The sequence below is a fragment of the Pseudophryne corroboree genome, chromosome 7, assembly GCF_028390025.1.
Source record: "Pseudophryne corroboree isolate aPseCor3 chromosome 7, aPseCor3.hap2, whole genome shotgun sequence".
NCBI classification, from domain to species: domain Eukaryota; kingdom Metazoa; phylum Chordata; class Amphibia; order Anura; family Myobatrachidae; genus Pseudophryne; species Pseudophryne corroboree.
The window spans coordinates 447,326,029-447,465,834 of record NC_086450.1 but is presented as its reverse complement, the minus strand read 5'-3'; the positions used below and the strand labels follow the sequence as shown (position 1 = coordinate 447,465,834).

The following is a 139,806-nucleotide window of genomic DNA, read 5'->3' as shown; positions in this document are numbered from 1 at the left end:
TAGCAAGGACCCGGCATGCCCTGTGCGTGCCCTGTGGGTGGGGGGTGTTCAAACTGAAATCTAAATTGCAGTGTAGAAATAAAGCAGCCAGTATTTACCCTGCACAGAAACAATATAACCCACCCAAATCTAACTTTCTCTGCTATGTTACATCTGCCCCACCTGCAGTGCACACTTCAGCACTTGCGATCCCTTCAGACCATTCAGTTCCTGATTTGACGTCACAAACCCGCCCTGCGTTTTTCCCGCACACTCCCTGAAAACGGTCAGTTGACACCCAGAAACGCCCACTTCCTGTCAATCACTCTGCGGTCAGCAGTGCGACTGAAAAGCTTCGCTAGACCTTGTGTACAACTACATAGTTCGTTGTAATAGTACGCCGCGCGTGCACATTGCGCCGCATACGCATGCTCAGAAGTGCCATTTTTTTGCCTCATCGCTGCGCAGCAAACGCATGTAGCTAGCGATTAACTCGGAATGACCCCCTAGTGTCAGATTACGGAACCCAGTCATCAACTCGGAAGCTTTTTAATTTCCCACCCGGTGGACAGAGATTGCCATGGTGGGCACTATAGACGGTGGAAGATCATGCCGCTTACCATGGCAATTACGGTTTAATGCCAAAAAATTCATAATCATGCACTTGGGTCTCAAAAATCCAAAGGCTAAATACAGTATTAATGGCACTATACTGGGAACTACTGAGGAGGAAAGGGATCTAGGAGTCACTATTTCCAGTGACTTAAAGGCAGGTAAGCAATGTAACAAAGCAATGAGAAAGACTAGTCAGATGCTTGGCTGCATTGGGAGAGGAATCAGCAGCAGCAGAAAGAAAGAAGTAATAATGCCAGCTGCGTTTCTAGAGAGGAGGGGACCCGCGTGCAGACTCCGTGTGTGGGCCCCTCCTCTCCCGTAGCCATCACCGCCACTGCTAGCGTTCTCAGCGCTGAGACTCTGGCACAGTGCCAGAGTCTGCAGCGCATGCGCGGGACTTGAAAAATGGCCGCTGCGCCATTTTTTTGGAGTCCTGCGCTTGCGCTATAGACTCTGGCACTATGCCAGAGTCTCTAGCGCTCAGTGCGCTAGCAGCGGCGGTGACGGCTACAGGAGAGGAGGGGGCCCAAGCTAAATTTTTTCGGTAAGCGAATTTAGAATTTAGCGCCCCTTGATGGGATCAAATTTTAAAAGAGGTGTGGTCTCACAAGGAAGGGGCGTGGCCACACATTAGTACCCCCAGGGGTACAGGGAAATTGTCGATGACAGGGAGAAAGTGCGTGACTGGGTGGCAGAGGTGATGGAGATAGTGGGTGACTGAGAAGGCTGGGGTGACAGGGAGATAGTGGGTGACAGGGAAGGCTGGGGTGACAGGGAGCAGTGATCGCGCTGAGGCCAAAAAAAAGTGGGTCCCATGGAGCCCTCACGTTTAAAAATTGGGGTCCTATCTGTCCTTTTCTGGGTCCCATCGGAATGAAGATTCTTATTAATCTTATTAATGATTAAAATATAAAAATAGAAACTTGATTTGGACACTACAAAATGTTGCAAGGGGAGGAGGGTTGTGACAATGCTGCTGGGCTGTGTAGCATGCAGGACACCCTGCACCAGAGCTATAACTAGACATTTTAGTGCCCTTTGGCAGAAAGTGAATTGGTGCTCCACCTCCCAGACGGCAAAGAATAGACAGTGCGCGCCGAAGGCGCGCTGCAAAAATTGGGGGTGTGGCTTCATGGGAAAGGGGCGTGGCCACATAATAGTGCCAATTCACATTACACCACACAGTAGTGCCGCTTATACACATTGCACCAAGTAGAACCTCCTATACACACTGCGCCAGGTAGAACCTCCTATACACACTGCGCCAGATAGAGCACGTTATACATATTGCGCCAGATATGGCACGTTATACACAATGCGCCAGGTAGAGCACGTTATACACATTGTGCCAGGTAGAGCACGTTATACACATTGCACCAGGTAGAGCACGTTATACACAATGCGCCAGGTAGAGCACGTTATACATATTGCGCCAGATATGGCACGTTATACACAATGCGCCAGGTAGAGCACGTTATACACATTGTGCCAGGTAGAGCACGTTATACACATTGCACCAGGTAGAGCACGTTATACACATTGCACAAGGTAGAGCACGTTATACACAATGCACCAGGTGCAGCACGTTATACACAATGCACCAGGTGCAGCACGTTATACACAATGCGCCAGGTGCAGCACGTTATACACAATGCGCCAGGTGCAGCACGTTATACACAATGCGCCAGGTAGAGCACGTTATACACAATGCGCCAGGTAGAGCACATTATACACAATGCGCCAGGTAGAGCACGTTATACACAATGCGCCAAGTAGAGCACGTTATACACAATGCGCCAGGCAGAGCACGTTATACACAATGCGCCAGGTAGAGCACGTTATACACAATGCACCAGGTGCAGCACGTTATACACAATGCACCAGGTGCAGCACGTTATACACAATGCGCCAGGTGCAGCACGTTATACACAATGCGCCAGGTGCAGCACGTTATACACAATGCGCCAGGTAGAGCACGTTATACACAATGCGCCAGGTAGAGCACATTATACACAATGCGCCAGGTAGAGCACGTTATACACCATGCGCCAAGTAGAGCACGTTATACACAATGCGCCAGGCAGAGCACGTTATACACAATGCGCCAGGTAGAGCACGTTATACACATTGCGCCAGGTAGAGCACGTTATACACATTGCACCAGGTAGAGCACGTTATACACAATGCGCCAGGTAGAGCGCGTTATACACATTGCGCCAGGCAGAGCACGTTATATACAATGCGCCAGGCAGAGCACGTTATACACATTGCACCAGGTAGAGCACGTTATACACATTGTGCCAGGTAGAGCGCGTTATACACATTGCGCCAGGCAGAGCACGTTATACACATTGCGCCAGGCAGAGCACGTTATATACAATGCGCCAGGCAGAGCACATTATACACATTGCGCCAGGTAGAGCACGTTATACGCATTGCACCAGGTAGAGCACGTTATACACAATGCACACAGTGTAGCCTCAGCCCCTCAGTCGTCCACCGCAAACAGCAACGCTGGAACCCCCTACAGCACGCCCATCCACCACCCCACACAGCCTGCTGCAGTGCGGGCACACATGCCGCTGGGGGCACAGGGCAGATGCACTCACCATTGCGCAGGTCAGTCTCTTGGTGCTTGCGGCGACACCCAGGGTCAGCATGCAGGCAGGCTTTTCCTCAGGCTCTGGCTCAAGCCGCAGGCAGTCCTCCCCACGCCCCGTAGGAAGACAGCTCAGGAGGGAGGGGTTCACAGCACAGGTGCAGCACGTTATACAAAATGCGCCAGGTGCAGCACGTTATACACAATGCGCCAGGTGCAGCACGTTATACACAATGTGCCAGGTATTTATTGAGACACAAGAGGGGGAGTTTAAAGCTCGCTCTCTCGCTTTCTCTCTCTCTCCCTTTCTAACAATTATCTATGTATTTGAAGTCTGTAGAAAAGACTGATCAGGTACTGTATGGTAGCAAATTTCATAAGTTGGTAGAGGGCACAAGAGAAATCTCTAGGTGAGAGTAAGAGGGGGTTACCATAGGTGAAATAAGGTGCAGCAGGTTAGAGGTAGATCGTGAGATGAGATGTGTATAACAGCAGCTCAGGAACAGGCAGCCTCAGACAGACAGAGACGCGTGTTTGGGCGGCCATCTTAGCATGGCCGCAGTTACGGACCGCAAGAGGAGAGAGCCACTGGGAGCGCGGGCGGCCGGCCGGCCGGGAGCGCGGATGGGAAGCGTGGGCGGACGGATGGACGGGAGCGCGGCCGGGGCAGGAGTCAGACAGCAGCTTAGGAGTGCGGCTGCCGGCGCCTTCCAACTGTGGCGCCTTACTCGTACCCCGCGTAACGGGCGGGCCGGCCCTGGGCCCACACACAGTCGCCGATGGATGCCGGAAAGGTAAGTATAGAAGAAATGGGTGCGGTGTGTGCGGTGTGGGCCCCTCTGGACTCACCGCACCTATTATAGATACGCCAGTGAATAATGCCATTGTATAGGTCATTGGTGCGGCCTCATCTAGAATACTGTGTTCAGTTCTGGAGGCCATATCTTCAGAAGGATATTAATACATTAGAAACTCTACAAAGAAGGACAACTAAAATGGTGCATGGCCTACATCACAAAACATACCCAGAAAGACTAAGAAATCTCAGTATGTATAGTATGGAGCAGAGAAGGGAAAGGGGGGACATGATAGAAACTTTCACATATATCAAGGGTTTTAACAAAGTCCAGGAGGGAAACATTCTCCAAATGAAGAGAAGCAATAGGATACGAGGACATGCACTGAGACTGGAGGAGGGGGGGGGGGGGTTCAGGAGAAATATGAGGAAAAATTACTTCACAGAAAGGGTAGTGGACAAGTGGAATAGCCTCCCATAAGAGGTGGTGGTAGAGGCAATGGGGGTCATTCCTAGTTGATCGCTCGCTAGATACTTTTTGCAGTGCTGCGATCAGATAGTCGCCGCCTATGGGGGAGTGTATTTTTGCTTTGCAAGTGTGCGAACGCCTGTGCAGCCGAGCGGTACAAAAAAGTTTTCCCATCTTAAATAGAACTCCCATTTTAGTAAATTGACCTCGTAGTGAGGAGTGACTGTGTTATCTACTTATATTCATGATGTATCGGTTCCTAGTGCATTGCTAGGCTACATGCTCATGAATATTAACTAATGGCAAGCGTCACGTGTGACATCATTGTGGGTGGGGTATGACATCACTGGCGGCAGGTCTGCAAAAGTCCAAAAACATGTGAGCAAGTAGGCAAAGAGATGGCACACCCTGGGGACTTCTCCTTTTTATTGTGTCACAAATTCTCTTACGATGGTCTGTCTGAATATTCACTAAGGGATCATTTGTGGCTTCATCAGGCCACGCATGTGCACAGTAAGCCTGATTTAGAGGTGACCGCTGCTGCGTCTGCTCTAGCGCCGGTTGCCAGAGACCCGGGTGCGATAATGTGCACATGCCAGTGCATATCGGCAACCTGTGGCGAGCGCAGCAATAGCGGAGTGAGCCACCTTGCCCGAGGCATGGCGAATGAAGCGAGCCCGCGAGGGTACGCGTCTCTAATGATCGTGGTTACATATTATCAAACATACAATATTTGGCCAAAAAAAAAAAAGTGTGTCGACCTTTAGTATCTGTCGACCAATTGCATGTCAACCTAAAGACTGTAGATCTTCTATGCCACACCTGTTTTTTCCTACGAGGGCCTGACAATGCAGAATGGATGACGGACAGGCACACACGTGACACTCATAGGATTCCTTGGTCATGAGGTGTTTTACAGGCTGTATTGGGAATATTTATTTCAGGCACTGACCAGCAGAGATAGCCTGACCCCCTCATTCCAGCTTGCTCATGTAGGGCCTGATTATGTCGCCCGCATTGCTGTACATTGCGGTGACTGGGAGGTAGCTATTCAGACACAGGCAAATGGCCCATCTTGTGGGTGTGTTGCTGGCATGTCCAAGGCATGGATGTACCCAGACCCGGCCCTAACCAACATGATGCCCTAGGCAAGATTTTGTCTGGTGCCCCCTAGTTTCGCCTCTGACCCTGCACTCATTTGCCAGCACCGTCACCCCTCACACATAGCAGTCCTCATTATGGTGCTCCTACCCCCTATATTTTAAATAAGAACGGTGCACACATTCGGTGCACAGCTAAAAAAGGGATGTGTTCTTGCTGGGAAGGGGCATGGCCATACAATAGTGCCCCCAATTCAAATTATGCCACACAGTACTGCAAATGTATTCACATTTTATCATGTCATATTGTCCCTAATTCACGTTACATCACACAGTAGTACCACGTTACCTTATATACATTACTCCTCACAGTAGAGCCCCTTATTCACATTATACCACACTGTATTGCCCCTTATTCACATTACACTAAACCATATTGCTCTTTATTCACATTAGACCACACAGTAGCGCCCTTTCTATACGTTACGCCACACAGAAGAGCACCTTGTACACATAATGCCACACATTAGTAATGCCTTTATATACATAATACCACACAGTAATGCCCCTCACACATTACACACATTATTAATGTCCTTATAAACATAATGCACCTTACACATTATGCCAACCTTTATTAATGCCCTTATACACATAATGTCCCTTACACATATGCTGCACATTATTAATGCCCTTTTCTCATACGTCCTAGAGGATGCTGGGGATGCTTCAAGAACCATGGGGTATAGACGGGATCCGCAGGAGACATGGGCACACTATAAGACTTTGAATGGGTGTGAACTGGCTCCTCCCTCTATGCCCCTCCTCCAGACTCCAGTTAGATTCTATGCCCAGCCAGACTGGATGCACACTGAGGAGCTCTCCTAAGTTTCTCAGAAAAATACTTTAATTAGGTTTTTTATTTTCAGGGACACCTGCTGGCTACAGGCTACCTGCAGTGTGGGAGTCAGGGGAGAGAAGCAGACCTACTTCTTTAGAGTTCAAGGGCTCTGCTTCTTAGGCTACTAGATACCATTAGCTCCAGAGGGTTCGATCACTATGGTACGCCTAGCTGCTTGTTCCCGGATCCTCGCCGTCACCCCCCTCACAAAACCTGAAGATAGAAGCCGGGTGAGTATGTGAAGATCAGAAGACTTCAGTGACGGCAGAAGACGGCTTGCGGTACTGCGCAGCGCGCCATGCTCCCACACAGTTCACGGCACTACAGGGTGCAGGGCGCAGGGGGGGCGCCCTGGGCAGCATAGGGGGCCGCAAATACACTGGCAAGCAATATAACAGTGCCGCAGGCACTTGATAGGGACCCCCGCCAGTATAAAGATTTTTGAGCGGGACCTAAGCGCGCCATGTCGGGAGGCGGGGCTTAGCCGCATAGCTCTCACCAGCTCCATTTTTTCTCTTCACAGAAGGCTGCAGAGACGCTGGCCCTGATCCTCCACACTGCTGTGCAAGTAACAGGGTGCAAAACGGCTGGAGGGGGGCACTCATAATTGGTGAATTATATATATTGATAAAAGCGCTAGCAGGTCTGGGCAGTATTATTGCTGACTTCAGAACCGAGATAGGCGCTGGGTGTGAGCTGGCAGAATTCTCTCTGTGTCTCTCTAACAGGCTCTGCTGTAGGTCTGTCCCCTATAGCCCAGTGTTTTTGTGGCCGTCGGTACGTGTGTGTGTCGACATGTCTGAGGCTGAATGTTCTTCCCAGGAGGAGGCTGGCGTGGGGACTGACAGTTCTGTGAGAGTGACAGTGTCGGCACCGCCGACGGATGATTGGGTCAATATGTTGAGTGTTTTAAATACGAATGTGACTAAGTTGGCTAAGAGGTTTGATAAATCTGAGTCTAAGAACCAGACATGGAGGAAATCCATGGAGGATGCTTTGTCACAGGTCCAGACCGCTTTGGGGTCGCAGAAACGTGCATTTGCCCAAATAGCAGATACGGATACCGACACGGACTCTGATTCCAGTGTCGACTATAGTGATGCCAGATTACATCCAAAACTGGCTAAGAGTACTCCGTACATGATTGTGGCGATAAAGCACGTACTACATATTACTGAGGTCCCTGCTGTTCCTGATACGAGGGTCTGTATGCTTGAAGGCAAGAAACCTACAGTAACGTTTCCTTCCTCTCATGAACTGAATGCACTTTTTGAAAAAGCTTGGGAAAATCCCGACAAAAGGGTACATGTTCCCAAAAGAATTCCATTGGCTTATCCGTTTCCCTCTGGGGACAGGGACAGCTGGGAGTCAATCCCCATGGTAGATAAAGCTTTGTCGCATTTATCCAAAAAGGTAGCGCTTCCGTCCCCTGACATGGCAGCCCTGAAGTATCCTGCGGTTCGTAAGCAGGAAAATACCCTGAAGTCCATTTATGTCACTACAGGGTCGCTACTCAGACCCGCTGTTGCTGCGGCATGGGTGAGTAGCGCTATTGAAAAGTGGGCGGATAACTTGTCATCGGAGGTAGATTCCCTAGACAGGGATAGTGTGCTTTTGACCTTGGGTCATATCAAGGTCACTGCAGCGTATTTAAAAGAAGCAGTAAGGGATATTGGCCTTTTGGGATCAAGGGCCAATGCCATGGCAGTCTCAGCAAGGAGAGCATAGTGGATTCATCAATGGAATGCTGATGCGGATTCTAAGAAGGCGATGGAGTCTTTACCGTTTAACGGTAAGGTCTTGTTTGGTGACGGACTGACTGACCTGGTCTCTACGGCTACAGTGGGTAAGTCATCTTTTTTACCTTATGTTCCTGCACAGCAGAAGAAATCGCCTCACTATCAGATGCAGTCCTTTCGGCCCAACAAATTCAAAAAAGGACGTGGTTCCTCCTTCCTTGCTGCGAGGGGAGAGGAAGAGGAAAAAGGTCACAGGCTGTGGCAAGTTCCCAGTAGCAGAAGTCCTCTCCGGCTTCTACCAAATCCACCGCATGATGCTGGGGCTCCGTTGCGGGAGTCCGCACCAGTGGGGGCACGTCTCAGGCTCTTCAGTCAGGTCTGGGTGCACTCGGACTTGGATCCTTGGATAGTAGACATAGTATCCCAAGGGTACAAGTTAGAGTTTCAAGACGTGCCCCCTCACCGATTTTTCAAATCGGCCTTACCAGCTTCTCTTCCGGACAGGGAGATAGTAAGCGCTGCGATACTGAAGTTGTGTCAAAATCAAGTAATTGTTACGGTACCCCCGTCTCAGCAGTGGGAAGGGTTTTATTCGAGCCTGTTCGTGGTCCCGAAGCCGGATGGCTCAGTCAGACCGATTCTAAACCTAAAATCCCTCAATTTCTTTCTAAAACAATTCAAGTTCAAGATGGAGTCCCTACGAGCGGTGATCTCCAGTCTGGAGGAAGGGGATTTTATGGTGTCGGTCGACATAAAAGATGCCTACTTACATGTCCCCATATATCCTCCACATCAGGCTTACCTGAGATTTGCTATGCAGGATTGTCATTACCAATTTCAGACCTTGCCGTTTGGTCTGTCCACGGCTCCGAGGCTTTTCACCAAAGTTATGGCGGAAATTATGGTTCTCCTGCGCAAGCAGGGAATCACAATTATCCCATACTTGGACGATCTCCTCATAAAGGCGAGGTCCAAGGAGCAATTGTTGAAGAATGTTGCCCTTTCACTGACGATTCTGCAACAACACGGTTGGCTCCTAAATCTGCCAAAATCACAGTTGGATCCAACGACAAGGCTGTCGTTCCTCGGTATGATTCTGGATACAGAATTACAGAGTTTTTCTTCTAGTGGAAAAAGCTTTGGAAATACAGAACATGGTAAAACAGATTCTGAAACCGGCAAGGGTGTCAGTTCTTCAATGCACTCGGTTGCTGGGGAAGATGGTGGCGGCCTACGAGGCCATTCCGTATGGCAGGTTCCATGCCAGGGTGTTTCAGTGGAACCTGCTGGACCAGTGGTCCGGGTCTCACCTGGACATGCACCGGAAAATAATTCTATCTCCCAGGAACAGAATTTCCCTTCTGTGGTGGCTGCACAGTTCTCACCTTCTGGAGGGACGCAGATTCAGGATTCAGGATTGGATCCTGGTGACCACGGATGCAAGCCTCCGAGGCTCGGGAGCAGTCACACAGGGAAGAAAATTTCAAGGAAAGTGGTCAAGTCAGGAAGCTTGTCTGCACATAAACATTCTGGAATTAAGAGCCATCCACAACGGCATACTGCAAGCAGAACATCTTCGAGGTCTGCCGGTCTTGATTCAGTCAGACAACGTGACAGCGGTGGCGTACATAAACCGCCAGGGCGGAACAAAGAGCAGAGCGGCGATGGCCGAGGCCACGAAGATTCTTCGCTGGGCGGAAAGACATGCCAGCGCTCTGGCAGCGGTCTTCATTCCAGGAGTGGACAACTGGGAAGCAGACTTCCTCAGCAGACACGGTCTCCATCCAGGAGAGTGGGGTCTTCATCAAGAGGTCTTTGCAGACGTGACAAGTCATTGGGGAGTTCCTCAAGTGGACATGATGGCGTCCCGCCGCAACAAAAAATTATAAGAAGAACAAGGGTTCAGGCGATCCTCATTGTTCCAGATTGGCCAAAAAGGGCCTGGTATCCAGATCTTCAGGAGTCACTCATAGAAGATCCCTGGCCTCTTCCTCTTCGCGAGGACCTGTTACAACAGGGGCCGTGCGTGTATCAGGACGTACCGCGGCTGCGTTTGACATCGTGGCGGTTGAGCGCCAAATCCTAGCCCGAAAGGGTATTCCCAGTGAAGTCATTCCTACACTTCTTCAGGCTAGGAAAGAAGTAACGGCAAAGCATTACCACCGTATCTGGAGAAAATATGTGTCTTGGTGTGAATCCAAGAAGGCTCTTATGGAAGAATTTCACCTGGGGTGGTTGCTCCATTTCCTACTAGCAGGTGTGGATGCGGGCCTAAAGTTAGGCTCTATTAAAGTACAGATTTCGGCCTTATCGATCTTTTTTCAAAAAGAATTGGCCTCCCTTCCAGAAGTCCAGACCTTCGTGAAAGGCGTGCTGCACATCCAACCTCCCTTTGCGCCCCCAGTGGCACCATGGGACCTTAATGTGGTGTTGCAATTTTTGCTATCACATTGGTTTGAACATTTGCGCAAGGTTGAGTTAAAATTCCTTACTTGGAAAGTGGTCATGTTGTTGGCCTTGGCGTCTGCAACGCGAGTGTCTGAGTTGGCGGCTTTGGCTCACAAAAGCCCCTATTTGATTTTCCATGCTGATAGAGCGGAGTTGGGAACTCGTCAGAAATTTCTGCCAAAAGTGGTTTCATCATTTCATGTTGACCAGCCAATTGTGGTGCCAGTGGCTACTGATGCCTTGGCAGAGTCAAAGTCTCTCGATGTGGTCAGAGCTTTGAAGATCTATGTCGCCAGAACGGCGCAGATTAGGAAGACAGAGGCTCTGTTTGTCCTGTGGGCTCCCAACAAGATTGGGGCTCCTGCTTCTAAGCAGACTATTGCGCGCAGGATTTGTAATACGATTCAGCAGGCTCATTCTACGGCAGCAAAACAGAAATCCGGCGCCAGAGCTAGTTGTAACTATAGATAACTTTCTGCCAATGCTCAATAATTACATCAATCTTACAGCAGCTGTTAAAAGGGGAATACTCAACCCCTAAAAAGACATGAAACAAACAAACAAACATCAATCAGTGCTAGAGAGATGTATATTTTAATAAGAATTAATAAAATGAATATATAGATGTGTACAAGTACCGGCAATGGTTTCACTTAAAACCCTACATACAAAGCAGTTCCAGCTTGATTGTTTAATAAACATGCACAGATGATGTGTTAGTCCAAGATGACAAGAGACTTCATGCAGTTAAAGGCAGCTTTGCTGGTGGCTTTTTTCAGTGCACTCAAATTGATAATTCCTTGTCCAGTTAGAAGATGGTAACAATGTTAGTATGGTAATGAAACTTGGACAGGAATTTTAATCAGAGATGTTTTAAAACAATGAGGCACATCGGTATTTGATATCACCTTTTGCGTAACGCCCAGCTCCCAGCAGGGGGCAGTTTCGGGGACTCCCGGCTCCTGGTGTCTTCAACACATTAATGGTGCCATATCCGGAGGGTCCAAAACAGGGGGCTTTCAGAGGATAAGTTTACTGAGTCACGGATGCCAGTACTGGACACCAAAGATGACGCTTACGCGTTTCTCCGCCTCCAATCACGTCAGTGGCTTCTTCAGAGACGTTGTATAGAGTGTCCCTGTGTGTCCATTTTTATAGCGGGTCCCGGCCGCTCACGCAGGTGTATTTCCTTTGCGTTCCAAGCCTCGTCTTGGGCTGGAACGCACACGCATGCGTGTAACTCCGTTTTCTGTCATTATATAGTTTATCAGCTTCCCACGGCTCGACCTCGTTTCAAATACTCTGTTACTTTTAGCTGCAACTTTGTCACCAGTTAGACGGCCGCATTGTAGCGTGCAGCACTACATAAAGCGGCTCGTATCGGAAAAGAATATAGCACATCTTCACACAGGGATATCTTATGAATTAATAAACGAAAATCACAATACTTATATAAAAATAAACCTTTAAAATAGAGCATTGGCAGAAATTTATAAATCATTATTATAAGAAAAAAACATATATAATAAAACCATTTAAATATAGCACAATCAAAGTCCATCAGGTGTATCGTTCATCACTACATACTCCATATCACAGTTGATGGTGTTAGGTTTAGGATGTTCCAAAACGCCAACTATATATTGTCGGTGTATAGGCTACCAATAAGGCCATCAGGGTTTCTTTTAAAACATTCATATCTAGGAAATAGTACTTGATCTAACAACTTGAAACTATATAATTCTAAAAATAATTAATTATCCTACCTAAAAGAGGAACTCTCAATCCTTACGTATACACATGCGTACGAGTGGACTGGACACCCACATATACACAAGTGTATACGCTGTGTACCTAATTATACACTTATAGAAAATTAATATATAGAACATGCTGATAAATCAGGAGACCAAACCTTGTGCAAAAGTATGCACAATAACAAAAAACACATACATAAATGTGTGCACATTTCCATAGGCGCACACAAACAGATACATAGATATATCCTTCTCACCTAGTGATATCCGAGAAAGATAGAGCAAAGAGAAAAGAGGGAAGGCTACTCTGAAATTATTTTTATACTTATACATTATTTAATTCTACTGTATCGTTCAGCCCCCCAGGGGAGAGGGTGCCCAAGACATAGATCCAGTAGACTTCTCTCTTACATAGTTGTTTAAACCTATCTCCTCCCCGTTTTGTTACACCTACCTGTGTTATTGCCTTTACTGTTACCTCTGTCATAACCTGTTTTTGGCAACCTGAGATATGGTAGGAGAGAGAGTGTGATTTAAACCCTTTTAGAATATTTCTCCTATGTTCCGAAAACCGTACATGCAAAGTACGAGTTGTGCGGCCTACGTACTGCTTTCCGCAGCCGCATGTAATCACATATATTACAAACACTGAATTGCAATTAAGAAATTTTTTAATTTGAAATGTTTCTTCATTTGTATATGAACAAAAGTCAGTGCTTTTTCTAGGAGAGTGCATACAGGTAGTGCATTCTGTCCTACCACACCTGTGGAAACCAACTGGTCTCACCGGTAGCCAGTTGCCTCCACTGGTATTCGGGGCTGTGGGATTCACAAAGTGACTTTGTACCAATTTTGATTTCAGATTCTCTGACTTTCGAAATACTACATGTCCTTCCAAGCTCACCTCCCCTTTTAAGATATCGTCCATACCTAATATTGATGTATTAGTTTTTATGATATTTTTAATCTCTTTAGCATGACTATTATATTGAGTTACAAAGGAGGCTGCTTGTAATTTATTATTTAACTTTATTTTATTAGAGGTGTACATATCTTTTCTAGACTCCAGGAGTTTTGCCCTCTCTATCTTTTCTACCTCTAGGAATGCCTTTTGTAGCAGATCTAGGGGGTATCCTTGTTCTTCAAATGATTTCAACATGCCCATAGCTTGTTGTCTATAGACAAGATCTGTGGAGCAATTTCTTTTAAGTCTAATTAATTGGCTTTTTGGAATATTATTTTTCCAGCCTATTAGATGTGAACTCCTATAGTTTAAATATCTACTCTGGTTCACAGGTTTTACAAATGTTTCAGTGACTAAATGATTATCCTTTACTGTAAGAGTGATTTTAAGAAAATTAATAGTGACAGTGCTAAAGGTGCAGGTGAATTTTAAACCAAATAAATTCTCATTTAAACTGTCGGTGAAATCATGCAGTGAAGCTAAATCCCCATCCCAAATAATAAACAAATCGTCTATATACCTCCCATAGAGGACCAGGCCCGCCCCGAAACCGCGACTCCACACATGTCGCTCCTCCAGGAGCCCCATGTATAGGTTCGCGAAACTCGGGGCGAACGTAGTCCCCATGGCGGTCCCATGTGTCTGTAAGAAAATAGAGGAGTCAAACGTGAAATAATTGTGGGTGAGTATAAATCGAATTGATTCTAAAAGAAATCCAGTGAGTGTATCTGTTATTTCTTAAATAATGTTCATCGGCATTAATTCCTAATTCATGCGGAATATTTGAATATAAAGACTCAACGTCATAAGTAACCAAATGGTATCCCTGCTTTGTATGTAGGGTTTTAAGTGAAACCATTGCCGGTACTTGTACACATCTATATATTCATTTTATTAATTTTTCTTAAAATATACATCTCTCTTTAGCGCTGTTTGATGTTTGTTTGTTTCATTCTACGGCAGGATTGCCGTTACCAAAATCAGTGAAAGCTCATTCTACCAGCAAAGTGGGCTCATCCTGGGCGGCTGTCCGGGAAATCTCGGCATTTCAACTTTTCCGAGCTGCTACTTGGTTGGGTTCAAACACCTTTGCGAAGTTTTACAAGTTTGATACCCTGGCTGAGGAGGACCTCTTGTTTGGTCAATCGGTGCTGCAGAGTCATCCGCACTCTCCTGCCCATTCTAGAGCTTTGGAATAAACCCCATGGTTCTTGAAGCATCCCCAGCATCCTCTAGGACGTATGAGAAAATAGGATTTTAATACCTACCGGTAAATCCTTTTCTCTTAGTCCGTAGAGGATGCTGGGCGCCCGTCCCAGTGCGGGCTGTATCTGCAGTTTGCTTATAGTTACGCTCATGTTGCATTGAGTTTAGTCACTCTGTGACTGTTGTTGGTCATGCCGTTGCATGCGTTGTTGTTGAATGACATGTTGTACGGTGTGTTAGTGGTGTGAGCTGGTATGTATCTCAACTTAGTTTAAAATAATTAAATAAATCCTATTCCTCGAAATGTCCGTCTCCCTGGACACCGTTCCTATAACTGGAGTCTGGAGGAGGGGCATAGAGGGAGGAGCCAGTTCACACCCATTCAAAGTCTTATAGTGTGCCCATGTCTCCTGCGGATCCTGTCTATACCCCATGGTTCTTGAAGCATCCCCAGCATCCTCTACGGACTAAGAGAAAAGGTATTAAAATCCTATTATACACATAATGACACATATAATGCCCCTTACACATATGCCAAACATTATTAGTGCACTTACAGTATACACATAATGACACACATAGTGCCCATTACACATTTGCCGCACATTATTAATGCAGACACACCAGTGGCGTAACTAGAAATTTTTCTCCCCCAAGCCAAAAAATTCTTTGGCGCCCCCCCCCCCCCCCACCCCCACCCCCACCCCCACCCGCCGCATAATTGGGAGCAAGAAAGGGATAAATATGCGCGCGCCTTCGGCGCGCGCTGCAAAAAAGGGGCGTGGTTTTGTTGGAATGGGCGTGGTTTCTCATAAAGGGGCGTGGTATTGCAGGAAAAGACTACCTTATACCCCAGTTTTGCAACCTGCACGCCCAGACGTTAGCCACCACAGGAAAGAAAAATAATCCTGATTCATGCCCCTTACATTATTTGTCATTTTTCCTCCTTATAGTAATGCCCAGTATACATTATGCCACATACTGCAATGGCCCTTAGACATTATTCCACACACAATAATGCACATGACACATTATGCCACACACCATAATGCCCCCGACACATTATGCCACACACCGTAATGCCTGTGACACATTATGCCACACACCGTAATGCCTGTGACACATTATGCCACACACCGTAATGCCCCCGACACATTATGACAGGAATCGCAATGCCCGTTATACATTTTGCTTCACACTGCAATGCCCCTGATACATTATAGCACATACAATGCCTGTGACACATTATGACACACACCGCAATGACCTTGAGACATTATACCACAATGCCCGTGATATAGTATACCATACACCGTAATGCCTGTGACACATACCGCAATGCCCTGCCCGTTATACCCTATGCCACACACCGCAATGCCCGTTATGTATTATGCCACACTGCAATGACCCTGAGACATTATACCACAATGCCCGTGATATAGTATACCACACACCGTAATGCCTGACACATTATGACACACACCGCAATGTCCGTGATACATTATGCCACACACTGCAATGACCCTGAGACATTATACCACATATCACAATGCCCGCGATATAGTATACCATACACCGTAATGCCTGTGACACATTATGACACACACCGCAATGTCCGTGATACATTATGCCACACACTGCAATGACCCTGAGACATTATACCACATATCACAATGCCCGCGATATAGTATACCATACACCGTAATGCCTGTGACACATTATGACACACACCGCAATGTCCGTGATACATTATGCCACACACCGTAATGCCCATTACACATTAAGTCCTACAGTAAGGCTTCTAATTACTTTTCAATTACCTTCTCGTTGTCAGGGGTTTCATGCACTGGGTGTCATGCTCGTTGCCAGGTGTTTCATGCACTGGGTGTCATGCTCGTTGTCAGGTGTTTCATGCACTGGGTGTCATGCTCGTTGCTAGGAGGTAGTCCTTGTTGCTAGGGCTGTGCTCCCAATGCCACATATGACCCCAGTGCCAGATATTCCCCCACGGTGCCAGGTACTCACATGCCCCCGGTGCCAAATATAGCCCCCCCCATGTGCCAGGTACACATATACCCCCCCCCCCAGTGCCACATATGCCCCCAGTGCCAGATATTCCCCCCCAGTGCCACATATGCCCCCAGTGCCAGATATTCCCCCCGTGCCAGGTATGCCGCCAGTGCCATATATTCCCCCCCAGTGCCACATATGCCCCCAGTGCCAGATATTCCCCCAGTGCCAGATATCCCCCCTAGTGCCAGACATCCCCCCCCAGTGCCAGACATCCCCCCCAGTGCCATATATGCCCCAGTGCCAGACATCCCCCCCCCAGTGCCAGATATCCCCCCCAGTGCCAGACATCCCCCCCCCCAGTGCCATATATGCCCCAGTGCCAGACATCCCCCCCCCCCAGTGCCATATATGCCCCAGTGCCAGACATCCCCCCCCAGTGCCAGATATCCCCCCCAGTGCCAGACATCCCCCCCCCAGTGCCATATATGCCCCAGTGCCAGATATCCCCCCTAGTGCCAGACATCTCCCCCCCAGTGCCAGATATCCCCCCCAGTGCCAGACATCCCCCCCCCGTGCCAGATATCCCCCCCAGTGCCAGACATCCCCCCCCAGTGCCAGACATCCCCCCCCCCAGTGCCATATATGCCCCAGTGCCAGACATCCCCCCCCAGTGCCATATATGCCCCAGTGCCAGACATCCCCCCCCAGTGCCAGATATCCCCCCCAGTGCCAGACATCCCCCCCCCAGTGCCATATATGCCCCAGTGCCAGATATCCCCCCTAGTGCCAGACATCTCCCCCCCAGTGCCAGATATCCCCCCCAGTGCCAGACATCCCCCCCCCCCGTGCCAGATATCCCCCCCAGTGCCAGACATCCCCCCCCAGTGCCAGATATCCCCCCCCCCAGTGCCATATATGCCCCAGTGCCAGATATCCCCCCTAGTGCCAGACATCTCCCCCCCAGTGCCATATATGCCTTAGTGCCAGACATCCCCCCCCCAGTGCCAGATATTCCCCCCAGTGCCGCCGTCGCCGCCGCCGCCGCCGCTTATTGGAGGGACACGGAGGGCACAGATCGCCTCTCCTGTGTCCCTCCTGCTGCATCATCTCCGGCGGCCGCGGGTCTAATAGGGGGAAGTGCCGTCCGTGAGCCAATTAGAGCTCACGGACGGCACTTCCCCCTATTAGACCCGCGGCCGCCGGAGATGATGCAGGAGGGACACAGGAGAGGCACACGCTGTGCCGTCCGTGTCCCTCCAACAAGCGGCGGCGGGAAGGAGAAAGCAGACTGACATGCGGGCGCTCGTCCGCATGTCAGTCTGCTGTAATCAGTGGTGCCCCCGCAGCCCCTCGCCCCCAAGCCACCGCGAGGACTGCGGGGGCAGTAGTTACGCCACTGAGACACACATAATGCCCCTTGCACATGCCGAACACTACTGCACAACCAACCCACCTGCACACAGCACTCACATGGCCCTAACACTGTGACCTCTGCTAGGATACAGATGCCTCAATACGCCATGCAGCAGGAGATGCCGGCGTTAGTCAGCTCTGCTAACATTGGGCACCTTTTTTTAACGAAAATGTGTCTTATTTGCATTACTCTGTGGCTAGGATACAAAAGCATCTTCTGCTGATTAAAATGATATGCGGCATGACTATATTCTGCGACTGTGGCTATATCTGCATACGAAATGCTACGTTACAGTGATTTCCAGGAATACACTGCAATGTAGCATTTCATATGCAGATACAGCCGCAGTCACACACAGAATATAGGCATGCTGCATGTTATTTTAATCAGCAGAAACTGCCTAGTTTGTCTGTGCCTAGGGCCAGCTCTGGATGTACCCCAGGGGAAGGGCTATTAGCAGCATTATCAGATAGTCATAGACACAACTACAGCACAGGAGGATAAAGCCGTTGCAGCAGTGTTTGGCTCAGCGACAGGCCCATAGCAAACTCCAGGTAGGCTTATCAGGTCCAATTCTCCATTATTTCTGGATGTGCCGTTTGTCCAAGCGCTTCTACCTGACATCACAGGGTGTCTGGTGCCATACATGGACACTGACATCACTCTTTGGTTGTCCTCAGCTCTGTGTTATGTCTGACACCAGAGAGGCAACTAAGACCCCATTTTCACCACTCTGCCATACACACCTGTGGGATACTTATTCCATAGTCAGTTTATCTAGTGTACTACTTGAATCTATCTAAAGTATCAACGGGAGAGCATGTACTACTTGGTTTTGGAACCATCGTGTACCCAACTCACTTCTGTTACAGAAGAGTGTGCTCCAGTGTTGTTTCCTGCTCTGTTACTATGAAGCCTGGCTGCACCCTTTTCCAAGATGGCTGCTGCAACCTCACTGTGCATGCGCAACCCTGCGTATCTTAAGTCATACTTGCCTACTCTCCCATAGTGGTGGCACGGAGGCTCCTGAAAATCATGTGGCACTCCCAGACCCCTCAGAAATTGCGCAGGCCTCCTAGAGCCTTTGGAGAGGGAAGGTGTGAGGGGGGGGGGGGGGGGGGGGGGGGGGAATGCTCGGGCTGCTTACCCTGTTTCTAAAGATAATGAGAGGTGCTACCATGCTGATAAATAGAAAATGCAGGTGCACATTCTAAATACTGTTTAGTGTTTTGGGGTCTATTCAGGGCCGGTGCTAGGGTGTTCGGCGTCCCCCTGCAAACTATAAATTTGCGCCCTCCAATACTTTACAAAGGGACAGTGAACGTCTTTGGTGCACACCAAAAAAGGGGTATGGTCTTACACAGAAGGGGCATGGCCACACAATAGTACCCCCATTTCAAATTACGCCAGAGCAGCACAATCTTATTCACATAACACCGCGCCTAGTAGTGCTTCTTGTACACAAAATGCCCCCTGTAGTAGTGCCGCTTACACAAAATCCCCCCGTAGTAGTGCCACTTACACAAAATCCCCCACATAGTAGTGCCGCTTACACAAAATGCTACCTGTAATAGTGCCGCTTACACAAAATCCCCCCGTAGTAGTGCCGCTTACACAAAATTCCCCGTGTAGTTGTGACGCTTATACTCATAATGCCCCCTGTAATAGTGCCGCTTACACAAAATCCCCCCTGTAGTAGTGATGCTTGTACTCATAATTCCCCCTGTAGTAGTGCCGCTTACACAAAATTCCCCCTGTAGTAGTGCCGCTTACACACATTTTGGCACATTTTGTCACACATACACAGTCACACACAAAGATACACACACAATAGATACACAAACAGATACACACACATACACAAACAGATACACACACATACATACACACACACACACAGATACACACACACATACAGATATATATATATATACACACACATATATAGACACACACACACACACACACACACACACACACTTTCTCAAGCTCACTCACTCTCTTTACCAAACACAGTGTGGCTGGCCGGAGCTGTCCATCCTCTTGTTCCTCCTCCTCATGATCAGCCTGGTCCCGCGTAGCTCCGCCCCTCCGTTCCATGTAGCCCCGCCCCTTTTGAGGGCTTCAGTTCCTGCACAGTGCATACTGCGTGGCCATGCTGTCACACAGTCAGCAAGGGGGAGAGGACACTTTAAGCTGCTGGCGCTGCTGCCTGTCACACTGTCACAGGCACAGCAGCCGGCAGCAGCAAGGGGGACAGGCGACTCAGCACAGGGATGCAGCAGGGCAGGGGCTCTCCACTCTGGCGCCTACCTGCACCGCATCCCTTTGCTGAGTGGGTAGCGCCAGGCCTGGGTCTATTCCTAAAGCAGTGAAAAGAGTGGATAGTGAGCCAGTGAAGGAGTTGCCCATGGCAACCAGTCAGCTGATCTATATAATTTTATAGTATGCAAATTATAAATGTTATTTCAATGCTGATTGGTTACAATGGACAACTTCTCCACTGGCTCACTTCTCCACACTTTTCACTGCTTCATGACTAGACCCCTCAGAGTGTGCACCTGTAGTAAAGTGGGCGGACCGAGTGGCCGATGACGCAATCGTGCCACCACGCCCCCCACCCACAATCCCTTGCACCGCGTCGCACCCCTCCTGCCTCTTTTGCCAAGCCACGACTCTCGCATCGCCCACTGCTGTGCTGACCTGGCTCCTTTCTCCCCTCAACCACCTATGTCTTAAGTGTGTGTGTGTGACTCTATGTACTGCATCAGCGTGTAGCGCATGTTCCTCCTGGGAAGTCTTACTACATATATATATATATACACCTGCATTACCGCTAGCGCTGTCACTGGTAACATTGCTGCTTACTCTGTAACATATCCTGATACCGCTGTTACCACTGACAACCGCCATTATATGTAATAAATCTCCAAACCTGCTTATGGATAAACTGTTCACTGATGCCTATTCTTTTACACCAGTAGGACATATCAACAGCTCTGTCTATATATGCCCTACATAGAGGGTCACAGAAAACTAGGGTTAACATATATACATTATCTTGTGCTAAATCACACCATCATTAATCATGTTTAATGGACAAGTCACACATTAGTAAAGTGTAAAATAGTCATACCAAATAAAACAGCTGGCATTTGTATGGGTGTTGGGCAGGACGTATGGGGAGTTAGTACACAGAGGAGTTATGTGGGTATTTGTGCAGAGAGAGATTACGGGGGAGCTAGGAAGGGATGTAGTGGGCATCCCGACGCCTGGAATGCTGGCATTCAGAAGACGTACCCAACTCACTAAGAAATGTGATAAGCTTCCTTGCAGAGCCTTCAGAAAGTCAGGGCCTGAGAACACTCTGATAGTGCGAGGAACAGAAGGGAGGGGAAAGCGTTGCAGGTGGCAGTTGGAGGTAGTGATTGGCGTGTGAAGTCCTTGGCAGAGTGATGGGAGGGCAATACGGAGAGAGGAGAGATAGGCAGGTGCGGTCTTGGATTTCGTGGCATCCAGCCAGAGTAAGCAGATACAGATAGACAGGCCAATGACCGGCAACGGGTAGAAATATGGGTATAGTAGGGTATGCCGGCGGCCGGGCTCCCTGCAGCTAGCATACCAGCGCCGGAATCCCGACCGCCGGCATACCAACAGCTGGGCGAGCGCAAATGAGCCCCTTGCGGGCTCACTGCGCTCGCCACGCTGCGGTCACGGGGGCGCGTTACGCGCGCCATGCTATCTATTCTCCCTCCAGGGGGGTCGTGGACCCCCAAGAGGGAGAAAAGGTGTCGGTATGCCGGCTGTCGGGATTCTGGCACCAGTACACTGTGCACCGGGATCCCGACAGCCGGCAAACTGAAGACCACCCTAGAAATATTGGTGAAATAATTAGTATAAGAGGGTTACTAGAGTACAGCAGGCATGATTCTGAAATTCCCAAATGCGGCCCCTATCCTGCAGTTTCAGTAGGAGACGTGTCTCGCTTAGCGTGCCGCGCTTGTGTACACACAGTTGCGCCCTATTCCCCGAGCTAAGAGTATGCAGAATTTGTGCCATTTTCCGGCGGCCCTTCTGCACCAAGCAGGGGTCTATGTCAGTGCTGTTATTGGTGATGGTCTCACGGCCGGAGGGCTGGAGGCAGCGCAGTCATACTGTATTGATGCTTCCGACTCAGAGTACAGGCAGGTCTTGGCATAGGACGTCTGATCAATGCACCGCATTATATGGAAATGAGAATCAGGCCCAGACCTCAACCTAACCCTCTGTTCCACGCTCTCTATGTACCCCATATGTGTCACCCCTGTCTGTCTACCCCTCCCCTTTAGAATGTAAGCTCTCACGAGCAGGGCCCTCTTCCCTCATGTGCTTATCCTTTTCTTACGTTAATAATTCTCAACTGCCCAAATCCTGCAGTTTTGTGGCCACCTTGGAACTTATCTCTGTCGTTTACTGGTGTAGTTCTGCTTAGTTGCCCTGTACTTGTCCTATATTGTCTTCAACTGTAAGTCACTGTTTTCCTGTTTTGATAATGTGCATATGTACTCTGTAATTGGCCGCTTCGGAACCCTTGTGGCGCCATATAAATAAAGGATAATAATAATAATAATAATAATAATAATAATAGACCCTCTTATTGTATTCGCAAATAATTAAACGTTGCATTCAAGGCGGAATGAAACAGAGCTAGCCAGGAGCTAATGAGGGGACGTATTAGCGGAAGGTGGGAAACCAGTAGCTTGGTCTTAGAGAGGTTGCGTTTAATGTAGGGCACAGCATGGTGGCAGAGAGGGTACAATACAGTCACAGAAAGAGGTGTATGGGAATTAGAATTCTGTGGGTATGAGCTCAATGGGGGTCATTCAGATGTGGTTGGAGTTGCTATCACTACCTTGGAAGCAGCAGTGATAGCACTGTACGGTGATGCAGCAGGGGGGGTGTATATTACAAGCAGACACCTCCTGCTGCGACAGTGACCCCAGCTGCCTCTTAGGATGTAGCGTCGGATCTCTCTCCCACCATCGGACAAATTACAGCATCTATGGTGCTGCGCAAGAGGCCAGGAAATCTCTGTGCAGCCACGGAGATCCCTGACCGCTTCCCTCCCCTAAACAGAACGGGTTCTGCGCATGCGCAAAGTACCGGTACTTTGCTACATGAGAGTCAGCAGCGACCGGGCCTGAATGAGTTCCATTGTGTTTTGTTGCAGTGCTAAGGAGAGGTGCAGGTTTAGTTACCTTAGGTTAGGCTTGGCATCAGTCTTTGATGTGCGTTTAATATATTGGAGTTTGATTGGACCGTACACCTGTCAAACTGTAAAGCAGGTGTTCTAAGGCGAGCTAGGGTGACAGAGACCTCCCCTAATGTCAAAGTAAATAAATCACACACACACCACACACACACACACACACACACACACACACACACACACACACACACACACACACACACACACACACACACACACACACACACTTGTGCTTCATCCGTCAGTGCAATCCTCACACATTTTCACCAACATTTCCTCACCAACATGAAGCTGGGACCCTTCTGATAAAGGGGTCGATTTATAAAAGCTTGGTGAGAGATAGAGAACTGCAGCTGGGGCAGTTAGTGGGCAGCCATGCCGCCTGTCGGTCCAGTACCCCACATTGAGAGCGTCAGGTAAGAAATGTAGCATTATTATATGTCTTCAGTTTTAGGTACCATTAGATAGTGTGACCAGCAAGAAGAGTTATAGAGGCCTATTTATCAATGATTACATTTGCAATGCATGTCACACGGGCGATCGTATCAGGCGTATGTATCGGGTGTGGTTCGTTTTATCGACAGTATCTAGGTCGACAATGTTTAGGTCGACCACTATAGGTCGACAGTCACTAGGTCGACATGGATGGAAGGTCGACAGGGTTTCTAGGTCTACATGTGCTAGGTCGACAGGTCTAAAGGTCGACATGAGGAAATTTATTTATTTTTGTGTCGTTTTCTTTTCGTAGAGTGACCGGGATCCCAAATTAGTGCACCGCGTCCCCTCGCCATGCTTCGGGCATGGTGCCTTCGCTCCACTACCGCTTCGCTCGGCACACTTTACCGTTCCAATCGTAGTCCACGTGGATCGTTAAGTATGAAAAAATCCCCCCCAAATTTTTTTTTTAAAAACTCATGTCGACCTTTAGACCTGTCGACCTAGCACATGTCGACCTAGAAACCCTGTCGACCTTCCATCCATGTCGACCTAGTGACTGTCAACCTATAGTGGTCGACCTAGACACTGTCGATCTTCAGACCGGATCCCGTATGTATCACACGGCACAGGCAGGGACAGGGAAGGGAGCCCATCCCTGCGATGCATTGAGTGTGGTGAAAGGCTGCCACACATACGTGGTGAGCCTGACCGCCATGCCCAGTGGCCATTTCCAGCGGAGTGTTCCTGAGGAACCATGCCGGAACTACATCACACGAAGTGTAGCCCGTGACAGGCTACACCAATATCCAATATATTACCAATATCGGGAATTATTTGTATTCCCGATATTGGTAAATCTGGCAGCATTGCATTCCCCATAGAAACCTATGGGGGCTACGGCTGCGGGCGTCAATGGAGGAATCGCAACAGGGATCACGTTACAGGGATACTTAATATTTGTGGCTAGCCCCCCAAAACACATGTTTTTCGGGGACATACAGTATCTGCAAATGTTGTTTGATAAATGGCTCCCTTAGATAGCAACTTGTATTTATAAAACTGACCATTTGGTCAATAATGTGACCCTCTTGTTCACGTACCATATTTACCTTCAGGCAAGTGGTCCCTGTTAAATCAATTAAGCTCATATGGGCAGCACGGATGGTGTAATGGTTAGCATTACTGCCTCACAGCGCTGATGTCATGGTTTCAATTCCCACTATGGCCATACCTGTGTGGAGTTTGTATATACTCACCGTACTTGCGTGGGTTTCCTCCGGGTACTCTGGTTTCCTCCCACAATCCAAAAATATACTAACAGGTTAATTGGCTCAATATAAAATGAACCCTAGCGTCAATGTGTGTACGTGTGGTAGGGAATATAGATTGTAAACTCCACTGGGGCAGGGACTGATGTGAATGGCCAAATATTCTCTGCGCTGCGGAATATGTGGTAATATATAAACAATACTGCCACAGGAGCGTCTGGCCTTCTTCCTGCGGTACCTCTCTCTGTGTAACCATTCCGTTCTGTGCAGGCAGTATTCATATTGTAGTTGTCCAATCAGGCTCCAGCTTTGGTTGATGTCACAAGCATATACCAGAGTGTTTTGTTTTGAAATAGGTGGGGCTAGATGTAATATCCCATGCTAATGCAGTAGACTCTGAAATTCGGATTAGTGCGTCGGACCTCCACGCCTCACCTGAGCTCCCCCACTAATGGTAAAACAACGGACCAATGGCAGACAACCATGGATTGATGCTAACCCTCGATGGACAATGGAATACATACTATAATACCGGGGCAGATCGGAGTCTGTCCATCCCACCATACAAGAGCTGAGAGCTGCATTCCAGTTACCCCTGCGCCGAGCTGACTCTACCACCTCTTTGGGGGTAATGACTGTAGAGACTGTCAGCTGTATTCAGGAGACACAGTGGCCAGAGTACCAAGAATGGTGCTCCGAATGTCAGTCAGTGCTCTGCGTATAGACTAATAGAACTTGTAGGCATGCTGGGACTAATAGTGCGCCCAGTTCGACACTGCCAGCGAAAGCGCAGAGACAGAGCACACAGACCTCAGTAAAATTGTATTGCAATAAATAATACTCATAATGTAGCTCAATAATATCCATTGTTGGATGGAGGTTGCCGTCCAGTTATTTGTATACTTTCTCATTATCAGGCTTCTAGTGCACTCACTCCCCATACAGAGTGGACTCAAATTGAATGAATGATCCTAAATGTTTGCTCCGCCCACAAAATGGCTGCCTCCATTGTGCATGGGCAGCAGGTGTGCTTTATGTATTCTGCTCAAAGTAATCTCTACATGCGGTTCACAGCTGACATCATTTCCCAAAAATAATATTCCTATCATCTGCCTAGCTGCTGAGTCTGCCCATAATCCTTGTATTATGCTGAGATTATCCCATGCTTTACACTAAATAAGATTATGGATTCAGAAGCTTATTTTTGGCAATTTGTCAGGCGTTTGCCTCAGTCGTATCACTGGAGAGAGTTAGAAGAGAAACCAAATGATTGCTATAAGAATGAGGTATAGTAAACCTCTAGGATGGGGGCTGGCATGTAGTATGACCATGTGACTTGGCCTGTGGTAAGGCGGTGTCTATGTTGCACTTTATGTAGAGGCATGGGCTATGGGCATAGGCCTCTTTGTTCCAGTCAGCCACCCTCCCTCCCTTGTAGTTTTCTTGGTTGGTGATTGATCGTTGGCTGTTCTGCGCCGAGAAGGAGCGTCAGCTCACCAGTCCGGGTGCAATCCTATATTTTGGGTGCGCTCCCTTTGTTGACTGGTAGTTGTGGAGTGTGCTGTCCTTTCTTAGTGACCATACTTTCCCTTAAATATAATAAAATAAATAAATAGCTCACATATATTCTGCCAAACAAACGTATGTCTCTGTGTCTTTATTTATTAGTATTTGTATTATTATTGTTGTTAGGTGATTTGCATGCATGACACACCTCATCCGATAGAAGGACTAGAACAAATGCACTATATTATCCATAATTATATCGATTTTAGTCCGGCGTATGCACCTGTCCCTATATCTGGCAGAAGGACACGTCTCTCGTTCATTGCATTCACGCCTGCCTGTGCCCTCCCGTCTACAACTGTATGACCTGAGTACTCAGTGCCTAGATCATTCCTCTTATTTACAAGAAGGATTGCAGAACTGAACGTCAGACCGGGGCTCTCTGCTCAGCACAGACATCTGCTCCGCAGGCTGGAACACCCGCCTGCAGCTCTCTTATTTTAGAACTTTGAAGCGGAAAAACGTTTTTGTTTTTTCCCCCCCCCAGGATGGTTCTCACAGCGGCTGTACCAGTGTAGCACTGCAATATACTGTAGCTTTGTATTATTGTTAGAATATTAGTATTACAGTGTATTTGAGCCTGTTTCAGAGTGGATGCTAATTGCGTGGCTGATGCGTCTTCCTTCGCGGTGAATCTGAGAAGATATGGGCATAAGGCCTCTGAGCAAGTTTAGACACCGGGTCCAGAACCACTGCATAAGAAAATGCAGTCGCTGGCTGCGATACACCTCCAGAATGGTCACGACACGCCTGCGTTTGAGTCGCCACACCTCCGTTACCTCCCACAAACGGTCACTCTGCCTCCTAATCAACACTAAGAGCAGCGTTGCAAGACCGTCACATCACAATCACAGTAGCAAAAGCATCGGCACTGCGTTCCACCACTGAGATTACATCTCACACCCCCTCTGAGATTAGGGTGTCCTCTGTTTTAGTGGCAGTTTATTAATGACGTCCCTAGTAAGAAGCCATCCTAGACTGGGTGGGTAAGCCCCGTTAGAACCTGGTATAGACCTGACATGAGATAGTGTTGCCGTCTCTCTCTGCTCACCCTCCACATCTGCCAAACATCTGTCAGAGATCCAAAATAGAAGCAGACTCTACAAAGGAGGCATTGAGGGGCCGTGCGTGTGTGGAATGCCCCCTGTAGACTCTGTGCTGGATAATGTTTTCTTAACCACAGAATTGGGCGTATGATACCAATGGCCGGGTCTGCCCCAGTGTGATCACTGTGTATTGTTGCTCTGCACTTCCAAAAGGATTATTCATGTAATGCTATGTACACATTATGCGATCCCGATAAGATATCAGATCAGATCGGATCGTGTGTACACACTACAATCGATGTCAAACGATGTCTAGAAACAAAGTCATCACTGGAGTTCAAAACCACACAATATCGCCTCATCCAGACTGCGTGCAGTCCGATGTACGACGTCGCATGCGATCATCGGGGGCGAGCATCGTATGTCGGATCATGCATACACATTATGCAATATCATTTAGGACTGAACAATGGGGGTCATTCCGAGTTGATCGCATGCTGCCATTTTTCGCAGCGCCGCGATCATGTAAAAAAATGGCAACACGGTGCATGCGTATGCAACGCAATGCTCACATGTGTCGTACAGGTACAAACAGCATCGTTGCTGTGCAATGCTTCTAGTGACGAATCCATTCGCACCGCCGATCGCAAGGAGATTGACAGGAAGAGGGCGTACATGGGTGTCAACTGACCGTTTTCTGGGAGTGGTAGGGAAAACGCAGGAGTGACCAGGCGTTTGCAGGGCGGGTATCTGACGTCAATTCCGGGACCTCCGTTGCTGGAATCATCGCACAGGATAAGTAACTACAGGGCTGGTCTTGTTTTGCACAAAATCTTTTTGTACCACTCGGCTGCACAGGCGTTCGCACACTTGCAAAGCTAAAATACACTCCCACGTGGGTGGCGACAATGCATTTGTACAGCTACTAAAAGTAGCTAGCGAGTGAACTACTCGGAATGAGGGCCCATACCGTTCAGATTGTGAACGATATTGCATAGTGTGTATGCGCCATTAGAGTGCCCAGTGGGGGCATAAAGACTACTGCAATGCCCTCTGCCCTTGGTCTCCCAGAATAAGAATTGCACCACTTACAGCTGGTACAAAACACAGCTGCCAGGCTGTTAACCAATCAGCCCCGTTCCAGACACATAACACCCACTCTCTACTCCCTCCACTGGCTGCCTGTGACATGGTGAATCATCTACAAGATTGGCTTACTGACTTTCAAAGCCCTACAAGACCAGGGCCCAGGTACCCGAGGCAGCTTCTGATCCCATACTGTTCCACTCGATTACTGCGATATGTGGATAAAGGACTGTTAGCAGTATCTGGAATCTCCCGTAATTCATCTGGGAGTCTGGCTTTTAGCCATGTAGGCTCTGACTCTATGGAACTCGCACAGTGCGAGAGGCCCCCACTCTAGAATCCTTCAAAAACAGACTCAAGACTTTCCTGTTTTCTTAAGCGGTTCCGTAATTGTCCCTTTAGTATCTCCATGCTCTCTGTATTTTATGAAAAGGTTTTCTGTACTTCATTGTTTCTGTACTGTATTATGTTCATTCTATTGGAGAAAGAGCGCTATATAAATAAAATTATTATTATTATTATTATTATTATTATTATCTATTTATCTATCTATACATATGCGATGAGGAGGTGGTTGAAGACATGGCTCTTTCGGGTGGTGTGAGGTCAGCCAGCGCTACGAGATGCCCCCATTCTGTGACTGGCATCCCCAGCTGGTAATTCCTGCATCAATACTGGAAATATCCATCACAAGGAATCCTGAAGAGGGCAGTCTGACAATATTTTCTTACAATGTACTTGTCCTACTCCCACCGGAATGTCCAGGGGACTGGCCAATTGTGGTGGGTTCCCTTGTGCTCCCGAGAGTAGCCCAATCTCCTGGATGACACACCTGTATTACCATACACCTCACACCAACCCACTGGACCTCCCCACCAGGATCTCTGGTAGTAGTGAAAAGTAGATATGTATGCGACATCTCATTTTCAGATCATAAAGAAGGGAAATACTCCTCCCAATTGGCTCCTGGATCTTAACCGTAGAATTTGTAGCATGAGTCTGCAGCCCGCAGCTCCATCCTGGTTTATGGTCATTATTGGGGTCATTCCGAGTTGATCGCTCACTAGCAACTTTTTGCAGCGCTGCGATCAAATAGTCGCCGCCTATGAGGGAGTATATTTTAGCTTTGCAAGTGTGCGAACGCTTGTGCAGCTGACGGCACAGAATTTTTTTTTGCAGTTTCTGAGTAGCTCTGGACTTACTCAGCCGCTGCGATCACTTCAGTCTTTTTGTTCCCAGAATTGACGTCAGACACACGCCCTGCAAACGCTTGAACACGCCTGCGTTTTTCCAAACACTCCCAGAAAACATTCAGTTGACACCCACAAACGCCCTCTTTCTGTCAATCACCTTGCGATCGGCTGTGCGAATGGATTCTTCGTTAAATCCATCGCCCCAGCACCGATTCTCTTTGTACCATTGCGGTGCATACGCATGCCAGTTTTGACGAGATTTAACCTGATCGCAGCGCTGCAAAAAAGTTGCTAGCGAGCGATCAACTCGGAATGACCCCATTTGGTTGTTTCAGGGTGTATCCCTTGTGTACAATGCCTGCTGGTGTGTTACTACAGATAGGTGTCTGATTAAATGTATTGATTTAATTTATTTCTGAGATTAAGGCTAGGGTGCCATTTCTGGAGAAAGTGGAGCGTGCCCATGCGGCCCCTGAGGTGCACCAGGCTGCCAGTGTTTAGTTGTGTTTGCAAAAGGGTGCTTTAAATTGGGTGAATAATCTCTTCACATTCGATGACGCTAAAGCAATGTATGAGTCGCTTGCTTCTATGTGAAATATCATTTTGTAACCAGTATTTTGGTAAATTTTAAGATTTTTTCAACTGCTTTCATGTAAATGAGCATTGAATATATTAACACTATTGCCCAGAGCAATAACTAGAATGATTAGCACTTGGGACAACAGTGAATGTGGACGTCGTCCTGCACAGACCGAGAGACGGCCGCATTGCTGCTCACATAGCACAAGACAGAGATGTGGTGCAGACTAGATGGGCCAAGCGGTTCTTATCTGCCGTCAAATTCTATGTTTCTATGTGGGTAACCAGTAAATGTAATTATGTGCTGGCATCCAATTCTCCCTAGCCTGAGTACACTGAATGGCTAAGCAGTCGCCCCTTTTAACCACCCCACCTTCAGTTCAAAAATGCATGGCGTACCCAAATAAAGAGAGGAGTCTTCCCAACCAATCAGGTGCAAGAACAACATGCCGAAACAGGGATCCGTGCTAAACGTGCAAGTGCTAAAAAGTGTTTTCAAAGTGTGAAATGTTTTCTGAGTGCACGGCCTGGCCTGACAGAGCGCTCTTTCATATAACCTCCACCGGATCAATGGTCTCCCTTACAGCAAGAAGCGCCTGCGGTGTGTTTTGCATTGGCACAGAAACTGCATTGTCTGATAAGAAAGAGATCACAGCAAGTCTTGTTGACAAGCACAAATATTTTTATTGTACGTCAAGAGGAGAGTCCGCTCTGAGGACAGTCTTAACAGAGTGAAAGGAGCGTTTATGGTAGAAAATAATGTAAAATGAAACAACTATATTAATTGGACCAAGGGAATGGAACATGCTGCTTTAACCAACTGTAAATATATTCATTATTCTGATAACCCCTTAAGAGCAAAACCGGCAAACAACACATTGCCGGTCGTTGGGGGCCATTAGATCAATACCCAGGTTAATATGATCACAAACGCCTATTAGACTAACAGCATCCTGCATTTCATCCACCTACTGCTGGTGTATAACACTCAAATGTATTCACTTTCCATCCAGTACCACTTCACCTTCCCAGCTAAACAGAGTGGAGGCAGCGATTGTATGTGCTGATCCAATGGCCATGGGAGCTAAGCCTAACAGTAATCTGGAACTAGTGACATCACTGAAGATCTTATGACTAATATTCATGAAGACTGAGTAATATTCATGAGGACTGACTAGTATTCATTAAGCCTGACTCTTATACATGAAAACGGACATATTCATGAAGCCTGACCATTCGTGAAGGCTGACTATTATTCATGAAGTCTATTATTCATGAAGACTGACTAATATTCATGAGGTCTGACTATTATTCATGAAGACTCATTTTCATGTAGCCTATTACAAAGCCATACGTATATTTATGAAAGTTGATGGATATTCATGAAGCACGACCATAAATCCTGTAGCCTATTATTCATGAAGACTGACTAATTTTCATGAAGCCTGATTAATAGTCATGAAGCCCGACTAACAGTCATAAAGCCTGATTAGTATTCATGAAACATGAGTATTATTCCTGAAGACTATTATTCATGAAGACTATTATTCATAAAGCCTATTATTCATGTAGACTGACTAATATTCATGAAGCCCGACTAACATTTATAAAGCCTGAGTAGTATTCATGAAACATGAGAATTATTCCTGAAGACTAACATTCATGAAGCCTGACTATTATTCTTAAAGACTAACATTCAAGAAGCCTCAATATCATTCAGAAAACACTGGATTCCCGATGAGCTACATTTTCATAATTATTGGTTCAGCCCATAAAATCGTTGCCCTAAGTGTGTAGCAGACAGGTCCTCTTTATGTATACACGTCTACTAACCTTCTATTTTTCATCCTGCCTAATGTAGGACTTTCTTGTGTTCTGGTTTTTGACTCTCACATTCTGTAAATCTATATAACGTTTATTTTCCTAGAATATAGACTTCTGATGCATCTCAAGTTCCAATACTAGTGGATACAGCAACCTGTGGTGACAATTACACAAGCACGTGGTGACAATTACACAATTACAGGCAGAGAAAACAACTTCATATGCCTTAAGTCAATATAGGAGGAATTTGTCAGCAAACTCACAGCTAAACATAATAAGCCAGCTTCCCATTTATCTCAATGCAGGTCCAGATCTGTATATGTAACTGGTGTTAGCCCTTCAGTCATCTCCTCAACCTTCTCCGACACCGGACAGGCATAGTGAATCGCATAGAAATAAAAACTGCTATGGAACCAAGACCGGATTTATCTAGTACAGGGAATTCACACTAGTTTCTTACTTTTTATTGGCTAGAAGATAATATGATTATGGGCTGCAGCATAACCGTATAGGGGAGGCAAAAGTACTATAAAAAGATTAAGCCACAACTTTGCTAGGAGTTGGTCTCAGTAGCAGTAATTCTACTTTATATATAAGCAACAGTTGGTGGGTCTATCATAAGAATAAATATGAAATGATGCAAATATTCAAAAGTATTAAAAAAAGAAAAACTACCAAACTTGCTTTATTAGCCAGTAGTAGCATTCATATTAATTGTGTCTCCACTTTAGACATTGGGTTGTTGCCCATCGTATAATAATGTTTAGGAAGACTTGTGTTAGCCAGTTTTAGTACGATCCCTCCACCTGTTCTGCTGGTATCGCGGTGCTAAGATGAGTTTAGGATCATTTGCATTAAAACAAAAACTTGGAATTTTAAAGGGATTTTTTTTTTACACGTAACTGAATTCTAAAAGGTGCTCCCAGAATTCCACAGCACGTGTTGCAGAGCTTTCCCGTCAAAGCAGTTATCATCTTGTTAGACAATGCTGCATGGCTAGGTTATGCTGGCTCTGAGTAGTCCCGCTAGCTAAAGGGTATGCCCGGTGTGCCTGGTGAATCAAAGCGGTTGTCTATTTTGGGACAGTGTTGTGTATTTAGGTTATGCCCGTTCTGCGTAGTCCTACTAGGTAGGTATAGGACTTGGTATGCTCATAATTCCTATAACGGACTGATGTCCCAGTCACAGACAGAAAGGAGAGGAGGACACTGTCGACACTATTGTGGGTGGACCTGATTGAGTCCAGCTATCTAAAACAAAAATTACAAATTGGTTGTTCTCTCACCGCATTACACAAGGATGCATCAGAGAGATTGCAGTGAACTGGAATTCTTCTTACACCTCATACCACACATTTACTGTCAGGGTGACTTCTCCAAATGGTAACCTTTCTTCCCTCTCCACTTGGACAATTACATTGTAGTTGGAGAAGACATGGAACCCAACAGAATGAGGTTAGGAGTACAGTAAGGGTGGAATAACAGTGCTCTGCAATATTATCTAAGAAAATAATATGAATGACATGAGAAGGTCCCTCACACATTTTAACTTCCTGCAGCACCAGAGTGACCAGTCATCTGTTGATACCTCTAGGACAGAAAGGTGACACACCTTGACAACATACTGTAAGTAGAGTGGCCTGCAAGTTTTTCGAAAGCAGGTTGCCTCCATCACCAAAAGATCGCAGGACCTTTATATAGTGTTGATACACTCTTTTTTTCTTTTTTTATGTTTTAAATATGAGAGGGGTTTAGTTGAAGAGTTAATTTTTTTTATAGCGGTTCTTTGGTGCCTCTCCGCAGCCAGTGACATCACAGTTGAGGCCTGAAGGCTTTTTACTTATGCTGCTAATTAGATCAGGTAGCTCATGTGTTATGGCCTTCTCGATCTTCTCTAAGAGACAGCCACCCATGTAGGAGCATTGTTGGGTCAGAAGCTTGAAGCCTGTAATGGGGTTTACTCCAAAGAAATCCTTGTAGGCCTCTCGGTTGGGAAGATCAAACTTGCTGACATTGGTTTTAGCCACGATGGACTTGAAGATGAAATATTTATCAGGGTCTTCTATGATGTCCTTGAATACAAGTTCTCCATCACTGAAGAAAGTCATCTTTTCCTTATAGGTCTGAAGATACCGGTCCACCAACAATGCATGGATTCGGACTCTGATAGCATGTTGGCGTATAAAGGCAATCTTGTTTTCAAGCCTGTTCTCAATGACTTGGGTGAGATCTTCTAGAAGGGAGATCTCTTCTTTCAGGAATAGTTCCTTGTGCGTTTCTGGATGGTAGTCTTCTGGCCAGAAAGAGCTGACATAAACCCTTGGTGGCTCAGTCACGTTGATCAGAGGTGCCAAGCTCCAGAACAGGGCTCCATAAACCCTCATGAGTTCTTGGGTGGCCAGACTGTCTGCCTTGTTCAGAATGATACGGATCTGAGACTCACGTCCTTTCAGCTGGCGGAAGAGCATCTCCAACTCAAGGCCAACATCCAGTTTGGTTGGGTCAAACACCACAAAGATTAGATCAGCTCGGTCAATGAACCATTGGCATACATCATTAAATGGATAACCTGTCAAAAAAAAGTTTAGATGGGTGATTAGTTATGATATAGAATAATTTATTACTTTTCAGTTGTGTGTGTGTTAGATACAAGTTAGTGGGATTATAAGGAAATAGCGTAAAATCACTTCCATTTTACTTTATTTTGTACGGCAACTGCAAAAGTTGTTGAAAGAAACATGAATTGGTCAGTTCCATTAACCACAAGGTGGCTTGTCCTGCAACTAAGTGCATGCATATGATGCATTTATCATAGCCCAGGACTTGCAGAATTTTATTCACAGAAATGGGGACTCGATGCATACTGCCAGCTTTCCACGCCTTTGCAATGGCACTTTTCCACGCCATTGCAATGGCACTTTGCCCCACTAATTCCCATTTGAATCAACCCCCGTAAGGTTTTAATTTTATTGGATGACTAAACTGATTGTATTCAAAGTGTTAAGGAGATCTTCAAGGGATCATGATATGCCTGATGAAGAGACTTAACATAGCCTCAAGTGCTTACTATGTAAGGGGGCATCCAATTCAGTGCAATGAACATGATATGCCATTCTGGAACGGCACATTGCATTTGAGGGCATCGCAAGTTTTCCCTCGCACATCCGATGTGAGCCCTACGTATAAGCCCAGCAACACATCGCGTTCTACTGAACTTTCACCTGAATCTGCTCAGTCATAATTTAAGATGAATTGTGTTTGTTTTCTTAATTCCTTGTTGCATAAAAACTCAACAAAAAAGATAATAATACCAAAAAGATCATTACTAATTATATCCCCATGCTATGTATTCACTTTTTGCCTTCAATGTCTTCATCTGTACAGACCGTACCTCTTTCTTGCTGCTTGCGATTCTCAATAATTCCCGGGGTGTCCACAAATGAGACTCTTTCCAGGAGTTTGTGGGGAATTTCAATGCCAATGAGCTTCTCTAGAAAATTCTGCCCAAACTTCTCCAACGGGGAGAAGGACCGAGCACTGTCAGCAGCCATCACAATGCCCTCAATGGTCTTCAGCTTTGGCCCATGCATGAGGACAGTAAATTCAGAAGTTGTGGGTTCAGCACCTACCAGAAATGTAACAAAGACAACAGTTTTCAGTAGGGTTCAGTGGATACACTGAATATTTCTGCACATCATTAAGGTGACTCCAAAATTACCTGTGTACAATTGATGGGGTGTCTCATCCAACCCCAAGAGGTAGTTGATCATGGTGGACTTGCCAACACTCCACGGTCCCAAAAACAACACCATTGGCTTGGAAGTGATCTCTCCATCTGATGAAGGGATAGGAAGAATGTTTTACTAAGATTTAATGAATACCAATTAAGAATGATGGCAATAAAAGAATGCAGAATTCTATATACCAGATGTCAAATGAAGCACTGCTACATAAAACACAATGAGAACTGTCAGACATTTACCTGCAGGATGCAACAGAACCCTCAACACTGCTGTAACTCATCCAATATCCAAAATAAACATTCAGGGGAATATAAGTTACACCAAGAACCCAAAGGTGGTACGTTGTGGCCACACCCCAGTGGGTATTGAGGCTGTCAATACTTACATCCACCTTTTTGGACTTTCTTTTGTAATCAAATGCAGTAGACCTATACAAGAAATTAACTTTGAAGCATTGGTTAGATAGGAGTCTATTCATGAAGCAGTGAAAAGATTGGAGAAGTGATCCAGTGGAGAAGTTGCCCTTGGCAACCAATCAGCTACTCTGTATAATTTTATAGTATGCAAATTCTAAATGTGACATCAATGCTGATTGGTTGCCATTGGCAATTTATCCACAGGCTCACTTCTCCACGCTTTCATGAATAGACCCCCATACTCTCTCTAGATCCAGCTCAGCAACCTTTCAGTTAAGAGTTAATTCCCTGTCAGTCCCTTACTGATATCACACGGCCGACCTCACCCCTTCTCCAGAGTCAAAGGGGGTAGATTTACTAAAGCTTCTCAAACACACAAGTGATGATGTTGCCCATAGCAACAAATCAGTTTCTATTATTTTCTAGAATCCCATGGATAAATTATAGATAAAATCTGATTGTTTGCCAGTTTTAATTTTTAGGACGTTTAGTAAATCTACACCAGAGCTTATTTCCAAGAGGGTAGATCTTCGTGTTCGGCACTTGGGCCGCATGACTGTATCTAATGGGACCTAATGACCAGATTTTCAGCCATGTACGACGAACTTCCCATGGATCATTTTCGGGCTTGCTGATCACTTTGGGGTGCAAAGAGCTGCAATATCCAGGCAACTAGTCTATACCAGCACTGAAAACGTGGGAAGTGTTTGTTGCACCATTGTCTGTGGTAGCCATTGGGATTTCCACTGACTTGTGGGGGTCTAATAACTAAAATATATTTTGAGTGGTACTTTATATAGAGGATTTGCATGAAATGCTAATTATCCATTTGTTAGTAATTAGCCAAAGTCATACATTACATAGCTCCTCATCAAAAGAGAAGTAGGCCTAATGGTAGCAAGCTGAAGCCAGCAGGCGAGTGGGCAAAGCTCAGTCATGCCAGGTCAGCAGAGGCAGATGTCAGAGGGAGCAGACACACCAGCTGAGGAGGCCAGGCAGGATAAAGGCACAGCTATACCCACCTATGGCCGAGTCAGCGAGAGTACGTCCGTGATAAGCTGTTAGCAGATGGGAGGGAAATGACATGTTAACATTTAGTCACAAGACACGTGAAAGCTACCCACTGGCCCAATATGAAGCTGCCCCATCCACCCTTCCACACAAGTGGTGGCCACAACCATGTGAAAGGGGGTAAAGATTGGAGGCTGAGCAAGCCGTATTGTCCCTGTTTTCTTTGCTATCAAATAATAATAATAATCCATTCATCTGCTGTTTATTAGCAGAATGTTTGCATCTTTGTCCATTTTATCAGTGATGAGCTGATAAGTGGCGCTTAGAGGGGACGGCTGTACCAGCAACAAATATGAGCTAGTACAATGGGAAGCGGTCGTTAGGTCGACAAGCATTAGGTCAACATACATTGGGCCAACCACTGAAGGTCGACATGGTCACTAGGTCGACATGGTCATTAGATTTACATGCACTAGCTCGACATGCAAAAAGGTCGACGTGAGTTTTTCACAATTTTTTTTAATTTTTTCATACTTAACAATCCACATGGACTACAATTGCCAATTATAGTCCACGTGGATTGTTAAGTATGAAAAAACTAAAAAAATTGGGAACGGTAACCTGTGCCAAGCGCAGCTGTAGCGGAGCGAGGCACCTTGCCCGAAGCATGGCGAGCGAAGCGGTGCACTAATTGGGGTTCCCCATCACTTTACGAAGAAAACGACACCAAAAACAGTAAAAAAAACTAATGTTGACCTAATGACCATGCCGACCTAATGCATGTTGATCTTCAGTAGTCGACCCAATGTATGTTGACCTAATGCATGCCGACCTAATGAACCACACCCAGTGCAATATAGCATCAACTGTTCCCTTTACATTTCAGCTGCATAACGTCGTCAAACAACTTACTGTGTGTGTCATTTTCTGTGGGTGCCCATGATGGCGTCCTGTAAGTCACGTGACTAAGCTTATGACATCTGCTTACAGTCTCAGTGATCGCTGAAGTAGCTACACATACATCAGCCATATGGGTGGCCGATAAAAGGTCGGTAGTCAATAGATCGATACTATATGGTTGACACGTATTTGGTCGACAGGTACAAAAGGCCGACAGGTTCAAAGGGTCGACATCACAATGGTCGACACACATATGGTCCACACAAGTTTTTTTTGAGGGGGGGAGGGTTACAACTTTTTAATAATTTACCATCCACGTGGACTACGATCGGTAATAGTAACCTGTGCACCTTACCCAAAGCGTGGTGAGTGAAGCCATTCCACAAGGGTACACGTTTCTGCTAATTTGGCTTAGATATGGTTAAACCTACAAAATTACACAATAAGCAAGAAAAAGAGATGTGTGTCAACCATATTTTTGTCTACAAATTCAATATTGACATTTTTGACCCTGTCGACCTTTTGTACTGTCGACATTTCACACACGTCGACCTTTTAACCTTGTCGATCTGATGCATGTTGGCCATTAAGTGTCGACCTATTCATTGTTGATCTTTTAATCCACGCCTCGGTCACATATCACACAAAGAAGGCTCTGCCAAAGAGTCCCACTGAATGTTAGTCCATTTCTGTCAGATTATGTTACTTCCATCAATAAATGTAACATATCACCTACAGAGACCAGGCAAAGTAGACGGAGACACCAGGGCAAAAGAGAAAAAGACAATCATATTTAATAAATGGGAATCACAGTCAGTTCTCTTGAAACCGGCTGCCTGTTGTCCAGGATTTGTCAGGCTGGCAGTCCGTCTGCAGTCATCCTACTTCGCTAATAGTGCTATAGAAAAAAATGACATATAGGTCTATTTACTAAGCCTTGGATGGAGATAAAGGTGGTCATTCCGAGTTGATCGCTAGCTGCATTTGTTTGCAGCGCAGCGATCAGGCTAAAAAACGTCAGTTCTGCGCATGCGTATGCGGCGCAATGCACACGCACGACGTACGGGCACAACGAATGATGCACAGGGTCTAGCGATGCATTTCAGTCGCACTGGTTGCCGCAGAGTGATTGACATGTAGTGGGCGTTTCTGGGTGTCAACTGACCGTTTTATGGAAGTGTTTGGGAAAACGCAGGTGTGCCAGAAAAAACGCAGGCGTGGCTGGGCAAACGCTGGGCGGGTGTGTGACGTCAAATCCGGAACTGAATAGGCTGAAGTGATCGCAAGCGCTGAGTAGGTTTTGAGCTACTCTGAAACTACACAAACATTTTTTGCATGCGCTCTGCGATACAACCGTTCATACTTCTGCTAAAATACACTCCCTAGTGGGCGGCAGCATAGCATTTGCACGGCTGCTAAAAACTGCTAGCGAGCGATCAACTCGGAATGACCCCCAAAGTGCCAGCCAATCAGCTCCTAACTGCCATGGCAGTTAGGAGCTGATTGGTTGGGACTTTATCTCCGTCCACTTTATCTCCATCCAAGGATTAGTAAATAGACCTCATAATCTGTTTTTGTGTCCTCTAAAGACAGGAACCTCTTTATTCCTAAGACTGGGTGCTGTAGCCCTAGTTTTAAGAAAATATTTTGTTGTAGGTGTATTTATGAAACGTAAAGATGCGCTATTCTTGTGCTCAGTTAGGAGAAAATGTATCAACCTTCTAATACCCCTTTTCTACCAAATGTATAACCCAAGTTATTGCCGGAGCAACCAGCGTTGAGGTTTGATGGATCAAAATGACCCAGGTTGCATTACTTGGGAATCCGACCCTGGTAGCACCCACCCAGTTGGCCCGTTGTGTGAATGGTTTGACCAGGGTCATCCAACTCAGGTTACGCTAAAAGCATACATAGATCCGGATCACTGGCGCCAGAAAATGATGTCATCTCCAGGTGCTGGCAGATGGAATACCGGACAATAACCCCAGTCCAGCCTACGGTATGAATGGGGTTTCAAGCCGCTATGACACAGCTTGAAACCATGTTTGATTACCTAGGTCGAACCCAGGTTTTTGGTGGAAAAGGTGTATAAAGGTTTGGGTTACCGGTGGTCGGGATCTTGGCATTCAGCATGCCGACGCCGGGATCCCGGGCCACCAGAATGCCAGCAGGAGGGCGAGCTCAATGAAGCCCCTTGCGGCTCTCGACGAGGGGTGGTGGCTCGCTGCGCTCACCACAGGTTCTATTCCCACTCTATGGGGTAAATTTACTAAGATGGGAGTTCTATTTAAGATGGGATGTTGCCCATAGCAACCAATCAGAATCTAGTTCTCATTTATCTAGCACCTTCTAGAACATAATACCTGGAATCTGATTGGTTGCTATGGGCAACATCATATCTTAAATAGAACTCCCGTGTTAGTAAATTTACCCCTATGGGTGTTGTGGACACCCACCAGTGGGAATAGCTCTCGGCCCCGTGATGGCATTCTGGCGGCCCGGGATCTCGGCGTCGGTATGCTGACCGCCGGGATCGTGACTACATCCCGTATAAAGGGCCATTCAATGAAAATGAGTAAAAATGTCCTTTACGTGATATTGTAATAATAAATAATCTGTAGCTGTGCGTCTTCTGAGTTTTCCAAATAGGTTGACAAATTAAATCATAGCTCTCATAGGTTTCCTTAAAAAAAAAATGACACAGGCTCTTAATTTGGAGTTGAGGGGAAGTAACAAGTAGAAGTTTCCTTTACAAAACGGTGGAAAACTGAGAATTTTTAATTTCTACCTTAAAAATAAGCTTAATTAGGCACTTTGAAATTACATTCATCTTTTAAAAAAAGAACCTGTCTTGTGTTAAGTTTTAACAAAATTGATATACCTTTGTGTCCATATTTATAGTCGCACAGATCTTGGAGAAGCGGATCTGAGGTGTCAATGTGTATAGAACCGTGAAGATAAACTGGGGGCATGTGTTGATGTTTTTGATGATTGTGGTATCTTTTGCTCCAGAAATATCTATACGGTAGACCTATCGGTTCTCGAAGGTGGTCCCCAAGGCACCCCAAAGGTCCAGGTATATCCATGGCTCAGCACAGATGGTTAATTAAAATTAACTGTGGTACTAATTAAGGGGGACATGTACTAAGCAGTGATAAAAGTGAACCAATCAGCTGCTCTGTATACTTTTATAGTATGCAAATTTTAAATGTTACGTCAGTGCTGATGGGTTGCCATGGGCAACTTCTCTACTGGCTCACTTCTCCACTTTTATCACTACTTAGTACATCTCCCCCTAAGTCTCTTGTGGCCAAGCATGGATATACTTAAAACCTAGACCGTTGGGGTATCCTGAGGACCGCAATTGGGAACCTTTGTGTTAGACTGAAGGCTGCATGTATTTTAAGATTTGCCAAGCTCAGAATAAAAGCATGATAACAGGAGCGTACAGATACATCTTTGTTGATATGCAAACTGGGGATTTTTACATTCAACTCTAAAGTCGTCCCTGTGTCCTTCATTAACTCTGCTGTTTCCAATGTTACGCCTACTGCCTGGACACTTGCTTTCAGAATAGGACCATTTACTGCATGCTGAAGAGAAACATATTTACCTGAAATCTCATACTGTCTCAACTCGCTGTATTTGTAAGACAGTTCCAGAGGTTTGATAGCAGAATGGTAAATTTTCCTGAGCCTTTGCAGTATCACTGAAAAGAGACAAGGAACATAAGAACCAAGAGGGAAAAACCAGTGGTTATACCCCTTTCACACAGAAAATGAAACTAGCGGGTGAAGCAGTTCTACCCGGTAATTTGCCGAAAAACACGGGTCCATTTTTCTGTGTGGAAGGGTCAAACCAGGTTGAAATTCCCAGGACTTCAACCAGGAGTTTACCAGGGTTGTAGACCCGGGAATTTAGACCTGGTTTGACCCTTTCACACACAGATGAAATACCCGTTTTGATCCGCTATTACCGGGTAGAAATTCTTGACCCGGTAATTTCCTTCTCTGGGGTAGATGTACTAAGCCTGAAAAGTGATAAATATCACTGTGATAAAGCACCAGCCAATCGGCTCCTAACTGTCATGTCACAGGCTGTGTTTGAAAAATGACAGTTAGGAGCCGATTGGCTAGTACTTTATCACTGTGATATTTATCACTTTTCAGGCTTAGTACATCTGGCCCTCTGTGTAAAATCAGGGGTCAAGCAGAGACCGGCAAAACGACCCGGCACTGAAATGCTGGATAATTGCCGGGATTTCTGTCTAAAAATGGTATAATTAATGTTACCAGGAACAAATGATCAGAAGCATTAGGCAGACATGCCCATACAACATCTGACAAAGGTCACTCAACCAGAGCTCCTAGCATCTAGATCTCTGTCTCGTTTGTCCATCTCAGACAGTTGTCAATTGTGACCAGACAACTGGATTGTATAGGGCCTAGATCATTCAGCGGCTGGTGCCTGCACTCAGTGGCAAATCGCGGTCAGTAGTCACCCAGACGAATTCCCCATCAACCTTGGTCCACAGCTGATGGTCCCAGAAACAGTGATAGGTGTGTGTGTGTGTGTGTGTGTGTGTGTGTTTGTGTTTGTGTGTGTAGGGTTAGAAGAAAGATGATCTAGCATCATGACCAACGCATTGATGAGGGAACCTAACAGTGTTTGATCCAAGAAATCACGGGAAAGTATCTTTACCTCTGATGTCTCAAAGCTATCAATGAAACATGTGGCTCTGTCTCCTGCAAAACGTACTATTTTCAACTCTCCAAGTGGGCCTTTCGAGCTTCATTTCCATTGCGGCCCATTTATATCCATCTCATACTAAAAGATGCTCAGGGACATTGAGTTAAAGCAGATGATGGACCTACCACCGATAGATGCATTTCTCCACTGAAGATGACAATTGTCATGTGTCCATACCTGAATAGTCATCTGCTGGTTTCTCATCTGACAGCTTCAGGGTGTTGTCTATGTGGCTCCTGTCCCTCCTAGTGATCTCTTCCGAGTCGTCCACATCATCTGCGGGGAAAAATAAGAGCAGCGAATCAGATCCCAGTATCACTGGGTCCCACCTAAGTAGTTATGTGCGTGATGTTTCTGTTCCCACACATCAACCACACAGTTACGAGGGTGTATATCCCTTTACAGTAAGGTGCAACTGCTGTCTCTAGGCAACGGAGGCAGCCATTTTGTGGCCTGGAATGATGTTGATGGGAATACTTATTACTGGAATTCACTAGGGAGTCACTGATGAGGCAGGACTGACTGGCTACATTCTGGGGAATTTTCATCCAGTTCACAATATGGCCCCCTCCGCCGTGTCTATGCCATTGATGCGCTTCAGCTGAAAGATCTGGATATTAATTGACTAACCAGGCAACTATATGAGGAGTAGGGGTTTATTTACTAAGAGCACAGTGCTTCTGATTGTGTTTATGTCCAAAATTTAAATGGGCAATGCTTTTATTAGGCAGAGCTTTGCTAGTAAAATCATTGCCCTTTTAAATTTCAGGCACAAACATGATCAGACACACGGGAGTTTGGGCGGACAGAGCAGTTTTTTTGCGGCTAAACCCGTCACTTATGGACGCGCACAGGGCCGGTTCAAGGGCGCTCTGCGCCCCGGGCAGGAAATGGGGCGTGGCCTAATACAGGGGGCGTGGTCAATTACGCCCCCTGTACATTAAAAGCGCCGCTTGAATGCTGAGCGGTGCGCGATGACGTCATCGCACACCGCACAGCAAAAGGTCCTCTCCACGAAGGGAAACTAGACGCTATGCGTCTAGTTCCCTTCGTAGAGAGGACCTTTGCTGTGCGGTGCGCGATGACGTCATCGCGCACCGCTCAGCAAAGTTACTCTCCAGGAAGGGAAACTAGACGCATAGCGTCTAGTTCCCTTCAGGAGGCGGACGGGGATGGGGACGGCAGCGGGCAGCGGAGGTGGACGGGGACACAGCGGGCAGCAGTGGCGGATCTTGCCACGGTGCGGCGCCCTCCAGATGGCGCCAGCGCCCTCCGGAAGGCGGCGCCCCGGGCAAAAGTACTGCTTGCCCGTGGCAAGATCCGCCACTGGACGCGCACATGTGGCACTTGTACCCAATCATCAATTGAATTGCTCTGATGGGCACCCACTAATAAATTGAATTCCCCCCATAATGCTTTAGGCAAAACACTCTTGAAAGTGTACAGCTATTTAACTTTTTTATTTCCAGTTCTGTCCACTTAGGAGAAAAACTAGTGTGCACAAATCATCCTCAGATTACGTCTATTCTGATATAAAAATAAAATATTTATAGCAGTAATAAAAGCCTGCCTTCCATGTCTTTTTAATCTCTGAACCAGTGCTTTGGTTTTCAGCCTAAGGTTACCATACAAACATACTGAAACCTTGCAACAACATAATATCTACTACACCTACTGTACATAATATAGGGGCCTAATTCAGATCTGTTAGCTCGCTAGCTATTTTTTGCAGCGATGCGATCAGATAGTCGCCGCCTATAGGGGAGTGTATTTTAGCTGTGCAAGTGTGCGAACGCGTGTGCACCCGAGCGGTACAAAAACAGTTTGTGCAGTTTCTTAGTAGGTCTGAACTTACTCAGCCGCTGCGATCACTTCAGCCTGTTCGAGGCCGGAATTGACGTCAGACACCCGCCCTGCAAACGCTTGAACACGCCTGCGTTTTTCCAACCACTCCCAGAAAACGGTCAGTTGCCACCCACAAACGCCCTTTTCCTGTCAATCTCCTTGCGATCGGCTGTGCAAATGGATTCTTCATTAAATCCACCACACAGCGACGATCCGCTTTGTACCCGTACGACGCACCTGCGCATGTGCAGTGCATACGCATGTGCAGTATTGCCCTGATCGCTGCACAGCGAAAACCGCTATCGAGCGAACAGATCTGAATTAGGCCTATAGTTCGGTGTTCAGCAGTGCTGAAAGTAGGGTGGTACGGGGTGGTATGGAGTACCATTAAGAAATATGGCGGTGGTACGCAGTACCACCCACAGTACCACCAGCCCACTGCTGGGGCATAATTTATAAGGGGCATTTTTGTAAAATGGTGTCAGTGGCACAACTGTGTGTGGCATAATATATAATAGGCATTACTGTGTGTGGTATAATATATAATAGGCATTACAGTGTGTGCCATAATGTGTAATGGGCATTACGGCGTGTGGCATAATGTGTAATGGGTATTACGATGTGTGTCATAATGTGTAATAAGCATTACGGTGTGTGGTATAATGTGTAATAAGCATTACAATGTGTGGCATAATGTGTAATAAGCATTACGGTGTGTGGTATAATGTGTAATAAGCATTACAATGTGTGGCATAATGTGGCCATGCCCCTATTGTCATGTAGCCACTCCCCTAATTTTGTGTGGCCACGCCCCCTCATGACATGTGACCACACCCATTTTTACTATCAGTACCACTAAGAAAAAATTCTACTTGCACCACTGGTGTATAGCCATACTTATGGGAGAGAGTCAGTGTTCCACTGGTGACAGTTCTACTGGTAATACGTCAAACTATGTGCAGCATATTACGGACACAACCAATATGACACATTTATAGTACAGAATGTATGTAATATGCCAGATACAGTGGTATGTAATCCATTACATATACAGTACAGTTGTATGTTGCATTTCTAGTGCTGCGGAAGAGTAGTACATGATGTATTTACGTTACCAGACACATATATGATACCATACAGTACTCTAGTTATTACACGGTGCGTGGTGGTTAGTGGTCCCTCTAGTGGAGAATATGTTTTATAATTGCTTTTCAGAAATGTAGAACAACAGTAGTACTTGATTTTATGCGTCACAGTTAAAGAAAAAAAAGTAATTATGTTAGGATTAAATCATTTTGATTTCTCGAAAGTAAAAGAAAGTTACATTTTAGAGGGGTGGGTGGGGGTGGGGTGTCCATTTGTGCGCATTACTACTTATTATGGTTGTTAATCTTCACTTAGTTTTCTGTAAGCTATTGACCAATAGCTTTTGATATTTTCTCTTTGGGGTGCAAGGAGAAATTAGCAAAAGTTATCGGTCGCAGAGTGTGCCCCGACCGTTCCGGTGGCACTCTGCACACAACGCGCTGAAGTGTGCTGCCCTTTAAGTGTATAAATAGTAATTATTTGCTTATGAAGGTTTACTCAGATTATCGGAATGCCTAACCTTTTACGGCTGGCTTTGATTCTAATAATCCCTCTTCTGATACATTTTCTGTGTTTAATATTCCCTTAACATCTGGTTTTGTTTCTTCTGCTCTGTTTTTTTTTGATGTCTCGCCATTTATATCTTTAGCGTCTGGCTCTGATTCATTCGCTTGTGTCACTTCTGGTAAGTTTTCTTTGTTTCCATCACTCACACCTGAGTTTTCTGCTCCTTCTTTATCCTTTTCCGAAGACTTCTCCCATATTATTTCAGTTTTAGTAGATAACTCCAGTTCTTCTGCAGCCCCATGTACCACTTCTTCTGATGACCTTTCTCCATTTATATCATCATCATCATCATCATCATCATCATCATCATCATCATCATCAGATACTGATTTTTCTACCCTGTCTTCCTCTCCTTCTGATGCCCTATCTCCATTTGTATCATCTTCATCATCATCATCATCATCATCATCGTCGTCGTCATCATCATCATCTGACCTCCCTCCAGTTTTATCATCCTCAACAGTTGACTCTTCTGCTACTCCTTTCTCAACCTCTGATGAATGCCCTCCATTTATATCATCAACTTCCAATGATAATTCCACTTCAGTTTCATCCTCTGGCTCTGAGCCTTCATTTTTCTCAAAGGAAAGGTCTTCGGTCTGTACACTGTCCTCATTGTGATCTATCTTTTCTTCTTCCTTCTCATCTTTTCGCTTAGCATTCTCTGATTTTTTATGCAATATTTCTCCAAGTATTTGGTTCTCTTCTTCATCTGAGATGTCTTTGGAATCTTCCTGGTCGATATCCTCAGTCTGCGTTTTAATAGACTCCTGGTCTCCGTCAATGTTCGGCTTCCCAGCAGTTAATGTGTCCAGCGACACATTTACAGATTCCTGGCCCTCTCCAGATTTTGACTCCTGTGGTGACACAATCAAGTCTTCTTCATTCCCAGTTATATCTAGGCTAGGTTGTTTCTCCTCTTCCTCAATACTGTTCTTTAGAGCACTCAAGCTGGTTTCTTGATCTGCCTTATCTTCGTCATCTTCAGGTTGAGAGTCTTTCTTTTGTACAATATCTCCTATAGCCTCTAATAGAAGTTCCTCTGTAACAGTCTTTTCATCAATATCGTTATCTCCAACTATGGGATCCTTACTGACTGTGTCATCAGATTCTTCATCTAATATGGTCTTTTCTTGGTTTTGTCCTATATCTGCTTCCTCACTGGCACCTTCTTCCAGTGTAATATTTACGGATTCACAGGGCGATGCACCTGGAGTGATGTTCTGCTTCTCCTGCCTATCTCCCACAGCCCCACAATCCTCACGCGTCTCTGGCTCAAGACCTTCTGTGTATGAGAGCAGCAGATTCTTTTCTACAAGCCTTTGCTCAGCATAAAGAGACTTGTCATCCAAGCTGGGGTCCACTGCGTCCGGTTGGCCGTCGGCAAAGCCTCCAACATCATCAGTGGCATCAGGAGGGGTGACTTGAAGTTCTAAACAGAAGACGATCAGTCAGTGTCATTGGGCCACTGGGTTCAGCAGAAGAACAGCATAGTACATCATACTATTTGTAAAGTGCATTGTTTAGTGCATTAGCTCATCAATTCAATGTCATCTTTATTCTACTGGATTTGTAGCTTCAGTCTTCACATAATCAACTTCTTCCTCTGGTTAACAATATTAGACTGTTTTGCCATGGGTTTTAAATGGGTATTAATTAAAAAGCAGTTAGTTGTGATCTACTGACATTAATGAGGCACAGTGGGGGCAGCCATTTTGGGTGCGGGACTATGTTTATTAGAATGCAGCTTATCAATTCCCCAGGAACCAGAGACAACCCTGAGGCAAGATTAAATTCATACATGCAAGTGGCATATTCACTTTATACATTTGTATTTCATGTAACGCGCAGTCAGACACGCCCTGTATTCCAGTTTGAGTGCAAACTTCCAATCAAGCTTCCAGCACCATCTCCTATATTGTATGTTTACCAATTGACCCCCGTTAATAACTATTAACCGGCATTGGAACGCAAAGGCACTCACATTTTTTAGTTTATTTTCACCAATATTGCCCATATATATATTTCCTCGCTTCTACCTCCCATTAGTTCCGACACATTTAATTTGATTTGTGAAACTCCTGGAATCTTTAGTTTTAGGTAAGTTTGCAAAAGATAGGCAGTAGCAGAGCGGCATTGATATGTGTACTAGCTTTGCGGAAAGCTTGGGGACTGCTGGAATAATCAGTAGAGGGCTAAACAAACTAAATAAAAGTTTTAATTACTATCAGAGCCGGCCTTAGGCATAGGCAAACTAGGAAAATGCCTAAGGCATTTGGTATGCCTAGGGGCATCAGCAGCTTCTGTTGATTAATATGATATGCGGCATGCCTATATTCTGTGTGTAGCATTTCATATGCAGATACAGCCACAGTCTCACACAGTATATTGGCATGCTGCATATCATTTTAATCAGCAGAAGCTGCTTGTGCATCCTTAGCCACATAGCAATGCAAATAAGATGCATTTTCATCAAAAAAAAAGGTGCCCAACGTTAGCATTGAGGCAAGATTTATGAGGACACATCTGTATCCAAGCAGAAGCAGAGGTCACAGTGTTAGCGGCCGTGTGAGTGCTGTGTGTGAGTGGGTTGGTTGTGCAGTAGTGTTCGGCATATGTGTAAGGGGCACTATATGTGTCATGTGTAAAAATGCATTATTAATGTACAGCAAATGTGTAAGGGGCACTGTGTGTCATGTGTATAAGGGCATTAATAATGTGCGGCATACAGTATGTGTAAGGGACATTATGTGTATAAGGGCATTAATAAATGTCATAATGTTTAAGGCGCATTATGTTTATAAGGACATTAATAATGTGTGTCATATGTGCAAGGGGCATAACTGTGTGGTATTATGTGTATAAATGCATTACAGGTTGAGTATCCCATATCCAAATATTCCGAAATACGGAATATTCCGAAATACGGACTTTTTTGAGTGAGAGTGAGATAGTGAAACCTTTGTTTTTTGATGACTCAATGTACACAAACTTTGTTTAATACACAAAGTTATTAAAAGTATTGTATTAAATGACCTTCAGGCTGTGTGTATAAGGTGTATATGAAACATAAATTAATTGTGTGAATGTACACACACTTTGTTTAATGTACAAAGTTATAAAAAAATATTGCCTAAAATGACCTTCAGGCTGTGTGTATAAGGTGTATATGTAACATAAATGCATTCTGTGCTTAGATTTAGGCCCCATCACCATGATATCTCATTATGGTATGCAATTATTCCAAAATACGGAAAAATCCGATATCCAAAATACCTCTGGTCCCAAGCATTTTGGATAAGGGATACTCAACCTGTACTAATATGTGGCATTATGTGTATAAGGTGCTCTAATGTGTGGCGTAATGTATAGAAAGGGCACTACTGTGAGGTCTAATGTGAATAAAGAGCAATATGGTGTGGTGTAATGTGAATAAGGAGCAATTCAGTATGATGTAATGTGAATAAGTGGCACTACTGTGAGGAGTAACGTATATAAGGTATAGTGGTACTACTGTGTGATGTAACGTGAATAAGGGACACTATTGCATGACATAATGTAAATAAAGTTGCACTAATGTGTGTCGTAATTTGAATTGGGGGTACTATTGTGTGGCCATGCCCCTTGCCAGCAAAAACACACCCCTTTTTGGGCTGTGCGCTGAATGTGCACACTGTTCCTATTTAAAATATAGGGGGGTAGGAAAACTTAAATTAAGGACTGCTATGGGTGAGGGGTGATGGTGCTGGGAAAGGGTTGCACTGTCGGAGGCAGAACTAGTGGTGGTGCTAGGGGGCACCAGCCAAAATCTTGCCTAGGGCATCATATTGGTTAGGGCCGGCTCTGCTTACTATAAAGAGACATAAAAAAGCACTGTGTCTTCCCCAGTCCTTTCTCGGCTGTGCAATGTACGGTAACACAGGCTGACAGAAGGACCAAGAACATAAGTAAACTCTGGAGCCGGGCAAGGTTTAACACTGTTATTCGCATCACGCGGAATGTGGATATAGCATACATTGTTGTAGTTGTCTGGGGGTCAGTATATTAGAGTGAGATATACTATGAACCTCAGTCACATTATGCTTTGTATGCATAATTAGGTAGGGTTGTATGAAGGCCAAAAATATTCTGCTTGTCATGATTCTGGCAAATTTAGCTGAAAGATCACAAATCCCAGTGAATTTCACTTGTATATATAAAATTACAGGAAATATGAAGACAAAAATGTTGGGACTTTTTGCCTGTTTGTTCCGACACCTCACAAAAACAACAGGATGAAGTTGAATCGCGTTGTCACTTCTGTATAGCTTAGTGAGCGGGAAATAAACTGAGGTATGTGTGATCTCCATGTGACATCAGGGAGAGGAGCAATAAAGGAAAAAACAGACGCTTGACATTCGGCGCACTGAAAGTTGGTGTTCCGATCATGCTTCTGCAGAAGTTGACTCCCCCCAGGTTGTGCAACGGAACCCAACTTAAAGTGCCTGCTCTGCAGAAGAACCTGAGGCAAATTCTAAGGGGATGTGGCGCAGGTGGGACTGTGTTTATACCACGTACACCCCCAACAATTTTCCTTTTTAATTCAAGCCCTTACAGATTCCTGTAAGCATCTGCTTCACCATGACGATCAACAAGTCACAGGGGCAAACGCTCAGGGCAGCAGGCGTAGATCTCAGGACCAGCTGCTTCTCCCGTGGGCAGCTTTAAGTGGCCTGCTCACCAGCTAGTAGCCCCAAGCATCTTTCTGTGTTAATCCCTAAGGGAAAAACTGCATATTTTGCTTACAAAGAAATTCCGTGATCAGTGTGCACAATATAAATATACATCACAGTATTAAATGGCACTGCTGTCTTTGTAAAACTTGTTCCACTGAGCCATAACAGAAATCCACGCGAGCAAAGCCACGGGCAACCTCTAGTTATATATTAAAAAGATGAAAAGTCTGCAGTGGTAAGTGCACAACATCTACAGTCACCTTTATAAAGAATTATTTAATAAGGTAACATATCAGCTGCTCTGTATAATTATATTGTATGCATATGATAAATGTTACTTCAATGCTGATTGGTTGCCATGGGCAACTTCTACACTGGCTCACTTCTCCACTCTTTTCACTGCTTAGTACATCTCCTCCTAGTCACTGTTGTTCGGCTGCTGCATGAAAATCCCGCAAAGAGGGCTCTGGCCTTTTATCCCTGGCACGCCCCTGCATTGCACGCAGGGCAAACGTTCGCACAACTTAGCAGATTTACAGTGTATTTTTACTGAGGTAAAAATACATCTGAAATCTGCTAAGTTGTCGAAAGTTTGCCCCGATTGCAATGTGTGAGGTGCCAGGAATTTCCGTGGGGACAGCAGGGAGATTAATCTCTGAGGCTATTTCGGATGGGTTCCTGACCTCTTGTTATTGTCTATAATCATTTGATGTCACACTATTTCTGCTGGCCCATTACCTAAGTGTCATCTAAAAGGGAATACCATGGCATTCAATACAGTGACACTGTGCATAAGCGTTTTAACTGGATCTTTGCATGTTACATGGCCAAGTTGTCTTCTACGGTGTCCTTCAATAAACTATTGGGGATAGGTTACTCTGTTATCAGCTATATACACACAAGGTCTGGGAACCTTTATATACGGATATGTGCATGGTACTGCTGGTTATTTCATATAAGGCAACTTGCTAATTTCATTTTATTTTATTATCGGTGTTGTATTCACTGTGCTGCTTCTGCATTTTATTCCTATTCCAACTTCAATTGTAAAGCACTATGGAGTATGCTGGTGCTATATATGTATATATATATATATATATATATATGGGAAGAGAGAACAAACCGCGCCAATATGCGATTGCCAGTCGACACTAGTAGTTAGACCAATACACTATTAGGTATAATAAATAAATAAATAAATAATTATATACCTACAGTCTCCTTTGGAGGACACTCCCTTTACTACGATAGGGCGTCTGCTACACCTTAAAAAATAAGCATTGGTAAAGTGCTTTATAGGTAATGTAGATAGGAAGGTGGATAAGGTGTTTTCGAGCGACCAATGGTGTCACATATAATTGGGGGAGACCAAAAATTACATTTAAAATATGTTTACAATTTATTATAAAAATACACCAGTAAGAAACAAGTAGAGTACCAGAACCAAAGATAAAAAACTATTTTAAATCCTTGGAGCTGGCTAAAAAATACAGAATGTTTATCATAAAATACAAAATGTAGGGACCATAAATAGCATAAAATGACAGTAAAACAAGATGAAAAAGAACCATAAAATAGCTTAACTTGAGAGGATGGGTTAAGTCTGGTAACACCCAACGCGTTTCGTCCTATCTGGACTTCATCAAGGGGTGATATGTGAGTGGGACAGCTCAAATATATATACATATACTAATGAGGAAGTAATTACTACCTCACTTCCTGTCAATTACAGGCTTAAAAACGAAAAATGCTGTTTAGAGTAACAAAATGGAGTGCTGGTAAATTCTCTATATTCTAAGTCTCAAGCTGAGGTGAACCGCTATGTTAGGAAGTCATTATTTAGTGTTTTTAAGGTGTTTTATACATTAGATGCGTCTTTTTCCCGGACTTCCGGTCCGGGCTGCGGATGACATCACATCCGCCCCACTTCCAGCGTCGGACGGCTTCTTCTGCGCATGCGCCAGCTCCGGATGACGGACCTCGGATCCTGTGCGCTACTGCGCCTGCGCCCGCCTAGTACAGCCTGTTCGGGTGACGGTGGATGTCCCAGCCCCTGTGTTGAACATGCGGCGGCCATTTTCTTGTAGTAAATTGTGTTGACAGACATTTCTTTTAGGAAATGTGCAGTCCCGGCGGCCATCTTTGATATGAGAATTCAGCTGTTATCCAGAAATGCTCGCAAACCGGAGGTGCAATTAGGAGAGACAAAAAGGAAAAAGAGAGTACTTTGAGTTTTTCATTTGCAATAGCCCATCACTAGTTACACTTGGTCCATATCCTCTTAAATGTTAAATATAGATATATTAGTATTAATAAATACTCATAAATATTAATAAATACTAAAAATTATTATACATGTCCGACATGATTTGTACGAACGGATCATAAAAGAGGGTGAAGGCTATACATAGTGACGATCGTTATCCGTGTCTTACGAATACATAGGGACTAAAATAGTCCCCCCTGCACACATATGTGTATACCTTGCATATCCACATACGTGTGTATATGCGCATACGAAAAAAACGTTCCCCGTACACATTTCTGTGCATGGCTGGATCGCCAGTATTTCCATAGTTAAAATCCGTGTTTATACGGGTGCCTTATATATTTTGCTCATTTTGTGTACCACAGAGAGTGTACCAGAGCTCCCCAGAAATGAGAGGTTAGAAATAAAAATAGAGGTATAAGCAGCCTCATATTCCTCTTTCGAACATACAGCACCCAGTCTTCCATGATGGTCACCCCTCTATGTACTGGCTGGGCCCGACACTGCTTGGCTTCCAAGATCGGGCGGAATTGGGCATCTCCAGTGTGGTATGGCTGTAGTGATAGTATGAAACCGAGGTCGAAGGAAAATGTATGAAACGGAAAGGAAAGGTAAGGACGGTCGCTCTGGTAGTCAAGAGGAGATGCAAAAGAATGGCTTACGTCATAGAAACGGGGCTATTTCATAGCCCTCGTTGAAGCCGTCTGGATGAAAGGTGTTCAGTTCAAAAAATCCAGTACATCTCCCTTCTGGATAGAAGGTTGGAAAGATCTCCACCTCTTTCTCCAAGTGCAACCAACTCAATGCCTTTAAACGTTAGTTCATCGGGGTCAGAATTGTGGCATGAAAGAAAGTGCTTCGACACAGCATGTGTCAGGACCTTGTTTTTAATGTTTCTCACATGTTCCTGAATTCGGAGCTTCAAAGGTCTCTTGGTTTTCCCAATGTATCTCATTTTGCATGAACATTCCAGCATATAGATGACTGAGGCCGTATTGCAATTGATAAACTGTTTAATTGTATAGTCTTTGGAGTTGTTGGTATTCTTAAAAACTTTTCTATTGGGATGTAGATACCGACATACATTGCAACGACCACACTTATAACACCCCACACACTTTGGCATCCTAGAAATAATTTCCGGATTTCTCAGCATGCTTGGTGCCACAAGATCCTTCAGGTTTCGTGATTTCCGGAATACCACTGATGGTCCTTTTGGGAGATAATCTTTCAAGATGGGATCCATCAGGAGGACGTTCCAGTGCTTTTTCAAAGTCCTTTTTATAAAGTGCTCGTGCCTGCTGTAGGTGGTGATGAATCTCACCGTATCCTCCTTCTTCTCCCTGGGTTTATATTTTAGGAGGTGTTCTCTCTCAAGTTTCTTTGCTTTAGCGTTAGCTTCTTCCAATAAATGGTTCGGATATCCTTTCTCCTTGAATCTTTCAGTGTAAACTTGTAGCTGTTGATAATATACCGTTCTCGCAATTCAACAGAATAGCCAGGAACTGCAAAAACAACGAAGATTGTGATCAACAGCTACAAGTTTACACTGAAAGATTCAAGGAGAAAGGATATCCTGTAGGTGGAGATTCATCACCACCTACAGCAGGCACGAGCACTTTATAAAAAGGACTTTGAAAAAGCACTGGAACGTCCTCCTGATGGATCCCATCTTGAAAGATTATCTCCCAAAAGAACCATCAGTGGTATTCCGGAAATCACGAAACCTGAAGGCTCTTGCGGCACCAAGCATGCTGAGAAATCCGGAAATAATTTCTAGGATGCCAAAGTGTGTGGGGTGTTATAAGTGTGGTCGTTGCAATGTATGTCGGTATCTACATCCTAATAGAAAAGTTTTTAAGAATACCAACAACTCCAAAGACTATACAATTAAACAGTTTATATATTGCAATACGGCCTCGGTCATCTATATGCTGGAATGTTCATGCAAAATGAGATACATTGGGAAAACCAAGAGACCTTTGAAGCTCCGAATTCAGGAACATGTGAGAAACATTAAAAACAAGGTCCTGACACATGCAGTGTCGAAGCACTTTCTTTCATGCCACAATTCTGACCCCGATGAACTAACGTTTAAAGGCATTGAGTTGGTTGCACTTGGAGAAAGAGGTGGAGATGTTTCCAACCTTCTATCCAGAAGGGAGATGTACTGGATTTTCGAACTGAACACCCTTCATCCAGACGGCTTCAACGAGGGCTATGAAATAGCCCCGTTTCTATGACGTAAGCCATTCTTTTGCATCTCCTCTTGACTACCAGAGCGACCGTCCTTACCTTTCCTTTCCGTTTCATACATTTTCCTTCGACCTCGGTTTCATACTATCACTACAGCCATACCACACTGGAGATGCCCAATTCCGCCCAATCTTGGAAGCCAAGCAGTGTCGGGTCCAGCCAGTACATAGAGGGGTGACCATCATGGAAGACTGGGTGCTGTATGTTCGAAAGAGGAATATGAGGCTGCTTATACCTCTATTTTTATTTCTAACCTCTCATTTCTGGGGAGCTCTGGTACACTCTCTGTGGTACACAAAATGAGCAAAATATATAAGGCACCCGTATAAACACGGATTTTAACTATGGAAATACTGACGATCCAGCCATGCACAGAAATGTGTACGGGGAACGTTTTTTTCGTATGCGCATATACACACGTATGTGGATATGCAAGGTATACACATGTGTGTGCAGGGGGGACTATTTTAGTCCCTATGTATTCGAGTATTTATTAATACTAATATATCTATATTTAACATTTAAGAGGATATGGACCAAGTGTAACTAGTGATGGGCTATTGCAAATGAAAAACTCAAAGTACTCTCTTTTTCCTTTTTGTCTCTCCTAATTGCAACTCCGGTTTGCGAGCATTTCTGGATAACAGCTGAATTCTCATATCAAAGATGGCCGCCGGGACTGCACATTTCCTAAAAGAAATGTCTGTCAACACAATTTACTACAAGAAAATGGCCGCCGCATGTTCAACACAGGGGCTGGGACATCCACCGTCACCCGAACAGGCTGTACTAGGCGGGCGCAGGCGCAGTAGCGCACAGGATCCGAGGTCCGTCATCCGGAGCCGCCGCAGAAGAAGCTGTCCGACGCTGGAAGTGGGGCGGATGTGATGTCATCCGCTGCCCGGACCGGAAGTCCGGGGAAAAGACGCATCTAATGTATAAAACACCTTAAAAACACTAAATAATGACTTCCTACCATAGCGGTTTACCTCAGCTTGAGACTTAGAATATATAGAATTTACCAGCACTCCATTTTGTTACTCTAAACAGCATTTTTCGTTTTTAAGCCTGTAATTGACAGGAAGTGAGGTAGTAATTACTTCCTCATTAGTATAAGTATATATATCTGAGCTGTCCCACTCACATATCACCCCTTGATGAAGTCCAGATAGGACGAAACGCGTTGGGTGTTACCAGACTTAACCCATCCTCTCAAGTTAAGCTATTTTATGGTTCTTTTTCATCTTGTTTTACTGTCATTTTATGCTATTTATGGTCCCTACATTTTGTATTTTATGATAAACATTCTGTATTTTTTTAGCCAGCTCCAAGGATTTTAAATAGTTTTTTATCTGTGGTTCTGGTACTCTACTTGTTTCTTACTGGTGTATTTTTATAATAAATTGTAAACATATTTTAAATGCAATTTTTGGTCTCCCCCAATTATATGTGACACCATTGGTCGCTTGAAAACACCTTATCCACCTTCCTATGTATATATATATATATATATATATATATATGTGTGTGTGTGTGTGTTATTAATGTACGCTAGTGATATTTAACAACTACAGCATTCAGAGTCAGCATTAATGGAAGAATCGTTCAGCGTGTCTGCTGGTGACAGATGCTCGGAACCAGTATTTCTGAGCTGTTTTATCTGTAAGTGCGCCTGTCCGGTTTGGAGCATTCTTTCATTCATTTCAGTGGGGCTGGATTTTGGCAGCGTTATTTTTATCTGCATGGTGGGAATGCTACATGTAGCTTTCCTGGATGTGAGAAGCGGAGAGCAGGTTCTATTGGCCTTAGTGAAATAGAGTTGCCCAACCAGGGGCGTAAGTTCATACTAGGAGCTCAGAGGTGAGATAGTTGTTGGTGACCCCCCGCCCCCTCCGCTTGCATTCACTACCAGCAGCACCCTATCCCTGCAGCACCCATACACACACTCTTTCCAGGGGCACTGAGATGGGGGTGGGTACTTATTACTGGGTGCGGAGCCAGGTCACCTGCTACGGGGGCATGATCCCCCTATGAGGCTGCCTGCTGCGAGGGGGATGGCACGTAAGGGTGGTCGGGGGGGTGTACTTAGGAGGAAGGCTCTCCCCATAGGTGCCGGCTGCTGTGGCCCTGCCTCCTGCAAATCACATTCACCCGCCAACATTCCCTTCCACCCCAGCAGCACCCAGACAGGGGGAGGGATGACCGCAGCACATGCCGAACCTCGAGCAATGGAGGAGATCAGTGCGCCCCCTTCAGGGCTGGCAACCGGAGGCGACTGCCTTCTATTGTCTCCTGTATTTATACCCCTGTGCCCACCTGGGATTCTCAGCCGAGTGGATGCCTCTGCGCACCATAACCAAAAATTAAATATATTGCTTGATTGAACAGTTCTCAGGATTATCTCCATCCACCCATAATAGCAGTACATTTCCATTATCTGATGAAGTGACCAGCAACCCACGAAACGCGTTATGTCTATGGCAACAGCCCTTTCATAAGATGTTATACATATACAATAAAACATTAATTGTTTGTAAATCAATTATTTTCTGCAGCTATCTCTTTTTCACTTTGGACACAAAGGGCCTAATTCAGACCTGATCTCAGCAGCAACATTTTTCTCTAATAGGCAAAACCATGTGTTGTGCAGGTGGGGCAGATGTAACGTGCAGAGAGAGTTAGATTTGGGTGGGAGGTGTTCAAACTGAAATATAAAGTGCAGTGTAAAAATAAAGCAGCCAGTATTTACCCTGCACAGAAACAAAATAACCCACCCAAATCTAACTCCCTCTGCACATGTTACATCTGCCCTACCCGCAGTGCACATGGTTTTGCCCATTAGAGAAAGAGTTTGCTGTTGCGATCTGGTCTGAATTAGGCCCAAAGTCTTAACAAGCAAGGAGCCCACACACCAATATCCTTTAGGACGAATATTTGAAGACCACTAGCGAACCTGCACCCAAGGAGTTTGTCTCTCATCTTCTACATTCCCTAATGGGCTCCTGGTTTTCCCTTCATCTCTGAGTGGCAGCAGTACTTCTATTCAGGCAGTGGCACACACATTGCACCCACTATGATATAAATTGATATATATAAAATGCTGCTTCAAAAACAAGCTAGCAGACCCCCGGCGGTGTAGTGTTTAACCCATTGATGCTTTATCAATGGTCACTTCTCCTGCTGGAGAAAGCAGAAATGTGGAAGTCAAACACCGCGACAGCTCAGCACTTTATAGAATAGAGCTGGATCATCCATTAGGCAACCTAGATGCTTGCCAAAGGCACACTTGGCCTTGGATGGTCCAGATTACCCTATGTATGTTTTATTTATTGTATGATGAACCAAGGAGGCCTAACCCTGTATACTGCTTAGATCCCCATGGGAACTGAATCCGCTTCCGCCCAGAGCACTGAGTGCACTGCAGACATCCAATCATGCTATACAATGGTCCGGAGCAAATGGGTAGGACCGGTCTTCAGTACTTCCATATTTTGCAGCATTGTAGATATATACTGGGCAGAGCCGCCATAGGCATAGGCAAACTATGCAATTGCCTAGGGCATTTGATATGCCTAGGGGCATCAACAGCTTCTGCTGATTAAAATGATATGCAGCATGCCTATATTCTGTGTGTAGCATTTCATATGCAGATACAGCCACAGTCTCACACAGTATATTGGCATGCTGCATATCATTTTAATCAGCAGAAGCTGCTTGTGCATCCTAGCGACATAGCAATGCAAATAAGATGCATTTTCATAAAAAAAAAAGGTGCCCGACGTTAGCATTGAGGCAAGATTTATGAGGACACATCTGTATCCAAGCATAGGCAGAGATCACAGTGTTAGTGGCAGTGTGAGTGCTGTGTGCATGTGAGTGGGTTGGTTGTGCAGTAGTGTTCGGAATATGTGTAAGGAGCATTATGTGTGTCATGTAAAAATGCATTAATAATGTGCAACATATGTGTAAGGGGCACTATGTGTGTCATTATGTGTATAAGGGCATTAATAATGTGCGGCATATGTGTAACAGGATACTACTGTATGTGTGTCATTATGTGTATTGGGGCACTAATAATGTGCAGCAAATGTGTGTCATTATGTGTATAAGGGCATTAATAATGTGCAGCATATATGTAAGGGACATTATGTGTAAAAGGGCATTAATAAAGGTTGTCATAATGTGTAAGACGCATTATGTTTATAAGGACCTTAATTATGTGTCTCATATGTGTAAGGGGCATTACTGTGTGGAATTATGTGTATAAATGCATTACTAATGTGTGGCATTATGTGTATAAGGTGCTCTACTATGTGTCGCTGCCTATAGAAAGGGCATTACTGTGTCATCTAATGTGAATAAAGAGCAATAGGGTGTGGTGTAATGTAAATAAGGAGCAATTCAGTGTGATGTAATGTGAATAAGGAGCTCTACTGTGAGGAGTAACGGTTATAAGGTAAAGTGATACTACTGTGGGATGTAATGTGAATTATGGACACTATCGCATGATCAAATGTGAATAAAGTTGCAGTACTGTGTGGCGTAAATTTGAATTGGGGGTACTATTGTGTGGCCATGCCCCTTGCCAGCAAAAACACACCCTTTTTGGGCTGTGCGCCAAATGTTCGAATGGTTTCTATTTAAAATATAGGGGGTACAAACACCAAAATAAGGACTGTTATGGGTGAGGGGTGATGATGCTGGGAAAGAGGTGCAAGGTCAGAGGCAGAACCAGCGGTGGTGCTAGGGGGCACCAGCCAAAATCTTGCCTAGGGCATCATATTGGCTAGGGCCGGCTCTGATACTGGGACACCAGCAGGGCCCCCATGGACTGTCCAACCACAGTCCTGGCCTGTGCATTTTCCCTCAGTGCCCTTTGTAATCTGCAGTTTTGCAAACGTGGGACTAGTTGGGCATTCTGGACTATTATGCAAACTGTGTGTGTCAGTGGGGGGGGGGGGGGGGGGAATGAGATATGGCCCGCATTAGCCAATCAGCTTCTACCTATCAGTTTATAGAATGTACTTGAGAAATGCTACCTCCAAGCTGATTGGTTGCTATGGGCAACTTCTCCACTGGTCCGCTGCTTGAACCATCTCACCCCTAAGTATTGAGGGTATGCACTTATCAGAAGCAAAGGGGTTAACTAAACTGCTGGTACCATCTCCCCCCCCCCCCCCCCCCCCCCCCTAAGTATTGAGGGTATGCACTTAACAGAAGCAAAGGGGTTAATTAAACAGCTGGTAAGGGTTATGGACCAAGCCTTGAACAGAAAGATAATCCACATGATATAGACACTAAAGCCATGTGCCACCGACATGATCACTTTTGTGTCACTGATACTTGGCCGGCTGGCCCCGGAGGACTGTGGGAAAAGTATGTCTCTTAGCTGAGTGCTGATGCAGCACAAGTGACATAGCTCACATGCTCAGCCATCTGGAGGAAAAGGGCAAAGGCAGATGGATGTAATTGCCCTTGTGAGAGTGACATCCCGGCCGGGCAGGGGAGGGGACACTGCACATCCTGCGGAATATTCTTAGCCGCCTGGACAATTATATACGATGGCTGCTGCCCCTCCTGTGACACAGACCTATAAATGAAAAGGGGTCATGTACATTTAAATACTTAGCTCTCCCTGACAGTGTCAGGTGGTGGATATTACAGACGCAGGGCTGCAGCACACGCAGACCGGGTTACACAGAAACGATAATAGTCACCTAATGTCCAGAAATAAAAGCGGAAGATGGGCAAGAAGAAAGAAAATGGCAAAATTCATGAGCATATGACACTTTTGTTCACTTTCACCCAAACTTTTATTCTTGTTATGTCACATTTTGGGGCGGGATGTATCAATGTAAAAAATGCTGTAAAACCTCCGAAAACAGGTCTGTAGCAGACCCGCGGCACAGCAAGCCACAGAGAGGTCTATTTACTAAGCCTCGTGAGAGATAAAGTTGTTGGAGATAAAGAGCCTAATTCAGATCTGATCGCAGCAGCAAATTTATTAGCTAATGGGCAAAACCATGTGCACTGCAGGAGGGGAGAGATATAACAGGTGCTAATAAATGTGCTGCTGCAATCAGATTTGAATTACCCTCCAAAGTACCAGCCAATCATTTCCTGTGTTTGAAAAAGGACAGTTAGGAGCTGATTGGCTGGTAATTTATCTCTGTCCTCTTTATCTATCTCCGATGCTTAGTAAAAGAGACCACATAGTATTTTGTTGTTGGTGCCGGCATGCACAAAGATCTGCAGTGTACCTTTCAAGCTTCTGCACAATAGGCAGCATCCTCTATAGATGCTGTTGCCTATAGATTGCGCCACCTGCAGATTGCGCATGAGTAGGGCAATTGCTTCGCACGCACAATAGGACCCCGGGATCATAAACCCAGAAGTATTCTCTTCACTGGGACAACTCTTATTGGAAGAGCCGTCTGTGTAGGTAAGTATTCCTGTGTACCGGCGATGACAAATGCCGGTATGTAGGCGAAAGAGGGCAAAATGTATTCATGAGAAAAATGACATCCCGTCCTTTAACGCCTAAAGGGCGTGCAAACCCAAATCTCCTCAGCATATTTCATTATCAATACTTCTAGCATTTAAATTGGCTTTTGCAATGCCCTGCATTTATTTCAGGTCTGGCTTTATTATTGTTATTACTACACATTATTTTACTGGAGTCTCTCGCCAGCTAATGAGTCTGACTACTCTGCTGCCAGGACTCGCTGACCCTGGCAGCCAGCGCTTGGCATATATTCTCTGATTCTGGTTACTGCCAGGGGGAGTAATGGGGACTCTCACAATGCAGCAGAATATCGTGCAAAACAAAATGCAGTAATTCACAAAGTACATTTAAATGCACAAACCATTAAACACCTGTTTGAGGGGATAAGTCTCATATATATAATTAACTACTATAGAGTACAGGTCATTATTACAGGGACATGGCAGTATATAATCCTGGATGAATGTCAGCAGACAAAATGAAACCCATAATAGAGAATAATGAAACCTATAATAGAGAATGTGTCTGTAGTAATGAGCCCGCGGGTGACAGGATATATACAGTATAATCAAAAGATTCATTTTATTTATTTCTCTTTGGTATTTTTGGATGGTTTGTCTTACATGAAGAGTTTTACTCTGATCTGATTGGACAGTGGCTGGGCAGTTGCTGTGGCCATCCAATCAGATGACACTGCATACTTGCCAACTCTCCCTGATTGTCAGGGAGACTCCCTGATAGAGCTGCAATCTCCCCGACTCCCTGAAGAGTCTACCAATCTCCCTGATTGCATATGTATAGCTGTTATATACTGATCCCCATTATGTAGCTGTTATATACTTGGAAAAAAAGAAATAAATCAGAAACATATAAATGGGATAACTTCCCTGCACTGGTTATAAGGCACAATGGGGCAGATGTATGATCCTGTGCCTGAAGGTCCTTATGCATACCTCCCAACGGGATGTAGTTATCAGGGGTGTAGCGAGGGTGGCTCTGGTGGAGCACGAGCTCTGGGCGCTGGAAAAGTTAGAGGGTGCATCCTCGCCTGCTCACCCCCTCCTTTTCCCCTCTATACCATGGGCCGCTGTACAGGCAGCCACAGAACAGGAGGAGGAGAAGCAGAGGGGCGCACACTGACTCGAACTTTGAGACTAGGTAGGGAGCAGGGCAGGTTAGACAACAGGAGACAAGGACAGCCAGCACATCCTCTTTATATGTCTCACTGTCTGCTTGTAGCTGTGCAGCAGGTTACTTCTGTGCTGCTACACCACTCTCTGCGACGGCTGCTGCTGCACCTCTTTCTGCCCCGGCTGCTGCAGCACCTCTCTTTGTCCCAGCTACTGCAGCACGTCTCTCTGTCCCAGCTACTGCAACACCTCTTTCTGCCCCAGCTACTGCAGCACCTCTCACTGCCCTTGCTGCTGCAGCACCTCTTTCTGATTCGGCTGCTGCAGCGCCTCTCTCTGCCCCGGCTGTTGCAGCACCCCTCTCTGCATTAGAAGCTGCAGAGTAACATGTATAAGCGGCTCTACTGTGGCATAACCTCCCCTATATTTTTGTTGCGCTTCTTTGGTGCACACTGTTCCTGTTTTAAACATGACGGGCGCCTATAAGAAAATTTCACCCTGAGTCTATACCCGGCCCTGTCACCAATTTCAGAATTTTCTATATTTTTTCATTTCAAATGTAACATGTCCCTACAGGGGATGAGGTGCCGAAACATGCCGTTGCTCCAGGCACCATGGCACCTAGCTACGCCTCTGGTAGTTATGTGACCGGCGGTAAGGAGACTGCCAGTCACCTCCCCCTACATCCCGCCCCCTGAGAATCCCAACAGTCAGCATTCCGACTAGTAGGGACTATTGCTACTCGTATGTGTCCACGATACCCATAGAGTGAGAACAGAACTGAGTCTGCAGCGTAGCGAGCCTGCAAGGGGAATGTTGCACTCACCCCCCTTGCCGGCATTCTGCTGCCGGGATACTGGCAGAGGTATGCTGACCGGCGATCTTCTGACCGCCGGTCACACATACCTAACCCCCTCCCAACACCCACTGGTGGCAAATCGAGACCCTTCACGTCGCTTTGTTGGAAAGGGGGGCATGACTTTGCGGGGATGCCGCGATCGCGGGCTACGCCTCCCATTTTAGTCACAGTCAGGCTTGGACTGGCCCACAGGAATACAGGGGAAACCACCGGTGGGCCCCACTGCCTAGGGCCCCACCTCCTGCTCTAAGGATCAGGTTCTAGACTGTGCACTTGATTTATACATTATACATATGTTGCCTTATACTGGACTAGGGTGTATTTTCTACAGTGCATTGCTGTTATTAATCTGGTACATTGTCATGCATGCAGCAGAGTAATTTACTGTATATATATATATATGAAGGGGCCAAGACGTTGCACTCTCTAATGGTTAGTCAAACCAATGAGGTGGCAGGCCACACCCGCTCAGCAGACTGGCCACACCCCTAACATAGGCCCCTACCACTGCATCACCCCGGAGGGCCCTTCATTCCCCAGTCCGACACTGGTCACAGTAGAGGCCTGGATAGCGCCCTGTAAGCTCCTGGCCACGCACTCAGTCCCTCTGCCTCCCGGGAATAGTCTATTCATCGCTGCTGTGCTCTGCACTAAGCAGAGCAGCGAGTGACAGGAGCCTCCCAACTGGCCCCCCGACCGCGGGGCACTTAGGTCCGCGGGACGGACAGTCCCAAAAAAAAGGGACTGTCCCGTAAAAATAGGGACAGTTGGGAGGTATGCTTATGGTAGGTATGACACTTCACCGGTTTTTCGCGGTGATATGCTGGCACACATCACCAGCAAGTACGTCCCCCCGGGCTGCCGTTTTCGCCATGCGTTATGACACTGGTGAGGTGATGTGTTCCCTTTTTTCTTTCTGGCGTTCATTGTCTTCCCGCGCATGCACAGTAATCATCCTACCCAGCGGACCCCGCGCCTGTCACTCTGCGCATGCGCGATTCATCTGAAAGGACCCAGCTCACGTGCGGAGAGGGACGCTGTGGGCAATCAATAAAGTTTTATCATTAAAAAAAAACACACCAAAGCAGCTACAGTGCTGCAGCACCAACCCCGACCTGGCGAAGAGCCACCTCAGTCGTCGTACATAAAGTAGCCAGTGCCTTGCTATGCACACAGGGGGTCATTCCGAGTTGATCGCTCGCTAGCTAGTTTTAGCAGCCGTGCAAACGCTATGCCACCGCCCACTGGGAGTGTATTTTAGCTTAGCAGAAGTGCGAACGGTTGTATCGCAGAGCGCCTGCAAAAATTTTTTGTGTAGTTTCAGAGTAGCTCAAAACCTTCTCAGCGCTTGCGATCACTTCAGAATATTCAGTTCCGGATTTGACGTCACACATCCGCCCAGCGTTTGCCCAGTCACGCCTGCCTTTTTCCTGGCACGCCTGTGTTTTTCCGCACACTCCCTGAAACCGGTCAGTTGCCACCCAGAAACACCCACTTCCTGTCAATCACTCTGCGGCAGCCAGTGCGACTGAAATGCATTGCTAGACCCTGTGCAAAACTACATCATTTGTTGTGCCCGTACATCGCACGTGCGCATTGCGCCGCATGCGCAGAACTGCCATTTTTTAGCCTAAACGCTGCGCTGCGAAAAAATTCAGCAAGCGATCAACTCAGAATGATCCCCACAGCGTGGCAGACAATATTGCTATATGCGCTGTGTGCTTTCATTAAAACCGCCAATGTGAGTCGCTTTTTACATTCAGAGGAAGCGTGATATAACGCGCGCTATATGCAAAATGCAAAGATTTTTTTGGGAGTGTCCCAGGACAGGCGCCAAGCAGCTATTGATATAACAGATACCAAGAGGTGTCACCACACCTCAAAAACAACTCTCAAAAACACAAATTTGAAATCCGTATATACACCAACAGCGCTTTTGTAGAATAAAAATCAATTATAATGTAAATGTCACCATTACATCCCTTATTGTCAGTTTTCTGTAGTAGATCCTTCAATGGATTTTGACTGATGTGGTCTCTCCGGGATATAACAACATGTGGGGAAATATAAGAACAAGACACCAATGTGTAGTATGTTCCTTCTATTCAATCTTTTTATACAAGGACTAGTAGTGATTATGTGCGTACCCCGCTCACACTATAGTCAGATATTTTTAAGCTCATCAAGGTTTCTTTTCTAGTACCAAGGCTTGATTCACTTGAACTACGCCTGGTACAGTAGATATAATCAAATGATATACTGATAGAGCGTACCCCAAAACTCACACTCGCAAGCGGGGTGGTAAACACATCAAGGTATCTTTTCAAGACTTATAAATGTCTAGGTGGAGCGTACCGAAAGACTCACACTCATAGGGGCGATAATACACACATCAAGGTATCTTTAAGGTAACAGGAAAAATCTATGGATCCATTCATGCGTACCCAAACTCACAGTTCTTAAAATCTTCGTACTCCCATCAAGGTATCTTTAAGGTTCAACTTCCCTGTCCAGTATTCTTAGTGGTGACGTTCTTGCCTCCCCAGGTAAAGGAACTCAATCTCCTCAGATTTTATATAGGGGGGTACAGAATTTTATTGACAGTCACGAACATAGACAGATTTGTCTTAAAACCATGAAGACACACAATGTACAAAAATAAAATAAAATAGTTCCTGAGATGTCTCGATAAAGGCCCAGGCCAGGGCCGAAACGCGTTGACAGGCAGGAGTGTGAGTAGTGACAATTCTTTCCGGATTTTTATATTGAATTTTTATTTTTGATTTTATATTCTATCTAAAGGGGGTATCCCGTTGCTTTTTGGGAACCCCTCCAGCTTTCTTCTTGCCGGTTCTGCTCAGGAACTATTTTATTTTATTTTTGTACATTGTGTGTCTTCATGGTTTTAAGACAAATCTGTCTATGTTCGTGACTGTCAATAAAATTCTGTACCCCCCTATATAAAATCTGAGGAGATTGAGTTCCTTTACCTGGGGAGGCAAGAACGTCACCACTAAGAATACTGGACAGGGAAGTTGAACCTTAAAGATACCTTGATGGGAGTACGAAGATTTTAAGAACTGTGAGTTTGGGTACGCATGAATGGATCCATAGATTTTTCCTGTTACCTTAAAGATACCTTGATGTGTGTATTATCGCCCCTATGAGTGTGAGTCTTTCGGTACGCTCCACCTAGACATTTATAAGTCTTGAAAAGATACCTTGATGTGTTTACCACCCCGCTTGCGAGTGTGAGTTTTGGGGTACGCTCTATCAGTATATCATTTGATTATATCTACTGTACCAGGCGTAGTTCAAGTGAATCAAGCCTTGGTACTAGAAAAGAAACCTTGATGAGCTTAAAAATATCTGACTATAGTGTGAGCGGGGTACGCACATAATCACTACTAGTCCTTGTATAAAAAGATTGAATAGAAGGAACATACTACACATTGGTGTCTTGTTCTTATATTTCCCCACATGTTGTTATATCCCGGAGAGACCACATCAGTCAAAATCCATTGAAGGATCTACTACAGAAAACTGACAATAAGGGATGTAATGGTGACATTTACATTATAATTGATTTTTATTCTACAAAAGCGCTGTTGGTGTATATACGGATTTCAAATTTGTGTTATATGCAAAATGCACACAGCGCATGTTCTCACATCTGCCCTAATGATCCCTATGGCTACATGCATTCTCAGGCAGTGTACATCCACTTTGCCACCGCGCTCATAGGTGTTGTTTTCACAATATCCCTGAATTGCTTTTTCTCTAACGTCCTAGAGGATGCTGGGACTCCGTAAGGATCATGGGGATAGACGGGCTCCGCAGGAGACATGGGCACTTTAAGAAAGACTTTAGGCTCTGGGTGTGCACTGGCTCCTCCCTCTATGCCCCTCCTCCAGACCTCAGTTTTGATATTGTGCCCAGAGGAGATGGGTGCACTGCAGGGAGCTCTCCTGAGTTTCCTGTAAGAAAGTATTTTGGTTAGGTTTTTTATTTTCAGGGAGCCTGCTGGCAACAGACTCCCTGCATCGAGGGACTGAGGAGAGAGAAACAGCCCTACTTCTCTGAGTTTCAAGGTCCTGTTTCTTACGCTACTGGACACCATTAGCTCCAGAGGGATTGGTACGCAAGTTTCATCCTCGCCGTCCGTCCCAGAGCCGCACCGCCGTCCTTCTCGCAGAGCCAGAAGATAGAAGCCGGGTGAGTATGAGAAGACAGAAGACTTCAGAGGCGGCAGAAGACGTCTGATCTTCATAGATGTAACGCACAGCGGTGAAGCTGTGCGCCATTGCTCCCGTTCACCTCACACACTCCGGTCACTGTAAGGGTGCAGGGCGCAGGGGGGGCGCCCTGGGTAGCAGTATAAACCTCTCCTATGGCAAAAGCATATATATACATGTACAGCTGGGCACTGTACATGTATATAAAGAGCCCCCGCCATGTTTTGATAGATTTTGAGCGGGACAGAAGCCCGCCGCCGAGGGGGTGGGGCTTCTTCCTCAGCACTCACCAGCGCCATTTTCTCCACAGCACAGCGCTGAGGAAGCTCCCCGGACTCTCCCCTGCTTACTGACGGTGACAGTGGGTTTTTCAAGAGGGGGGGGGGGGGGGCACATAATTAACATGTATAAAGTTATAACAGCGCTACTGGGTAAAACATTCTGTGTTTTTTCCTGGGTCATATAGCGCTGGGGTGTGTGCTGGCATACTCTCTCTCTGTCTCTCCAAAGGGCCTGGTGGGGAACCTGTCTTCAGAAAAGAGCTTCCCTGTGTGTGTGGGGTGTGTCGGTACGCGTGTGTCGACATGTATGAGGTTGAAGGCTCACCTAAGGAGGAGGGGGAGTGTATGAATGCAAGGTCTCCGTCGGCAGCGCCGACACCTGACTGGATGGATATGTGGAATGTCTTAAGTGCTAATGTGAATTTATTGCACAAAATATTAGACAAAGCTGAGGCTAGGGATCAGTCAGGAAGTCAAACCATGCCTGTCCCAATGTCGCCGAGTCCTTCGGGGTCTCAGAAGCGCACACTATCCCAAATAGTTGACACAGATACCGACACGGATTCAGACTCCAGTGTCGACTACGATGATGCACAATTACAGCCAAAAGTGGCTAAGGGTATTCGATATATGATTATTGCAATAAAATAGGTTTTGCATATCACAGAGGAACCCCCTGTCCCTGACACGAGGGTACACATGTATAAAGAGAAAAAGCCTGAGGTCACCTTTCCTTCCTCGTATGAGCTGAACGAATTATGCGAAAAGGCTTGGGAAACCCCAGACAAGAGACTGCAGGTTCCCAAAAGGATTCTTATGGCGTATCCTTTCCCGCAAAAGGATAGGATACGATGGGAATCCTCTCCTAAGGTGGACAAGGCATTGACACACTTATCAAAAAAGATAGCGCTGCCATCCCAAGATACGGCTACCCGCAAGGATGCTGCTGATCGCAAGCAGGAGGTTACCATGAAGTCCATTTACACACATTCTGGTACAATACTTAGACCGGCAATGGCGTCGGCCTGGGTTTGTAGTGCTGTGGCTGCATGGACTGATTACTTATCAGTGGAGATTGAGACCCTAGATAAGGATACCATTTTAATGACCCTAGGGCATATAAAAGATGCTGTATTATATATGAGGGATGCTCAAAGAGATGTTTGTTTACTAAGTTCCAGAATAAACGCTATGTCTGTTCCGCTAGGCGAGTCTAATGGACCCGACAGTGGACGGGGGATGCCGACTCGAAGAGGCATATGGAGTTTTTGCCTTACAAAGGTGAGGAGTTATTTGGAGAAGGCCTCTTGGACCTCGTCTCCATAGCTAAGGCAGGTAAATCGAATTTCTTGCCTTATGTTCCCTCACAGCCTAAGAAAGCGCCTCATTATCAAATGCAGTCCTTTCGTTCGAATAAAAGCAAAAAAGTACGTGGATCGTCCTTTATTGCCAGAGGTAAGGGCAGAGGAAAAAAGCTGCCAACTACAGCTAGTTCCCAGGAACAGAAGTCCTCCCCGGCCTCTGCAAAATCCACCGCATGACGCTGGGGCTCCCCTGAGGGAGTCTGCTCCAGTGGGGGCACGTCTTCGACTTTTCAGCCACATCTAGGTTCTCTCACAGGTGGATCCCTGGGCAATAGAAATTGTTTCTCAGGGATACAAGCTGGAATTCGAAGAGGTCCCCCCTCGCCGGTTTTTCAAATCGGCTCTGCCAGCTTCTCCCTCAGAGAGGGAGTTAGTGTTAAATGCAATTCAAAAATTGTATCTTCAACAGGTGGTGGTCAAGGTTCCCCTACTGCAACAGGGGAGGGGATATTACTCAACCCTGTTTGTGGTCCCGAAACCGGACGGTTCGGTCAGACCCATATTGAATTTAAAATCCCTGAACATATACTTGAAAAAGTTCAAGTTCAAGATGGAGTCGCTCAGAGCGGTCATCGCCAGCCTGGAAGGGGGGGATTTTATGGTTTCCCTAGACATAAAGGATGCGTACCTTCATGTTCCAATATTTCCACCTCATCAGGCGTTCCTGAGATTTGCTGTACAGGATTGTCATTACCAATTTCAGATGTTGCCGTTTGGGCTTTCCACAGCCCCGAGGATTTTCACCAAGGTACTGGCGGAAATGATGGTGCTCCTGCGCAAGCGAGGTGTCACAATTATCCCATACTTGGACGATCTCCTCATAAAAGCGAGATCTCGGGAGAAGTTACTGGACAGCGTGTCACTTTCATTGAAGGTGTTACAGCAACACGGCTGGATTCTCAATATCCCGAAGTCGCAGCTGGTTCCTACGACGCGTCTGACCTTCTTGGGCTTGATTCTGGACACAGACCAGAAAAGGGTTTTTCTTCCGACGGAAAAAGCTCAGGAACCTATTGAAGCCAAAACAGGTGTCAGTGCATCACTGCACTCGAGTCCTGGGGAAAATGGTGGCATCATACGAAGCCATTCCCTTCGGCAGGTTTCATGCGAGAACCTTCCAATGGGACCTGCTGGACAAGTGGTCCGGGTCACATCTACATATGCATCGGCGGATCACCCTGTCCCCCAGAGCCAGGGTATCTCTCCTGTGGTGGCTGCAGAGTGCTCACCTGCTAGAGGGCCGCAGGTTCGGCATTCAGGACTGGATCCTGGTGACCACGGACGCAAGCCTCCTAGGTTGGGGAGCAGTCACACAGGGAAGAAATTTCCAAGGTCTTTGGTCAAGTCTAGAGACTTGTCTCCACATCAACGTCCTGGAGTTGAGGGCCATATACAACGCCCTACATCAAGCGGAGGCATTACTTCGCGACAAACCAGTTCTGATTCAGTCAGACAATGTCACCGCAGTGGCTCATGTAAACCGCCAAGGCGGCACAAGGAGCAGGGTGGCAATGGCGGAAGCCACCAGGATTCTTCGCTGGGCGGAGAATCATGTCAGCGCACTGTCAGCAGTGTTCATTCCGGGAGTAGACAATTGGGAAGCAGACTTCCTCAGCAGACACATCCGGGAGAGTGGGGGCTTCATCAGGAGAACTTCGAGCAGATCGCAAGTCGGTGGGGACTGCCCCAAATAGACATGATGGCGTCCTGTCTCAACAAAAAGCTAAAAAGGTATTGCGCCAGGTCAAGAGATCCTCAGGTGGTAGCTGTGGACGCCCTGGTGACACCGTGGGTGTACCGGTCGGTCTATGTGTTTTCTCCTCTTCCTCTCATACCCAAGGTGTTGAGAATAATAAGACAAAGAGGAGTGAGAACAATCCTCATTGTTCCAGATTGGCCACGAAGGACCTGGTATCCGGAGCTGCAGGAGTTGCTCACAGAAGATCCGTGGCCTCTTCCTCTAAGACAGGACCTGCTGCAACAGGGGCCCTGTCTGCTCCAGGACTTACTGCGGCTGCGTTTGACGGCATGGCGGTTGAACGCCGGATCCTAGCGAAAAAGGTATTCCGGATGAGGTCTATGTGTTTTCTCCTCTTCCTCTCATACCCAAGGTGTTGAGAATAATAAGACAAAGAGGAGTGAGAACAATCCTCATTGTTCCAGATTGGCCACGAAGGACCTGGTATCCGGAGCTGCAGGAGTTGCTCACAGAAGATCCGTGGCCTCTTCCTCTAAGACAGGACCTGCTGCAACAGGGGCCCTGTCTGCTCCAGGACTTACCGCGGCTGCGTTTGACGGCATGGCGGTTGAACGCCGGATCCTAGCGAAAAAGGTATTCCGGATGAGGTCATTCCTACACTAATTAAGGCTAGGAAGGACGTGACATCAAAACATTATCACCGAATATGGCGAAAATATGTTTCTTGGTGTGAGGCCAGGAATGCTCCTACGGAAGAATTCCAGCTGGGCCGTCTCCTTCACTTCCTACAAACTGGAGTGAATTTGGGCCTAAAATTAGGCTCCATTAAGGTTCAGATTTCGGCCCTATCCATTTTCTTTCAGAAGGAATTGGCCTCTCTTCCTGAAGTACAGACGTTTGTGAAGGGAGTACTGCATATTCAGCCTCCTTTTGTACCTCTGGTGGCACCTTGGGACCTTAACGTAGTGTTAAGTTTCCTTAAGTCACATTGGTTTGAACCACTCAAAACGGTGGAGTTAAAATATCTCACTTGGAAGGTGGTCATGTTGTTAGCCTTAGCTTCGGCTAGGCGAGTTTCGGAATTAGAGGCTTTATCACATAAAAGCCCCTATCTGGTTTTTCATATGGATAGGGCGGAATTGCGGACTCGTCCTCAATTCCTGCCTAAAGTGGTCTCATCCTTTCATATAAACCAGCCTATTGTCGTGCCTGTGGCTACACGTGACTTGGAGGATTCCCTTGATGTGGTCAGGGCTTTGAAGATTTACGTGGCCAGAACGGCTAGGAACAGAAAAACAGAGGCACTGTTTGTCCTGTATGCAGCCAACAAGGTTGGCGGCCCTGCTTCAAAAGCAGACTATTGCTCGCTGGATCTGTAACACGATTCAGCAGGCGCATTCTACGGCAGGATTGCCATTACCAAAATCGGTTAAGGCCCATTCCACTAAGAAGGTGGGCTCTTCTTGGGCGGCTGCCCGTGGGGTCTCGGCACTACAGCTGTGCCGAGCTGCTACTGGGTCGGGGTCAAACACCTTTGCAAAGTTCTATTAAGTTTGATACCCTGGCTGAGGAGGACCTCCTGTTTGCTCAATCGGTGCTGCAGAGTCATCCGCACTCTCCCGCCCATTTGGGAGCTTTGGTATAATCCCCATGGTCCTTACGGAGTCCCAGCATCCTCTATGACATTAGAGAAAATAAGATTTTAAACCTACCGGTAAATATTTTTCTTGTAGTCCGTAGAGGATGCTGGGCGCCCGTCCCAAGTGCGGACTACTTCTGCAAGGCTTGTATATAGTTATTGCGTACATAAGGGTTATGTTATAGTTTCATCGGTGGTGGACCGAGGCTATGTTGGTTTTTCATACTGTTAACTAGATAGTATATCACAAGTTATACGGTGTGATTGGTGTGGCTGGTACGAATCTTGCCCTTGGATTACCTAAAATCCTTTCCTTGTACTGTCCGTCTCCTCTGGGCACAGTTTCTCTAATACCCCTTTCACATCGCACAAATAACCCGGTATCGACACGGCATATTGCCGTGTCGAACCGGGTCAGTGTGCGATGTGAAAGGTCCTTTGACGATTTAGCGGGTCGCCTGACCCGGTAATTCAACCCGGTAAAAAAGAAGGGTTTTACCCGGGTTGATTACCGGGTCAGGTGCGGTGTGAATGGGAGCCGTGTCGATGCGACACGGTTCCCATTCACAGCATAGGGAGAGGCGACGCAGGAGATGAGCTCATCTCCCAGCGCCGCCTCCACCCCCGCCCCTGCTGCTGCTCCCTCCGCTGCTATGGCAACCGACCCGGCATATTGCCGGGTCGGAAAGCCAGCAGCGGAGCGCAAATGCCGGATCCCACCCGGTAAGTACACGTTTGTCTTACAGGGTAGGATCCGGCATTTGCGGTGTGAATGCGGTATTACTGAGGTCTGGAGGAGGGGCATAGAGGGAGGAGCCAGTGCACACCCAGAGCCTAAAGTCTTTCTTAAAGTGCCCATGTCTCCTGCGGAGCCCGTCTATCCCCATGGTCCTTACGGAGTCCCAGCATCCTCTACGGACTACGAGAAAAAGATTTACCGGTAGGTTTAAAATCTTACTTTTTCAAAAGTAAGCGAATGTGAGACACTGGCAGTATGAATCCCCCCCCCCCACAGTCTTCCATGGTTGAGTCACAGTTCTCTTACCGAATTCCAACAATTGGTTCACTCGATGAGCTCTGTAGAAACTAGAGAGGCACAAAACATATTTCCAACCACCATGGGGCGTGGTATCCTAAAGCAGACAACCCCTTTAATGCATGTGTGTGGACCCCCGTGTTTTGGTTTTGGTTCTAATTCATCATCGAGTTTTAGTTTTGGTATTGGAAAAACCACCCTCAAATGTTTTGGTTTTAGATTCGGTTTTTGGTTCGGTGCAGGATTCCTTTAAAAACAATAAAGATTGATAAACATTGAATAAATAAAAAAAAAAGATAAAAATTGATTTACAAAAACTGCTAAAATCATGTAATTTGGACGTGATATGGCCCCTTGTGCAATTTGGCCTCCTGAACAGTCACACAGAGGGGGCAGGGCTAGCAGCACCAGCAAGTGCGGTGCAGCATCCCAAGGATGCTGTGCATCAGCCGAATGCAAGGCAGGGGGCGGGGCTGGGATGACACGAATCGCGTCATCTGACCCCCAGACTGCCCACATAGAACTACGCCGTCGGGAGGATGCTAGGGGATACGGGGGGGCGGGGTTTGCGGGTGGCTGGCGCTCGGCCGGGAGACTTGCCCACTCTTCCGGGGGGCTGGGAGCGCCACCCGATTTTCAGTAGCCTCCCGGACATTCCGGAAGAGTAGGCAAGTATGGGGGTGATTCAGACCTGATCGCACGCAGATGTTTTTTTGCAGTGCTGCGATTAGGTAGTTGCCGCCTACAGGGGGAGGGGGTAGTTGGTGTGCAGGGGTGCAAACGCTTGTGCAGAGAGCGCACAAACAAAAGTTTGTGCAGTCTTTGCACAGCTGGGGACTCACTAAGCCGTTGCGGCGATCCGGCCAGGAGCTGACATTAGGAATCGTTCCTCCAAACTCCTGCGTTTTTCTGGACACTCCCAAGAAATGGTCAGGTGACACCCACAAACGGCCTCTTCCTGTCAATCTTCTTGCGATCGCCGGTGCGATCGCTTTCTTCGTAGAATCCGTCACTGTCCAGCAATCCCCGTCGCCGGTGGTCGACGCGCCTGCGCATTGCGGTGCATACGCAAGCGCAGTTCAGACCCGATCGAAAAAGCTAGCGTGCGATCGGGTCTGAATGACACCCTATGTAATAAGTCTGTATGTGAGGTGAAATAAGTCCTTATGTGAGATGTAATAAGTCTGTATGTGAGGTGTAATAAGTCCTTATGTGAGGTGTAATAAGTCCTTATGTGAGGTGAAATAAGTCCTTATGTGAGGTGAAATAAGTCCTTATGTGAGGTGAAATAAGTCCTTATGTGAGGTGAAATAAGTCCTTATGTGAGGTGAAATAAGTCCTTATGTGAGGTGAAATAAGTCCTTATGTGAGGTGAAAAATAAGTCCGTATGTGAGGTGAAAAATAAGTCCGTATGTGAGGTGTAATAAGTCCGTATGTGAGGTGTAATAAGTCCGTATGTGAGGTGTAATAAGTCCGTATGTGAGGTGTAATAAGTCCGTATGTGAGAAGAGTTCCAGATAGCCAGTAAAAGCTTTAATATGTTTATTTTAGCAATTATCTGCCTTTCTCCTTGTAGCAGCGACAGTAATGTATTCTTTTGTGTGCTACCATCAGTGGTAAACTGATGTCATGGCAAAACAGAGCAAACCACATTTATGGCACTGGGCAAATGCTTCACTACATCAGGTGAAGGACTGCTGCATTATATGAGACATAGGGGGTCATTCCGAGTTGATCACTCGCTAGCTATTTTTTGCAGCGCTGCGATCAGATAGTCGCCGCCTCTAGGGGAGTGTATTTTCGCTTTGCAAGTGTGCGAACGCATGTGCAGCCGAGCGGTACAAAAAGGTTTTGTGCAGTTTCTGAGTAGCCCAGGACTTACTCAGCCGCTGCGATCACTTCAGCCTGTCTGGTCCCGGAATTGACGTCAGACATCCGCCCTGCAAACGCTTGGACACGCCTGTGTTTTTCCAAACACTCCCTGAAAACAGTCAGTTGACACCCACAAACGCCTTCTTCCTGTCAATCTTCTTGCGATCGGCTGTGCGAATGGATTCTTTGTTAAATCCATCGCTCAGCACCGATCCACTTTGTACCCGTACGACGCACCTGCGCATTGCGGTGCATGCGCAGTTTTGCAGAATTTTGACCTGATCGCAGCGCTGCAAAAAATAGCTAGCGTGAGATCAACTCGGAATGACCCCCATAGGCATAATTGCCACTTGTGAGTGTCACCCGTATAACAGTTGCGTCTCTTCAGATTACAAAGTAGGTTTAGAATCATGACACGCTTCCACCTGCAAGACCAAAGACAGCACAAAAAGCAGCCATGCAAGTAATGACAGTCTATAGAATGTATAGCTGTGCCGGCTCCCCCTAATGTAATACAGGGTATATAATAACACATACATAATACTCTGGCTGCATGAGTTGCTCCCTATGGCCCTCATTCTGACCTGATCGCACGCTGCAACCTTTTGCTACCCGTGCGATCAGGTAGACGCCGCCTATGGGGGAGTGAATTTTTGCATAGCAAGGCTGCGATCGCTTGTGCAGCCGAGCTATGCAAAAAAGTTTTGTGCAGATGAGGAGTAGGTCTGGACTTACTTAGCTGTTGCGATCACTTCAGCGTCTCAGGTCCCGGAATTGACGTCAGACATCCGCCCACCAAACCCCTCGACACGCCTGCGTTCGGATCTCCACTCCCCGAAAACGGTCAGTTGACGCCCCGGAATGCCTTCCTCCTGTCAATCATGGTGCGATCACGGTAGCAATTGTTTTCTTCTTTAATTCAGTCGCTGCCCGGCGCTCTCCGGCGCCGGGCAGCGATGCGCCTGCGCTTTGCGCCCGCTGTGCATGCGCATTCCGGACCCGTTCGCACGGCTGTGAAAAAAAGCAGCATGCAAACGGATCGGAATGACCCCCTATGACAGAGGTATAATAATGCTCCCTACGCCTGCATACAGAGATATAAGTGCACCCCTCCACACTTCTGTAGTAACATCATTCAGGAATCATCACAGAATTGAAGGATGAGCTCAATTCATAAAATAAACTGTGAACGACGACGGTCCCTTCTGCATACAGTATATATGTTATTATAGCAAGTATCCCGATGTTACATGACCCCCAGGGTGCACAGGGATAGGCCACTGCCCTGACCTCTACCCTTTAAGATAAAAACACTTCTTTTCACCATTAGAACGTGGCGCCCAGAGGTCAGACTTATAATACACACACCATGGAGAGCCTTGGTCAGACGTGGTTCAGGAGTACAGTTGTATAACCTTGGTGCATGGCATAGATTTCCCCTGTCAGGTGACTAGGGTCCTCCACACCTGGGGCTACAATATGCTTCCAGGGACCCCAGCACTCACTTGCAAAGTGCCACATAGGAATCGTGTCATACCTGGTTACCATGGGCAACTACTCCACTGGCTCACTTCTCCACACTTTTCACTGCTTCATGACTAGACCCCAGTCTGGCCAGACTGTACCATTAAACACATGCAGGGACTCTGATAGGAGCTCGTCCCTGTGATGAGTTTGAAGCAAAGTGATTGCAAATATGCCAGAATAAAAACCAAAATAAATGTTGCTTCAAATTGCCACATAATCACTGACACTTCCAGAGGTTTCCGTGGCCCTGTCTATTGTTGGCGTGTAAATGCACTTTCCTGCGTAAAGTTGAAAGAGATCTCCTTACTGGAGTGTAACAAATTATAGGGGCACTCCGCAGGGACATCCCTAAACCGCCCCGCTTCTGCAGCAAGCAAGCCTAGCCTCCATGTGCATTTCATCAAAGCCAAATTATCTGCACACAGCCAATAGCAACACTGGGAATAAATGTACCTCTATACTGCACACAGCAGATAAACAGATATGTCCCCTTTCAGAATCTCTGTACACAGGGTCTTCCCCCCTACTCCCCAGTAGGTGACTGTGAGCACACCCACAACTCCGTGCCACAGGGGAATGCCCCTTCTTCAGCGACTCCCAAGATGTGCCAAGCCGTGAAGATCTCTTGTTATTCTAGAGGGATCTCCCCGGGTTCATGTTTCATAATTAATGTTTTTAAAAACAGATGCTGACACTCTGGAGATTCCCCTACGCCCGGGGGCATGGGAGTAACCTCATCCTGCAGCGTGTCTCTGAGAGGTCGCTGGCACAAGCCCCGTCACTTCCAGCTGTACCGTGTATAGTGCCTGAGCTGGTCAGACGTGTGCCCTGCCACCACTCCTGCCACAGCTGTGATTGTAACTTTATCAATCTCCATGCACGTACATACTATTCCATACCGCCTATTCTGTATGTCCGCAGTATGCAGCAGCGTTTCAACAGATGAGGGGGCCACATGTGCAGACTACAGGTGGGGCCCTCCTCTCCACGATGCAGTAGGCGCCGACATAGTGCTGGAATCTACTGCGCAGGTACTAATACCGTGGGGCATATTTACCAACAGGTTTTAGGGGTACATTTACTAAGCAGTGATAAGAGCGGAGAAGTGAGCCAGTGGAGAAGTTGCCCATGGCAACCAATCAGCACTGAAGTAACATCTATAATTTGCATACTATAAAATGATACAGAGCTGCTGATTGGTTGATGGGGAAATATCTCCACTGACTCACTTCTCCGCTCTTATCACTGCTTAGTAAATGTACCCCTTAGTCTGAATCATGGGGGTCATTCCGAGTTGTTCGCTCGCAAGCCGTTTTTAGCAGCTTTGCACACGCTAAGCCTACGCCTACTGGGAGTGAATCTTAGCATAGTAAAATTGCGAACGAAAGATTTGCAATATTGCGAAAAGACATCTCTGTGCAGTTTCTGAGTAGCTCCAGACTTATTCGGCATCTGCGATCAGTTCAGTGCTTGTCGTTCCTGGTTTGACGTCACAAACACACCCAGCGTTCGCCCAGACACTCCTCCGTTTCTCCAGCCACTCCCGCGTTTTTCCCAGAAACGGTAGCGTTTTTTCCCACACGCCCATAAAACGGCCAGTTTCCGCCCAGAAACACCCACTTCCTGTGAATCACATTACGATCACCAGAACGAAGAAAAAACCTCGTAATGCCGTGAGTAAAATACCTAACTGCATAGCAAATTTACTTGGTGCAGTCGCAGTGCGAACATTGCGCATGCGCACTATGCGGAAAATCGCTGCGATGCGATGAAATTTACCAATGACCCCCCATATTCATTTCTTACCGACGCTTATTGCAGCAATTAGAAACATGCATTGCCGGGAATCACCATTAGCCACACACAGGGGTAAAAGTAAAGTGATCGCTAATGCAATTGTTTTACTACCTGCTTTGGGAGCCTGGCACACTACCGCATACACACGGTCATCAGCCCACGTGTGTGCAAGCGGCCATTGACGGGGAGGGATCCCGTGGAACCGTCTCCCGGGAAATTAAGCAATCTGTAGCCCATGAACAACAATGGTTAACGCCATCTAAAGCAATCCAGAGCTTGGTAAATTCCACAAATAGAAACTTATAGGGGCTGATCGAAAATGAAGAAACGGCTGTTTATGTTTGGTAGCCCTTAGAGACATACACGTGATATCTGAAATATGCGTATATCCCCGGAAATGGGTGTTTTCGGGGTGATAGCCCACAAATTTATTTTCATAAGTAAGCACGTGTATATGTATATATATATATATATATATATATATATATATATATATATATATATATCTATATCTATCAGGGACATGCGGTGAGCTAAATAGCTCAGGAGGCACTGTCTAGCACCAGAGCGAGCCAGATTTACATGCAATATATGGGCCAAAGTGTACATCTGGGAATCATACACAGGTGCAACATTATAAACTCCTGGAAATCTGGTGAGTTTTGATCAGAGATGTGTGGAAAGGATACACAGGTGAGGAACTGCCTCACCTGCCATAGACTTTTTACTCCAAAGTTTTGGCTATAAAAATTCATAGAATAATGCAAAGAAGATATTTCAAACATATTCTTTGTATTTTTCATATACTTTATACAGTCAAAACTTTGACACAGACGTAAGTAGGACAGGAAAGGCTCTGCCTCACCCCACCGCACATCACTGATATATATATATATTGCAGGAGCTCCCAAAAAAAAAAAAATTCAAAAGCAAACAAACATTTTGCATTACACAACATAAGGTAAAACAGATCCATTTTGCATTACACAACATAAGGTAAAACAGATCTCTAACAAACTTCAAAAATACACAGAAGTGGCATGATCTGTAATAAAACTACAGCGCAGACTAAACAGGGCTAAAATGTTTCTTTCATTTCAGCGCGGGTAATCTCAAGAATCCCAACAATCCCCTAGATGGACAGAAAGACCTTTTCATATTTTTTATTCAGCAGAATCAGTATTTATGGACAAAGCAAAATAAAATACAAAAAAAAATGATTTTTTTTTTGTGATGGAGTGGGAACAGACAAGCATGCGCGTGGCAGAGGGTGGGCCGGAATCTATTCTGAGGGTCTAAGCTGTGTGCCATATGCGCAGCCTTTCGGAAAAAAAATAAAAGCTCAAAAAGAGTAAAGACAGGAACAGGTGTACAACAGTGTACAGTGTAATACATTAGTTCCCGGACTCACGCACCTGAGGGGAGTAATTGATGGTTTACTATTACTACCATTTATGCTAAAAAAAACATGGAGAGACCACCAAAACATGGAGACCACCCTAACACACACTATACGATCCATTCCAAGCTTCGCAGTTGTTATGTAATGGAGTCATTGACCCAAGTCCCAGTGTCAGTGTCATCAATATGACGAAATCTGGCTTCCTGCCCGATGTGCCAGAGCTGTGGTATGTGATAGGGGCCACTCCTTGTCAGATTGCTGCAGTAGTGAGTGGACGTCAGGTCACTTCATTCCCGCTCATCACCCACAACCAGAATCCCTGTCACTACAGAGATAGCCTGCAGAGGAATGATGTCACTGCAATGGCCTATAAATATGTATTACCAGTTACTTATATAGCGCACACATATTCCGTAGCGCTGTACAGAGAATATTTGGCCATTCACATGCCTGCCCCAGTGGAGCTGGCACTCTATGTTCTCTACCACATGTACACGCACATACATACACGCTAGGGTTAACTTTTGTCATAAGCAAATGAACCTACCAGTATATTTTTTGAGTGTGGGAGGAAACTGAAGTACCCGGTGGAAACCCACACAGGCATAGTGAGAACATACACACTCAACACAGGAAGGGCCGTGGTGGGAGTTGAACCCAAGGCCTCACTGCTGTGATGCTAACCACTATGTCAACCGTGCTTCCTCCCCATAGTGAAACTCTATGTGGAAAATACTTGTTTATTTGTTTGTTTTCATTTTGGGGGTGACACTGTTACTTAATGAAGTCATCAGCACCAATGAGTAAAAATTGGGAGATAGCTAATTGCTTTGCGGATTTCTTGCAATGTATGGCTACATACTGCACTGACAGTTTTACACATATCGCCATAATGGTAACTTCTACTTGTCCTACGGCAGCTCTAGTCTAGTATACCACAAGTGCCACTACTGCGCCGCTACCTTGCGCAATTCTGGACAATTGACAATCATATGCGTCTCTACAGCTTCTCCACCTGCAGCTGAGTGGGTGTAACTGGATATGGTGGGTGAGGGTGTGTTGCGGACATGTAGGTGCAACCGTGGTGTATTCAGATGTTGTGCATTCGTAGAGATGCGTCCGATTCCTGACGGATCTCTTGTTCCAAGCACGTGGCTGGTGCATTTGTGCGCTGATAATGATAACAGATACGATCCAAGCAGGTTGGATGGGGGGGCAGAGCGGCAGAATACATTCAGCCAACAGGCGGAGAGCCATTTTTATTCCCAAGTACCCAGTGTGCCGGCAGTGCTGCGGCTAATGTGCGTGCTGCCCCACCGTCGCCAACATCTGCCTCTTTTTTGTGCAAGTCCCATCTCCTTTTCACACTGTCCACTATACCGGGAAATGTTTTCATTCACAAAACGTCTTTGTAAATGTCCTTTACTTAGTTGCCAGCGCAAGTAAATTCCAGAGACACTAGATGGGCCAGTAAATCTGAGCCGTCCATGGGAAATACTTTCCCAGCAAACTGCACTGACACTGATAATAATAAATATATATTATAATATAATTTAAGAATTACTGTACATGTAAAATGTGGACTCTTTTTACTGCAGTTGTTTAATATTGAAAAATAGGGACAAATAGGTGACAAGGGGTAATAGGATCAGATCAGGGACTGTCCCCGGCTATAAAGGACAGATGGCTGCTAGAGTATGTCACAGTGGGCCTGAGTGAGCGGCAGACGCTAATGCATTTGCACCTGCGAATATGTATGTAGCTAATGTGTGAAAATATGCAAATGCTGCAGCCGGGTGTGGTATGGAAGGTAGATAGTAACTAGCTCGACAGTGTCTAGGTCGACCACTATTGGTCGACAGTAACTAGGTCAACAGGGATGCTAGTTCGACAGAGGTTGTAAGTCGACATGTTCTAGGTCGACAGGTCAAAAGGTCGACATGAGCTTTTTATGGGGGGGGGGGTTTGTGTCGTTTTCTTTGTAGAGTGACCGGGAACCCCAATTAGTGCACTGTGTCCCCTTGCATGGCTTGCGGCTTTGGGCAGGTTACCGTTCTCAATTGTAGTCCACGTGGACTGTTAAGTATGAAAAGGGTCAAAAAAAGAAAAAAATAGTGACAAACTCATGTCGACCTTTTGACCTGTCGACCTAGAACATGTTGACATAGAGACCCTGTCGACATAGAAACCCTGTCGACCTAGTTACTGTTGACCAATAGTGGTCGACCTAGATGGTGTCGACCTAGTTACTGTCGACCTAGAGACCGGATCCCGCTGCAGCCGCTTGCAAATCAGTAATCTATCCAGGTTCTAAGTACCTCTGCGGTCGTGCAGCATGGCGTAGGAAGTATGACACCAGAGCAAACGCAAGTATGACAACGGAAAGTATGACATGGGATCGCAATGAGACACGCCCCGGAAATGATTGGAACACGCCTGCGTTTTTTTTTGCCACCACTCCCCCGTTACCTCCTCCAAACACTCACCTTGCAAATCCTCTCTGCGACTGCCATCGCAGAACCGTTGCGGCACACGAGCAGTCGCTCCATTCTGACAGCAGATGTTGCCCCCAATTTCATGGCTGTCAAATTTTCAGATGGCTTTTGCCGCTATAGCCTAAGGGCTGCACTCCGCAGAAATTACCGGGAGCGGGTTCTGTAAGAACCTTCCCCGGCAATGGCCGCCAGACATGCGTGGTTAGCAGACTGCATATATGCAGCAGCGCTGTGCGGTTCCGAAGGAGAAATAAAGTGATTGCACCTCACAGGGAGCCCCTGTCCCTTTCATTTGTTTTTAATACCTTTGGCCAGTACATAATTTCATGTTGTTACAAAAAACGACCATAAGAAATTATTATTATAGAGTCTAAAATCGGATAATTGATACATATCCCTCTATTATGAAGCACAAAATCAGTTGACAAATCCTATTATTTGCGCAAGACATGCACCTGCGTTTCTGCTGCCTGTACAGAACAAATTGATGATGTGAGTTGGGGGACAGAAACAGAGGTGGAGGGGAGAGTGGGATGTTCAGGGGAGGGGGTTCATCGCAACCTTGAGTATTTACATAACCTCCGAATGCCACAAACAGGCTACATGTCTTACAATCAAATTAATTATTTACAGGTTACTTCATCTTATTCAATTAGAAAGAACTTACTGTGCACATCACACAAAAAATCCGAAACACGAGGCCTATCCCAGTAAACGTTTCTTTCAGAAGAGAAATATTGTAAGCTATATCCAATATGCAACGACAACTGGCAGTTATAGTATTTATGGAGGGACGGGGGCAATCCCTCTCTGGGCTCTCTTTTTGGCGTCTATTCATGAAGCGGTGAAAGAATTGGAGAAGTTGCCCATAGCAACCAATCAGCTGCTCCGTACAACTGTACAGTATGCAAATTAGAAATGTTACTTCAATGCTGATTGGGCAACTTCTCCACTGGCTCAAATCTCTACACTTTTCATTGCTCCATGAATAGACTCCTTGGATCTAAGGGGGACATTTACTAAGCAGTGATAAGAGCGGAGAAGTGAGCCAGTGGAGAAAATGCCCATGGTAACCAATCAGCACTGAAGTAACATCTATATTTGCATACTATAAAATGATACAGAGCTGCTGATTGGTTGATGGGGAAATTTCTCCACTGGCTCACTTCTCCGTTCTTATCACTGCTTAGTAAATGTTCCCCTAACATACAGATTTTCATACATAAAGCTCTCGCTCTCCATTTACTCCTAAAACGTTATAACTCTGCGTTGTCCGTAACTGTATAATCTACGCAACACTTCCTTGCTGGCAGAACCTGCTGTAACAAGACATGGTAGTCCAATAAGCCATATAATATTTGTTTGTTTTTCTCCCCTTTAAGTGCAAAATCATCTTCTGGACCACAGAGGGGTGAGGCACCTCCAGAATATGCCCCAGCTGCTCCCTCCTGACGGGGTCAGGCCTGTGTGAAATATAACCTTAAAAGGACTCAGTCACTGTCTGCAACTGTGTTGTGTGACAGGGTGAGGACCCAGCAGCTGCGGGCGAGTGTGACAGTGCAGTGGGAGGGGGTGAGCACAAGTTTACCATGCAGGGACAGAGTAGGGCAGAAGATTCGCTAGAAGGGGAGAATAGGGATCTGGCCGTTCTGAGCCGGTGGGTGTCCGGTTACCGCAGTGTTTCCATACTTAGCATGCTGACTAGAATCATTAGCTACGCCAAGCCTGGGGGGAGCGGATAGCATCCTAAATTTACCCAAGGACGAGCAAGGGTAGAGCCAATCCTGCTAGTGAGGGAAACTGTCAAAATGTCCCTGTCCTTTGTTCAGACATCGCGTCCATTCACTACCACACGGTGGAACGGTGTTTCGGCCTCTCTCGCAATCTGGGCCTGTCGGTTGGCAAGATATATTATGGGGCACCACAGATGTTTGGAATTAAAAAGAGCTGAGATGGTGAAATAAGCATAAAGTGACATAAAGAGTTGTAAATAAACATCATTTGCGCGTTTCCAGCAAATCGCGGTTTTCCTATGCGCGTGCACCTCCCCCCCCCCAAAAAAAAATCTTATGTATCCTTGCGCATACCGATTGGGGGTAATTTGGTATTTAGGACTCCTTCTTGCCCTGAGTGGGAGGGGACAAGGTTTGAAAGGGGGCGTGTCTGTGCTGTCAAGCTGTGGTATAAGCAAAACGCGTCATGCGCTGATCACAAGGAAGGGGATCATTCGTAGGTGCTCGACCTCTGCTACCAGTTATAAACTAATGATGAGATTAGGGGGGGCGCTTTTCATTGGCCGGATGCATCTTAATCCCACTCCCACTTGTGTTAATACTTTAGTAATGTTGACGCTGCAATCTATTCAGCTATTAGCAATTGTTCCACAGCAATAGAGAATATTTCATGAACTCAGCAGAAATCTTTGACGGGACATAAGGGCTGGAAGAATGATAGCTTAAGCTTCTAAATAATATTTACTGTTATGTTTCCAGTTTCCAGTACATATGATTTCGCCTAACAGGTTTTACTCCCTTTTTATATGCCTGGATATAATCCACGTCTTAGACTTTAGACATCTATAAACAAAAATATGATCTTCATATTAGTCTTATGATCCTGATTATACATCCGGTTTCACCATCTCAGCCATAAAATAGCAGCTTGCAGAGCCCAGCACCTATAGTATGCACAGATAATGAAGAGTGAGGACTTCAATCACCTTGTAGCACCTGAAACATGCCATCTAAGAGTTTATTACAGTCTGAGTAAATTTCCCCGTAATGCTTCTACTTACAGTCTGCGTGCCAGCGCCGTCCACTGCTGGCAGACTTCTGGTCATTCTAGATGATTTGGAGCGTCAAGGCCCTTACGGCCCTACAGGGAATCCCAATAACAGGAGACAGTGAGGCACTAAACACTATACATCTTTTCTGTAATCCTAGACACTCCAAGCATTTAGCAGTTCAGTTACAGATCAGATGCGCACACGGTGGTCCCATAACCCAAAGACTGGCAATATCTGACTTGTTACACAGAAAGTAATGCATGATTTATATCTAAAGGCAACAGGACCAAACCCTACCTCCTAATATGTTCTATGTATACAACATGATCATAATACAATTCTATTACACTCTATACAGACATAGGGCACTGCACCCCCAACATGACCTGACCACTGCACATGACCATAATACATCTATTACACCCTATACAGACATAGGACTTACACCCCAACATGACCTGACCCCTGGACATGACCATAATACATCTAGTATACACTATACAGAGATAGGACACTACACCCCAACATGACCTGACCACTGGACATGACCATAATACATCTATTACACCCTATACAGACGTAGGACACTGCACCCCAACATGACCTGACCACTGGCCATGACCATAATACATCTATTACATCCTATACAGACATAGGACACTACATCCCAACATGACCTGACCTCTGGACATGACCATAATACATCTATTACACCCTATACAGACGTAGGACACTACACCATCAACATGACCTGACCACTGGACATGACCATAATACATCTATTACACTCTATACAGACATAGGACTTACACCCCAACATGACCTGACCACTGGACATGACCATAATACATCTATTACACTCTATACAGACATAGGACTTACACCCCAACATGACCTGACCACTGGACATGACCATAATACATCTATTACACCCTATACAGACATAGGATACTGCACACCAACATGACCTGACCACTGGACATAACCATAATACATCTATTACACCCTATACAGACATAGGACACTACACCCCAACATGACCTGACCACTTGACATGACCATAATACATCTATTACACCCTATACAGACATAGGACACTACACCCCCAACATGACCTGACCACTGGACATGACCATAATACATCTATTACACTCTATACAGACATAGGACACTACACCCCCAACATGACCTGACCACTGGACATGACCATAATACATCTATTACACCCTATACAGACATAGGACACTACACCCCCAACATGACCTGACCACTGGACATGACCATAATACATCTATTACACTCTATACAGACATAGGACACTACACCCCCAACATGACCTGACCACCGGACATGACCATAATACATCTATTACACTCTATACAGACATAGGACACAACACCCCCAACATGTCCTGACCACTGGACATGACCATAATACATCTATTACACCCTATACAGACATAGGACTTACACCCCCAACATGACCTGACCACTGGCCATGACCATAATACATCTATTACACCCTATACAGACATAGGACACTACACCCCAACATGACCTGACCACTGGACATGACCATAATACATCTATTACACCCTATACAGACATAGGACACTACACCCCAACATGACCTGACCACTGGCCATGACCATAATACATCTATTACACCCTATACAGACATAGGACACTACACCCCAACATGACCTGACCACTGGACATGACCATAATACATCTATTACACCCTATACAGACATAGGACACTACACCCCAACATGACCTGACCACTGGACATGACCATAATACATCTATTACACTCTATACAGACATAGGACACTACATCCCAACATGTCCTGACCACTGGCCATGACCATAATACATCTATTACACCCTATACAGACATAGGACTTACACCCCAACATGACCTGACCCCTGGACATGACCATAATACATCTAGTATACACTATACAGAGATAGGACACTACACCCCAACATGACCTGACCACTGCGCAGTGGGACGCCCCGGTCATAAACCTGTAAGTCCTCACACCGCGAAAGGCAGCTCTTAGCAGAATAGCTGTCCTTTGTGCATTAGTAAATGCAACTATGCATGCAATAAGTGGTGGGATATATGGCATGCACTATGCGATACATGACACTGCCTGCCCTATACAGATATGACTAATGGCTATCATATCCCTGCAACATTTGAGCATGAGCTGATGTTTGTAGCTTTGTACACAGCTGTATGGAAGTATGCTGATGTATGTGTGACAATAGCGTATTAGTAGCATCATGAAGCAAAGTGCATTAGTGCAGGCAGGGCCGCCATCAGGGGGGGACTGCGGGGACTCGAGTCCTGGGCCCTTATAGAGAGGGGGCCCACTCCTTGCTCCTACTGCCAATACCTGGAGAGCTGCACAGGCAGAACAACAACAGCGGGCTGATGTGCAGGGAGGACTTAAAACAAGGCTCCCCTGCGTATCAGCTCTGCGAATCGTTTCTGCAGGTCTGCAATACTCCACCTATATGTAACGTCACGATGTGTGACATCACATAGGGGTGGTGTGGTGCGGCAGAATCTTTTTTTTTTCTTGTGGGGGGGCCCTGTCTATTTTGTCAGTCCCGGGCCCCACAATTTCTGATGGCAGACCTGAGTGCAGGTAAAGGGAATAGCAGGGACTGTGGAAGATTATGTGAGTTACTTACATTGGTGGGAAAATGTGGGCAGCACTGAAGCACAGTGGTTGGCATTGCTGTCCTGGGGTCATAGCTTCAGTTCCACTCAGGACCCTACCTGTGCTTTATCTAACTGAATAGACCGTAAATTGCTGCTTATTATAGGTGACTGTAGTTGGAGTCGCACAACAGATGAAGTATCTCAGCGTCCTATAAATCCATTACAAAATATTTCCCTACGTGAAATATCACCTGACGCGCTGACACTTTCATTTTCACATCAGGAAGAACCTAATATCTGCAGAGGCTAAAAATAAAATACATTAAGGCCATGGAATTGATAAAATTATGTTCTACAGTTAACTTTAAACCCATTGGTAGGTAATAAGGAGCATATTTATTTATTATCAAGTTCTAGATCTGATAATTATAATTTCTTATTGCTGATTAACGCTGCAATAAGAAATGACGATCTCCGGAATGCATTATTAACACAGGTTGGTATCAATATCCCGGCACATAGCATACTGACGGTCAGAATACCCACAGTGGCATCCCGACCGATTTGGTATATTAACCCTAATCCTAACCCACTCTGCCTGCAGGATAACTGTTACCCACCCCTCCTGCAGCCTAACCCACGCTTCCTGCAGCCTAACCCTAACCCACTCCTCCTGCAGCCTAACCCTAACCCACTCCTCCTGCAGCCTAACCCTAACCCACTCCTCCTGCAGCCTAACCCTAACCCACTCCTCCTGCAGCCTAACCCACGCTTCCTGCAGCCTAACCCTAACCCACTCCTCCTGCAGCCTAACCCTAACCCACTCCTCCTGCAGCCTAACCCTAACCCACTCCTCCTGCAGCCTAATCCACTCCTCCTGCAGCCTAATCCACTCCTCCTGCAGCCTAACTGTTACCGACCCCTCCTGCAGCCTAATCCACCCGTCCTGCAGCCTAACCCTAAACCACCCCTCCTGCAGCCTAATCCACTCCTCCTGCAGCCTAACCCTAACCCACTCCTCTTGCAGCCTAATCCACTCCTCCTGCAGCCTAACTGTTACCGACCCCTCCTGCAGCCTAATCCACCCGTCCTGCAGCCTAACCCTAACCCACCCCTCCTGCAGCCTAACCCTAACCCACCCCTCCTGCAGCCTAATCCACTCCTCCTGCAGCCTAACTGTCTGTTACCCACCCCTCCTGCAGCCTAACCCACGCTTCCTGCAGCCTAACCCTAACCCACTCCTCCTGCAGCCTAATCCACTCCTCCTGCAGCCTAACTGTTACCGACCCCTCCTGTAGCCTAATCCACCCGTCCTGCAGCCTAACCCTAACCCACTCCTCCTGCAGCCTAATCCACTCCTCCTGCAGCCTAACTGTTACCGACCCCTCCTGCAGCCTAATCCACCCGTCCTGCAGCCTAACCCTAACCCACTCCTCCTGCAGCCTAACCCTAACCCACTCCTCCTGCAGCCTAACCCTAACCCACTCCTCCTGCAGCCTAATCCACTCCTCCTGCAGCCTAACAGTTACCGACCCCTCCTGCAGCCTAATCCACCCGTCCTGCAGCCTAACCCTAACCCACCCCTCCTGCAGCCTAACCCTAACTCACCCCTCCTGCAGCCTAACCCTAACTCACCCCTCCTGCAGCCTAACCCTAACCCACCCCTCCTGCAGCCTAACCCTAACCCACTCCTCCTGCAGCCTAACCCTAACCCACTCCTCCTGCAGCCTAACCCTAACCCACTCCTCCTGCAGCCTGTTTCCCACCCCTCCTGCAGCCTAACCCTAACCTACCCCTCCTGCAGCCTAACCCTAACCCACTCCTCCTGCAGCCTGTTACCCACCCCTCCTGCAGCCTAACCCTAACCTACCCCTCCTGCAGCCTAACTGTTACCCACCCCTCCTGCAGCCTAACCCTAACCCAATGCTCCTGCAGCCTAACCCACTCCTCCTGCAGCCTAACCCTAACCCACTCCTCCTGCAGCCTGTTACCCACCCCTCCTGCAGCCTAACCCTAACCTACCCGTCCTGCAGCTTGTTACCCACCCATCCTGCAGCCTAACCCTAACCCAAAGCTCCTGCAGCCTAACCCACTCCTGCAGCCTGTTACCCACCCCTCCTGCAGCCTGACCCTAACTGTCCCCCAATGCCTAACCCTAAACCTAACCCCAGTACTTACCATCAGGATATCCTGGCACTTGATCCTGAGTGCCAGGATATTAAGTACATCCCATTAAACACATATGGGGCCTGTGTCCTCAATCACTTCACATCTTCCTTGGGACTCCGTTGCACTACTATGCGTGTGCGGTCTGCTGAGCCTGCGTGCACTGGTGTATTTATAGTGGGTGCAGTGTGTGTGGTGCACACGGGCCCCTGAGTCCTAGGGGGCCCCCCACTGCACACACTGCACCCATTATTTTGAATATTTTCCTCCAGAGTCCCACGCTGACAGCAGTAGCGGTGTTAAATCACAGTGAAACTGGCGCAGCGCCAATTTTCACAGCGTTCTGCGCATGCACAGTAGAGAAGTCACTGGGAAAATGGGTGCCGCTCCATTTTCCCGGAGACCTGCTCATGCGCAGTAGAGTCTGAGCCTCTAGTGCTCAGATTCTACTGCACTGCTGGCAGAGAGGAGGGGGCTGGAATGTGGGAGGCAGCACATGGACCTCCTCCTCTCTTAAAGTGCCCCTGCTTGTGTGTGTAGGAGAGATCCTAGGGATGCTGCAGTAACTCCATTAATAAAGTAGCCCCCAGCTGCTTTTGTTGTCACAAATGGAGGACTGCAGACAGTGTCGGACTGGGGCATTATGGGCCCACCGTGGGAAATGCAGTGGTAGGGACCCATGCTTAGGGGTGTGGTCAGCCACCCCAGAGATTTTGGTTAGCCAGTAGAGAGTGCATGGGCCCCTTGATGAACATATATAGCAAATACTGCTAGTGCATGAATGATAATAATAGCAATGCTCTGCAGTGAATACACCATAGCCCTATGCAGTATAGACATATGTATAACTCAAGTGCATAGTCTAGAACTTGATCCTTAGAGGAGAAGGTGGGCCCGCACGCAGTGGGGCCCACCGGGGGATTCCCCCCCCCCTGCACCCCTGTGGGCAGCCGATATCTCTGATGTCTGCTGAGGTTGTCTGTACATACATTCAGGAGATACTTAATATTTGCAGGTATCCCCCCCAAAACAGGTGTTATTAGGGGATATCCCACAAATATGAAATGATAAATAGTCCCTTAAATGAGGAAAAAAGGAGCAAAAATTTAGGGAACTGATTCCTCACAATGGCAGCACGGTAACGAATTATAAACTATTCTTATGATATTGAATATTTTGCTAAGTATATTCCAACAAAGGGATGAAGTTATGTGACCGGCGGTCAGGAGACCATCAGTCACAATCCCGGCACCTACATCCCAGACCCTCACTATCCCGACGGTCGGGGACTTTTCCCACTCGCGGGTGTCACCCATACAGTGCAAATAGAACCTGTGGCTTCGATGCGCTCGCCCCCCCCCCCCCCTTACCGGGCATCTAAATGCTGGGATCCCGCCATCGGTACCTCCGCAGACACACAACGTGCAACCTGAAATATGTCCTAAGCCAGTGACATGAAACTTTCCCATCACTGGTTGGATGATGGCATTTCCAGTTCTGACTGTATAACGTATGTGTGATTGCTGCAGACATATCTAAGGGACAAGCCATGGGCGACGACCCCATGACCCCAAACGCCTACCACCCTACAGACCAGGGTGTAGATTTACATTAGTGATGCAGGACATACTGTATATCAGTGCAGTAGGCCTCATGTCAATGTCTTGGCCAGTAAACAAAATGAATAACCCTCAACCAAACCATGTCTGAAACGTAACCTAACTAACCAGGTGTGGTCCTGCCATGGGGCCGGCTCAGGAGGCAGCTGTCTCAGGCAGCAAGATCTGGGGGGCAGTAAAATTATGGAAATCAAATTAGGAACATTTTAGTGCTAACACAACCTTAATTAGTGATTTTCAACTTGGTGGTGGCAAAAGACACCTCATGTACAAGCAGCCAAACACTTACCAACACATCCGACATCTGATACACGTTATAGCAGGGGTCAGGGAACTTTTTTACCTTTTACCCCAAAATATATTTAGATACACTGACGTTACCCCTTTGATTTGAAAGGAAGGAAATCATATATTATTGTGCATAAATACTGGTTATCACAGTTTATATGGCATTTCTGAGATTGTGTGTGTGTGTGTATATATATATATATATATATATATATATAATTATTATTTTTTTTTATTATTTTCGCCAAATATCTTTGGCAATGAATTGGTTAATTAACACTTTCTCCCCAAAACACCAGAATGAATGCAAGAAAGATGGATGGGGGGGGGGGGGGGGGGGGGGGGGCACGACTTTTGGGAGACAGATGGTCACATCCTCACCTCAGTAATGTCAGTGGGAATTTCCCACTGTTATATGGGTCCTGCGGGCGGGAGGACAGGACAGCGCAGGACGGGAGGGCGTGAGGGAGCGCAGTGTAACGTCAGCACGTCACACCACGGCCAGGAACACGGCACGGGGCGTCCAGGAGCACAGCGCAGGGCGGGCAGGAGGGAGCGCGGTGTGACGTCAGCAAGTCACATCACGAGCCGGCTGGTGCTGGACGGGGCTGTGTCTCGGCAGCGCGACCATCCATTACCCCCAGGAATTTCATTTTTACCCCATTTGGGGTAATTTACCCCTGTTCCCAGACCACTGCCTTATAGGACACAACAATATAAACTCATTGTGCTAAAGAAATCATTAAAACAGAAAAGAATGTATCCCAGCAATATCATTTCAGCAGCTTCGTTCAATTACAACACAAGTCACTCAGCTGTACTGTAAATGTTTCCTAGTACAGTGACACAATAGTCGTGAGTCACTAGTGTGAGGGATGAGAACTATCACTGCTGAGTCAGCAGAACTGTCACTATTATCACACACATCCTACTCACTAGAGGATGACAATCCGGAGCAAGGCAGGATTAAGGGGTACATTTACTAAGCAGTGATAATAGCAGAGAAGTGTCTATAATTTGCATACTATAAAATGATACAGAGCTGCTGATTGGTTGATGGGGAAATATCTCCACTGGCTCACTTCTCCGCTCTTATCACTGCTTAGTAAATGTACCCCTAATAGTACAAGTATTCTTGGTCACGTTCATTAGTGATCATAAGGGTTAGGAATTAAGTGGATCAACTATTGGGGGCCATTTATCAATGAACACATTTGTAATGCATTCTGGGCGCGGTGTTATCGCCCAGGATCGTGATGCAGGTGCGATTACACCAGGCAGATATTGGAAGCGGGTCATTTAGTGTCAGCACTCCTGCTCATGCGCGGTTCACTGACCAAACGTTCGCGGCGGCCATCGCTGGGGAGGAATCCGGGGGAACCCTCTCCTGGTGATTTTTGCGATCTGTAAATCTGTCAGCGGAGGTAAATCTGGCAGCATCACATCCCCCATAGAAAACGATGGGGATCGCGGTTGCTGGCGGGAATGGAGGAATAGGAGCAGATATTGGAGATACCTGCTGCAGTCCCTAAGTCATACATTTTGGTGATACTAAATATTTTCAGTTACCCCTCCCCCCCCCCCCCTCCCCCCGAAAATGGATGTTATCTGGGAAAATAGGTGTTATTGGGGAGTAAGCCACAAATATTTATTGATAAATGGGCCCCCAAGAGTTCCAACATGCTGGGAGCTGTAGTTCCACAACAGGTTGCCTAAGCAACCTACTGACATTAATACATAAATGTATTTATTAATAGTTTCTTCTATAGCGCAGCAAATTCCGTTGCACTTTACAATTGGAACAACCGTAATAAAACAAAACTTGGTAATAACAGACAGACATAGAGGTAGGAGGGCCCTGCCCGCAAGCTTACACTCTACAGCAGGCTTTCCCAACCACGGTCCTCAAGGCACACCAACAGTGCAGGTTTTAGCGATATCCAGGCTTCAGCACAGGTGACATAATTAGTAGCTCAGTTATTTTGATTTAACCATCAGTGCTTCAGCCTGGATATCACTAAAACCTGCACTGTTGGTGTGCCTTGAGGACCGCGGTTGGGAATGCCTGCTCTACAGGATAAATAAGATAATGCGTTACTGAGTTATATATCAAACATTATATCACTGAGCTAAAACCACTGAGACTTAGCTAAATAGGTCTGTCATGCTTCCACTCCTCTGCAGCAGACGACAGAGCAGTGGTTTGTCTAACTGAGCAGACAGAGAGTGAGTGACAGGTTTGCAGACTTAGGCCTGGATTCAGAGATGGACTCGGGGCCTACTTCAAGTTAGCAGCTGTGCAATTCTGTGTAATTAGAATTCAGTAGGAGGCGTCTGTAGGAGACGGACGCCCCCTGTTTGCATTTGCAGGATCCGAGTGCTGCATCTGAGGACACACACCATCAGTCAGGCTCATTCAGGCAGGCAATCGGATATAGAAACCCGGGACAAGTAACATAGAATCATAGAATTTGACAGCAGATAAGAACCACTTTGCCCATCTAGTCTGCCCCTTTTTTTTTATCCTTTACCTTTTTAAACCTTTTATGGCAATTATATTACAGGACTAATAGTATATATAATATAGTACAATGCTACTAGGCCTACACCCACATGTCAGTCAGACTCAGACGTATATATATTTTGTAGTCGGATGAGTACACGTTTACCTACTTTTCTCTCTGTGCCCCAGGAGATGGTTAATGTGGGAGGGATGGGAGAGCAGCGCAACCAATCACATCACAGCAGACCCGCCCCTGCAGCATCATGTTGCTGTGTGCAGTATTATGACCGCGGGACCATGGCAACGCGATACACAGCAAATTGCGCCCAATTTCATCAGAATTTGGCCACTAAAAATAATAACATTGCCCAGAAGCTGTAAATCTGTACTGAACTCATAGCAGATATTTCCTTTCATTGACTACCTGGCATGAGACAGGTGAAAGCCAACTTCTGATTGGTTACTAGTGCAGATTTGAACCTTGAAGCCATGTCAGTAAATAGCTCAGTGTTACTAAGCAGCCCTAGGTTGTATTTCATTGTCGCTTCTGCTCATTGTATTACTACAATGTACAGTATATATCACAGCAGCGTGACACGTGATTCTCTGTGACATCGATTGTTGGATACGCTTTGGTTATGGTTTATATCATTTGTGACATCAGCTAGTGGAAGGAGTGAGCTGAAATGGGGCATATAACTATACCAATACAGCAACCAACACAATTGTGATGAAATACATTATCCCTGCAGCGCTATATTATAATAATATACAGTATATCACATGCTGTGCAATTGGCCCATTTACAAGTTGCCCATAGCAACCAAACAGATCCTAGTTATCATTTTATAGAATGCAGTAGATAAATGTTAGCTTGAAGCTGATTGGTTGCCTCCCCCCATCATATCTCTATATATATATACTTGCAGCCAGAATTATACAATGGCCAATGTCTGTGGAGTGACTACAGCCGGCCAGCCGTCTTCATTGGTGCACATGGCAGATTCGCTGTAACTTTATTATTAACCTTTACTGTTCCAGAAAGTGCAGTCGTTTCCACATCCCCCGTCCTCACATCGGCCCTCTGCCCCCAAATACCTCATGTCACTCTCTTAACACCAGCTGTCACTTTGCTGCCCTGGGACAGACACCTCATGTTTCCTTAACTGTCAGCTGTTGGTCCGTAATCCCCCCCCTCGCCCTTTTAATGCTAGATAGGATGGCCACAATGAGAAATTCAGATAGAGCTGTTCCACCCAGTGTGGTTCTGTGTCTTTCTATACAAGTGCCCCTGAGCTCAGTGCAATTATCACAGACGCCTACATTAATCCAGGCGTCTAATGTTACATCACTGGGGTGACGGATTCTGCATTTACACCTCAGCAGGGATGGAGAAGACCAAGGAAGTATGTTCATAGAAAGACTGCGTTTTAAATCGCTGATAATGCAATGTTCTATGTTTGTGTGTTGCCGTCGGTATGAGAGAGATAGTAAATTGTGCACACGTGTCCCGTAAAAATACATATAGGTGGTCATTCCGAGTTGATCGCTAGCTGCATTCGTTCGCTGTGCAGCGATGAGGCAAAAAAAGGGCACTTCTGCGCATGCGTATGCGGCGCAATGCGCACGCGCGACGTACTATTACAACGGACGATGTCGTTTCACACAGGGTCTAGCAAAGCTTTTCAGTCGCACTGGTGGCCGCAGAGTGATTGACATGAAGTGGGTGTTTCTGGGTGTCAACTGACCGTTTTCAGGGAGTGTTTGGAAAAATGCAGGCGTGCCAGGAAAAACGCAGGCGTGGCTGGGTGAACGCAGGGTGTGTTTGTGACAACAAAACAGGAACTGAACAGTCTGAAGTGATCGCAAGCGCTGAGTAGGTTTTGAGCTACTCGGAAACTGCACAAAAAAACTTTGTAGCCGCTCTGCGATCCTTTCGTTCGCACTTCTGCTAAGCTAAAATACACTCCCAGTGGGAGGCGGCATAGCGTTTGCACGGCTGCTAAAAACTGCTAGTGAGCGAACAACTCGGAATGACCAGCATAATGCATTAAACATCTAGTATAAGCAAGAAAAGTACTAACTTTTATAAATTGTAAAGGATCGCAGATTAACCCACGAGTGCAACTAACGGTGAATTATATGGTTATGCAATATCAGCACAGGCACCAAATGCCATTTCCTTCTGCCTGTATGACAATCAGGAACCTCGCCTTCTGCTGCTACAGTCGTTACGTTACCCTGTTATTCCTCTCTATTAAACCTTATTTTATCTATTACAATGTGATTGCTTAGATGAAATTGGTTCCAGCACCTCATCTTATTTATTTATGATTCAAATAGCGCAAACATATTCCGCAACGCTTTACAGGGCGTATTTGGCAATTCATCAGTCTCTGCCCCAGTGGAGCTTACACTCTATATCCCTGCCGGTCTTCATACAATGGTCTCCAGGAACAATGTAAACGTATGTAAGGCGTTTCATTCTGCCATAAAGGCCTGCATCTAAGTTTTCATAATAGCCACTTGCTGTGACGCTTTCAAGTGTCTCACGAAAAAGTGGGGGTTGACGTGTGCTGTGACCCTTTTGATATTGAATTGAGAACTCACAGTCTCCTTGGAGAATTGAAGGCTCTCAGTTACCTAACACCATTACCAGCATGTTCCAGTACTTTAAAGCCCATTAATACTCGGCGTAGAAAGGGGGCAGATATCAGGTTATCGCAGCACGCATAGAAATACAGGGATATAACGGCGGTCGCTGCTTGTGTGATAAGCTTAGAGGATACCTTATATATCAGTGATATAGCTCTGCAGTCAATTCAGGTTTATAACAAACAGGATTCAGCACCAAAGTTAGACTCGTTGTAACTGTCTCACAGCTCTGTTAGTTGCAGAACCAGGTCTTACATGGCCACTTGGAGACGGTTACCGTGTCTATCTTTAGATGCCATATATTTTGTCTGTCATTTTTAAATCCCATCCGCCCCACCAGCAGACGCTTCCCAGTCAGCCACCCCGTCACACACATTGCAGCCGGCTGCTCCTAGTGAAATGCAGCAGCCAGTAAAGTGCTCCATGTTACAGACAGAAAATGGGGGGTTCCTACCTGCTCCCACAAAGAGGAGAAGGACGGCAAGGCAGCAGACGTATAACCCTGGTCCTCTCATGGTGTCAGCCAGGAAATCTAGGATGCTTGGCTCCTCTATATATACCGCAGGGAGCTGAGAGGGGTGCTGGGGACACAGACACGTCACTGCAGGCTGTCCCACAGGTGGTCCCAGCCCGGTGACACAGAGACTCCCTACCATTTGTGACCCTAATTAGGAAGTCAGAACAACTGGTCATGTTGTTATCCCAGTTGAGAGACTCACGCACACTCACATACACAGTGCACTGTGTATAATAGGTAGGGGAACATAGATATAACATCTCTGAGTTCCTATGTGAGTTGTGATTATTCATAGGCAACACCAATGCTACACTTATATATACATTAACAGTTATTTATATAATGCACACATATTACACAGCACTTTACAGGGGATATTTCAGTCCCTGAGCCAATGGAGCTTAGTCTATTTTCTCTATCACATTGGGGGTGATTCAGACCTGATAGCTGCTGTGCGTTTTCACACAGCAGGCGATCAGGTACTAACTGCGTATGCGTATACACCGCAATGCTCACGAGCGTCGGACAACAACAAAGGGCATCGCCGGTCAGCAACGGGATGGTGTGAAAAATCCCATCACATGGGCATTTGCAGGGTGATTGACAGGAGGAAGCCGTTTGTGGGTGGCAACTGAGCGTTTATTGGAAGTGTTCGGGAAAACGCAGGCGTGCCCAAGTGTTTTCAGGGATGGTGTATGACGTCAGCTCCGGCCCCGATCAGCCTGTTCTCATCACACTGTAGGAGTAAGTCCTGGGCTGCGCACACACTGCACACACTGGATTTTTGCAGCTCGGCGTACACATGCGATCGCACACTTGCACGGCAAATTTACACTCCCCCTGGGGGCGGCGACTATCTGATCGCAGGGCAGCAAAGTTAGCAGCCCAGCGATCAGGTCTGGATTACCCCCAGTGTATGTTATTCTGGAGTGTGCACCGAAACCGGAGCACCTGGAGGAAACCCACACCAAAGTTGGGGGGACATACAAACTCCACACAGATACGACCGTGGTCAGGAAGTGAACTCACGACTAGATGATGGCTTGCTCTCAGAGGCCTTTGCTAACATATTGTAATATTCTTCCTGCATGTGGCAGCAACAGAAATGTTTGCAACTCATCTTCAATAGTGCATAAGTGCAAAGGGTATCTGATACTGGGTGCACACTGATAGATATATCTGCAGATCAATGGACCTGCAGATATATCTATGGATGGACAGAGCAGTGTGTTGTGCATACACACTGCCCGACCCGTCGGAACTGGCGTCACGAACTGGGCGGTCATATACATGCTACATGCTCCTGGCCAGTTCAGCTGTCAATGACTTTCGGCCGGTGCAGCTTGTGTACAGGTGGTTGGCTGTCCGCCCGTACACACACAACGATGCATCAATATATCTGTAGATATATTGGTCATAGTGCGTGCTGCAGGGCTGACGTGATATGTCTGTGAACGATGGCGTTCACAGACATATTGTTGGTACACACTGGCTGACTGGCCAGCGATATATCGGTCGTTCGATAGAACGGCCGATATATCAGCCAGTGTGTAGTCTGCATTAGAGAAAACCATTGTGCAATCTACACAACACCCTCACAATAATCACAAAGTGACAGAAGGAGAGACGTATCAAACATCTCCCCCAGAGTGAGCTACAGTCCTGTCTCTCATTAAACATCAATGATGTCCATTACATAGGCTGGTTTTCATTATCAGTTACACACAGTGCAATGTCCAAACTATAACTGGCCCATTGCCTGTTGTGATCCTCACCCTTACTATTACACACAACAGCAGCCATACATGGAATTGCATAATGTGCAAACTAGGGATGGCCACCAACCATTGATGGCAGAGAATGTTTTGTTATATTAGCTACAGATAGCGCTGCGGTGGAAGGTCTGAAGGTAGAGAGGGAACTGGCAAGTGGTCACAGATATTAGAAGAGGGAAGATGCACCACCAGCAAGGGAGAAGATGTACCACCAGCAAGGGAGAAGATGTACCACCAGCAAGGGAGAAGATGTACCACCAGCAAGGGAGAAGATGCACCATCAGCAAGGGAGAAGATGCACCACCAGCAAGGGAGAAGATGCACCACCAGCAAGGGAGAAGATGCACCACCAGCAAGGGAGAATATGTACCACCAGCAAGGGAGAAGATGCACCACCAGCAAGGGGGAAGATGCACCACCAGCAAGGGGGAAGATGCACCACCAGCAATGGAGAAGATGAACCACCAGCAAGGGAGAATATGTACCACCAGCAAGGGAGAAGATGCACCACCAGCAAGGGAGAAGATGTACCACCAGCAAGGGAAAAGACGCACCACCAGCAAGGGAGAAGATGCATCACCAGCAACAAAGAAGACGCATCACCAGCAAGGGAGAAGATGCACCACCAGCAAGGGAGAAGATGCACCACCAGCAAGGGAGAAGATGCACCACCAGCAAGGGAGAAGATGCACCACCAGCAAGAAAGAAGACGCACCGCCAGCAAGGGAGAAGATGCACCACCAGCAAGGGAAAAGATGCTGGAAAGATGTAATGGAGACTGGCCAGTGGTAGAGGAAAGAAGAGAAAGTGGTGCTGATTCGTGTGGTTCATGCTAGCAAAAGAGCTGGCCTGGGTTGCCCCTCTTGGGCCTGATGAGGTCAGCCAGCGTGCCAACTTCCCTGTCTCAAACATTTTATGGGCCTCACTCACTCCACGAGCCGTAAATCTGCCCAGAAAAACTGCTTTGGTTAGAGTAGCCCCATGTAAGTCTTTAATTACTCATCATGAGAATGCGGGGACACCTGGGCTAGTCCTTATTACTTTTGTCATTTTTTTGTGTTTTATAATATAAAGCATTGGGCTCCATAACTTAGCCTAAAATCAATTAGCCAAATGCTATAACTCTCTCACTGGGAACAAATGTGGGCAGGGTTATTGCCACATTAGGGTAGATGTATGAAGAAAGATAAAGCTTCTACCCGTCCTTTCACATACTGTGCTAGGTAAATGTCAGATGCTGTTTGATGGCTTTGGGTAACTTCACTTTACCTCTCTCCAAGGCTTGACACATGTCCCCCATCATCATGGGATGACGGAAATGGCCGTGACACACCTTTGTTACCTCACCCCTGTTCCCGTCCCACAAACGGAGTCAATTACAATAAAACCTTCCTGCGTAAACCATCGCGGAACATTCGCACCGCAACAATCGCTCAAATATCTGAATCAAGGCCTGTGTCTCTCCACGCTCCATCTTCTTTCGTATTTTCCCAAGGTCTCTCCACATATTACGCATACAATACCAACAATGTAACCTATGTAGCGTGCCCAAGATGGCTGCCTTGTCTGGTACTTTCATGGGCAAGAAGAACAATCCTCGGTGCTGATGATTCTGAGGTTATATTATTTAATTTCCAAAATGTTTACATTGATCTGATACATTTGTCAGCCGTACTTGTTACAATAATCACGAGCCGTACTTTAAACAAGCGCTGGCTATATAGCTAAACATTAAAAACAAGTTTGGAGGATGGCAGATCCAAACAGGGGCCAGTCTCGTTCAGAAAGATGACCATGATTCTGTTGTATTTATTAACCTTATATTGTATTCACCCGCCGAAACCATTGTAGTGCGGCCAAAAGGGCTACCTCCCATGTAATATGGTTTCTCACTTCCTGCTGTAAAGTGATTTGAGTACTACTGGGGAAATGTGCCCTATAAATAAAGATACTACGCTATATAATATACTCAGCCATATCTGGCAGCAGGTAACAAGGCAGCAGTGCGCCCCTGTGCCAGCCCCGACCCCTAAATCTGTGACGTAATTACATCACGCCAAGGCGGTTGCAGACTCTGGGATACTTCTACTACTACTACTACTACTACTGAACACTTCCTGGCCGCTTTCTCAGGATGGTATGCGTTTAATATACTACTCGTCAGGATCGCAATACCAACGCTGTAATCCCGACTTGGATACAATTCCGCCACCGGAATACTGGTGAAGTAGGTGATTCTCCCTCATGTGGGTGTCCACGAGTGCAGTGAGCCCGCAAGGGGCTTCGATGCGCTCAACCCCTTGGGGCCTTGATGCGCCACCCCCCACCCTGTGGCCAGAATGCCACTGTCAGTATAGTGACAGCCAGCATCCCATACACCGGGATCCCATACCGATCCCCTCAGGACAATTCTCTGGGCTCCTGTTGTTCATAGTGGTTCTGTCAGTCAGTACTGGCCAGTAAACATGGGCATAGCTATAATTGGTGCAGGGTGTAAAATGAACATGTACCTACACCACACTCTCTGCACTCATAACCCTGGAAAATGTCATGGGCACCATTTTTCTGAAGACGTGCAGTAGAGAAATCACTGGGAAAATGGCTGCAGGTCAGTCTCCAGGAAACCCCAGCACAATGCCTGAATCTACTCGGTGCAGTGAGAGGGGGGGCATATGTAGACTGTGCACACGGCACCGCCTCTCTTAAAACACCCCTGCCAGCAAGGCCATCATCAAGGGAGGACTGCAGGCACTTCAGACCAGGGACCGGGTAGAGAGAGGGCCTGCTGCTGGAGCAAATACTGTGAGAATGCTGATTGCCCCTCTGCCACCAAATACAGCTTACCCACGGTGCCGCGCAGCACACACCCACGCAATGCTAATTTTTACCCTTGAACTTCTGGGTTTCCGTGGCTGGTCCTACCCCCAGATACAGCCACCAATGAGCTCCCACACCCATGCCACATCTACTCTCGGGCTCCTAATGTATCACCGCACTGCTTCCCTTCACCAGTGAGTCCTGCTGCTTATATATGCTGTGCACAGGGCCGATGCTAGGGTGTTCGGTGCCCCCCTGCAAACTATAAATTTGCGCCTTCCCATATTCCTTTGGCGGGAAAAGGGGTGTGGTCTCACAAGTAAGTGGCATGGCCACACAATAGTACCCCCATTTAAAATTACACCACAATGTAGCACAATCTTATTCATCTTATACGTAATGCCCCACCCGTAGTAGTAGCGTCCTTATATGTAATGCACCCCAGTAGTTGTAGCATCCTTATACGCAATGCCCCCCCAGTAGTAGTAGCGTCCTTATACATAATGCCCCCCCCAGTAGTAGTAGCGTCCTTATACGTAATGTCCCCCCAGTAGTAGTAGTAGCGTCCTTATACGTAGTGCACCCCCAATAGTAGTAGCGTCCTTATACACAATGCCCCCCCAGTAGTTGTAGCATCCTTATACACAATGCCCCCCCAGTAATAGTAGCGTCCTTATACATAATGCCCCCCCAGTAGTACTAGTAGCATCCTTATACATAATGCCCCCCCAGTAGTAGTAGCATCCTTATACATAATGCCCCCCCAGTAGTAGTAGCATCCTTATACATAATGCCCCCCCAGTAGTAGTAGCATCCTTATACATAAAGCCCCCCCAGTAGTAGTAGCGTCCTTATACGTAATGCCCCCCCAGTAGTAGTAGCGTTCTTATACACAATGCCCCCCCAGTAGTTGTAGCATCCTTATACACAATGCCCCCCCAGTAGTAGTAGCGTCCTTATACATAATGCCCCCCCAGTAGTAGTAGCATCCTTATACATAATGCCCCCCCAGTAGTAGAAGCATCCTTATACGTAATGCCCCCCCAGTGGTAGTAGTAGCGTCCTTATACGTAGTGCACCCCCAATAGTAGTAGCATCCTTATACGTAATACCCCCCCAGAAGTAGTAGCATCCTTATACGCAGTGCACCCCCAGTAGAAGCGCCCTTATACGTAATTCCCCCCTAGTAGTAGTAGCGTCCTTATATATAATGGCCCCCTCCAGTAGTAGTAGCGTCCTTATACATAATGCCCCGCCAGTAGTAGTAGCGTCCTTATACATAATGCGCCCCCAGTAGTAGTAGCGTCCTTATACATAATGCCCCCCCCCCCCAGTAGTAGAAGCATCCTTATACGTAATGCCCCCCCAGTGGTAGTAGTAGCGTCCTTATACGTAGTGCACCCCCAATAGTAGTAGCATCCTTATACGTAATACCCCCCCAGAAGTACTAGCATCCTTATACGCAGTGCACCCCCAGTAGAAGCGCCCTTATACGTAATTCCCCCCTAGTAGTAGTAGCGTCCTTATACATAATGGCCCCCTCCAGTAGTAGTAGCGTCCTTATACATAATGCCCCCCCAGTAGTAGTAGCGTCCTTATACATAATGGCCCCCTCCAGTAGTAGTAGCGTCCTTATACATAATGCCCCCCCCCAGTAGTAGTAGCGTCCTTATACATAATGCGCCCCCAGTAGTAGTAGCGTCCTTACACGTAATGGCCCCCCCAGTAGTAGTGTCGTTATACGTAATGCCCCCCGTAGTAGTAGCGTCCTTACACGTAATGGCCGCCCCAGTAGTAGTGTCGTTATATGTAATGCCCCCCGTAGTAGTAGCGTCCTTATACGTAATGCCCCCCGTAGTAGTAGCGTCCTTATACGTAATGGCCCCCCCCAGTAGTAGTAGCATCCTTACACGTAATGGCCCCCCCAGTAGTAGTAGCGTCTTTACACGTAATGGCCCCCCCAGTAGTAGTAGCGTCCTTACATGCAATGCCCCCCCACTAGTAGCGTCGTTATACGTAATGCCCCCCCAGTAGCAGCGTCCATAAAGTGCGCGCACACACACACACAATTCACACACACACACACCCACCCACCATACACACACACATACATTAATCTCTCACCGTCCACTTACCTAAGCCACTGTCTCCCTCAGTACAGCAGCCTGGTCCGTGTAGCCCCGCCAACTTCTGTCCCATTTAGCCACGCCCATTCCTGGCAGCAGCAGCAGCAGGGGGGACAGGATGGCGCAGCAAGGAAGGGATGCAGAGCAGGGGGAGCGCCTCTCCCTCCCAGCGCCTCCCTGCACTGCATCCCTTCGCTGAGCGGGTAGCGCCGGGCCTGGCTGTGCATGTGTCCAGACTGACACTTGAGGCAAGGGACGCGGAGGGAAATCGGTGGGGATGCTGTACTGTGCACAACCACCACAGGAACAGGTAAAGTGAACTGGGAATGTTTCATGTCTCCCTCTCTCTCCCCCCCCCCCCCCCTCTCTCTCTCTCTCTGCCCCTGGCCTCTCTCTCTCTCTCTCTCTCTCTCTCTCTCTCTCTCTCTCCTCCCCGTGTCTTCCTCGCTCTCTGCCCCTGGTCTCTCTCTCATTCTCCTCCCCATGTCTTCCTCTCTGGAGAGACACAGGTCCTGAGTCAGATATTTGAGCGATTATCACAGTCTGCTCGTGTGTCTTTGCGTAATGTCTTTAGTGCAGAACTGGCATCTCTACAGCTTTTACTTTCTACAAGAAAACTAATAATGATTATAAGAGAAGGCAGGGAGAGCCGCACCTTCTGCAGAGCCTATGAATAATGATTATAAGAGAAGGCAGGGAGAGCCGCACCTTCTGCAGAGCCTATGAATAATGATTATAAGAGAAGGCAGGGAGAGCCGCACCTTCTGCAGAGCCTATGAATAATGATTATAAGAGAAGGCAGGGAGTGCCGCACCTTCTGCAGAGCCTATGAATAATGATTATAAGAGAAGGCAGGGAGTGCCGCACCTTCTGCAGAGCCTATGAATAATGATTATAAGAAAAGGCAGGGAGTGCCGCACCTTCTGCAGAGCCTATGAATAATGATTATAAGAGAAGGCAGGGAGTGCCGCACCTTCTGCAGAGCCTATGAATAATGATTATAAGAAAAGGCAGGGAGTGCCGCACCTTCTTCAGAGCCTATGAATAATGATTATGGGGGTAATTCCAAGTTGATCGCAGCAGGAAATTTTTTAGCAGTTGGGCAAAACCGTGTGCACTGCAGGGGGGGCAGATATAACATTTGCAGAGAGAGTTAGATTTGGGTGGGTTATATTGTTTCTGTGCAGGGTAAATACTGGCTGCTTTATTTTTACACTGCAATTTAGATTGCAGATTGAACACACCACACCCAAATCTATCTCTCTCTGCACATGTTATATCTGCCTCCCCTGCAGTGCACATGGTTTTGCCCAACTGCTAAAAAATGTCCTGCTGCGATCAACTTGGAATTACCCCCTATAAGAGAAGGCAGGGAGAGCCGCACCTTCTGCAGAGCCTATGAATAATGATTATAAGAGAAGGCAGGGAGAGCCGCACCTTCTGCAGAGCCTATGAATAATGATTATAAGAGAAGGCAGGGAGTGCCGCACCTTCTGCAGAGCCTATGAATAATGATTATAAGAAAAGGCAGGGAGTGCCGCACCTTCTGCAGAGCCTATGAATAATGATTATAAGAGAAGGCAGGGAGTGCCGCACCTTCTGCAGAGCCTATGAATAATGATTATAAGAAAAGGCAGGGAGTGCCGCACCTTCTGCAGAGCCTATGAATAATGATTATAAGAAAAGGCAGGGAGTGCCGCACCTTCTTCAGAGCCTATGAATAATGATTATGGGGGTAATTCCAAGTTGATCGCAGCAGGAAATTTTTTAGCAGTTGGGCAAAACCGTGTGCACTGCAGGGGGGGCAGATATAACATTTGCAGAGAGAGTTAGATTTGGGTGGGTTATATTGTTTCTGTGCAGGGTAAATACTGGCTGCTTTATTTTTACACTGCAATTTAGATTGCAGATTGAACACACCACACCCAAATCTATCTCTCTCTGCACATGTTATATCTGCCTCCCCTGCAGTGCACATGGTTTTGCCCAACTGCTAAAAAATGTCCTGCTGCGATCAACTTGGAATTACCCCCTATAAGAGAAGGCAGGGAGAGCCGCACCTTCTGCAGAGCCTATGAATAATGATTATAAGAGAAGGCAGGGAGAGCCGCACCTTCTGCAGAGCCTATGAATAATGATTATAAGAGAAGGCAGGGAGTGCCGCACCTTCTGCAGAGCCTATGAATAATGATTATAAGAAAAGGCAGGGAGTGCCGCACCTTCTGCAGAGCCTATGAATAATGATTATAAGAGAAGGCAGGGAGTGCCGCACCTTCTGCAGAGCCTATGAATAATGATTATAAGAAAAGGCAGGGAGTGCCGCACCTTCTTCAGAGCTTATGAATAATGATTATGGGGGTAATTCCAAGTTGATCGCAGCAGGAAATTTTTTAGCAGTTGGGCAAAACCGTGTGCACTGCAGGGGGGGCAGATATAACATTTGCAGAGAGAGTTAGATTTGGGTGGGTTATATTGTTTCTGTGCAGGGTAAATACTGGCTGCTTTATTTTTACACTGCAATTTAGATTGCAGATTGAACACACCACACCCAAATCTATCTCTCTCTGCACATGTTATATCTGCCTCCCCTGCAGTGCACATGGTTTTGCCCAACTGCTAAAAAATGTCCTGCTGCGATCAACTTGGAATTACCCCCTATAAGAGAAGGCAGGGAGAGCCGCACCTTCTGCAGAGCCTATGAATAATGATTATAAGAGAAGGCAGGGAGAGACGCACCTTCTGCAGAGCCTATGAATAATGATTATAAGAGAAGGCAGGGAGAGCCGCACCTTCTGCAGAGCCTATGAGGCGGGGAGCTAGCCAGTAGTTTGTCTGTGCCCTGCTGGGAAATACATACACAGCTAATTTCAGTCCGTCTGTTTCCGCATGACCTGAGAAACTGTGTGTATCATTCCCAGTACACAAACAGCACAAAGGCACTTCCTGCAAACTATAAAAGATACCAAGACTTTTACTGATCATTTATGGGTAGACAAACAACATTGGTAAATATGACATAGTTACACATTAAACCTTTCTATGCACTGCTTTAGCCGATCTGGCAAAAGCATATAGGGGCAGATTTATCACAATCTCAGATGCTGATGTGATAAAATCGCCCCAATCCGCAATAGGATAACTGAATACATCACAGGGATGTATAATTATCGCATGTTTTACCAAAAATACCCCAAGTATGTGCTGTGAATGCGCTGCTAAAGCCACCGGATACCCCCCAGCGTGCGCACTTTCCCACTGATCTGTGTCCCGGTGCGCTCCTCCAACTCCAGACATCTGTTCGCCAGCTCTGTGACCCCATCATCTGATGTCTGCAGTAAATGCAGGTTTACAGCAAATATCAGACGACCGAGTCATAGAGCTGGAAGCTGGTGATCAGGTGACCGAAGGCACGTATCAGCTCACCGGGACACCAGTCACTGCACCGGAGGGCTGTAAGTAAATAAAAAATAAACAAACTCTTCCCCCTTTTTTTTACTTATAAGAGACACATGGCTGATCACGGGAGCCGGCTCCCGACTCTGCTCTGCCTGTCAAAACAGAGAATGGAGTAGAGAACCGGAGGGATCCGTGGATAACCCTGCCGCAGGATAGCGTTATTATCACAGGGCTGCCTCCGGTATTTTCTCACTTTTCCTTTTTTAGTACATTTGGCCAGATCGCATTTCCCATTACAAGTATGGAAAATGCAATCTGATCACTAAAAAATGTGAATTAAAGGGTGAAAACGGCTCCAAAAGCCCTTTAATATATTTCAGTGAACTAACATAGGGCCTTACTCAGGTTTTTTAGCAATCCCCCCAAAAAAAGTAACTGGTCAAAACCATGTGCACTGCAGGTGGGGCAGAAGTAACATGTGCAGACAGATTTACAATTGGTTGGGGTGTGTCCAAACTGAAATCTAAATTGCAGTGTATTTACCAAGCAGGGAAACAATATATCCCACCCAAACCTAAATCTCTCTGCACATGTTACATCTGCCACACCTGCAGTGCACATGGTTTTGCCCAGTTGCTTGCTTTCTTGGTTTGCTAACAAACCTGCATAACCCCCATAATGTGAAAACACATTTTTTCACATTATTTTAGGGAAAAAGGGGATTTTGGTACTTACCGATAAATCCTTTTTTTTTTTTTTTTGGAGGCCACAGAGGACACTGGGAGACTCCAATTACAGTGGGGGAGGGGGTATAGACGGTGGCTATAGAGAGCTGGCACTTTAAATAAATCAAGATCATACAGCCACTAGGGGACACTGGGAGACTGTAATTACACTGGAGACATCCCAAAGTTTCCCCATGGGTGGGAAGGCACTGAGGAACCTGTAATACCAAGGGGCCAAACCTGGAAGCTGAAGCCGCAAACGTATTAAACATGTGAAATTTAAAGGTATGAATCCTAGACCAAGTGGCTGCTCGGCAGAGTTGAGTCATGGTAGCCCCACGATTAGCAGCCCACTACGCATCCACTGCACGCGTGGAGTGAACAGAAATAGACGTCGGAGGTCTTTGATCCGTGTTCAGGTAAGCTTGACGTATTGTTAATCGAATGCAAAGGGCCAAGGTCTGCTTAGTAGCTGGCCACCCCTGGCAGGGAGCATCCTATAACACGAACAAAACATCTGTCTTCCGTGAGGGAGCTGTTCAAGTAACATAAATCTTCAAAGCCCGAACCACATCCAGGGTGGAAGGCGTTCCTGAATCCTCCTGTAAAGATGGAACTACAATAATCTGATTGATATGAAAAGCTGAAACAACCTTTGGCAGAAAGGATGCACGCGTTCTCAATTCCACTCTATCGCCATAAAAAATCAGGTACGGAGGTTTACAGGATGACTCACTCAATTCCGACACCATCCGTGCTGAAGCCAGGACCAGGAAATAAAACGTCTTACAGCCCAGGTATTTAAGATCCACGTCCTCCAAGGGCTCAAAGTAAGCAGATTGGAGGAAATCCACCACGAGATTCAAATTCCAAGGTGCCATAGGTGGCACAAATGGAGACTGGACTCTGAGGATTCCTTGCAAGAATGTCTGTACATCTGGCAAAAGCGCCAGATGGCGTTGGAAGAAAATGGAGAGTGCAGACATCTGCACCTTCCAGATGAAGTCCGGAATCCAACACCGCTTGAAGAAACGGCAACAACCGGGACAGGCGAAAAGAGTCAGGTGGGAATCTCCGGCATTCAAACCAGGCCACATAGGACCTCCAAATGTGATGGTAATGGGACAATGTAACTTGTTTACGTGGCCATGACAATCACAGCCTCCGGAATCCCTTTTCGTTTTAAGATGTCCGCCTCAACAGCCATCCTGTTAAATGCAGCAGCAGTAAATCTGGGTGCACGAAGGTTCCTTGTCGTAACAGATCCAGACATAGAGGAAGAGGCCACTGATCGGCTGCTAGAAGAGATCTCAGGTTCGAAAACCAAGCTCTCCATGGTCAATCCGGCACTACCAGAATCACTGTGGTTAGTTCTCGTTTGATTCTTTTGAGGACAAAAGGAAGAAGTGGGAATGGAGGAAACAAGTAGATGAGGTCGTACGGCCAAGGCACTGACAAAGCGTCCACCACTTCTGCCTGAGGATCTCGTGTTCTGGACATGTATCGAGGAAGCTGATGATTTAGCCTGGATGCCATTAGGTCCACCTGCGGATAACCCCATCTGTGCACTAGAGCTTTGAATACTTCTGTGTGAAGAGCCCATTCTCCCGGATTGAGATCCTGATGACTGAGATAGTCGGCTTCCCAGTTTTCCACTCCCAGAATGAACACAGCTGAGAGAATGACTTTGTTGCGCTCTGCCCTCTGTAGAATCCATGCTGCCTCCTGCATGGCCATGCGACTGGGAGTTCCTCTCTGTTTGTTGACATACGCGACACCCGTTGCATTGTCCGACTGATTCCTCACTGCCCAGGAGTGAAGAATGTGGGCATCTTCCACCAGGGCATTGTAGATCGCTCTGAGTTCCAACACATTTATCGGCAATAAGGATTCCTGAGGGAACCAACAGCTCTGGAAGTGTGACTCTAATACAACCGCGCCTCAACCTCTGAGACTGGCATCCATCGTCAGAACTAGGAAGGTCAATCCCGGGATCGGCGGGCAAGATTCAATCCTAGGATTGGAAGCTCCAATCCCGGGGATTTCGGGATCACACGGCCCTTTGATTTTGTAATGCCGGGCAGCATTGAGCATCCTCAGGAAGTCACGGGTCACGCTGCGCAGCCAGCTGTCACCCGCAGGAATTGTCATACCCTCCCTCCCGTCGGTGTTGGATGGCAAGTTATGGGAGCGGGGCGGGGGGCAGCCACACAGGAAATAATCCAATCCCGGGAATCCCGGGATTGACCATTTTTCAATCCTGATATCCGGGATTAAAAAAATGGCCTGGGATTGGCCACCCTAGTCAGAACAGTCCAGTTCCATATTCAGAACTGCCTGCTAGCTCTGAGATTGTGCGGTTGGAGCCACCAAAGGAGTGATACTCTGGTCCAAGGAGCTAAATGGATCAGATGCTGGAGGTGTAGATAAGACCCCTACCATTGGTGTAAGAGGTCCAGCTGGAAAGGGCGTGATGAAAACAGCTGAATTGTAGGGCCTCAAAAGCCGCTACCATGTTCCCCAACAAGCAAATGCATAAGTGGACTAATACCGTTCATGGTTTGAAAACCTTTTGAACTAAGCGTCGGATGCTCAGTGCCTTGTCCTGCGGTAGGAAGACCCTCTGTGCATTGGTGTCCAGTATCATCCTGAGAAACTGGATATGCTGTGACGGCTGAAGGTTGGATTTCTGAAACGTTGTTCGTCAGGAGAGCGTGCTCTTGGAGGAGCAGATCTGGATCTGATGGAGCCTTGAGTAAGAAGTCGTCCAGGTATGGGATAATCTTAACCCACAATGATCTGAGGTGAGCAATCATCACTGAGATGACCTTGGTAAACACCTTGGGCGCTGTGGAGAGCCCAAATGTTAAGGCTCTTCACTGAAAATGATCTTGGTGTATTGCAAATCTGAGAAAGGCCTGATGTGGTTCGCCATCTTGTGTGGGTGCCTGTGCTGTAACTAGCAGTCTCTCCTTGTGCCCTGGACCAGTGTAACACTGCAGGTGCTTGCAACTGTGACCAGAGCTGACACCTGTGAGCCCGCACTACCATGGCTCACAATCAGCCTGCAGTAACTCCCTCCCCGCTGCATGTGCTCAGCGCAACAAGGGAAGGAGAGGAGACCGCGTGGAAGGGGGGATGTGCACTCCGCGCGGGCAGCGAGCTGTCTCTGGAGAGATTGCTGTACGCGGTGGCAGCGGGAACAGGGGTGAACACACTCACTCTTTCTGGAGCCTCAGGAGATATGCGGCCGCTCGGCGGAGAAACAATGCTTCTGGCTCCCTCTGCATAAATTTTAAACTGAGGGATCATGGGGGATAGAGGGGGAGGAACCTGTTACACTTCTTTATTTATTTAAAGTGCCAGCTCCCTATAGCCGTCTATATCTCCAGTGTAATTGGAGTCTCCCAGTGTCCCCTAGTGGCTGTATGAGAAATAATATAAATAAATATGCCTCACAGTGGGGGGAGTTGCCATGGCAGCAAGGGAGTAAGAAGCTGTTTCCTGGAGCTCCCAGGCCCAACATCCTAACTGCCCATCCTGACCTGTTACCAACGGCACTTCTCTGCCCTTCCTGCACCCTTACTCACTCGAGCAGTCGGTGGTGCCCAGTAGTCCCGCTCCGAGCCTCTACTGTGTGTGGCAGCCATCTTTTTAGTACTGCAGTTTGTGCCTCTTGCGTATTCCTGGGACACGGCTGGACTTCCGGTCACGCGTCTCTGACGGGCGGCTCCTATTGCCTGTGGCAGTGACTGGCATCCTCCAGCGCTGGGGCTGGCGGTCTGGTCTCCCGGTGATCGGTGACCCTGAGCGGCTTCTACCCTGCTGGAGTACTGCTCTCTGCTGCTGTGGAAATTCTGGTGATCCGGCGGCTATTTTGGAAGAATACACTGCATGTGCTGTTACAGCCTGTTCTGCACGTGGCTGCTGCTTATGTGAGGAGGCTGTGTTTCTGGATGCATGTGGGGAATTACTACCTCGGTTTCAGTGCTCCGCCATTGACTTTGTCCTCTCATTATTCTATATTATACTTTCTAGCTTGTGGAGCTGCTCTATTGCCCCTGCTCTTACAGTACACCTGCCATTCCGTTTTCCACTGGGAGTAGACATGTTTGTGCTCCACACTACTGCCTGCTGTCCATGTGTTGGTTTACATTAATTATCTTTACACACGATGGTGAAGGACCATAGCCGCACAGCGGTTGCCAAGCTGGAGAAAGTCTGTTAGTTAGGACTCTGGTTCCCCTCCAGTGGCTCAACAATTTACCCAACCTGACCCCCCCCGGGGCGGATTATGGCGCTTCAGCTTCCTTCCCGACTTCCTCTATACAACAGTTGTTGGAGGCTATTGGGGGTAGCGAAAAACGCCTGTCTGATAAAATTTAGAAAGTACAATGTGACCTATCACTGTTACGGCAGAATGTGCAACGTATCCGGGAACGAGTTGGGGAAGTCAAGACTCGTGTTTCTACTCTTGAAGACTCCTGTGGAACCCTACAGCAAAATGTCTCCACTCTATCCCGCCAAGTCTCCACAATCCAGGCTAAGCTCCTTGACATGGAGTGGCGTCTGTGCAGAAACAATGTCAGGTTCGTTGGCTTCCCGGAGAAGGATGAAGACTCCAATCCTGAGGAGTTTTTGGAGTCCTGGCTTAAAGAGTTGTTTGGAGCAGCTTCCTTTACTCCACAGTTTGCGGTTGAGCACGCACATAGCGTGCCCTCCAGGCCCCTATCTCCTAGCGCTACACCATGTACATTTATCGCAAAATTCCTGCACTACAGAAACCGTGATTCTGTCCTTCGTCTGGGGCGCACTAAGGGCCCTCTCACTAGGAATGGTGCCAGGGTCTCTGCCTTCCCAGATTTTGCTGCAGATGTTTAATAGGACCACGCCCAATTCCTGCCTGTTAAATGCTGCCTTCAGGAGCTTAACCTCTCATACTCTATGATGTTTCCCTCTAAGCACCGTGTGGTTGCCGTGGGTGAATCAAGGTTCTTCAATTCTCCCCATGAGGCGGCAGCATGGTTGGATCAATATGCACAGGGTGCCTGCTAGCTTGCTCCAGATTAAAAGTTGACAATATTTAAATCCAGTGCAATTGTTAATGTAACCAGATGCAACTCTGCGTCATTTAACGTATGGCACCTCCGGTGCTATGAACGCGCAAGCTCAAACCTGTGAGCATATGGACGCAACTCCAATGAGAAGTGCGACACTTTACCTTAAATAAACACGTTACAAGTGTACTGCGCTCCAACCCGCAAACATTTAATAAAGAGAAAAAGGGGAAAACAGATGCAGAATGCAGTAAAAATTGATCAAACAATAAACACAAATATACAGAGAAATGCAATAATAATATAATACACCAATAAGGACTTACAGGTAACAGACCAAATACATATGCAGGCGCCCCTGGATCCAGGCCACAGTCGTCAGCAGATAACCACAATGATTTGAGATAGGAGATCTAATGCTTACTTTGGCCTGTCCTAAATTTATACAGGATTTCCAACCCCCACCGTGCAGTGGGGGATGCACTGCTACAATTGGTCAGTAAAGTCCATTGGTCCCCTTCAAAGGTATTGTCTTCAGGAATGCGACTGTTACTGTCCTAAGGGTTTCACTAGACAACTAGTTTCTGTGTACCTAATTACTTATTCATATTATGTTCACATATCTGATACTTGATAATATCTTGCGAATGCCACATGCTACGGTCTTTTCGCTACTACCGGATATTAGCTAATGAACTGAGAATCAGTTTGATACCAGACATGGGGAGATAATAGGTCCCTGTGTGTCTAGAAGTGTTATTGCGCAATTGTCAGTATTACACGTTTATATATAAACGGTGTGTTGAGTAGATGGTGCCTATGTGTGTATTATCTGTAAATAAGAAATATTTGCTATGTGTTACAGTATGATATTTATTAACAAATGCGTCTTCTACCGTAATGTGTACAGTAACTCACTGTTACGGTCATACGCGCCCTACCGTATTACCTATAGCATGCATATTTGATGCATGCATCGTAGACGCGTCCATTACTAAATGCCATAGTGTATTCTAAATGTCCAAATATGCAATTTGACTTTGACAGACCACCCTTTGATAGTAATCAAAACTATCACATACATTTCATAATTCATATTTCATAATACATATACACAACATTTGAGTAAGTACCTTAGAAGAAGAAGAATTGTAGATGGTAATATATCTATTATTGTACGACCTAGTGGGATAGGTAAAGCGTGTATGTATGTGTGTGTGTTTGATGGGAATGTATCATCGTGCCATAATAAGTTCTAGTTCTACAAAAAGCTTCAAGGTCTGCAAAGTATTCATTTAGTCCTTCTCACCCCGTATTAAGGGTCTTTAGATGTTCAAACAAACATACCGAGCTTTTAAAAAATGGCATTTCTAGCTGCCCTCATAATAAATGGGAAAGCGCATTTACCTGATGACACATTTGGGGGGATGTATGTGTATGCCATTATGTGTGGATAATGTTCCTGCATCGGCTATCTGTATTATTAACTGGAGATTACAGAAAAGAGTGTAAGACAACCTATATATACACTCAGCGGGTATGTAAAGCCCATGGGTAAGATGTGGGAGTGCATCCAACCTATAAAGGATGTTTAGGAAGTCCAAATCCAGGCGTTGTTGGGACAAAGATCAATGGCACAGAGAGGGGGAAGAAAACAGTGCATACAAATATAGGCATTTACATGGTATCCCTCATCTAATCACCGTTTCCACTTCAGGGTTATAGACTAGGTCTTCTTCCACAGTACTGCTTCTCCTTAAACTCACACCTACTTTTTCTCTGGTTTATCACCCGAACACATGTAATCACCAAACCGATAATAATGATGACACCACAGAGACACAGGAGCAGCTTCCCTATGGTGAATATCATTTCCTGAGCCCATTCTCCTAAACCAGAAAACCATTTAAGCGGATTCAACCAGGAGGTCCATCCCACTATCTTCTCGCCCACGGCCGATAAAGTAAGATTGTGCCTCCTCCTAAACTCCCATTTGAGTTGTAAGATCTCGTCCATTTTGTGGTAAATGACCTCCCTTGGGTCCTCAGTACTATTCGTGATATATGTACAACATTTGACTCCAAATTGTGTTGCCAATGTTATACAATATCCGCCAGTTACAGCGGTTACATAATTCAGAACCATGCGGTGCTGCACCAGTTCTTTCTTATATGCCTGTAACTCCCTGCCCGTATATCTGAAGGTGTCATCATATGTTATCTATCAAATTCACCAACGCTTGGATGTACTTGTAATTTACGATTCCTCTGGCAATTCGAGTTATATCTAATGCCATCAGAATCTGAATCCCTGTGGATTCTTGGATCAAATTAGACGCCATCGGTTCTACTCCATCTACATACTTTCTCTTATGAATGTGTTCGTATTGGGTGTGAGTGTAAGGAGAAGGAATATTTTTGTGAATATTTACCATGTTGTCATGCGTAAGGGTCATTACCTCTGGCAGTATTCTCCCAAGGTAGCATAACCCTTCGGAGTTCGGAGAGAGCCACTTGTACGCTTTTCTACTACAGATAAAATAGATGTCATCTGGGAGTACATAGGGAACAGAGTGAATCATTATCATGTCACACAAAATTCTGACAAAGAACCCTGTCCCCATTTCTTTTATTTGGGTATAACAAGTTTCTGGCTTTATGATTTTCATTCAATAGTCTTCTACCACTTTGCCGACCATTATCTTGCTATACCCTCTCCTATACCTATACCTGTAGTGTTTTCCACTACTGATGATCCCTCTTAATGTTTCTGTATCGAGAGGCTCCCTATCAGCTCGATGTGAGTAGGTCATTTCTGATTATTCCATATTATCTCCCAATTCCCTGGTTTCTGGGAATTGGTGAAATCTAAACATATCAGGGATTTGTCTACATTGTACTGGTGGAGTCTTAGGCTAGGGGACTTAGTTAAGTTAAATTTTTTATCCACCGGTCTCCCTCCCATCCATTCAAGTACCTCAGATAACTTTGACAAAGCAGCCTGGAGCTGCGAAACGCGCCAGCAGTTTTCACTGAGACTGCAGCAGACCTGTAAATTTCTTTGTCCCACCTGTAAGGAGCTACTTGGAGCCAACGGATATTGTCACTATTGGCTACTACAGAGGCTTAACCCTTATCAACTGCTGATCAGAGACATCATCTATAGTGCATTGAGTCCTGTTGCTAACGAGGAGCCATCACCACTGAACTGCAAAGTTGTGGCTACACTAAAAACGCCAGCAGCACATTTGGGACCCTAACAATAGTGCATGGAATCCTATTGCCATCAAGGAGCCACTGCCATAGGACCCGACGCTTGGAACCAAACAACTGGTAATAGCCTCCATTACTGAATGCCTTAGAAACAAGCCGAATTTGATTGTGAATTATCCATTACATGGGACACGGTCATAATATTGATTATCCAGTCTCAAATTTTAAACACCCCCATGTATTGTTGGTTTTTATAAAAATTGCATGTTCAATTGTTTAATTATCAATATTTCTTCATAAAACTGCTTATTTGTACCATTAGCGCTGTTTTTTCCTTTATATTTATACATTTGTTAGGGAGACTGACTATCCCCCATCACACAGCAGCTGGTGAAGCTCTCATTCTAAGCGCCTGAGAATATACACTTGTATATACAATCTTTTGCACCTCAGATAACTTTAGTGGGTATGGGACTAAGCCTACATTATTTTGTCCTTGAGGTATAAGTGAACATACCCAACATACTGTTTGGTTTAAGACCTTACCCACTAGTGAGTGGTAGTCACTCAAGGGATGTCTGTCAAATTCTGCCTTATTGCTAGACTGACATATTTGGATGCATTTATCTTCAATTATAGGGTCACAATACTTACAGATACAGTATTCCTCAGACAATAACCCTTCACATTGTCTCCGAACTCCGTACTCTCCATACCTCTTACTCACTCCTGCTTTGAGAAAAGTATCAGACTGTGCCTGGGATTCTATCAAGTCATCACCGTTTCCTGAAAAGCCTGTCCCAGGCCCCCACTCAATTCCTTTTCGAACCTTCGCAAAAGTAAACAGTCCTGAGAAAAATAAAGGCAAAAAGGAAAAAATAGGGAAGAAAAAAACGATTGCCGACAATCTTCCATCTCTCAACCAAAAGTCCTGTGTGACCACTTAATATGCTCAGGGGTGGGGATGTCCACTGTTATCGCCTCTCAGTTTTCCCGGAATAAGTTCTCTAGTGATATCTCCTCCGTTTCACTCCTTTCTCAAGCTTCTTCCGGGTTACTGGCTTTCTTGCAATGCGATGAATGGACCCAAGTATCTCTCTTTGCTATCTTCAATGCTGGTCAACAAAACTTGGAACGGTCCCTCCCAACGGTCTATCAAACAACCTGAGCGTAAAAAAATTAGAATCATCACAGAGTCCCCTGGTTCAATATCATGGCAGTTTGAACTTGGCGTATCTGGAATCAACAGTTTTAAATTCTTTTGCTGTTCTCTCAAGTGCTTATTCATTTTTATGAGGTATTGAGCTGTTACCTCAATGTGGCATTTCAAATCGGCCTGAGGGTCTATCATCACATAAGGTTGCCTTCCAAAAAGAATTTCAAAGGGAGATAAATTGAGAGGAGCCCTGGAAGTGGTCCTGATGCTATACAACACCAGTGGCAGCGCCTCTGGTCACAGTAGTCCAGTTTCAGTCATCACTTTGCTCAATTTGTTCTTGGCAGTACTATTCACTCTCTCCACCTTTGCACTGGCTATCAATGCCGAAGAATTTGCAGATGACCTGAAAGACCTCCCCCGTGAAGTGGGTACCCCTATCACTTTCAATAATCCTAGGGATACCATAAGGGTCGGACTGGCCCACAGGGGAACGGGGAAACCACTGGTGGGCCCCACTGCCTGTGGGCCCACCTCCTCCTGTTATTAATCTTCTACATTACCATGCACGTACAAGCAGTGTTTACTATATATATTTATCAAGGGACCCAGCCCATGTAGTTTCTACTGGTTAGCCGTGACTCTGTGGTGGTTGGCCACACCTCCACTATTGCCTGGCCACACCCTTAGGCATGGGCCCCTACCACTGCATTTCCCCGGTGGGCCCTTCTTGTCCAAGTCCAACACTGGATACCATATCAACCTACACATTCTTGCACTATCTTCTTGGCAGTGAAGACAGCTGTGTTAGAGGCAGCTGAGAATGCCTATACCCAATTAGAAAACATATCAATAAAAACGAACACATATTTCACATTTCTACAGGGTGGGAGCTGTATAAAGTCAACTTGTGTTACCTGAAAAGGACCGTCTGTACGAGGGATATGGGATGGCTCTGTTGGTACTCACCAATGTTCTTACTCAGGCAAGTAAGACATGACATGACTTTCCTGCTCACCTGAGAAGAGAATCTTGGTGCATTCCAGTAGGCTCTCACTAGTCTGCACATTCCTTCCTTGCCCAGGTGAGTCAGACTGTGTGCTGCTTCAGCTAGGTTGGGGAGATATGCTTTGGGAACCACTGGCTTACCTTGTCCATCTCTCCAGAGTCCGGATGACTCTTGACCATATCCCTTCGCCTTGCAGACCGCCTTTTCCTGTGGGGAACACAAATTTTGTATTACGATTAATTTCTGGGTGTTCGAAGGTGGGTCCAGGCATACTGTACACCTCTATAGGAGAAGGCAAACAGATACTGGCTGTCAGGGTGAAGTGGGACAGAAAAGAAAGCAGAACAGAAGTCAATTACAGTAAAGTGGGTAGAATGAGGAGGAATTTGCATTAGGATGACAGCTGGATTAGACACTATGGGGAATTGGCTCTCAACTACTTTGTTTACCCCTCGTAAATCTTGCACTAGCCTGAAGCCCCTCCGCCCACTTTTCTGTACTGGAAAGATTGGACTATTGGCTGTGCTGGAAGTTCTGATTAGAATTCCCTGTTGGAGCAGCCTTTTAATTACAGGATACACCCCTAATTCCACTTCTGGCTTCAGGGGGTACTGTAGTCTTCTTAGAGCTGTCCTACCATCTTTTAATTGGATTACTACGGGTGCTAGATTCGCCATTAATCCAGAGTCCTGTCCATCTTTTGGTCCAAAGGGAACCCGGTATTTTTGCGAATCTTGAATGGGAGAATGCAACATTAGTCTTTGGGGAGTGTCCAACATGTCCTGTACTTCCTGAGCGAAGTTTCCTGGGGTGTCTAAAAATACACCATCAGGGGTACAATAAACCACACATCCCATTTTACAAAGCAAATATCTTCCCAGTAAGTTAGTAGGGGCCACTGCAGCCAGGAGAAAAGAGTGTTTGGTGTGCAGTGGACCAATAGTAACCTCTGCTTGCTTAGTTAAAGGGTAATGTTGCACAGTTCCCGTTACCCCTATTGCCGAAATAGTTTTCCCAGTCATTTCTAAACTAAGTGGAGATGTCAATACTGATCTGGCCACCCCTGCATCTACAAGAAAGGTTTGCTCTGTCCTAAGATCATTCGTTAACCTAACTGGTTGCAGGATACAGGTGTGACCTTCTCCGTATTGACTTCCTTGGTCGTGCCTCAAAGCGTTAGTTGCTATGATGTGTGCAGGTATACTTGGAGACACTTCTGAGTCTCGCCAGTCTCCTGTGAGGGGGTGCCGATTTGCTCCCCTGTTAGATGGACCTTGGTTACCCCTATATGAATCATAATCCCTTCTATGTGTGTCATAACTCCTAGTGTTCATATGTCCTGGGCAGTCTCTGGAATAGTGCCCATCTCTCCCACATGTGTAGCATCTGATAGGTCTTTTATGTGGTTCCCAGAGCGTAGTAATCTGTTTTGGTCTTGTTTTGGTGTTCTCTAATGCCTGGATACTTACTATTATTATTATTATTTTGTTTTTCTTTGTACTTACCTACGTTCCTATTGTGTTCTAGTGTAGATTCCCTAAGGGCATCTACAGTTATCCCACGCCAGTTTGGTAAGGATGTTTGCACTCTCACGTTTAAACTTTCCTTTAGGCGATCCATAATCACTGAGACAGCCACCTCCCTATGGTACGTGTCATCTTTGATATCAGTGATTCCTGTGTATTTTCACATTGCTAGCAAACTTCTAGCAAAATAATCCGCGGCCGTTTCATTGTCCTTTTGTTTTATGGAAAAAAATTTGCTCCAGTCCACTACTACTGGAAAGTATATTCCTAACTGGGTAGTTATATGGGTCACATTTAATTGGTTGTCTGCCTCTGATAAGGTCTTATCTTCCTCCAATTGACAATCTTTGTTAAATTTCAAGCTATCAATGTAAGGAGGCAAACAGGACCTCAGTACTACCCGCCAGTCTTTATTCATGGGTTCATGAGCATTGCTCAAGTTTCGGGTCTGGAAACTCTCTCATAACGGACCTTAACTCAGCTCTGGTCCATGGGCAATGCATGGAGATATTATTAATGGGAATTACACTTTGTCTGTCTGCTTTCCCGCTTGGGACAGCCAGAGTGCGTATGGGGTACATTCCTGTCCCTGCATTACTTACCGATTCGATTACAGGAAGTACTTTTTCTGTGCTATGAACGGCCTCATACTCACCATGTTCACTGATGTCAGCTGTCTCCTCATCCTGAGGAGCAGCCCCTCCTATTGCATGTTGGGTCTGCCCCTCCTTAGGACAATACTAATAAAATAGATGAGATCAGTGCAGCTTCGTCCACCACTCCTGCTCCGTTACCTTGGAACTTACTTAAGACAGGATATAAATTGCAAGGGTTAGTCTTGTCACTTTTTGTATTGGCTGTTACCTTTTCCCCATCCACATACGGTGGTGGTGGTGCAGTTGCCCTTATTGGTGTTATACTTGCATTTGCTGCATACCCCATTTCTCTATGTGTTTCACCTTCATGCTGCCACAAATTTAAACAATCTTTTGTCTTATCCTCAGTTTATGGGATTTTATAAGACATATTCTATTTTTATACAGTATGTAATACCTCTGGGTCAAAACTACCAATAATAGGAAATGATGTTTTACCATTCTCATTCATACTGTCGAAGTCAAAAATATTACATAGAGAGAACATACAGACTTCACACATATGAGTCGCCATGCTTGCAAATACGCGCAGAGAGCACAGCAATATATGGTAACATACACATTTACACGGACATGCCACAGAGATGGATTCAACACATATTTCATACAGCACACAATTATAACAAATCAAGCACCAGACATCATGATTTAAAATGATAAAATGGAGTAACGTCATGTATGTGTATTATTGCAGCAGAGCAAGATAGACATGTCATAGTTGGTATTAAAGCAACCAGATTAATGTGTATATCAATTTGATACTTGTTATTAAGTTGTAGCTCATTGCAACAAGTAGATATGTTTAAATGAAGGAATATGAGCCAAAATTTTAAAGTGAACAAAAGATCTTTTGAAAACTTGAAACTAGTTCCACAGCATGGCCCTGGGGGCAGACACATGTGTCAGCAACACAGGACAAAAGCCCTCACTCTGACCAATGAGCCATTGAGTTCTTGAGAGGTCTGGCCTCTGGACCAATAGGAGACCGAAATCAACAGACTGAAAACTCCCACTGAGTGATATAGGCAGTTTCTAGGACTTAGAGAGTTAGTTGCTGTTTTAGTCCCAGACGATGATGGAGGTGCTGCCAGATCAGTTCCTACATGATTTTACAGAGAGAGAGAAAGTGATATGGAGGGAAGACTTTATATGAAAAATATGATGGTGATGTATTTGCTGGCCTGTAACTGTATGTATTTGATTTAGTTTGTATTAACTACTTACTGTATAAATTGTAACCATATAACTATATGTATACTGTACATTGTGATATATTGAATACATATCCTTTTAATAACAAATATATACATCAATGAGCTTTGGAACTCAGATAATGGGGATGTAGTGTTTTGCGATGTACAGCGCACTTTTATTGTATATGGTACTAAGATGCGCCTGGTGTCCGCAGTATAAATTAGAGTGGGCATTTTAAATATTTGTTAGAAAACAATTTGGTATTTACAGATGGGGTCTCGTCCGGGATATCACGGTCTTAATGATGCACTGTACATTACAAACGCGATGCTGTGGTCGATCAGCTAATGATGGACGCATTGTGACGCTGACAAATCATATCCGTGTGTTCTGTTGTGTTATCAGTAAGCCGCTGATATGAAATTCAAGGGACAATGTGTTTCTCATAATATTTAAGATGCTAAAGCATATTTTTATTGTTGCAAAACAAAGTTCAAATAAGTCATATGTGTTTGATTCAGATTGGATTGTTTATCTGTTAAGTAGATTTAAAAGTACATTTAAAAGTTGCTGCATAGCCTTGATATAGCTTTTTTTTAAAAACTCAGGCCTAAAGTAACTTCTGGTGCTTGTATAATTTGTGATTTCTTTGTGACAAAGGAGCCACATGGTTTGTCCTCCATTTTGGCCTAACCGCATGGCCTGTCCACCATCTTGTGTAAACCTCATGGATGTGGAAGGGGGAGGAGCAGTGGCCATTTTAGGAAGGTCATTTTCTAAAAAGCTGATTTTCAGTGTGCTCAGAACAATCAGTTTCCTTTGTCACATCCAGCACCATTTATGAGTTACCAATGCATTTATTTAACCCATGCCATAGTCAATTACAAACAGTTTTAATTGAGCCTAGTGAGAGTAAATGGTGAGATAAGTGAATTTTTTTTCCTTCTTGTCTGTGAAAAAGGAAAAAAAATAGTTTTTTTTTTTTTTTTCTTCCAAGACTTGTAGAGTCTGCTTACTAGGAAGTATAGCCATTGAAATGCAAATTAACCTGTGTAACTACTTTTTTTAGTAGTGACCAGCAAATATCTTTGATATGCAAATTAGAGGCAGTGAAGAGGTAACGTGTCTCAAAGGAGGCCAGTGAATGATACATATATATAATATTATTATAATTATGTGTATATTTATATCAGTGTATGTTCTGCAAGATAGCTATCCAATCTGAATCATATAATTTAAATTATAGATTATTGCAGTCATTATAGATCTGTGTGAAATCGAATACATTTGTTTTCTATACAGATAAATTTGAAATAAATATATTTAAGGGAGTAATTATAAAGACATGAAACACAGTTCTGGCCTGGTTGTTAAGGTGTATACAGAAAAAAAACTGGGTGTTAAGTGAGCGATTATAGTTAGTATTGCACACATTTATAGAGACTGTGTGGTTTGTTGAATTGCGGACATAAGTTGTACACGTGGTACGGACAAAGTACAGGGTCGCACACTTGGCGTAAAAGACACGCTGGTCGCGTGATTACGCAAGGTTGCGTAGGAGTGCGGACGCTAAGTACAAATCACACGATATTTGTTCAATTAAGGTGGGATAGTAGACATTTAATACAATAGCACATAACTATCCAATTTCAAAAACAGGTTACTCTAAAATTTAGTTTAAAAACTGTAAGCACCTCTGGAATAAAGCTACTGACCTAAAGGGAGTAAAAGATTTTCTGTACAGAAAAGAAAAATAAGGTGTATTTGAGTGAGTGAAAGTGGAGTGAGAGGATTTGAACTCCGGAAATTCGAGTCCCGTGGGTACACCAAGTGAGTGGAGACTTGGTGGCGTGAGGCGGCTGACTCACTTTAATAAAGGTAGAGATAATACGCAAATCGTGAGGTGATTTGTAGAGGAGCATGATATAGAATTGTGCATTGTGCAGAAGTATAGAAATTGTGAATTGAAGTTTAGAGGTTTTGTATTACGCTCCGGCTGAGGTTTCGCAGCTTGTGATTTGATTCCAGTGGTCGTAGGGCGGATAGGTAACAAGTACCTATACGCTCTGCGATTGGACCGCATGTTTGTGGGTGCGATACATAGCGCAACCTGATACCCCTTTTACGAGCTTTTGCGTAAAATCGCGGTATCATTAGCGCTGTGTAGAGCGTACGCAAGCGTGATTTGTGTAAGTCAAAAAGGGAAGTTTTCGCTGGTCTCTCTCAGCAAAATCTTCAACGACGGATATTCGCTGGAAAAGGTAAGTTACTCCTAAAACTTCCAGTGAATAGAAGCTAGTTAGGGCCTCACTGGGTACGCGGTGGTCACTATTGGAGTGAGTCGTGGTACGTCAGTGGAGAAGGAGCGAGTGAAAGCGCTAGGTGTCTTTCACCGTCTATTTGCGGTGCATTGGGGATTGCGTTTATTGGCAAAAAGTCTGTGATGGGATCCAATTGCACAAGCAGTGGGCGTTTGGTAGCTAGGGTTCAGGCAGAAGAGTTGGGACCGAGAAGGTCAGAATTGCGGCCGAGAGGGTCAGCAAGGTTTATTATGTGTGAAAAATCTGGTTCACACACGGAGGCTTTTTGCAATGAGTGAGTACGTATGACTGCGGAAGATAGGGCCCCATTCCCAAAGATGGGTAGCTTTGAGCCAGAGGTATTACAGAACGTAAAGATTAAAATATGTCTGATTAAATCCAGAAAACAAAGGGTCAGACATACAAATTGTTTAAACCTGTGGCAGCAAGAGGGGTTGGTGAGTTTGATCCTAAGGTATTGCAGGTGGTATGTCTAACCAAAGTCATATAAGACAAGAATGGAAATATAAGAACTGTTTCAACTTGTAGCAACAATAAACAAGTAGGAAGAAAAAGAGAAAGCAAGTACACCACCATATGTAGATGTGGAAGCAGTTATGGCCAGCATACAAACTATAGAAAATAATAAAAATATTAAAAATATGACTGTAACCTATATATGTACTAATGAATGTTGAAGTTTTATTTAGGAGGAGAAGGTGACCTGATTGGTTTCAGCCATTTCTCATGCACTCAGAGGAGTATCCAACCGGTAAAAGAAGAGCAGTAGCCTGTGGGGGAAGTGGCTGAGACCAGTGGAACTGGTAAGTATGGTATCATTCGTATACATATATAGTAAAACCCAAAAATAAAATAAAAATCAAGAAAGTAATGTCAGAAATGGAGAAAAACCTGTCCGCACATTAGTATTTGCCAGTAGGAAAGCGGACAGATACAGGGTAACCCCCGGGTATTTCTTTTAGTTACCATATAAGAAGTATTCATTCCTAGTAATGTAATGCCCCTAGTCAAGATGAGCTCGAAAATGTTTGTTGGACCATGTACAGACCCTTAATACGGGATGAGAAGGATTGAATGAATACTTCCCATGACCTAGAAGCTTGTTAAATTTTTTCTTTTTTTCTTTTGCAGTAATAGAAAACTCTTCGTCTGGATAAGATCACTGGTAAACACTAATTCGGCAAATGGGGTTGGCTCTCTCTGTGCTAATGGACGGGCTCAATAAGGCATTGAGGGTCAGGGTGCAGACTTCTTTGCCAAATTGGAAAGGGGTCACAGTAGCTAATCTTAGAGAGTGTGCTATTGAACATCCCAAGAATATTGCTAGGCGCATAGAACAACAGGTGGAGAGGTTGAGGATGGTAAGTATACAGGCACATACAGGAAAGACCCATCAGTCCAAACCCCAGATCCCTAATGGTAAGTCAAGGTCAATAATATGTTACACTTGTAGGAAGGAAGGGCATTTTGCCAGAGATTGTAGGAGTAGTAGGACACATAGTCAATATAGACCCCCTAGACAGAAAACACAAGCCACATTATTAAACACATAGACGGGACCAAGGGACATATAGTAAGGAATCACAAGCCATATAGAAAACACAGATTCAGCTAATGGGAAGAACAAAATAAATGCAACATTACCCGTTGACAAAACTTGCTGGGGTTAAGATGGGGCCTCTAAACTTTTGCTTCTTTTTCCTAGCAGAAATGGCCCCTGATTAACTTAACAGGAGCTTTGTTAGATATGACATACATATAATGTGCTCCTGCTCAGGAAGTACAAAGTATGTTAGACACCCACGAAGACTAATGTTACATTTCACTTTTCTAGATGCATGTCCATCACAGGTAGAGGAAATTATCTCGCAGATACCGGGTTCCCTATGAATTTAGGATGGACAGGACACTGGATTGATGGCTGGGATAGTCCCAAAAGCGATACGACAAACACAGAATTTTTTTTAAGGGGAGTAGACCAAGTAGAGAATCACTTCCCCGTAGTGCCCAATCCAGTTGTCAAAATTTTTAGTAAAATCTTCACCTCTACAAACTCATCTGTCACCAACCTCTATTCTGATTCTCCACAGTTTCCTCTTCATCTTTTGCGTTCACACAGGGTGGTACAATACATGGACCCAATTACAGTTCAAACTCCACATGCCTAGGTCCTTCAGAGTTTCTGCCCAAACCCAGTATATCCCAACAGCAGGATAACACCAGTATTACTGCAGTGTGCCTTGTCATGCACAAAGGGTGGAGGAAGGATGAGAATACTGGTGAAGGGAAATTTTGTATAGACACTGATATGCCTGTTGGTGAATGGCAAACCTGACATTTTTTCTTTTTTCATTTTCTCCTTCTTGCTCTCCTCTAGAGAAACATTTTTTTTCTTTCTTTTTTTTGAGTTATGCTCAGTTAACACCCTTTAGGAATTATTGTTATGTATTGGTGTGCACTGATGTTTTCTCAAACTGGTTACAGATCATTTCCTGCCGCCACGGATGCTGCTGTGTTTACCGCTAAGAAAAATTGCGCAGAAATTTGTGTGTAGATAATGGTACCTCTAGAAGTAGGAGCAAAGCTTGGAATTGGACTATTGTGATAATAGATACTGCCACTAGTATTATGTAGCATCGGAACCACTCCCATATCTTCACTTAACGAATCACCCTCTTTGAAATTTGTTTTGGTTTTGGTATTTGTTTTTTTGTTTTTTTTGGAAGACAACCTCATGTCATGATTGATCCGCACAATGATCAGAAATACACCAATGAGGTGACAGTACATTACCTTATTGAGATGAGCCAGTATTTGAGAACTTGACAAAAGAACTTGAAACTGTTGATTGCTGGTATGCCAAATACTAACTGTCTTGATTGTGAACCAAGAGACTGTGTGATTGTTCTTACACTCAGGTTGCCTAATGGACAGGTGGGAAGGACCGTACCAAGTTTTGTTGACAGCACTATCCCAGTGTAAGTAGCCGAGAGAGAGACTTGGGTCCATGATTCCCATTGTAGGAAAGTCGGTAGTCCGGAAGGAACTCGTAAATGGAGTGAGATCACAAAAGTATCACCAGAGAGTCTGTTCTGTGAAGACTGAGAGGCGGCACTGTTGAACACTACCTGAGCATGCTAAAGGATCACAGAAAGACCAGTCATTGTAATTGATTTGCTATGAACAAGAGTTGTTTTGTTCTATTTCTTTTTTCTCTCTTTCCCGCTGACAAACATTTTTTTTCAGGACATTCTATTTTTGCAAGGATTTTTTATGAGGAGTCGAGTGTGGGACTGGAACTGGTTCTGGAGGAAGGAGTGATTTCCTTATAGGATCCCAGGATCAGCCGATCAGTTTGTTAAAGCCAGAGAAAAAGCAAAGGTCTAGTAGTTATGGAGTTCGGAGGTAACGTAATAGGCTATTGTCTGAGGAATACTGTATTTTGTAGTTATTGTGACATCATATTTGAAGATGAGAGCATCCAGAGATGTCAGTCTAGCAATAAGGTGACAGAGATCCCTTGAGTGATTACCACTCACTAGTGGGTAAAGGTCTTAAACCAAACGGAATGTTGGATGTGCTCACAGGTACCTCTAAGATGAAAAGATGCAGGATTAGTGCCATATTTTTTTTTTTAGAGTTAGCTGAGGTACTTGAATTACACGGAAGGGGGAGGGGACCGGTGGACAAAGAATATAATATAACTAGACCCCCTAGCCTTAAGATCCACCAGTACCATAGATAAATCTTTGGTATGTTTAAATCTCACCAATTTCAGGAAATTGGGAGGTAATCAGGAACAATCAGACAATGGCTATTCATATATTGCAGATAAAAAGCTCATTAATATATGTGGAAGAAAGGTTTATGAGTGGCTCTCCCCGAACTCTGAAGGTTTATGTTATTTAGGAAGGACACTACTTATAACCCTTGTTCAATGATTAAACAGACCTAGCATACGTTCCAGAAATGGAAACAATGTTCAGAAAATGATAGGAATGTGTAGATCATGAAAATTTTATATGTCACTTTCATGATTTGCTTGTGTCTTCTTCATCTACCCAGCAGAACCTCAATCAAATCCAAACATCAGTGTACAAAGATGTAGGTACATGTATGTGTTAAATGTTCGTCCAAATCAGACGTTATAGGCCAAAGCACTGTCCCTGCATACTCTATAGGTTGAATGTTGTCCCACACCCAACCAGTGGTCCCGTGACCGCCGAGTGCATATAAAGGATGTCTCGTCCTCCTCCCTGTCTTCCCCAAATATAGTCAAATGTCTGATTTGTGAAATAAATACATACATGTGTCTAGGTCACCGATTATTGTTTGAAATATTTTTTTCTTATGTTAATAATTGATGGCAGTCGAAGTCAAAAATATTACATAGAACATACAGACTCCACACATATGAGTCGCCATGCTTTCAAATACGCGCAGCGGGCACAGCAATATATGGTAACATACGCATTTACACGGACATGCCACAGAGATGGATTCGACACATATTTCTTACAGCACATAATTATAACATATCAAGCGCCAGACATCATGATTTAAAATTATAAAATGGAGTAACATCATGTATGTGTATTATTGGAGCAGAGCAAGATAGACATGTCATATTTGGTATTAAAGCAACTAGATTAATGTGTATATCAATTTGATACTTGTTATTAAGTTGTAGCTCATTGCAACAAGTAGATATGTTTAAATGAAGGAATATGAGCCAAAATTCTAAAGTGAACAAAAGATCTATTGAAGACTTGAAACTAGTTCCACAGCATGGCCCTGGGGGCAGACACATGTGCCAGCAACACAGGACAAAAGCCCTCACTCTGACCAATGAGCCGTTGAATTCTTGAGAGGTCTGGCCTCTGGACCAATAGAAGGAGACTGAAATCAACAGACTGAAAACTCCCACTGAGTGATATAGGCAGTTTCTAGGACTTAGAGAGTTAGTTGCTGTTTTAGTCCCAGACGATGATGGAGGTGCTGCCAGATCAGTGCCTACATGATTTTACAGAGAGAGAGAGAGAGTGATATGGAGGGAAAACTTTATATGAAAAATATGATGGTGATGTATTTGCTGGCCTGTAACTGTGTTATTTGATTTAGTTTGTATTAACTGCTTACTGTATAAATTGTAACCATGTAACTATATGTATACTGTACATTGTGATATATTGAATACATATCCTTTTAATAACAAATATATACATCAATGAGCTTTGGAACTCAGATAATGTGTGGGTGTATTGTTTTCTCTTAAGGGATGTAGTGTTTTGCGACGTACAGCGCACTTTTATCGTATATGGTACTAAGATGCGCCTGGCGCCTGCAGTATAAATTAGAGCGGGCATTTTAAATATCTGTTACAAAACAATTTGGTATTTACAATACGTATTCATTCATTCACGAAAGCCAGTGTCTACTTACCATATTTCTGCATCATTATATATATCGCTGACCCTTTTAGCCTGATATTTCCCACAACCTAAATCTGAGTTGTAACAACGGCCATTCTACGTGAACCTTTAGCTCCCATTGCGGCTTTCTGCAATCCTTAAAGGTTTCCCTGAGAAATGCCGGTGAGGGATTCCTAAGCTGCCCTCACACACTTCCTCCAACTGAGGAACAACTAACATACAAGTAAGAAGTTAGCGTAACCAGCGGAGTCGCCTACGTCGGCCACTTGTTACTAGGACGCTGGAGATAGATTGTGCGTTACAGTGTCTCACACCAGCGGAGCCATTTGAACGACTGGTCTGATTCTTTTGACCTGATTCTTTCACTCCTTATCTCCCCCCTTAGTAGAAGCTATAACTTAGAAGAAGTTATGCGGCCTGTACTGTCTGTTGTGAGAGGACAACAGATTTTCTCACAGTATCTTTACACCAGTGGAGCCATTTGTACGACTGGTCTGATTCTTTTGACCTGACACAATGCGGATTGACACACAGACGCGCGGTCCAGCTATAAAATACACAGGTACTTGTTATCTGTATGTCTTATGGCTATGGAGACGTTTGGTGAAGGTATGCCTCTCCTAACCCTGCCTATCAGTCCTTCGTATTGTCGCTAATCATACCTCCTATGAATTGACCTCATCCGTAGGCTATACACAAATCAATTTAACATACGGTAAAAAGCCCGTATGCCGCTGGGTCTCTCTACCCTGGCGTCACCTTGGTATACCCTTTTCCGGGTTCACTCCACACACACTTTACTTTCAACCCACACAAAATAAGAATTTACTTACCGATAATTCTATTTCTCGTAGTCCGTAGTGGATGCTGGGAACTCCGTAAGGACCATGGGGAATAGCGGCTCCGCAGGAGACTGGGCACAAAAGTAAAAGCTTTAGGACTACCTGGTGTGCACTGGCTCCTCCCCCTATGACCCTCCTCCAAGCCTCAGTTAGGATACTGTGCCCGGACGAGCGTACACAATAAGGAAGGATTTTGAATCCCGGGTAAGACTCATACCAGCCACACCAATCACACCGTACAACCTGTGATCTGAACCCAGTTAACAGCATGATAACAGCGGAGCCTCTGAAAAGATGGCTCACAACAACAAAAACCCGATTTTTGTAACAATAACTATGTACAAGTATTGCAGACAATCCGCACTTGGGATGGGCGCCCAGCATCCACTACGGACTACGAGAAATAGAATTATTGGTAAGTAAATTCTTATTTTCTCTGACGTCCTAGTGGATGCTGGGAACTCCGTAAGGACCATGGGGATTATACCAAAGCTCCCAAACGGGCGGGAGAGTGCGGATGACTCTGCAGCACCGAATGAGAGAACTCCAGGTCCTCCTCAGCCAGGGTATCAAATTTGTAGAATTTAGCAAACGTGTTTGCCCCTGACCAAGTAGCTGCTCGGCAAAGTTGTAAAGCCGAGACCCCTCGGGCAGCCGCCCAAGATGAGCCCACCTTCCTTGTGGAATGGGCTTTTACAGATTTTGGCTGTGGCAGGCCTGCCACAGAATGTGCAAGCTGAATTGTACTACAAATCCAACGAGCAATAGTCTGCTTAGAAGCAGGAGCACCCAGCTTGTTGGGTGCATACAGGATAAACAGCGAGTCAGATTTTCTGACTCCAGCCGTCCTGGAAACATATATTTTCAGGGCCCTGACTACGTCCAGCAACTTGGAGTCCTCCAAGTCCCTAGTAGCCGCAGGTACCACAATAGGCTGGTTCAAGTGAAACGCTGAAACCACCTTAGGGAGAAATTGAGGACGAGTCCTCAATTCTGCCCTGTCCGTAAAAATCGACAGGGCCGAAATTTGAACCTTAATGGACCCTAATTTTAGGCCCATAGACAGTCCTGTTTGCAGGAAATGCAGGAAACGACCCAGTTAAAAATAAGATTTTACTTACCGATAAATCTATTTCTCGGAGTCCGTAGTGGATGCTGGGGTTCCTGAAAGGACCATGGGGAATAGCGGCTCCGCAGGAGACAGGGCACAAAAAGTAAAGCTTTTTCCGATCAGGTGGTGTGCACTGGCTCCTCCCCCTATGACCCTCCTCCAGACTCCAGTTAGGTACTGTGCCCGGACGAGCGTACACAATAAGGGAGGATTTTGAATCCCGGGTAAGACTCATACCAGCCACACCAATCACACCGTACAACTTGTGATCTAAACCCAGTTAACAGTATGATAACAGCGGAGCCTCTGAAAGATGGCTTCCTACAACAATAACCCGAATAAGTTAACAATAACTATGTACAATTTATGCAGATAATCCGCACTTGGGATGGGCGCCCAGCATCCACTACGGACTCCGAGAAATAGATTTATCGGTAAGTAAAATCTTATTTTCTCTATCGTCCTAGTGGATGCTGGGGTTCCTGAAAGGACCATGGGGATTATACCAAAGCTCCCAAACGGGCGGGAGAGTGCGGATGACTCTGCAGCACCGAATGAGAGAACTCCAGGTCCTCCTTAGCCAGAGTATCAAATTTGTAAAATTTTACAAACGTGTTCTCCCCTGACCACGTAGCTGCTCGGCAAAGTTGTAATGCCGAGACCCCTCGGGCAGCCGCCCAAGATGAGCCCCCCTTCCTTGTGGAGTGGGCCTTTACAGATTTAGGCTGTGGCAGGCCTGCCACAGAATGTGCCAGTTGGATTGTGCTACAGATCCAACGAGCAATCGTCTGCTTAGACGCAGGAGCACCCATCTTGTTGGGTGCATACAATATAAACAACGAGTCAGATTTTCTGACTCCAGCTGTTCTTGCAATATATATTTTTAATGCTCTGACAACGTCCAGTAACTTGGAGTCCTCCAAGTCACTTGTAGCCGCAGGCACTACAATAGGCTGGTTCAGATGAAATGCTGACACCACCTTAGGGAGAAAATGCGGACGAGTCCGCAGTTCTGCCCTGTCCGAATGGAAAATCAGATATGGGCTTTTGTAAGATAAAGCTGCCAATTCTGACACTCTCCTGGCAGAAGCCAGGGCTAGAAGCATGGTCACTTTCCAAGTGAGATATTTCAAATCCACCTTATTTAGTGGTTCAAACCAATGAGATTTTAGAAAATCCAAAACTACATTGAGATCCCACGGTGCCACTGGAGGCACCACAGGAGGCTGTATATGCAGCACTCCCTTCACAAAGGTCTGGACTTCAGGGACTGAAGCCAATTCTTTTTGAAAGAAAATCGACAGGGCCGAAATTTGAACCTTAATAGATCCCAATTTGAGACCCATAGACAATCCTGATTGCAGGAAATGTAGGAATCGACCCAGTTGAAATTCCTCCGTCGGAGCACTCCGATCTTCGCACCACGCAACATATTTTCGCCAAATTCGGTGATAATGTTGCACGGTTACTTCTTTCCTTGCTTTAATCAAAGTAGGAATGACTTCTTCCGGCATGCCTTTTTCCATTAGGATCCGGCGTTCAACCGCCATGCCGTCAAACGCAGCCGCGGTAAGTCTTGAAACAGACAGGGACCCTGCTGAAGCAAGTCCCTCCTTAGAGGTAGAGGCCACGGATCTTCCGTGATCATCTCTTGAAGTTCCGGGTACCAAGTCCTTCTTGGCCAATCCGGAACCACTAGTATCGTTCTTACGCCTCTTTGCCGTATAATTCTCAATACTTTTGGTATGAGAGGCAGAGGAGGAAACACGTACACCGACTGGTACACCCAAGGCGTTACCAGCGCGTCCACAGCTATTGCCTGCGGATCTCTTGACCTGGCGCAATACCTGTCCAGTTTTTTGTTGAGGCGAGACGCCATCATGTCCACCATTGGTCTTTCCCAACGGGTTACCAGCATGTGGAAGACTTCTGGATGAAGTCCCCACTCTCCCGGGTGAAGATCGTGTCTGCTGAGGAAGTCTGCTTCCCAGTTGTCCACTCCCGGGATGAACACTGCTGATAGCGCTATCACATGATTCTCTGCCCAGCGAAGAATCCTTGCAGCTTCTGCCATTGCACTCCTGCTTCTTGTGCCGCCCTGTCTGTTCACATGGGCGACTGCCGTGATGTTGTCCGACTGGATCAACACCGGTTTTCCCTGAAGCAGAGGTTCTGCCTGGCTTAGAGCATTGTATATTGCTCTTAGTTCCAGAATGTTTATGTGAAGAGACGTTTCCAGGCTCGTCCATACTCCCTGGAAGTTTCTTCCTTGTGTGACTGCTCCCCAGCCTCTCAGGCTGGCGTCCGTGGTCACCAGGATCCAATCCTGTATGCCGAATCTGCGGCCCTCCAATAGATGAGGACTCTGCAACCACCACAGAAGAGACACCCTTGTCCTTGGAGACAGGGTTATCCGTAGGTGCATCTGAAGATGCGACCCTGACCATTTGTCCAACAGATCCCTTTGGAAAATTCTTGCGTGGAATCTGCCGAATGGAAGTGCTTCGTAAGAAGCCACCATTTTTCCCAGGACTCTTGTGCATTGATGTACAGACACCTTTCCTGGTTTTAGGAGGTTCCTGACAAGCTCGGATAACTCCTTGGCTTTTTCCTCCGGGAGAAAAACCTTTTTCTGAACCGTGTCCAGAATCATCCCTAGGAACAGCAGACGAGTTGTCGGCATTAACTGGGATTTTGGAATATTCAGAATCCACCCGTGCTGTTTTAGCACTTCTTGAGACAGTGCTAATCCCATCTCTAGCTGTTCTCTGGACCTCGCCCTTATTAGGAGATCGTCCAAGTATGGGATAATTAATACGCCTTTTCTTCGAAGAAGAATCATCATCTCGGCCATTACCTTTGTAAAGATCCGAGGTGCCGTGGACAATCCGAACGGCAGCGTCTGAAACTGATAGTGACAGTTTTGTACAACGAACCTGAGGTACCCCTGGTGTGAGGGGTAAATTGGAACGTGGAGATACGCATCCTTGATGTCCAAGGATACCATAAAGTCCCCCTCTTCCAGGTTCGCTATCACTGCTCTGAGTGACTCCATTTTGAACTTGAACTTCTTTATGTACAGGTTCAAGGACTTCAGATTTAGAATAGGCCTTACCGAGCCATCCGGCTTCGGTACCACAAAAAGAGTGGAATAATACCCCTTCCCTTGTTGTAGAAGAGGTACCTTGACTATCACCTGCTGAGAGTACAGCTTGTGAATGGCTTCCAAAACCGTCTCCCTTTCGGAGGGGGACGTTGGTAAAGCAGACTTCAGGAAACGGCGAGGTGGATCCGTCTCTAATTCCAACCTGTACCCTTGAGATATTATCTGCAGGATCCAGGGATCTACCTGCGAGTGAGCCCACTGCGCGCTGTAATTTTTGAGACGACCGCCCACCATCCCCGAGTCCGCTTGAGGAGCCCCAGCGTCATGCTGAGGCTTTTGTAGAAGCCGGGGAGGGCTTCTGTTCCTGGGAAGGAGCTGCGTGTTGCTGTCTCTTCCCTCGACCTTTGCCTCGTGGCAGATATGAATAGCCCTTTGCTCTCTTATTTTTAAAGGAACGAAAGGGCTGCGGTTGAAAAGTCGGTGCCTTTTTCTGTGGGGGAGTGACTTGAGGTAGAAAGGTGGATTTCCCGGCTGTAGCCGTGGCCACCAAATCTGATAGACCGACTCCAAATAACTCCTCCCCTTTATACGGCAAAACTTCCATATGCCGTTTTGAATCCGCATCACCTGACCACTGTCGCGTCCATAAAGCTCTTCTGGCCGAAATGGACATAGCACTTACCCGTGATGCCAGTGTGCAGATATCCCTCTGTGCATCACGCATATAAAGAAATGCATCCTTTATTTGTTCTAACGACAGTAAAATATTGTCCCTGTCCAGGGTATCAATATTTTCAATCAGGGACTCTGACCAAACTACCCCAGCACTGCCCATCCAGGCAGTCGCTACAGCTGGTCGTAGTATAACACCTGCATGTGTGTATATACTTTTTTGGATATTTTCCATCCTCCTATCTGATGGATCTTTAAGTGCGGCCGTCTCAGGAGAGGGTAACGCCACTTGTTTAGATAAGCGTGTTAGCGCCTTGTCCACCCTAGGAGGTGTTTCCCAGCGCTCCCTAACCTCTGGCGGGAAAGGGTATAATGCCAATAATTTCTTTGAAATTATCAGTTTTTTATCAGGGGCAACCCACGCTTCATTACACACGTCATTTAATTCTTCTGATTCAGGAAAAACTATAGGTAGTTTTTTCACACCCCACATAATACCCTGTTTAGTGGTACCTGTAGTATCAGCTAAATGTAACGCCTCCTTCATTGCCAAAATCATATAACGTGTGGCCCTACTGGAAAATACGGTTGATTCGTCACCGTCACCACTGGAGTCATCGCCTGTGTCTGGGTCTGTGTCGACCGACTGAGGCAAAGGGCGTTTCACAGCCCCTGACGGTGTTTGAGTCGCCTGGACAGGCACTAATTGATTGTCCGTCCGCCTCATGTCGTCAAACGACTGCTTTAGCGTGTTGACACTATCCCGTAGTTCCATAAATAAAGGCATCCATTCCGGTGTCGACTCCCTAGGGGGTGACATCCTCATATTTGGCAATTGCTCCGCCTCCACACCAATATCGTCCTCATACATGTCGACACACACGTACCGACACACAGCAGACACACAGGGAATGCTCCTAACGAAGACAGGACCCACTAGCCCTTTGGGGAGACAGAGGGAGAGTTTGCCAGCACACACCAAAAGCGCTATATATATATCAGGGATAGCCTTATAATAAGTGCTCCCTTATAGCTGCTTTGTTATATCAAATTATCGCCATAAATGTGCCCCCCCCTCTCTGTTTTACCCTGTTTCTGTAGTGCAGTGCAGGGGAGAGACTTGGGAGCCGTCCTGACCAGCGGAACTGTGAGAGGAAATGGCGCCGTGTGCTGAGGAGATAGGCCCCGCCCCTTTTCTGGCGGGCTCGTCTCCCGCTATTTAGAGAAATCAGGCAGGGGTTAAATATCTCCATATAGCCTCTAGGGCTATATGTGAGGTATTTTTAGCCTTTATAGGTAATCATTTTGCCTCCCAGGGCGCCCCCCTCCCAGCGCCCTGCACCCTCAGTGACTGCCGTGTGAAGTGTGCTGAGAGGAAAATGGCGCACAGCTGCAGTGCTGTGCGCTACCTTTTGAAGACTGCAGGAGTCTTCAGCCGCCGATTCTGGACCTCTTCTGTCTTCAGCATCTGCAAGGGGGCCGGCGGCGTGGCTCCGGTGACCATCCAGGCTGTACCCGTGATCGTCCCTCTGGAGCTTGATGTCCAGTAGCCAAGAAGCCAATCCATCCTGCACGCAGGTGAGTTGACTGCTTCTCCCCTCAGTCCCTCGCTGCAGTGATCCTGTTGCCAGCAGGAATCACTGTAAAATAAAAAACCTAGCTAAACTTTTTCTAAGCAGCTCTTTAGGAGAGCCACCAAGATTGCACCCTTCTCGGCCGGGCACAAAAATCTAACTGGAGTCTGGAGGAGGGTCATAGGGGGAGGAGCCAGTGCACACCACCTGATCGGAAAAAGCTTTACTTTTTGTGCCCTGTCTCCTGCGGAGCCGCTATTCCCCATGGTCCTTTCAGGAACCCCAGCATCCACTAGGACGATAGAGAAATTCCTCTGTAGGGGCCTTCCTGGCCTCACACCACGCAACATATTTACGCCAAATACGGTGATAATGTTGCACGGTTATATCCTTCCTGGCTTTGATCAGGGTAGGGATGACTTCATCCGGAATGCCTTTTTCCTTCAGGATCCGGCGTTCAACCGCCATGCCGTCAAACGCAGCCGCGGTAAGTCTTGGAACAGACAGGGTCCCTGCTGGAGCAGGTCCTTTCTTAGAGGTAGAGGCCACGGGTCCTCCGTGAGCATCTCTTGAAGTTCCGGGTACCAAGTCCTTCTTGGCCAATCCGGAGCCACGAGTATAGTCCTTACTCCTCTCCTTCTTATGATTCTCAGTACCTTGGGTATGAGAGGCAGAGGAGGGAACACATACACTGACTGGTACACCCACGGTGTTACCAGAGCGTCCACAGCTATTGCCTGAGGGTCCCTTGACCTGGCGCAATATCTGTCTAGTTTTTTGTTGAGGCGGGACGCCATCATGTCCACCTTTGGTTTTTCCCAACGGTTCACAATCATGTGGAAGACTTCTGGGTGAAGTCCCCACTCCCCCGGGTGGAGGTCGTGTCTGCTGAGGAAGTCTGCTTCCCAGTTGTCCACTCCCGGAATGAACACTGCTGACAGTGCTATCACATGATTTTCCGCCCAGCGAAGAATCCTTGCAACTTCTGCCATTGCCCTCCTGCTTCTTGTGCCGCCCGTCTGTTTACGTGGGCGACTGCCGTGATGTTGTCCGACTGGATCAACACCGGCTGACCCTGAAGCAGAGGCCTTGCTTGACTTAGGGCATTGTAAATGGCCCTTATTTCCAGGATATTTATGTCAAATTACGTTTCCATGCTTGACCACAAGCCCTGGAAATTTCTTCCCTGTGTGACTGCTCCCCAGCCTCTCAGGCTGGCATCCGTGGTCACCAGGACCCAGTCC

General features: G+C 46.0%; 1 protein-coding gene and 1 pseudogene across 2 annotated transcripts; both read right to left on the bottom strand.

The window, feature by feature from the left end:
• Positions 1-31,085: 31,085 nt before the first annotated feature.
• SRL (sarcalumenin) lies at positions 31,086-98,900 on the bottom strand. 2 transcript variants are annotated; one of them, XM_063935021.1, is made up of 8 exons: positions 98,793-98,900; positions 46,518-47,996; positions 43,244-43,342; positions 41,931-42,026; positions 37,429-37,464; positions 35,966-36,082; positions 35,639-35,872; positions 31,086-34,816 (listed from the first exon to the last, which is right to left on the bottom strand). In XM_063935021.1, the coding sequence occupies exons 1-8, from the start codon at positions 98,851-98,853 to the stop codon at positions 34,011-34,013; spliced, it is 2,928 nt and encodes a 975-aa protein (XP_063791091.1). In that variant the 5' UTR covers positions 98,854-98,900; the 3' UTR covers positions 31,086-34,010. The 2 variants fall into 2 exon arrangements, with proteins under 2 accessions (XP_063791091.1, XP_063791092.1); XM_063935022.1 differs by lacking the exon at positions 37,429-37,464.
• Positions 53,992-54,110, bottom strand: LOC134946368 (5S ribosomal RNA; annotated as a pseudogene).
• Positions 98,901-139,806: the final 40,906 nt, after the last annotated feature.

Coding starts and splice junctions, on each gene's coding strand:
- SRL (XM_063935021.1), bottom strand. CDS start 98,853: ATGAGAGGACCAGGGTTATACGTCTGCTGCCTTGCCGTCCTTCTCCTC. Junction 35,873..35,965: donor ACCCCATCAATTGTACACAG/GTAATTTTGGAG, acceptor CATTTCTGGTAG/GTGCTGAACCCACAACTTCT. Junction 34,817..35,638: donor TCGCAAGCAGCAAGAAAGAG/GTACGGTCTGTA, acceptor TTTTTTTGACAG/GTTATCCATTTAATGATGTA.